General features: G+C 39.4%; 1 protein-coding gene and 2 long non-coding RNA genes across 3 annotated transcripts; 2 read left to right on the top strand and 1 right to left on the bottom strand.

Moving 5' to 3' along the window:
• The first annotated feature begins 34,642 nt into the window (after positions 1–34,642).
• On the top strand, positions 34,643–92,752 carry RAMP3 (receptor activity modifying protein 3). The gene is made up of 4 exons (XM_067291197.1): positions 34,643–34,800; positions 53,678–53,707; positions 56,617–56,749; positions 91,367–92,752. Exons 1-4 carry the CDS (start codon positions 34,749–34,751, stop codon positions 91,620–91,622), a joined length of 471 nt encoding a protein of 156 aa, XP_067147298.1. The 5' UTR covers positions 34,643–34,748; the 3' UTR covers positions 91,623–92,752.
• Positions 37,604–37,990, bottom strand: LOC106492866 (uncharacterized). Its single transcript, XR_001294062.1, has 3 exons — positions 37,968–37,990; positions 37,829–37,873; positions 37,604–37,689 (listed from the first exon to the last, which is right to left on the bottom strand). It is a non-coding gene; the product is annotated as an uncharacterized lncRNA (long non-coding RNA).
• An 11,096-nt stretch (positions 92,753–103,848) lies between the features above and the next one.
• On the top strand, positions 103,849–115,094 carry LOC106492860 (uncharacterized). Its single transcript, XR_001294057.2, has 3 exons — positions 103,849–103,907; positions 105,202–105,370; positions 114,089–115,094. It is a non-coding gene; the product is annotated as an uncharacterized lncRNA (long non-coding RNA).
• The last annotated feature ends 29,085 nt before the right edge of the window (positions 115,095–144,179 follow it).

Raw genomic sequence — 144,179 nt, 5'->3', positions numbered from 1 at the left:
GTCTGCTTGCTGCCATACTGGGCACCTATTTATTTGCCATTTATTACATTCCCAGAATCCTATCCAGTCTGTGGCCCCCTTGAATACTGCATATGAATCGGTATACACTGTTGTTGCTCCATTTCTTATGGCAAGTCGGACAGCCTTGAGTTCTCCTACTTGGGCGCTGCCATCGCCTTCTTCTATTATCGTACGGCCTGTGCTTATTTCTAAGGCAACTGCTTTGTATTGCCACCCCATGGCTATCCTATGTGAGGAGGCATCGGTGAACCATACCCCATTTAGGTCAGACTTTTCAGTGAGTGGTTCAGCTACTGCAATGGGAGATCTTGGGTAGCTTGGTACTGTTTCTGGTACAAGGCTAGTTAGGGGTAATTGGTATTTGGTTATCTTTACTGGTCCCTCCTCTATTTCCAGGCTATCTTGGATTCCTGATAGATACGCATACCATTTACGAACTGTTTGTCTCTGGGCTATACCTTCAGGGGGTGGTGTTCCTCGTTTCACAGCATCTAAAATGTGGAAGGGCCCTCTTAAGATTACTTTCTGTTGGGTCGCTATTTTTTCGGTGGCCTTCACAGCCCTTACCATGGCTAAGATTCCTTTTTCCCATTCACTATATCTTTGTTCTGCCTCCTTGAAAGCAGTGGATTCAAATAAAATTGGCCGTTTAGGTTCACTTGTTGGTGATTGGAAGATGGCACAATAAGTTGCATGTGTGCTAAACCCCCACTCTACATCAAGAGGGTTCCTGGGATGCACGGGACCTAGTCTTTGATACTGATTCATTGCTTGCATTATTTGCATTAATGCTTGTTCATGGGTGTTGTCCCATTCCCATTTGCTATTCTTTCGCATAAGGTTATAAAGAGGTCTGGCGATTATCGAGAATCCTGGGACATGCTTTCTCCAATATCCCAACGTACCCATAATTTGTTGCAACTCCTTTTTACAAGTTGGGTTTTTGGATTTTTCTAAAGTCTCGAGCACCCTTTCAGGGATTGCTTCTGCTCCTGCTATCCATTTGGCACCTAGGAAGGTCACTGTTTGGGCAGGTCCTTGACATTTCTCTTGTGGTATCTTTAGCCCTATCTCAGTCAGTTTTTCCCAAATTAAGTGGGCTTCTTGTCGCACTGCCTCCTTTTCAGGTCCCCCTATTAGTATATCATCTATATATTGATAGACTTTTACTCCAGGGGTTGTACCAAGCGAATCTAAGACTTTTGCTAATGCGTTATGAGCGATGGTGGGGGAGTGTTTGTATCCCTGGGGCAGCCGAGTGAAGGTATATTGAATGCCTTCCCAGGTGAAAGCAAATTTGTCTTTATCTTCTTTTATTAGCGGGACCATGAAGAACATATCTTTTACATCTAGTGTGGCCATCCAGGGGTGGGCTGCAGTCCTAAGCTGACTCACCAGTTCTGCTATATTGGGGACCGCAGCCGTGAGGGGAGCGGTATTAGCATTCAATCGGCGATAATCTACTGTTAATCGCCATTCCCCATTTGGTTTTTTGACAGGCCACACCGGAGAGTTATAGGGGGAGTGGGTGCGTTCTATAATCCCTTGCTCTTCTAGGTCTCTAATGACTTTGCTTATTCCGGATCGTGCAGCAGATGCTAAAGGGTATTGTTTAACATTAGTTATCTTACTAGGCGGCAGCGCGGGGGAGGTTTGCAAAAGCTTGATGTTAGCTGTTCCAAAGCTCCACCGGGTACCGTTTGGGAGTATCCAGTTTCTTCCTCGTAAAACATCAAACCCTAAAATGTTGTCATTTCCCTTTGGGTTTATTACTACCTCAAATTTGGTAAGACATTTGTCTCCCGGGAGCCAGGCACAAAGTTTTGCCAAAGGACAAGATTCAGCAATTCCTGTAACTCCCTTTATAAAAATTGATCGTCTAGATGGTTTGATATTTAACCTATTGGCTGTCTGTTTGTCCAAAACACTTATCTGTGCACCGGTATCAATTAAAAAAGAAACTTTGTGTTTTCTAGGTCCTACCGGAATCACAATCCGGGGTTCTAAACTTTCAGGCCGCTGCGCTATTGATAGTACTCGGGTCGGTTGGCCTGATTTTCGACCAGCGCTACCTAGTTTTTTAGATCATGCAACTCTTCTCGTAACTCCGAGAAAGGGTTACTAGGTTTAGATTCTTGCTTACTATCTTGTGAGCCAGGTGGGGCGGATGGCAGAGTCACCCCTTTCGCTTGTTCCAGCTTGCTCACTATCTGTTCTATGTCCTCTGTTTTCTGATTATGTAGCATGGATCGTGGAACACCTAATGCCAGGGCATGTCGCCACAATCTATTTCGTTTCTCCCTGTCTTCTTGTTTAGTTCCCATTTCCTTGTTGTGCCGCCTGGGGGGGGAATGTCCTCTCCTCGGGGCATATGAGGCAGTAGCCTGTCTAATGCGCTTTTCCCGTGGTTTGGTATCCATCCCCATCTCTTGCGCAGTTCGATGCACTTCTAACAAGGTATCCGCCCATGTCGGTATTGGCATGGGGGGGGCATTGAGGTTATTATGATTGTGTGCCTCTGCAGCTACAATGCGATCTCGTATTGCTTGTAGCTTCAGCTTTAACACTGTAGGCAATCCCCGTATTAAAGGCGTTAGGCTGTTTGGGCTTACCGGGGCTTGCATGGGGACATCATAGGCTCCCCTCTCATATATCTGCTGTACGCAAGCCGCCTTTTGTATGGCTTCTGTAAGCTCACTATGGGTATTTATACCTATTCTCAAAGGTTCTCCTCTGTTCCTCGTGTCTTGTCCCCCTGCCCAGTAGGCTACTCGGGAGGTGAGGGAGCGATTCCCAACTCTACCCGTCAGGAAAACTCCTGGTCCCCAATATCCTGATGCCTCCTCTTCACTTAGTATTATGCGATCACCTCCTGTTAAGGATACCCGCCACAAATACTCAGTTTCTGTTTCTGTAGGTTGCCTGCAGTATTTCTCTTGCAGTTTTCCCATCTCATCTCCCGAGTAAGGGGTAGTTCTAACTGTGGTTCTAGCATTACCCCCATGGGGTCCTGTTGCGGTTTCGGTTTTTACAACTGGCCGCACATCCAGAGGTGAGGGTTCTGGAGGGTACAAATCACCATCGTCCTCTGAACTACTGCTGTTTCCCCATATATCTCCGTCCCAATCGTCCGGGTCCTCCACCAACATTTTTCTAATCTGAGCTGCTGTGGGGGGCTTCCTTGCTGTTGAAAGGACGAGTTCTAACTTGTTTTGTAATTTCTGATTTCGCTCTTTCTCTAATTTCAATTTTCTTTCAAGATCTACACACTCCTGCACCTTTTCTTGTAACTGTTCCTTAGTTTTTTGATGGGTCCGATTGGCTTGTTGGGCCGCCAGTAAACAGGCCCCTAAGATGGCACATATACCACCTTTTCCTTTCCCGTCTCTTTGGTTACCTCTGACTTCCTCTATCCTACACACGACAGAGGCTTCATTTTCCCAATTATCATTTGCCCAGTCAATCCCAGGGCTTGAGGGTCCGCTTCCGTGCCTTCTCAATAACTCACGCAGCGACATAGTTCAAAAATATTTCTATCCGGTTACCCCAGCTTATGTATCCACTAAGTCTGTGTCCTATCCTATCCTTATCCTATCCTGCCGACTACGCCAAAAAACTGTCACGCTGTCATGCTATGAAGGTTCGATAGCAACGACTGAGACAGTAATATAATAATAATAAAAAAGATGTTTATTTCCTCACACAAGTTCTTGGATTAGTAACATCCATTAAAACAATGCGATTACTAATTTAGAAAGGATAACACAAAACCATCAGTTACTAATTTAGAAAGGATAACCTGAAACCGTCGATTACTGCGTTATTAATTGGAAGGACTGCTTATCCCTACTTGAAAGCTTTCTTGTTCACTCTCCTAGTGAGAGGGCTCTCAACCTCGAGGAGTTACCTTAACCCAGCGTCCCAGGAAAAGGGGAGGGGGGGGATACTCACGGTCCAGCCGGAGAGGATGGTCAGGTCACGTTCCCGTCCCTGCTCAAACTCTCCTGGCTCCCAAGTCTCTTTTTATACGGCTGGGGCTCTGGGCAAACACTGCTTTTGCTGACTTTTGCGAGTTTCACAATCACAGGACTGTCTGTTTGTCTGCTTGGGAGGACCCTGCTAGCGAGGCAAGACCACAACACCTCCGTATTGCTTCTTCCCTCCCTGGGGGTCCGTGCAGATTCCAGGTGGCAGACCTCTTCAGTCTTGTTAATGCTGCCATTCCGCAGCCTTGCGCATATCAATCCTTGCGCATATCGGTTGGTAGACGACTTTAGTCCTGTTAAGTCCTCTGTTCAGCAGCTCTTGTGCTATCAGTTCTTCTGCGTATCAATTGACAAACTTCAGTCCTGTTAACTCTTCACTCGCCCGTCAGTCCACCCCGTGACCAGAGTCACAGCCGTACACCCCCCCCTTTTTTGCCCCTCAAGGACAATCATGGGTTTGATCTTGTTGCAAAGGCAAGTAGCCTGTGTTTAAAGCATTTACCTTAGCAAAGATTGTGCGTAATATTAAAGCTTTCAAGCAGACAAAAGCAATACATATAATGATTATCATGAGTACAATTATTATGACAGTTTGTAAGCCCGACGCGAGCCAAGCTGATACAGACAGTCCGAAATTTTGGAACAATTTTTGCAGCCAATTAAACCCGTTATCATTATGCTGTTTAATGTCCAAAGCTAGGTGTTTAAGGTTTGTGATCTCCCCTTCAATCAGGGTCGAATGGTCACTCAGGTTGAAGCAGCACATGCCTTTGAATTCTTCGCATCCATGGTTGTGTCGTAAAAGAAGATAGTCAACTGCCGCTCTGTTTTCTAATACACCGGCACGCAAGGCTTGCACATCTCTAAGCATTGCTGATAAGGCAGCAGAAGTGGTGTTGATAGTTTTAGCTAAAGAACATGCAATCTTTTTTATAGCTTGATAGTTCATAGCAACTCCCACCCCAGGTGTAAGGAATGCTGCAGCTGAGATTTGTGATGCTGAGAGTAAGATTACTTCTGAATTACATTCAGGGTTGAGGGATGAGGCCTCCCTCCTCTTTCGTGTTTGATTCCCAGCTATTTCTTTTATCTCTTGTTTGCTTGGCATATAGATGCTCAAGCGACCTATGGTACAGGGGCCACCAGTAGCATTGGCTGGAATGTAGGAGTAAGCTTTTACCCCGCATAGCCAAAACATTCCTGTAGGGAGCACAATATGTGCATAGTTAAAGGTTACATTGGTTGTTTGATTACATTTAAGAGGAGGCCTGTTATGGGTAAACGCGACAAATTGACAACCACTCGGGCCGGGTTGCATAAATTCCAATTTAATAGAATAATTGAGCAAGTCACAAGTAAGCAAAACAGCGCTGGGCGGCCGGGGAGTCTCCTGCTCCACCAACGGCGCGCGCGATCCCCCGCTCACAGTCCCCTTATATGCCTGTAACTTCTGTGGTTGCGCCGGCTGTTGCTGGGGGGGGTCGGGATGAAAGCTGGCGTCTTCCTCTGCGTTGTACGTGGTGCCTTTCAGGTCACGCGCATACATTTCACAATACAATATCACTCTGCTGACTCAGTACAATCACTGTGGTGATAGCCGGTACTTAGCACCTAGTTTCATGGTAAAATCACTTCACGAGTTGATGTAACAAATTATTACCTATTATAATCCCCCCTTTTTGTTTTGGTCCTTTTTAATTTGTTCATCAAATCGAACAACAGCCTCCTGTGCCAGGAGGAGCATAGGGTTATGCTTACTCTCATCTTCATTCAGTTGTTCATATTGACTTCTTATCAACAGTAGGTGGGCAGCTTCGAGTCTGCTTTTAGCTAAGTTAATTATTCTATTTACTATACACGGTCCGAAGGTCAACACAAGTACTAATAAAGCCAATGGACCCGCGATTGTAGACAATAGGGTTGTTAGCCAGGGAGAATGACTGAACCATGATTCATACCACCCTTGCTGGGCTTCTCTTTCCTTTTTACGTCTTTCAAGGCCTTCTCTCAGTTTCGCCATAGTATCCCTGACAACTCCTGTATGATCTGCATAAAAGCAACATTCTTCTCCTAGGGCTGCACACAATCCTCCCTGTTGTAAAAATAAAAGGTCCATCCCTCTTCTGTTCTGTAACACCACTTCTGATAGTGATGTTAACGACTTTTCTAAGGCGGTGATGGATTTTTCTATTCGTTCTAAGTCCTCGTCCACAGCTGCCCGTAGGGTGCTAAGGCTCTGCTGTTGTATCACTAAGGAGGAAATTCCGGTTCCCGCTCCCACTGCCCCGAGGCCCAGTAAGGTGGCTATAGTAATCGCAGTGATTGGTTCCCTCTTTACTCGGACCGGATGAGGGGTGTCCCAATGATCGTACATCACTTTTTCCGGATGGTACAAGATCCTGGGGACTACTTCTACTTGTATACAATATTCTCGGGACTCATTAAGCACCCTTAAGGAGACACAAGGAGTCAGGCCGGTTTTTGAGCATATCCATCTAGTTCCTTTGGTGGGAATAGCCCATCCATCTTTAGGGATGTGGTTTTGCAATGATATAGATCCACACAGCTTTTTCTTTGATTTTGGCACTTTGCCAATACACATTCCTATTCCTGTAACTTGCTCCATAGTCAATCCCTTCTTCTTATCTTCCCATTGACACTGTGAAGCTGGATCATTGCTTAAGGTATATGTTATATTTACTCCTATTGCTTCATAAAAAGGGGGTCTTATGTCGTAGCATAATCAGCAATGGGTAGTTATACTAGGGGTTGTAGCATTTAATACTTTGTAGGTTGCTTGCACAACCTTCCACAGAGGATTGTCTATCCTCTCTGTGGCTTTACTTTCTGAGATTACAACAGTATCTTTCGAGGTGGGGTGATTCATAGGAATACTTGTCGAATTCATGATCGCACCCGTTGGTTGGATTCCTGATTCTACTCCCTTAACAACTAAATTCGGCCCTATTGCTTGAGGAGTAGGTCGCACACTTTCTTTCTTTATGAAAATTAATCCACCTCTATCGGTCCCGGTCTCCCAGTACCAGACTCCCCAGGTCTTTCCCAAGAACCATCCCGGATCTTCCGGACGGGTGATATTTATCATTAAATATTTACAAGTTCCCAGGGGGGTATAGTGGGGACTTCCCCGATACCCCAGCTGGAAATCCTCTTTAGGGGGGATACACCCAGAAGGCCCCCATTTTACTGATAAAAACTTATCTGATCCTGCTCCTGGAGTCCAATCAGAGGCTATAGTTTCACATCCCCAATAAGCACAATAATAAGAGTTTACAGTATCCTTGCCCAGGATTAGAACTAGGACAAAAGTAAAACCCCATATGATCTAGACATGGTTCAATAGGCACCAACTCACATAAAGTAGCTGTGAATGTAGGACTCCCGGGTACACTTCGTACTTGGATCACTGTTTGATCCTCCCACCTTATTAATGACCACTTAAGGGGTTGGTGTATATTATGTTCCCCCTTTGATTCGTCTTCCTAATAAGCCTAGCACAATCATCTTCCAGAGGAGTAGTGGACCCGTGGCTGGGCTAACGGATATTTTACGAACCCTTAATGCCTTGGAGGGGCGATCCGTGATGCCAAGTGTCTCTGGGACTTTAAAGAGTCTGGGCCTTACAATTTTGGGTATCCCTGCTTAGGAGGTGGCTTGTCGGCCTCGATCCCCACAGTTTCTATACGTCTCTGTCTCCTCTGCCTACTCTTTTGCTCAGAGCAGCAGGGTGTACCGTCTTCTCGACAGCAGCCGTATTCTTCAGGGGAACCTCCTGTATGAGCTTTTTGGATTTTTAAACGCTTCCCAGTTCTCCAGAGTGACACTCAACATACGGCACGGTCCACCTACAATTGGTGTTTTCAATTTTGGCCTTATGTGATCGGGGTGGTTGGCGTAGGTACAACCTTTCTCTGGTTGTACCCCTTTAGCAAAAGCTTCCCACCATTCCACCGATCTTTTCTTGAGATCCCTTTTTAATGTCAAATGGGTCAATTTGCCATAACAAAGGCGACAACTGCCGCTAGGGAGGTACCCGTGCTACCAATGAGTCCACTACTTCTCTTTACAAATCCTATATTTATAACACACAAAGGGATAACAAATACAATGTGAGGTTTTACAAAATGTGGTCTTACTTATCGAGGTTTCTAGGTTTCTTCTTAAAGGTTACTTTTAAATTGTCCGGGTTTCCAAAGGCTTCCCACGATGATTCTGAGATCGGCCCTTTAATTCTGCTGGCATGTGTCCATCCTCGCTCTGCAGTGCGAATAGCAGTGTCTGTGGTAAGCAAGACAAGGAAAGGTCCCTCCCAGCGGGGAGTCAAGGATGAGTCTTTCCAGGTTTTAATTAAAACCTTGTCTCCAGGGTTAACTCGGTGAATGGCTACATCTAGTGGAGGTCTCTGTACTATTAGTCCTTTCTTTATCAATTCTTGTCTTCTCTTCATAAGCTCTGTAATATATTTCTGTAATAATCCCTCTTCTACTTTAGGATGTTCTTTTGGTATTTCTAAATCATATGGCATCCCATATAACATTTCAAAAGGGGAGACTCCTGTGTCAGTTCTGGGCTGAGTTCGTATATTCAACAAGGCTAAGGGTAAACACTTGATCCAATTCATCTGGGTTTCCATCATTAGCTTCGTTAACTGTTTTTTTTATTTCCCCATTCATCCTTTCTACCTTTCCCGAACTTTGAGGATGCCAAGGAGTGTGATGCTCCCACTTGATCCCTAAAGGATCTAATGTTTCTTTAATGACTTTGGATGTGGCCCCCTGTCTGAGTCTATGACCGATACATTCCCATACCGGGGTATGATGTTTTCTAGCAATATCTTGGCTACCGATTTCGCAGTAGCTCGGGCTACGGGAAAGGCTTCTATAAAGTAAGTTAAATGATCTACTATAACTAATAGGTATTTATACCTGCCCACTTTCGGGAGTTCTGTAAAGTCAACCTGTATTTTCTCAAATGGCCTCTTGGCTATTGATCGTCCCCCTGGGACTTTTTCTCTGAGGTGTTGCTTGTTAACCTTCTGACAGGTCAAACATTCTCCCACTAGTCTTTTTGCTATGTCATATATTCCAATGCACGTATACTTGGTTCCAAACTGGTCTACTAATGCTTGCACTCCCCAATGAGTCTGTCGGTGGAATTCTTTCATGATTCTCCAAGCCACACCTTTGGATACAATTTCTCTATCATTGGGCAACACCCATTTACCTTCTTTTTCTAGGGCTCCTATCTGTCGTAATTTATCTGTTTCCTGTTTAGTAAAACTCATCCTGGTATCTAGCTTATCTTGGCCCTCTTTTCCTTCAGACAATAGGTGTAAAGCTGCCTTTCTTGCCTCTTCATCTGCTAGATTATTTCCCCTTATGTGGTAAGATGTGCCCTTTTGATGGCCCCTAACGTGTACTACCGCGATTCTCCGAGGTCCCCTCAGAGCTTCTAAAGTTTTTCTAATTAATTTTTCGTGCACTAAATTCTTCCCTTGCGAATTAATCAGTCCTCTTTCTTCCCATATTTTCCCAAATGTATGTACTACTCCATAAGCGTATTTAGAGTCGGTGTATATAGTCCCTGTTTTGCCTTTTAAAATTTCTAAGGCTCTAAAAACCGCATACAATTCACAAGCCTGGGCCGACCAAGTTTTGTCTAGGGGCCCTGATTCTATTAACTAACCATCATATCTCGGCCCAGTAAATTATATTCAGCTTCGGGAACTAATAAAAAGGGTCCCACACTTAATCGAGAGTCTGATTCTATTTTCACATTTTTAATTACTGGGACCTTAAAGGGTTCTCCTTTAGCTCCTATCACTTGTAGTTTCTCTGGGGATGGTTTACACCCCCAGGGTACCGTTTGGACAGTAGATCTTTCTGCCCCAGAATCCACAAGGAATTCTACTTCTTGTCGCTGGGGACCCAATTTCAATTTTATCAAGGGCTCGGTTCCTTTATGAGTCCCCAGCAGATAGAGCCCCTGACCCCCCTAATCTTCTTGGAACATTTGCTCATACTGCATTCGCTTCCTGCAATTCCTCTTCAGATGCCCTTTCTTCTGGCAATAAAAACACTCAACCTGCCTCAAGTCCCTCATCACGACTTCTCTGGGTTGTCCTTCTTGGTGAGGTGGCTTTCTTTTAGGTCTGTTATACGACCTAGGAGGTTGCGCCTGGATCCCTCTCTGTCCTTCTCAGACTGCTGCCACCAGAATCTTTGCCTGCCGCCGATGAGTTTCCTCTTCCCTTCGCACATGCACTTTCTGAGCTTCCCTCAGCAATTCATCCAGTCCTCTATCTTGCCAATCATCTAACTTCTCTAACTTCCTTCTGATATCTGGAAAGGCCTTTGCTACAAACTGTGTTTTCAATAGAGCCTGTCCCACAGGGGTACTGGGGTCTACCCTGGAATAAAGTTGCAGGTTTTTCCTAAGTCTCTCAAGCCATTCTGTTGGTGTCTCATCCCTTTTTTGTTGTTCCATGAAGGCCTTATTAATATTTTGCCCCCTGGGAACAGATTCCCTGATTCTCTGAACTATTATGGTTCCTAGATCGGACATATGTGTCCGATGCTCAGCATTCTGATTGTCCCCGTCCGGCCGTTGGGTGGGCCATTTGATATCTGCTGTGGGACCTTGTTGGTGCTGTTGATCCCAAATCCGCATCCCAGCCCTACGGATCATTTCCCTTTCTTCCACTGTAAATAATATGCTTAAGATGGATTGTAATTCCTCCCATGTATAAAGGCTAGGACCCAAAAACTGATCTAGTTTTTCAGCCACCCCTAAAGGGTCTTCTAATAAATTCCCCATTTCCTTCTTAAAATCCCGTACATCCCCTGAACTCAGGGGCACGGACACAAAACCCATCCCTGGTTGCGGTCCTCCCATGGGGAGTTCTCGCAAGGGGTACAGCTGATCAGGTCGCCCACCTCCCCTTGTTTGACTCCTCGTGACCCTTCGGGTTTCTTCTGGGGAACTAGGAGGGTCTAGATCCCAGTCCGGGGTTGTTGGGGGGGGCTATGAGGAGGGGCTGGTATTGGGTTTTGAGCTGGAGCTGAGGGAATATAGGGGGGAGGAGAAACGGGAAGTTCCTCCAATATTTTGCTTTTCTTCCTCGAACCCTTCTCTTTCAGGGTAAATATCATGGTTCGAGTATCTGGTCTTATTCATAAACTAGCATACTCACTTTCTTCTAAACTAAAGGGCTCCTTTGAATTCACATATATATTTGGGGCCTGACATATCCAATTTTCAAAAGACCCGTATATTGGCCAATAAAGGGGGTCTCTTCTAATCTGCTTCCCACCCCATACTTGCATGCAGTAATGTACCATTTTCTCTCGACTTTTGCCTTTTCGGGAGGGCCAATCGTTCCAATACTTAATCATTAATCCTAAAGGGCTATCGACTGTAAAGCCCTCTATGGGATCAGAAGACTTGCTCTTTTTCTGTCCCATCTTCCGGAGCACACACACACACGCTCAATCGCTCCCCTAGGTCGTGGCCCACGCCCTCGCGGACAATGGGAACCGCACTACTGTAGGGTCCGCTCTCGCTTCGTCCCTTGGGGACGTCTCACTTAGACGTGCTCCGGGGATCCCACCCCAACCGAACGGAACCACTTACCAATACTTTACTCAATCCTGAGTCTTCGTTCGGATCTTCGTGCACAAAGTTTACGGGATACTGCAGTTCTTTTGCTTACTTGTCCTGATTTAGGGTTCGGAAATACAGGTTCTGGTAGGGGAACTACCCACTCAGGGGCCATCCGAAGATGGGATGGGGCGCCTCCCCTGAGTCAGAGTCCCGAAACCAGGGAAGCCTGCATCCGAGTCACGGCACCAAATTGTTATGGGTAAACGCGACAAATTGACAACCACTCGGGCCGGGTTGCATAAATTCCAATTTAATAGAATAATTGAGCAAGTCACAAGTAAGCAAAACAGCGCTGGGCGGCCGGGGAGTCTCCTGCTCCACCAACGGCGCGCACGATCCCCCGCTCACAGTCCCCTTATATGCCTGTAACTTCTGTGGTTGCGCCGGCTGTTGCTGGGGGGGGTCGGGATGAAAGCTGGCGTCTTCCTCTGCGTTGTACGTGGTGCCTTTCAGGTCACGCGCATACATTTCACAATACAATATCACTCTGCTGACTCAGTACAATCACTGTGGTGATAGCCGGTACTTAGCACCTAGTTTCATGGTAAAATCACTTCACGAGTTGATGTAACAAATTATTACCTATTACACTGTTAACTCTTCACTCGCCCGTCAGTAATTTTTAAAAAATCATGTAAACTATTTGTAACAAAGGCTTTCTGCTTCTCCTTTTGTCTGCTTTATCAGCTTTTCCCTATGCTTAAGATGTTATCTCCTTAGTCTCTTTTGAAAAGTTGTTCATGACCACTACCCCGGAATGTCTGACACTGTTATTATGTTCAATATGTATCAGTTCAATATGTATCACCCAAATAAGGGATTAGAAGTAGTTTTCAGGGCTGACATATTGACATACTAGCGTTTAACTTTGTGTAAAATATCAGTGAGCTCTTTGTAAGGTGTTTTTTTTAACTGAGTATTAGTCATTGAAAGCACTAGCTGTAGTTACAGTTCCTGGCTCTTTTCCAGCCTGTTCCCCTTATCAACAATGGACAGGACAGGAAGTAATGAGCTTAGATTGCAACAAAGGGAAATTCCGGTTAGATTTTGGGGAAAAAAGTGCTCTATAATAAAGATACTGAAGTATTGAAAGAGATTGAGAAGGTTTTGAAGTTTTCATTTTTGGAGATCTTTAAGAATGAGACGAATATCAGCTAGAAATTATATAAGTATTGTGGTTCCTGCCTTTGGGTACCAGAGAATGAGTTAGATCACCTCTGGATTCCAGCACTGTGATTTTATTGCATTTTAGAAAGAAAACTTCTGTCTTGTTTCTGCTTTTATTTTTAAGCAGTTGCAGTAGTTTTACAGGGGGAAGAAGGAAGGTAACAAGACCATGTTCATTAAAATTAGGTTAACAGTATGAGTGCTGCATAAGAGTCTGCTAGCCTGTCCTGTCCATACTAGAAACCAGACTGTGTTTAAGCAAGTCATTTTCAAAAAATAGGTTAGAAAGAGGTTTGAGGTAAGACTTCATGCTGGTCAGTGTGAGCAGGTTATAACCTTTTAAAACAGTGTTTGAAAAGGGCATTTTGACCAGTTTTTCAGGATGCAGCAGTTTTTGTCAGCTGATCAGAGCTAAGTTCTTCCTAAGCGTGTACTCCCTGGACATATCTGTGTCATGAAGAAACTCTGCAGCAGTTTTTGCTTACAGAGGAAAGTCTGAACTCTTCCCAGCCAACCAAGAAAGGATGTGCTCCATCTTACAAACTGATCTGTTTTTCTTCCTCTACAAGGGAACTAACCATTCTGAACAGTAAAATAGTAATTATTTTCTTTTGTTTATCTTATGCCAAGGTTTACTTTACACATTATCAATGGGATGTTTAAAACACATTTTTAAACATATTTGATCTTTATGCTTAGAGTAAAGCAGAGGAGGAAGGGAAAGGTAAGTTCACTCTTTGATAAATGTGACGGTAAAGCTGTTTGAGTCAGACCGTCAAGAGGGTTCTAATAATTACTTACTTACTTACTTACTTACTTAATGTAAGTAAATGCATCACTTTCTAATGTAAGCTTGTTTTTCTATTTGGAATCATGGAAAGACCTCAAGGTATTTTTTTTATCTGTTTATTCATAATATGTGAACAAATCTTGCTCACTTAGAATAAGCAGGTAAAGCTACACTCAGGTATTTCTATTTGCAAACCTCCTGTGAGTCACTGAAGTACTGCAAAAGAAATCTCGATACTTACCCTTTCCTCCCTGTAGGGAAAGCCTGAATTCCCCCTGTTGAGCATTGCATTTTGTTCTGCCTCCTGCCCTCTTTAGTTCTTAATAACATTAAAGGTGTAGGCCCAGGCCCAGCTCTGCAACAACTAAACAACTCTTTAGTCAGATGTAGTTGTAACCCATGTTTTCAGAGATATTGTAGCAAGCATTTTCCATCAAGAGGAAAAGGAGTTCTGAGACATCACCCTAGACCACATTTTAGGAACTGTGCTTGGAGGTAGGAAACATATGTTTGTTGGGTGTGTATATTAAGTTTATATTGTTAACAACCTTTCTTTTAAGCCCTTCCCTGATGTTTAATAGAAAATATCCTTGGCTCTGTTTAGGAATGCATTTCATTATCCACTTCATCATAACGCTAATGCAAATGTGACATTTGGGTTTTGAGAGGGCAAGCCAAAGTGGTTGAGTAAAATGGCAAAAGTTGAATAAACTTGGCTAAGTGCTCCAAGATCGACATTGGCAGCCAACAGGAAGCAAGAACATAGACAAGCTTGTGGTAACTCAAATACCAGACAAGTGAATTTTTTAGAACTTTGGTTCCCCACAGGGACATAAACTCTCTTGGTTCCCAAGTGAAAAAAATAAATTACATTGTTTTATTTTTAACTGTGGGAGGCAGGGATGAATTTATTGAGGAGGGAGGGCTATAAGATGGCCATGTTGTGTTTAAAATCTCAGTTGTCATTGTCCCTACACTGATCATGTTTTTGCACTAAAAGCAGAGGTTATTCTGGGAACCACTCTCTAGGACTCCGAAGATGCTTAGAAGGAAGGCTTTTTGAATCCTACCATCCTCAGTTGTAAATGATTTGCTGTATGACTCAAGGCTAGTTGTGTGACCTGTCTGCTTAGTTTGTCTGCCAGGGAAATGGATGTAATACTAAACTGCGTGAATATAATACTAATTTGAAGCTCAATCACTATATTTATTTAAAGTCTTTTGAAGGAGTTGCACTTCTACATAAAAATAATCCATTATAAAACACTTGCAAGAGTTCTTCTGTATCTTAAGATCTTTTTTTCTATCGTATTTTTTGTCCTATTGTTAAGGGAATTGTAGCTCTAACTGTAGCATGAGTTTTCAGATCAGAAAACTGTTCCTTAAATAAATCATATCCTTGCCTTAATCTCATTCACTTTTTGTTCTCCTTTCAATATATTCTTTTCAGATCTGAAGTTCCATGAGATTTTAAGATCTCAGGGTTTCTGGTCATCTGTGAATGTACTGTTTGACAGTATATGGGACTGAATCCTTTCAATTTTGTCTTCCGATGCTCTACAGACTGATTACTTCATTGCTTTCTAGCATTCTTTCAGTTTGAAACAGATCTGATAAAAATTGAGTACCTTCCTGTTTTAGCCACTGAATGGTACTGAATAGTTCTGGCATTCATCACCTTGACAGCTATTCTTTGGTTTGTGTAATTAAGTATTGGTTGGACCTCCGGGCTCGTCACAGGGAACAGTGATATTTGTTTTTTATGATATAATTATTTCTTTTTCTGTCATTCAGTCCAAGCAAATTTCCCTCTTCTTAAATCTCTTTGTAATTTTATTTCTATTTTGTTTCTGTTAAATTTGCTGGGGGGGTTATTTTGACTTACTTCACTGCTTAGCTACTGCTTTCAAACTTTGATCACTATGTTTTTTAGTGTAGTAGGTATTTTCCTCTGTTTCCTTCCCTGCCCTAATTCTTAATTTCATTGTTATCTTTTCAGTTTTCTTACTGAAACCCAGCAACTTTTTCTAGCCACTTGCTCTACTGCATGTCAGGAAGCCTGTGAACATCAGTTAAGCAGAAAAATGCATTGAATGAAATTTACTGTCTAACAGATGAAGGAAATAAGCCACCTGTGGAGTAACTAGTGCATGAATAGAAGTACTTTTTGCTCTTCCTTTATGAGCCACAGATCTTGTTGCTCCAAATTCACTTCATCAGTTAATTATCGTTTTTTATTCTAACTGTATGTGCAGTGCTCATTGTTGGAAATACTGTTCCCGTGGAAATCAAAACTTCAATTTAAAACTAAGTCTTAAGATGTATATTTTTCCAAATGTGCACATTTGCTAACAGTGATTTAAAAATGAAAGAAAAATGTGCCTAATTTGTTTTCTTCTCTTTTTGCTACTATTGAAATGCTAAAACTTAACTTGTGCTTAACATAAGTTATCAATTCAGTCTGAGTCTCAATTCCGTCTGAGACACTAAAAACCCCAGACTCCTAGAGACATTTATTCAAAATTTATTCTGTTTTTGTTCATTTCTTTGTTTTTCATTTTCTGTTATTTTGTTTATAAAACCATTAGACTAACCTTGGTTTAGTTAGTTTTGAAAACTGATCAATTTTACATTGACTCTCTTGTCTCTGTTATATTGATTTATAAGCCACATATAATAGCTTCCCCTGCCTTCTCCTTATAATACCCTTTCTCTCTTCAACAGTTTGCATGATTTTTTTAAGATTTTTTTCTACCTCTGACCCTCTTGGCTTTTCTCTTCAGTATCTTTTATATTCTTCCTGTCAGACTCTTTGTTCAGAGAGTCACCTTGGCTTTTGTTAAAAGCCAAGGTGTGTATCATAAAAGAAAAATGGAAGTCACCTAGCCCAATTCCCTCAAACTATTGTGGACTCATTTCCTACTCAATATTTTTCAATACTTGCAGTCTACTTTTAAATATCAAAAGATAAAAAGATGTTAGCTCTTTTCAGTAGAGACTTATACAGTAATTTTATAGACCTCCATCTTATAGTCTTCATACTCAACCACTTTTTGTCTCATTAATGCCATTTGTATACAGTACTTTTCAATTTGTAAGAACTGCAAAAATCTTTTTTTTCCAGTGAGCTTAAAAATGCTCTTTCTTGACCCTTACCTATAGTCATGATGTCATGTCTGTCTCTTACTACTCATTTGCTTTAAATGTCTGGCTTTTTTTTTTTTTAACTACTATTAGTCTTTTTCTTGGTCTCTGTTTAAGGCTTTGTTAATTGTGATTGATTTGAACAATTCTCTTCCTCTGCAAACTTAATTGTTGTCTCTAATACCTTTGTATGTATGGTACTGAGGATGAACACTTTTTAGTTAGCAATCCTGCCAGTCTCTTATCCTTATTAGAAGCTCATTTTTCATTTTAACTAGAGCCTGTTATCTATTCCCTGCCTGTTAGCTAAGAAAACATCTTCCTCATTCTTTTAAAAAAATTATTTTCCAAGGTCTTTGTTCAGGATCCCTTCTCTGTCTCTCACAAGTTAGGCTGGACAGGAGTGGACAAGGAAGGTCCAGGACAGGGAAGATCCACAAAGAGCTGGCACTGTTTCTTCTCAGTAGTAAAGCCAATCACTGGACTGAAGTGGTAGGAACTCAACTGTGATGGAATATGTATATATTGAGATATATTATTGAAGACTTCTTCTGTTTTTAAAGTTGCACAGCTTGTGATTACTTTAAGCCTTAGGAAGATTCCATCATAGGACATATAACAAATGATATTCTTGTAGGTTCACCTGTGTTTAGTATTCTTTAGTTTCTTGGATTAAACTAACTGTGTTGTTTGGTGTAGTTAAATTTCTGCTCTATTCCACTAGGAGGAGACTGGATTTCAGGTCATAGTAAGTGATCATCAAATTAAGTTGACTTAATGGGAAGAAAAATTAGTATATAAGCTGTGTTTTGAGTTCCTTGACATTCTGAAACAGGATGTGAGAGTCCAGAATAATAAAATTGTTCGTTTCTGCAGGGGAACAAAACCCCAGCAGGGAAAAGAAACTCCAGTATGTCCCCACTCCATGTGCAATTTCCTCTGTATTCTTTGCTCTAAGGTCTGGTGTCAATCCCCAGAATTTTTGAAAGTGTCAGGACTTGTCTCTGTCTTGAAAGACACCTTGCCAATAGCTGTCTTGCAGCTTGCCTGCAGAGCAGCATTTCACAGTGTGAAAGGTAGTTCCCTGTGGGAATTTGTACACTCATTTATTGTGTAAAGTCCCCCAAAGAATACGCTTGTAGAAGTAGAGATATCTGTAACTAATTTGGGGATTAAAACAGTTGAAAAAAGAGAGAACTTTCATGACTTTGCTTTTATAAACTTAAAAAGATTTGAAATTACTGATTCATCAGCCACTTGGTGGGCTCTTAGAGGAACAGACAGATTAACATAACCACTTCAGAACAGGTGAGATCCGTAAGCCATGGGCCCCCTTCCGCTGTCAAGTTCTGCTGAACTGGTTAAAGACACTGAATTCTGTGCTGTTGCCTCAAAGGACATGAAAACATGGCTATAGCACGAGAGAAAGTAAGGCTTAAATCGGACAGCCCAAGAGCACTTTAACATTACTGCAAACTCTGGGAACACTCTCCCCCTCTTCCAGAGGCACATTAGTAAGGTAAAAGTTGAGAAAGTGTTAGTGGGGCTCTTGGAGGGAGAGAGCTGAGTCTGATAAAAATGCCTGGACAGACGGATTTGATAGCACTGGAGAGTCTGGTGAGCCTTTTTGGAGTTCGAGAAAAAATACCAAATGCAGAGATCATGCACAGAGCAGGAGGAGAGTAAGTTATCCACTGGGACATGTGGGAGCGCAAGGGCACTGGCGTTGTAAACATGTTGGAACAGGGAATAAGTGTAAGTTAGGTCAACTTACAGTTCTTGATTTTTCTTCACCCACCCTCCGTACTTAGCTCAATTTGAAAGTAGTAGTGATGGGCCCTACCTGAGCTAAGAGACCTCAAAGGCTTTGGGAATGCATTTGGATATGTATCAAAAACTCTCTCATCGTTAATATTGTCCCTGTCACTTATATGGCTTACAACCATGTCCTAAACAACCATGAGCCTGCCTGTTTTTTCCTGTTTCATGCTATTTACAGATGGTAATTTTTAAGTGATATCTTCTTAATCTCTCTTTCTTGCCTTATTTCTCTCTCTGATTTCATCATAGACCTGACACCTTCACCTTTAGATGACTGAAGAGATGGCTTTTCAGCAAATTCTTGATTTCTTTGCTAGGTAAATGATTCGTTTATCCAGCTTTTAAATATTCTCTGCATGGTCCTTGCATTTTTATGAATCAACCACTTGAACACAGATGTTTTGGCTTTTCACTTCTGAAGCAATGATGTAATTAATGTTCATTAGCAAACAGACTCTGAAATATTTATTTCTCTGTGGGACTGTCTCCATTTGGAAATGTTATTTGCTGCAGCAGGAAGTTAATTCTGCTCCTCTACTCTTTTACCTTATTTATTTGTTCAGCAAGAACAAATTAAAAGAAAAGTACATTAAAGCTAGTTTGTCTGAGATATCACAGCACAGATACCCAAGAATTTTTGCAGAAAAAATCCCAAAGATAATTCCATTCTAGAAATAAGATGTTGAGACTTTATGCAGTAATATCACAAGAATGTAAGCACCATTGTTCATCCAGAGCAAAGGCTAGTTATGCTGCTTTGCATGAAAGATGAACCAATCTCTTATTTTCTTCCCAAAATGATAATGAAAAGAAGATGGTGGCAGTTTGGGTGGGTTTTTTTTTGTTTTGTTTTTGTTTTTTTGGCTCAGTCATTTCTAAATTAAATGTATTCGATCTGAAATATTCTTTCTCCTAATGCCTCTGCTGTGGATTGTGCAAATCTCTCACAGAGCCAGTCCTTCCTCTCTTATTTTCTTTGTCTTTTTCATTGGGCTGAAAATTCTTTTGGGGCCTGAGATCTGAGATTCAGAATTGTTTTAACTTTTAAGGGATCTTTTTTTGTAGGAGTTTCTACAGTCTGGTTGTGCTTCTGATTATTGTTGTTATTTTTTTAGTATCAACTAACCTATTCTGCAGAACCGTAAGTTTCATTGGTGCTCAGTAAAAAGCATATTCAGTTTTCTTTTCCTAAGTGATTTGATATGTTATGCTGATATAGGTAGACATAGCTGATCACAGACACAGTGTGTATCTTCATGTTTTGCATGAACATACTTTAATACTGCTTTTCAGGCTTAAATTCTGAAATTATGTTTCTCACAGTATTTCTACCTGAAGTGGAAAAGAACAGGGAACAGAAGTTTCATAGCCGCACCATTTTTGAGCAAGTCAAAACTCAGCTTTTCACACTCAGTAGTTTTAAAATAAGAGTCTATACTTTCTGCACGCCTACTCAAGCTGAAACTTTAAACATTTCAGGGATCGCTTACCTGGAACTGTAACTTCTCTTGATTTGATCCATTTTTGATGCTTCCCAGGATACTTTCTCTTTTAGAGGAATTAGTTCTTCTCTGATCAATATCAATTTCAGATACTACACAGAAAACTCCTCCAAGCAGAAAGGTATAATGAAGATCATCATAAGAGATTGCTGATAAAAGGTTATGGTTTTCCTTCAATGCCATAATACTTCAAAATGTATATTCTTAAAGTTTCTGTTTCTACTGTATAGTTTTTTGTCAGAAAAAAATACGCAAAGGAAATGTTTGTATCCCAACTGCTCCCCAGATTGATAGGTAAAACCAGTGAAGTATAAAAATCATAAATGTGACTATTTTTAGTAATTTAATGCATTGCTATCTTCTTAAAATTTCATATCGGTATAACAAAGATGTTGGCAGGAATGGAAATAAGAGAGGTGGTTTGTGATCAGGAAAATAGATGATGCTTGATAAACTCTCTGAAATGTAGCCTATGCTGCAGAAACATCAGAGTCCTTGCTTCTGATAAAATTTGGGGTTTGAATCGGTGTACAGATACTACAGGGACAGGTGCTTTAGGAACTCATAGTGTAATAAGGGGTTTGAAGACTTTTGAGATTGTTGATATAGTGTTGACATTAGTGCCCATTATTGGTTATTATAGCCCGTATCAAAGGATCCCAGTCCTTAGCCTGGCAGAGGAAAACTTCTCAGTACTGGCCTTTTGTTAGCATACTCTGTATTTCTCTAACACAGAAAACAAAGTTCAGCCCATCCCATCCTTTCCCCCCAGCCTGTCTCTTCTCCCAGCCAAGGAGGTCACTATTTCTGGATTCTTTACTTCCAGAGTCCACCCCTCCCTTTTGGTACCAACTCAGGACATTGCATTAATCAGCTCAAGCTGTTCCTTCACTGTTTCCCTCAGCTGCTTCCTATCTTCTCTGCTTATTAACATATCTTACAACAATATTCCTTCTGCCATTTCCTCTAGCCTGTCATTCCCTCTGCTCTGACTGCAGGTATGCTGTTTCCAACTGGTGTCTCAGTCACATGCTGTACAGGATGTATTTACACTAACCCAGGATATAAGATATATATATATGTATGTATGTGTGTGTGTATATGTGTGTGTGTATATATATGAAATATATATATACACACTATATATATATATATAAAAAAATTACATTCCCTCCTGCCTGGTCTTCTCTGAGAGGTGAGTAGGCTTGTTTTGTAGTAGGAGTGGGTAGAAATAGTAGCATTTTCTGTTGTTGTTGTTTTTAACGTGCAAAATGATGTTTTTCCTAAAAGGACAGTTTGTTCAGACAAATACTAAGAAATTCTCATTTCAGATAGACACAGCTGGAGCTGTCTTCTGCAGCCTACAGTAACATCTACAATAACAAACTCAATAAATTTCCCTTTTCCTGTTATACACCACCCAAGAAATGAGCCTTATGGTAGAAAAAACAAGAATCATTCTGTATTTCAAGGATGTGAACCAAATTGCTGGGGTGACTTGTTGTCACACATATATTCTGCTGCCAGCAGTTAAAAAAAATCTCAGCTAAATATCACATAAAGGGAGGGTACAGGTAACCCCATATAACCCTTCAGATTTAGTTAAGTATTCTGCACAACTGAGCTGGTTCCATGGCTTTTCTGGCTGTTGCAGGGAAAATCTGCTCAGTTCACGTAGTTTAAACCAAATGAGGATCAAAGAGGTTTGCTGATTTATTAATGACAAGTAATTATGCAGGAATTAGTGAACCATTGCATTCAGAATCAGTATCAGTAGTACAACGGATAAACTACAATAGTAGGCACTTACATAGTGTTAATAAACATCCAAGAACTTCTAAACACCTTCTATAACTAACCCCAGAAGTTGTAATCCACACCTGTGGAGCTAGGTGCACACCCCTGCCACACATGCACGTGCAGGCTGTGGCAGTCCAAAACACCCTGCCACACTTTGGGGAGCGCGGTTGCCCATTTATCCCGCAGCAGAGGTGGGCTCTCAGCCCTGTGTGTGCCCATGCTGATCCCCATAACCTGCTAACATACGCATCAGCAAGATAGCCCCTGAGGTCCACGGATCACCTATACTGACCCTGCACCATCAGCCCATGGGTGGGCACGGGCTCCTCATGGTGCCCACAGGGATGCTCCTCCGTCTGGCCCCCACAGGGTTGCGGGCAACATCTTGCAGTGTCCAAACGGGTCTTGGCTGTCTCTGTTTCCACTCCAAGGTCTCTCATTACATATTTTCATGCTTTGTTTTGTACCTCTTTTAAAATTGACTCCTGCTTTGTTTCAAAAGTCTCTGTAATTCTGGTTTAATCTGACTAGTTGTCATTGTCTTCTTACATGATCAGTTTTCAGCAAATGTTCACTCAGACAGTTTTACATGTTCAGTCTGGCCACGCTTTATACCCTCACACCCTGTCTTAACAGGTGTTGTTATCTGGGCCATTTGCCAAGAGCGGGCCTTGTGATCACCCCCACCCTGGGTATCTTGCAGATAATTTGAAAGGAAAAATGAGCTTTAGATTCCTTTTGTGCTTCAAGCCCAAAGAAGACATTAAGGATTTTGTGGCTTTTTGGTTCTAGGGTTTTGGGTTTTTTTAGTTTTGACCAAATTTGATGCCCCACTTTTGCAGAAGCAAAATTTAATTGAGAAAGGTAGCTAAGTAGTGCTTGCTCATTCTGCTATGCTGATAGCTAAAAGATGTACGTGGGCCCATGGTGTCTTCAAGGTACTTTAGTGCATGAGACAAACTGCTCTGTCTTTGCTCATTCTGCTTGGGATTGGGTGCCTTGCACTGTGCTGAGTCTTGTAGAAGCAGAGATGACTGTTCTTTAAAAAGTATTTGTATTGTGCTATCTGGCTCACTTTGCCCTTAAATTTTTTAGGGAAACTCAAACTTTTTAGAAAATGGCCGATGTCTTGCTGATGAAATACTGTACACCATACAACAATATATCATGATGTGCTTTCTGGCTTCCAAATAATTTTCTGTTAATAAAGTATAAATGCCATAATGGTATCAGTTATGGTTGCTGTACAAAGCACAGCATTTGAGACTCAGTGTCTTGTATTTTTCCTTTGCAGTTATTTGGAGAACTCTCCTTACCCAGGATCCATCACCTACCATGGTAAGAAGCTGCGTGTCTTTGTTTTTACTGGCTTGCTGACCTTGTTCTCAGAGGTGGCCCCATCACAGCATGATTCCTGCATGCAATTTTTCTATGTACTGATGTCTGCTTTATGTGACTGTGGTTTTAAAGATGTATTCACAGGCTCTAGTGAGGCTTGGCCAGTTCCTGTGGTGGGGTGGCCTCCTCTGGAGTAGTTGAAGGTTAGGTGTATAACCCCTGGTTCCTGGATATAAGCCCAAAACAAGCTAAAAATTCAGCTGCTGAATGCAAGAGAAAATGAGGAAATAACTTTGTTTTTTTCCCTTATATTATTTTTTGCTCTAAATCTGTGACAACTCTAGCTTTAAATTCACTCTCACATTGTTTTAAATAATGAAACATTGAGCTTCTATTTTTTTAAATGTTTGCACAGTAGAGGGAGCTGGAAGTTAAAAATATATTCAGTGTGTTGTCACCTGAAAAAATTAGAAATGTGAGTGGAATAATGCATGAGACTGTAACATTCCAGCTCAGAAAGATGATGGACATTTATTCCAAGCTATTAAGTGAAGTGAGTCAAGGGATGTTAAGTCAGTGGTGCTAATGGTCTTACCTGGCAGTATTGCCAGGCAGAATGTAATACAAGAGAGCAGAGGCAACATGCTGCTCATCTGTATGACTTGCAGCTGATTTTATTAAACTACAGCTTACCTGGATGCTGTTTATGTTCACAAATATCCATTTAATGGAACAATTTAAATAAGACTTGTATAGATATGAGAAATTTTTTCAGTTGCTTCTTTAATAGTTTGAGAATTAAATAATCTTTCCGATTCTTTATGTTTTGGGTTTTTTTCTTATTTTGGTATATTAATTGCTGTCAGGCTGATTTCGATACAGCCTCAGTATGAGATTGTCAGTCCTTTAGAGCTGCCACTTAACTGCGCAGGTACTTGGTCTCAACCCTGTTTCTGTGAAAATGATCCAGGTTAACATCTCCTTCTCCCACCTTCATAGGTTTAAACTATTTGTTCTGAGCCCGTTTTGATAAAACTAGGCAAGGGGGAGACTGTATGTTTAGTTGGTCTGGGAGATCTGGAAGAAAATATTAACCAGGCTTATCTCTTGCCTTCCGAGAACTACCGGCACGACATCCTCCGATGAAAATCTCTTGAACAGCATTTATTTCCAAAACACATGGAAATGATCAGGAAACTGTCCAAACAGCAAAAAGCCCCATTTCCTTTGTATTGGGCAGCACTGTCCTTCAGCTGTATTAGAAAAATGGCCTAATTGCCAGCAGCACTACCCCAATCCTGCCATTTTTGAGGTGTCTCTGGGCATGGGGAGAGGAGCACATTGAGGTTTCTCTTCTCTGCTGAGGGCTAAACTTTTTTTTAAGTCATTCAGCTGGGATCTAGGCTCTTCTTTTATTTCAGAGAAGGGCCAGCTAATCTGCCTGCTTTTCAGGGCAGGTATGACACCTCACCTCCCTTGAGCTGGAGGGCAGAGCAGTCAAGGCACAGTGACCTCATAACACAGCTTAGCTATAACATAACACGACATCTGATCACAGCCCCAGTGGGCATGAGTGCTTGTTGCACTTACGGTGGAAAGAGCCTCATTTTCTTTTATATTCTCTGTTTGTTTGAGGATTAGAGGATTAGAGATATCTAGAGATAATGTAAAGAAGACAAAAGTGTGAATAAAGGGCAGAGAAGAGGAGCATCTTGAAGGAACTTGTAAATGAAGACCAGAAGTTTGAAGAAGGTGCTGCAGGAATTTAATCAGTAGGATTTTTTTAATCATTGTGATGGGCTAGTGAACATGGGATTTGGAAGTAAATGAACTGCTGGCTAAAGTAGTCACTTTGAACTGAATTAATATGGAATATAAGAGATATAATAAGAGCTCTAACTGCATGGAGAGTAAGATCCTAGTAATAGAGAGAAAGGCATGAAAAGGTCAAAACTTTGATATGTGAATACAAACAGAAGCATGAAGACAAATATATAAATGTTTGAAGGATGTGAGAGGGAGGGAGGATAGCAGTGCTGCCAAAATTGACAGGGGGTGACTGATGTGCTGCAGAAGCACTGAAGAGAACCTTTGGACCAAGTTAGTTTGGAGTTAGCAGTGGGATGTCTCAAAGAAGATATTGAGAGGATGGGCTCAGAGAGACAGAGGTCAGGAATGAAGTAGATTGGAGTAGAGAGAAGATATCCAGAGACTGTGGGAAATGAAGGAAGCCAAGGAAAATGAGAAGAGGAAAAAGGCTCACTGGAAGATGACAAAGTGACATTTTGAGACATGGAAGGAAAACTAGACAACATTCATGAACAGTGCAAGTTGTCAGGCTCCTGTGTGCACTAACAGGCCTTAACGGCCCTGACGAGCCTCATGGGGTACACCCATCCGCAACCCTTCTGGTCTATCTCAGCTCAGGCTGGGGCACCTCATCCTGCCCTGCGCCTGGGCCCAGTCCTGTCTCCTTTTGCTCCCGGCTGGACCCCTGGCCGCACCCTGGACCTGGTTCATCCCCTCGCTGTGTGTGGGGCTGTGAATGGAGACAGTTGCCAGCCCTTGCTCTGCCTCGGCTCAAGTGCGGCAGGGTTTGAGGAGAGCAGACCAGCTTGCGGGCTGGGAGGGCGACACACGCTAGAGCTCAGGGGACGAGGGAGTGCATCGAGGCAGAGAGGTAATGGGTGAAAAAGGACTTAGGAAAAGTAGTGTGAGCAACACTTTGGAAACAGAATTTGCTGCTTTTACATCACATTCCATTTGTTCTTGTTGATGTCACCTGTATTATTAAAACTGATTGTTTTATCCTCTATTATTTAGCCATCATAAATCATTCATTCTGTTGTTTCTTTCAAGATAACTGCAAGAGGGACAGTTTACTCTATTACCACAAGATGTCTCTCACTGGTAGAATTTGATGTCCTATATTTTTTTTAAGACCCATATCATCTTTGGTCTGATAATTATTTTCTCTCATTTCATCAAGATAATTCATTTCAAAAGGTTTTTTTTTGATTAAGGAAATCCATTAGTATTATCTCTAGACTAAGAAAGGAAATTTGTTGCTTTGCTTAAATCTTCTCAGTTACTGTTTGGATAGCACATCTTTCTGTAGTCAGTTAAGGAAGATCAGCTTCTTTTGAAGTTTAATTGGAATGCAAGCCCTTCTATCGATTAATTAATATTTGCTAGGTTTCAGAATAAATTAAATTTAAAAAGTAAATCCATATGTTATTATTGCCGGAAACATCTGTGCCCGTCTCTTACACAAAATAATTTAACTTAAATCCATGGAACTACTCACCTGAGGAACACTTCACAGATGGGCTTTCTGAGCCTGTCTTACAAACTATGACAATTCTACTTATAATGCTGATTTCATACTTGGCAAAATAGTCAGGTTAAAAAAAATGTTGTTCAGAAGATTTTGATCTTTTTATTCACTTCTTCCAACCTTCAATCTGTTCCTGTAATAGATGGGATTACTGTCTCAAATCGTGGAAACACCTTTCCTCACAACAAGATCAATTGCAGACACTTATTTTATTGAAAAATAGTTTAACAACTGAAGAGTAACTGTAAGAGTAAACAGTAAAAAGAGTTTCTTCCAATAGAGGGTCAGCTGGGACAAATGTGCAGAAGACAGAGCAATTTAAAAATATTTTGGGGCAGTAGTACCTTTTAAAAGCACTTGCCTGTATGGTGTGCACAGGTATATGTTTTCTGTTAAATATTTATGATTTTTTTCCACATGCACTTTAAGCATTTTTTTTTTTTTAGGAAAGTATAATTATATTTCTGTTTTGGGGTATTCACATTGTGTTTGAAACTCCCATTTATAATCATATTTGAACCTTTGATGGATGATTGAGACAGATGATACACTTGCGACAGCAGTGCAAAAAAACCCCTTGCATGTGTTTGCCATTGCCATTGCTTGATTTTACTGCAGACTTTAAATCTTGGTTTAGCTTTTGGCCTAGGGAGATTTCATGGTGCACTTCCGTGTCTGGGAGGCAGTGAAGTTTTCTGACAAATCTTGCTTCCTCTAGCACCATACTGTACTTTCCCCTTGTGGCTCTTTTACACTGGGCTTTACTTCAAGTATTCTCAGGAGACAATGGTAAAGGTAGCTCACCTTTGGAATATTTTGCATCTACATCTACCAGCAAAATAGCTGCCTATCTCAATTAATCTAAGTTATTTAAAGTATTTATGCTCATCTGTATTAGCTTTTCACTTCCTTTCCGTGCAGGGATCTAATGTGTAGTAAAATTGTTGTGGTGACTATTACCATCTCTTTTTTGTTTTTTCGAATCTTGCCTAAGTTGGAAAAAGGAGTGATGATACGAAGAGATCCTGTTTAAGACTTCACTAATGTTTCTATAATATGCAATAATGTTGAACTGCTAAAGTTAAAAACTGTGGGAGATTTTTACAGCAAATCAATTAACAAATATGAAGGGTTGGATTTCTTTTTAAAAGTAACTTTGTGAGAAAAAAAATCTTTCATAGACAGTGAACATTTAAAAAGAGAATATTCTTTCCTTTCTGCTGTATTTTAAAGCAGTACTTTTATTTAAGGATAGATTTTTTTAATTTTAACTAATACATAAACACATACTTTAGTTTCCTTAAAAACAGCTGAAATTTCCTTAAAATGTGGAATAAGTCTCAGTAGAGCAGAGATTAAACACACCAGTTTCAGCAGCATATGCTGCTGTTTGATGTAGAGTGAAGGTAGCAAGTGCTACTAAAACAAATCCGCAATTCATCATTTCTGCCAACGTCCTGTTCCTTTTCTGTGCTGCCTGAAATGTTTGAAATGCATCATTTTATTTTGCTAGATTAATTGTAACCTTGATCTATTTTACTGCACAATAGCATAAACAGTTGTGCCAGCACTTTGGAGAGGTAGCAAAAGGATAGGAACAGGTAGCATGGCACTAGGGGAGAGTAGAGTAGCTTCTTTTGCCAGCTTATGCCAGCTCGTGAGATACAATACTTCAGCACACTTACCTGCTCTTAGTTGCTTGTGGCCAGAAGGACCTGAGCAGATGCTAAATTCTCTTTATGTGCAGTAAACTCAGAAATATAACTCTTTAACTGATGCACTAGTAAATGCAAACAGCAGTTTCACTGCTATGTGGGGAAAATAATTGTTCTCCTCCTCTATTTAAGGCATTCAGAGGGAATCCCAGGCCTTGTCAATTGGAAAATATGTTTTCAAAGGGTGAGAAAACCCTTTGTGAATGGATATGTTCTAGATCTGTGGAAAGATCTATGACAGTGATAGAAAACAGGAGCAATGAAATGTCTCTGTGAGCCTTGCTTTTCTCCCTTTGGCTTTTTCAATGGTACTGACGATCAGTGATGTGATTTTAGGCACACTGCCAACTTATTTTTCCTGAATTTCCCATTAAGAAGCAAAAGATGTCCTATGCATCATTTCTCAATCAGGGGACAGGAATGTTATATATAATACTTATGTATAACTGAATTCATGGCATTGGTGAAGGTCTGTTTGGATCTTATCTTGTTTTCAAGTGATGGACACTGGAGCTTTGCACAGTTGCACTGCAAAGGTCTGCATTGGTCTAGTAAAATATGGCAAGGCAATCTTTGTCCCTGGGCTCAAATTTTGTGCCATTTGCAGCAACTGCTGTGAGAAGTCTTTGTGGAAAGAGGTGCAAGTTGTCTGTGCACAAACTGTGGTTGCCTTGGGGCTGTAAAGATTACAGGATTAAAAGAGGATGATTCATTACAATAGAAATATAACTATGTGAATGTAATAACTAGTTGAAGTCAGCCTTGATGAACTCATGTGTTTTTTTCTATTTTTTTTAATAAGGAGAACTACAATAGTCCTATAGGAATTAGAACTGGAAAAATTTTTAAATGTCATGTCTTGCACTCATTTTGTGCCTCCAAATAACCTTTCAGTTACTATAGCAATATTTTACATTTTATGTAGTGCCACACTTTTAACCATACTTGTTTATGGAAGTCTCCCATGTACGTTGTGTTCTAGGATCTCATCTTGCTTAGTCCTAAAACCAGTCTTTCATGGACCTAGAAGGGATAATCAGTCCATTTTCATGCAAATATGGTATTGGCTGAATCATAGTCTCATGGAAGGGAGTACATGTGTGGAGTTGGAAATCCTTAAACTGAATTAGAATAACTGTTACTGCTTTCTGTCACAGGTAAGTTTGCTTTTACTGTGTGCTGTTTCACCAGTCTCTGCAGAGCCAGCTGAATTTCAAGGCTTATAAAAAGATCTTTGAATATTCCTTTAGATTGCCACAAAAGTACTGATGACTCGATTCCTATGAGATTTTGTATAAAGATAAATTATAGCAGCATTATTTGTAATATGTATATATGTGTGTGTGCGTGTGTGTGTTTCCATCTCTCTTCTTTTACATTTCCTTTCCTTTCCCAAGCTGAATTATTTCTCTCATTCTCAGAGACACAACCATGTGTGGAGACAATCTACATATTCCCTGTTGGCATTTCCCAAGCTTCTCAGACAGCCTGTCATGAGAGAACTTAATGCATTTTCTGTGTAAAAACTCAGGGCCTTTAAAACATACCTTACAGTGGAGTGTTTAAAAGACCATAAATTAATATTGGCTTTATTTGGTCTGGAAGGATAGAGTGTTGTGCGTATTTTATTAATGTTTACATTAAAAATGAAGGCATGATTTGTTTCCTATGCGTGAGCCAAATTACAAAGACTTTCTTTTACACTAACGCTTCTGCCTTATGTACAAAAAGATAAATAGCAGTGCGCAACAGGAAGAAAAGGTCGCAATGTGTATGACATGACTCAAGAACAATCTTAGGATGTTTCTTACGGTAAGAGAAAAACAGTTGGAAATCAACTACACATAGTAGCTCCTACAGTTTAGCTCTGCGGTCCCTTGAAGAGATCCTTTTATAACATAGACCATAAAACAAGCCAGATCAGACGGGATAAAAGTTGGAATGAAGAGCGTGTTAGCCATCTATACCTGTCAAAACGTTGTGCCATGAGTTGTATTCGCATATTACTGCTACTAAGGAAACTGAAGCAGGAAGAAGATAAGTCCTTCAATAGCTCACTTGCAGACCAGGGTAAGAACCCTATGCCCAAGCTTCCAGTCACGTATTTTAAACTATCCTGCCATGCTCAAACCCCCATATATTAGCATACATAAAGGGGCAGGCACTTTGGTGGAGGGCCCTTGAGTCTGGAATTTCACCCTTCCATTCTTCTGTTAGAAAAGCAGAGATTGCGTTTGTTGACTTTCAAGGAATGTTTCCTACCTTCATTATGTATCTTGCATTGGAAGTGGGGTGTAGGAGCTGGAAGGCCTCTGTTGGAAGTCCTTGCTATCACTGTCAGTTGTTATTTTGTGTAATTTGACTAACAACACTACTTTAAAAGAATTTTTCTTGTTTCTAGGGGACAGAATAGGATATATATAGCCATAAGGGGAAAATAAATAGAGGGCATCATCTTTCACAGCAAATAAAATCCACATGAACTACTTCAGTTCTTTATTTCATCCCGGAAGTAAATTCATTTCCATATAGTATCTGTTCTACTTTACCTTGATGTCCATCGTGACATTTCTGAAGCCATTTTTGTTAGTTGTAGGTATTAGCCTTGATGGTGCATGATAGTGGCTTGATTTTTCTTTTTTCTTTTTTTTTTTCACTTTAAAATACCAAGAAACTAACGAAATATCTGAATGTTCCAATTCCTTTAAACAAAGTACACATTTTCTGCCAATGGGAAGGCTGCCAGGTAATAGTTGGATAGCTCAGCATCTCAGAAAATGAGGGCATAACCTACATATTGGTTATATGCTTAACTGTCAACATCAAGAACCCCTCTGAAATCACGGAGCATTTGGAACAGTGGCATAAGTATGTGTGGACTCCCCTAATCTGTGTCTGTTCTTATGTGAAAACTGAGATATTTACATGAAAAATGTCTTTTTTTCCCTTTGGTTCAGGTCACATAGGCATAAAGAATTTTGGCCTGTGAAATTTGACAAGCTTAAAATCATTTTAGCTTTATCTGCACTCAGTACCACAGTCTGGTCTTTGAAAAATGTCTTTTCAGTCATAGGAAGAAGCCATTTACTAATAATGATGATATTTTTAGCATATTTTGTACTTTTTCTACATTGGGGTAAAAATACAGGAGAAAACATTTGTGTGAAATTATGCAAGCAGAACAGAGGAGGAAATGTTTTTAATAACCTGCAGGTCCCTTTTAGTTTTTTAATTTTCTGGAATAGGAAAGACATGCTCCTAGGACCACTGGTGGGAGAAGAAAGATTAACTAACCAGTTGAAAGCAAGATGACCTGTTTTTAGTTTAAAAACAAAAAAAGGCAGAAGAGCTGAACCTCCACCTGTTCTTCCAGACCTCATTTCAGTAAGCAATTCCATTAAAATATGATTTTAAAATCTTAATGTAACTTTTATGCAAAACTATTTATTGTGCTAGGAACCACAGAAGAAAACTTCCTGCCCATAGTGGATTCAGGTATTGAACCGCACAGGCAGGCGGGTATTCTATCAGGCCAATAGTTCATGCTACAAGGAAGGGCAACGTTGCTTTTCATACTGTAGTATCTTTAGCTAGTTTTCTTCTGAACAGTTGTTTCTGTTGGATCATTTTAACCTCTGGAGCATGAAATTCCATTGCATTATCTCACACAGCTATGAATAATCTGGTGCTTATCATAATACCTGTCTTGTCTGGCTTGACTCCATCTACCTTTTCTTGTTTCAAACTCCCTGAGAACTTTAACACTGAAGCAGCCACTTACCTGACAGTTGCTGTCATTTTTCTAGTCAGTGTCTTTTCAGCAGATTTCAATATTCTGAAACAATGCCTGAAGTGATGTGATTGCAGCACTGTCTGCAGGGTACCTGAAAATGTGTTGTTGTGTTCTCTGGAGGTTGTATTTTGGGGAATTACAACAAACTATGCTTTTGAGAATATTATTACTGCTTCTTGTCAGGGAAGAGATTTAGAGTTATACACAGTAATTAGAATTTATAGGATTTCTAATTAGAAGGTGAAATGGATTTCTACTGCTGGTATAGAGACATGAAGTTGCTCAGGCAGATTTGCAAAATAAAAAGGTTCACAGCCTTTCTGAAGTAAATTTGTTAGCATTACTGCAACTGATAGAAACAGTGTTAGTGAAAGCCTTTACACAACTAAAGTTGCCTTTTATTGATAGTTCTAATCCTATGACAATTTTGCTCAGATATACCTGCATATCAGAATTGTTCATTTTAGTACATGTTGCTGAAAATATAGGCTAGCATAGTTTGCTTGTGATTTATTTTAACTCGACCATTTCTAAAGCAGTGCATTTGCCTATAAATTTTAGTTGTCGTTCTACCTTGAAGGTTTTATTTGCATCTTTATTTGCATCTGCCACAGATATAAAATGGGAAGTGCTGGCTGAATCTTGCTAGTTGAAAGCAGTAACTTGTGAATCTAAAAATCTGCCAATTTTGTATGGATTTTTTTTCTAATCTGAAAAAGTTGAAGATAATGAAAATAGATTAAAAGAAAAAATGTCTCCATTATCTCCATAACCTATGTGACAAATACCTGCATAATGTATATTGTATAATATACTGTATACTGTATAATTTGCAGTATATGAAGCAATGTCTTAACACTCCTGAAGATTGATCCAAATTCTTGGAAATACTAATTGTAACATCAAATATTGCCTGTAACAGATTTTAAAGGGAAACTGAAATCTTACTGTTAGGAAGGACGCTACAGTGAGTGTGCAGTGCGCGGAGCTTCACGTTTGTCACTGTTCTGCATTCTGTGGTCTGTTTGATTGCAGTAACTTGCAGAGACTCCCTGAAAGCAGAGGCGCCAGCCCCCCAGTTGAAGGATGATCTCCCTGACCTATTGGTTTTTTATGACCCCCACGGTATTTTTCCAGATTTGCTTTCAGCTAAGAGGAAGAAGTGGCACACAAATAAAGAAGGTTCATTATAACTTACACACTTAAATGTCTGTAGACCCATTTCAACACATTGGATTCACAACCTTCTCTGTGGTTTCTCAAGTTTTTCCATTTCCTTCAGCCTAGGTAAATTAGACAGCTGCTTTTAGTCTGTGTATTGAGTACTTTGCTTTCAGATACATGTACAAAGCGTAATCCTGCAGCGTGTTGGGGATACTACCTGGAACTCTCCAAAGAGTTTGAAAGTTACTCTTTCATGGCAGTGTTTAAAGTCAATGTGAACAACCCAATTGATATAGAAATATACCTGTGTTCTTGTGTAGGACATTAGCATTTTTTTGAAGTTTAAAGTTTTGTGGTATATCTGACCTTTAACAATGGCAGTAACTTCATGTTCTGCTGAAACACTGTTCCACTGTTCCATTCTGCTGAATGTTCCAGTACCTAAAGACACGCTCTGGCTCCTTATTAAAACTGAACAGTACAAATATTCTTAGCCAAGAAAAGGCTTTGTTTAGCAGCTTGTCAGTCTAGTGGTTCTTGCTGGGGATGCTAATTTCCTAGAGAGACAGCTCCAGGAACACAGCCTTTAAATATTGAAAATGAGGAGCTGTACCATTCTCCCTCTGGAGAGAGCCATACAGAGATGAAATGGCAACAGGAAAACACCTTAATCATTTTCTTCAAGCTCCTGGCTCCTCTGTGCTGGCCTCGGTGCAGGCTTAGGATAGCTCTCTGCACATGTTCATCTGTAAATACTAAGGAGGCTAACATGTTGGTGCCTCATAGCCCAAATGGGCAGCAGATGGGATAACCCCAGTGGCCTCCAGCCCCTCACGCCTTCGCCCCTGCTGCCAGGGTGTCACAGCAGGAGAGGGGAGGCTGCTCCGGCTCCCAGGGTGGGGGGCAAGTGGTCCCCCACCGGGCTTCCTGCTGCTTGCTGTGGTTCTCGGAGGGCCTGGAGGCATGGCAGCGCTTGTATGCAGGCATGTGCACTCACATGTGCACACTCGCATGCATACTCACATGTGTGCATGATCACATACATATGCACTTGCATGCACACGTGCACACACATGCACTCTCGACATGCATGCACGCATGCAGGCACTGACATGCAGCCGTGCATGGACACAGGCACGCAAATGCACGCCCTCGCAGGTACATTCACATGCACCATGCATGCACACATACCGCCACGCACACACACACAGCTCCCTCCGAGGCCGTTCCTCTCCCGCAAGCCGTGCCGCCGCAGCCCGCCTCCGCGGGCCCCGCCCGGCCCCCCCGGCGCTGGGAGCACCCGGGGGCGGGGGAGCTGCGCCCCTCCGCGCCGCCCCCGCCGCCCGGGGCTGGACGCCGAGGCATGAAGAGGAGCCTCCCCGGCGGGGGGGCTGAGGCGGGCCCGGGCCCTGCGCGGCTGCGGACCGGCCGCCCCATGCGGGCTCCGTCCTCCGCGGCCCCTCGCCGCCGCCGCCGCCCGCGCCGGGATGGAGGCGCCCGGCAGCCGCCGGCGGCAGCTCCCCGTCCTGCTGCTGTGGGGTAAGCGGAGGGGTCCTGGCCGGCGTGGTGAGGTGCTCCGGGACAGCGGCGGCGGCCCCCGAGGCGCCCCCGCCTGCGCCTGCCTTGCCGGGGGCAGCTGGGAGCCGCGGAGCATCCTCAGCGGTGCGAGCGCGTCCCCCGGGCAGCGAGGGGATGAAGTTGGGCATAGGTGTGCGCGCCCCCCGCGCGGATCATCTGCTTGGGGGGTGGGGGAGGATTGTTTCCGGGGGTCCCTTGCGCTAGGCATCGCGGGGAGCAGGCGTCAGAGCGGTGCGGGGGGAGGCGGGCGGGCGGCTGCTCCGCGGCGGAGCCCGCCCGATCCGCGCTGCTGCCGCGCCGCGCGGGGAGCCGGGCGCCGCCGGGAGGCGGCTGCGGGGCGGGGCGGAGCGGTGCGGGGCGCTCGCCGCCCCGGGGCTCTGCCGCGGAGCGAAGCCGCGGGCTCCGCTGTGGAAACAGCCCGAAGGACTGCGCGGGGAGGACACACCGCGTTGTGCAACGGGCACAGCGACTAGGGCCCGCAGCCGGGCAGGACGCAACATTAGCAACGCCAGCGGCGGCTTAATTGCTGGTCCCACGTCCCACAAACAGATACTGCCAGGAGATGAGCCCAGAAATGCTGTACAGTGCGTTGACACCCTACCCCCACCCCCCTAAGAGAAATGATCTGACCAATTTTTAGCGTTATTTAGCTGGTAGATCCCAAATCCGATTCTGGGATGGCAGGTTTGATCTTTGGGAAAGAGGATGGTTTTCTGGTGCAAATGAAGGATTGATTCCAGTTAGGATGTGTTCTGTTACAAACAGCCAGTTGTAAAAGTGCAGGTATCATTCAGAGTTTTCATTTATTTCATTTAGGATTAACTCTGCTGTTAGAAGTACTTCATTTTTCTCTTGTCGGGTAGCTTGCTTTAGGATTCCCAGATTTAATGTGTTGTAGTCAGTTTTCAAGTTGCTGGGAGAAGTCTGTTCTGATCTTCCTCACTCTACGGTAACCCCAGAGATGTGAGTTAATTCCCCGTGACTCACAAATAGGGAAGAAAATCAGGCCTTACACATTTAGAAGGGTTATCTGAGGACTCTATAACTTTGTTTGCTAACTTTATACCCCTTCCAAAGTACAAAGTTGGCAAATACTGGACATCTTTGTATGAAAAGACCTAGAAATAAATGGATAATTGTTTTTGACAGGGTTCAGTAGCATTGCCTTAATTTGGTCTGTAAAAAGAATGACATGTCAAATGCTTAAATTTTCTGATTCTCTGTAACTCAAGGATTGCTAAAATCTTACTTTGATCACTCAAGTTTTTTGTTACTTCCTATCTGAAAAGGAATAAAAAATGACTAACACCTGTCTTGACACTTGAGGATTTATTTCTTTAGTGTTGAATTTAGGGAACCAAGCAGTCATTTTTTGACTGGGGATCAAGATGTTATTATGACTTTTACAATACAAACCTGATTACTGAAGATTTATTTTCAGAGAATGAGTGAAGTGAGGAGTAATGTTCCTTGTAGCTCAGAAAGCTAGGAAACATTTTTCACCAGAGAGACACTAACCAGTAAATCAGTTGTGTTAGACGTTTTTGCCTGTGCTAGTTGCTTTCCTAACATAATGTTGCAGAAGACCTGGTTTTGAGGGTATCGGTTAACTGATAATATATTAAGTTTGATCTAAGCTTGAAAGGGTAGATGCACTCAAGATCAAAATGAAATTAGACTAATTTTCTGGTAGAAAAGCCATTTAGGAGTTCTGAAAATTTTATGATGTGAAATTGAGGTTTATAATAAGGAATGTTTTAAGTGGCAGAAAACTAAAATTGTTCTTTCTCAAGTAATATAAACGTACTTTTATGTCAGTTATTCCCAAAGGATTTTCACTTGAATTGATCATGTTTTCCTCCACGTTTCCTAATGGCTTCTCTTGATTAAACAGAGACCCATGAATACTGTCTTTAAGGTAGAAATCTTGCCATGATTCCTCAGTGTTAGCTCTTATTGAATTCGGTAGGAATTCTGTCTGTGTAGGGATTGAGGCCTTATTTCTCTAAACTCAAAACTACTGCTTTCTGCCTATCTTTCTGTCTAAAGCTCTTAAAACATTATCACTATACGGAACCATCTGCTGACTGTTATCGCTCTTTAGCCAAGATGGCAAAGCAGGCAGCGTGCATGCTCCCTGGAAGCTCAGTAATTACAGAAGAAGTTGGATTTGCTGTGATGTGTGTGTGTGTGGGGGGGAAGCTGTGAACTGAGGCAGCTGGTACACAGGCAGATAATGTATACTGATTCCCCTATGAAGTGCTGATAACATCCCAAATGGGGTGAGATACAGAGCTGGAAACTTGAGCTGTCAGGTGAAATCCTCATACTTTGTTTAGCACAGTCTTAGATACTTAGAAGGTATCTACTTACTACAGGATCTTATCACCTCAGAAACAATGATGTATGAGATTTGGTTATTCTCTTTTTATGTATAGAAACTGAGGCACAGAGAAACTTCAAGGCTTGACCATGACATTTAACAGAACAAGTAGTTTTTTACACAAGTGGTTGCTGTTGTGACAGCCTTGTCCAAACATTTGCTCCTTCATCCTTTAGATAATGTCTGCATTTCAGTGGTACTATTTGTATATAAGCTGAAAGATGCTATCAGATTAAAGCTGCATTAAAAAAAAAAATGCTGGATGAGTCTTTCTCCATGTATACATGCATACATACATTTATATATATACACACACACCCCTATAGAAAAAGATAGAGATTGCATGATACTTACCATCTTGAACAATTTTCCCATGTAGATTTCATAGATTTTATATGGTTGTTCACATTTCATAATCCTGTTTTACAGAGGACATGAAGCTTAGCATCTTGGCCAGAGCTGAAAAACTAAGCAGTTGCAAAACTGGGAATAGAACCTGGCTCCAGGTTCCATTCTTAGCTCCTTTTTAACGACCATATCTCATCCTGCAAACCATCATGAAAAGCATGCGTACTAAAATCTGAAATCTATAAGATCTCGAGTTACCCTTGTGTGGAGCAGAGCTTCTGTAACTCCTGGGACGTTTGGACTCTAAAGAGAAAAAACAAATGAGCAAACAATTTTATTAGGTTAAAGTTTGAAAACCAAATCAAGGATTTTTCTATTATTTTATTAGTGAATCTACCGCGCTGTTCTGCAGCTGCAAAGGGTGGAAAGAAGAAAGGGAAAACCAGAGTGGGAGTGCTGAATGTAATAGACCCGGGCGTGTGTGCATATAAAACAAATAAACCTTTGCAAGGCAGAACATCTGATTTTGAAACAGACCAGACAGTCTTAGCGAAAACACTACTCTACCAAAGCAATGCTTTATTTTCTAAAGACACACATGATTTTAGATGCCAGATGAATGGGAAGATATTTGGCAGACCCCATCAACATCATGATTTCTGAAGCAAAGCAACAAGTGTAAATGCAACCTCTACTTCCAACTTGTTGTTGGATCCAGACATGCTTCCCACCATCGTTCACCTTTTCTGTTTCTCCTGATTCCTTTTTTTGCCAACCTTTCACTGAAGGTTGCAGACAACGGGTGACAGATTCATGCTATGTGCACTTGACAGGATTAGCAGCAGTATTTTCTGTTCGAGGTCATTATCTGAAATGACCGCAAATGGACTGTAGGTGGTAGCACAGAGCATCAAATGCCCGTCTCAAACTAGCATGGCCCACAAGTCAGGAAGAATGACATTCACAGCGTTTGAAGTTAACTCCAGTTTGAAGATAGGACAAAAGTGAGCTTTCTGATCCTGATTTGACTATACTAGCGCAATTTCATTAAATTCAGTGGAGTCACTCCTGATTTACACCAATGTAAGTGAGATCCAGTCCTGAAAACATTTAGGCAGTAAATACTTGCTATTAAATCAGTGGGATTTCCCTACCTAAATAGTAGTTAGGATTCTAAACCCCTTGAGGTCTTAGGTTTAAGCTTCTAGGATTGTTTTAGCTAAATGTGGAAGACAAACCATCAGAGGCTGCAAATTGAGGATAGATGTCCATAAGCAGATAGACAGGTAGTGCTATAGGTACAGGTATACACAAACCACAGCATTTTAAGAAGCAGCTCTTGAGTATGACTGACTCAGCTCAAGGGAACTGTGGGAGGTTTTGCCAATTAAGCTGTATTTAAACATTGCAGCACCAGAGTTTTTTGTATGATTAGTTATTTCAGTTTCCCCCACCCCTACTGATAACAGAGATGATTCATGGCTTGGATTAGAGGCAAACAAATCAAATTCCTGTGTCTTCTACCAAGGAAAGAAATGCAGTGAGGGGGTCATTTACTAAACACCATTTGCTAGCATCTGTGTCTTTGCTATTGAAATTAGTGCTTGAGAGAGAGGTATGAAGAAAGCAAATTGTTTTCCCGTTTAGGTTTGTAAACAGATTAATTTTCACCAAAATAATGGAGTCTGTTTTAATTTGCACCTTTTTATTTTAGCAAAAGCTGTTGCATGAACCATCTTACTTCAGAATAGAAGTATCTATCTTTGCAGTTTATGAAAACAACCTATGTGTTTTTCTAAAATAAGAGTCTCTTCACAAACAGGCTTGTGTTGAGATAAACTGGAAAACATGAATGAAAAACTGACATTATTTTAATGTGACTGTATATGTAGAGCAACCTAAAAGGCTGCATGAATAACTTTTGATTCATTTGGGAGCGAGGGCCAGAGCAGGTAAGGATGTGTGGATATGAGGAAAGAATTGAGTAGAAAAGCAGAGTCAGACAAAACTTTCTTCTCCAGAACTTTTTGGGCTTGATCTCCATTAATATATTGACTTCCCTGAAACCATCCTGAAGAGAGGAAACTGCTTTATTCCTCTTTAAAGGCATTAAAAGAAAGGGTGATGGTGCTGTCAGAAATAGTCTGAGGGCTAGAGAGGGTCCCAGCCTTCATCTTGAGAACAGCTTGACATGACCAACCATATTTGCTTCAACAAGGGGCATGTCTGAATAACAGCTGTAGGCCTAAATTTAGCCCTGGAATATCGAATTTTATCTGTGGGAAGCCAACAGCCAGATTTATGGCCTTTTACAGACAGAATTTCACTTGCTCCACCTATGCTCCAAGCCAGCAAGACTCTGATCTGAAGATAATATGATAGGCCCTGCTGAGACTGTAGCACAGCACTGTACTGACAAAAGGACATCTTGTTCACATCTAACCAGATTAAACTGAGTAAGCAAAAGGCTATGCAGAAACACCGCACCCTACAATAAAGCATCCGTCTTATTACTTTCACACCCTAATAAATATGACTAATTTGCCCTTATTTTGGAGAGCATCATCTGGGGAAAAATTCTTCAGGCAGTGCGAGAGAAAATAGTGTAATTGACATTGGCCACTTCTCTTGGGAATTCAGAGTTTTGTTTCCAAATGTTGTAAGTGACCAATTTCTTTTGCATCCTTTTGTCTGCAGAGATGTTGAAGATTCTAATCTTTAGAATATATTCTTGCATTTTTATTGTCTCAGATATATACTCTAGATTTGGGAGGTACAGGATGTGCTGTTCTTGGTCGGTATTGCCTTCATGCCTTCAGTATAAAGGAAAAGTGAGTTCACAGCCATAGGATATTCTGAACAGGCTGGGAGATACTTTGACAGGAATATCATCTTACAGAAGTCATTTAAGTGTTCATCAGGAGAACACAAAGTCCAGGTTTCTTTCAAGACTTAAACTCTTAGACTTGAGCTTTAGAGTACTGGAACAGAAGAGACCTAAAAAAGTTAAAACGTTGGCTTTCAGCTGTAATCCTCTCTTTTGCTCACCCTCTGCATCTCTGCATCTGCGCACTAGAGAGTATCTTAAAAGTTGTAAGGAAGATGTCCTCCTGATCTGGCAGAAGGAGGCCACGTGGATGCTCGCAGTCAGTCTGATTATCTGAAGAGATTCAGCTGAGTACCAGGACGTGTTCTGCAGTTTTGGAGAGAAGGGGGCCATTTGCTCAAAGGGTATCTCAACCTTGGCATCAGGTCACTGCTGCCCAATAGTCACATGGACCTGTGGAACAAATTTTCTCTTCACTTTTGTTTTCAGCGAGTCAGTGAAAGTTTTACACAGTCCTTTCCCACTGCTTGAGCGTGTGAGCTATTGAAGTTTTACTCCTAATAGATCTCTATATGCTCATGTGAAACATGAAAATTTAATTTGTTTTGGCTTTCAGTTGAGGGAGACTGAAAGCTGATGTTTGCACAGTGTCACTGACTATCATACAATATGTATGGAATCTCCCCTATTACTATTTTATTTTTAGAAAGGCAAATCGATAGATGGTTATACTATATGATAAATACATGCCTTGCAATAATAGCTCAAATGTAGGACTTACTGTGACATATTGAAAACTCTTTGAAATCTCCTTCCTTACTCTTGGTCAGTGGACTTGGACTAGATTTGCATTCAGAAAAGCCAGCCTTCGTTGTTAGTTAACGTTGCTGCTGGACACATTTCCAGAGGTATGTTTTGTACAGTGTGGAAAGTGTTCTGCCATAAAATACATACCAATACACAATGAAGTAGGGCTAGTATTGCTGGAATAACCATGGATCCAATTTTTCTTTAACTAGCTCTAGTGCAAACCAGAAACACCAAGAGAGTCAGAGCAATGTGAAGGAAGGGTCAAAGGAGAATGAAACTCCTCAAAATATTTGTATTTTCATGTCTTCCTGCATTTTAAGATTTTGGAAAAAAATTTTTTTTTCTTGTATTTAATTACTTTTTTTAAGAATGGTGAAAAAATATCCCCATATGTGGTAATGTTACTTTTTAAGCCTGGGATTTTCAGCAGGATTTAATTAAAGTAGGTTCCAACTCTATCTTTGTCTTGCCTTTCTTGTGGGACAGAGTGGAACAGGGAGAATATGCATTGTAACACCATAAGAATGTTTGATCCTTTAGCGATCTGCTGAAGATTTTGGCTGTTGTAAGTTGAGTATGCTTAAGATATATTTGGGTTTTCTTTCCCACGCAGCTACTTCATACTTTATCATACTTTATCATGTAACAATTACAAAGACCTTACCAAAGAAATAAAAGATGTTAGCAGAAACAATCCAAAGTAAACACCTCCTGAGGGAAGTGGGGGATTCTTCATCACTTGCAATCCTGAAATCTATACTGGAAATACTTATAGATAATATGCTGTCATATAAATTAAAGTTATTGGCTTGGTACATAAGTTATTGGTAGACATTCTTTACCTTGTGCTACAAAAGAGGTCAATCTAGATGATCCTAAGGATTCCTTCTGACCTTGGAATAAAACTTTCCATAGGATTTTAAAGTAAAGCTAGTTTTAAGTTTGTGAGGAAAAGAATGATTGACACAGTTTCTCCACAATGAGAGAAATCCTCATTATTCCCTGCTCCCCTTTCTACAGCTTTCTTACATGACTCAAAAATCCTGAAGAGGATTTTCCTTGGACTTTAGGTAAACAAAGTTCAGTCCAATATGAGAATCAGCCATGGAAAATTTCAGCCTAAGAAGAACGTTTTTGAGACAGTGAAAGCAGGCAGATTTAGATAAACTGTTTTGCAATGTCAGTGGTGGTGTTTGTGCTAAACAAACCCTTATGATCTATAGATCAATAGAGAATAACTAATATGTGTCAGATTATATCTCCAATTCCATTTTAATTGTTTTCTGGGCTGAAAGATCTGAATACACAAGTAAGTTACTGGACGGTATATGGAATGCTCTTTTCTTTAAGCAACAGTGAGTTAAAGCACATCACTTACTCCTCAGGACATCAGTCAAGAGTTATGAAAAGGCTATAACAATGTGAGGAGGTTGGTTTTATGTGAAACTAAGCAGTCAGCTCCAATGTCACTAATTCGTGTCCCAGTCACAAAACAGAAGTCCTAGCTGAGGAGATGATCACACAATAATACAGTTAGCTCTGGTGCTTTTTTGAATAACAAGACATAACTTTTTTGTAGATGGCTTTATGCAGATGTTTATTTGCGTAACCCCCAAAAGGAGTTTTTGCTTTATTCTCAAATTATTGAAGAAGTTTTTATTATTTATAGGGTGAAAGTTTGAGAAAAAGCATATGTGAAGAAGGTCTGGATAGTGAATGCAATAGGGTTGTTGTGCAGCAGAGAACTTTGGACTAAGTATCAATCATCATGGAGCACAAAAACATGTAGATCTCAAGATCTTCTTAGAGACCTGCTGTTCCAGGTTGACCATGTTCACCGTTTCAATGTGATTCCACAAACAGTAGTGAGTGATTTCTTGTGCTCTCCCAAGCGATTCTATTATCTCAAGGGACAAAGTGGAAGATAGAGTTTATCATTTTCCCATACAATGTTTACTTTTTTTGATTTTTCATACTTGTTAACATATTCCTAACACAGTCCTTGTTTTCCTACATATGTAAATGTAAGTGCTGCTGATCTGGTGTTATTATTACATCTTTTGATCTTGGCCCAGTCATATAGAGAAAACAAGGTCAGACATACTACATTTTTCTTAATTTTCTTTAAAAATATATTGATATGAGGGGAAAAAACAGCTTGTAGACTATTGACAGTTGTAAAGAAAGCTTTAATCTAAAGGTCAAGCACTTCATTGTCTTGTTACTTTATGTATAGCTTTGTTATTAGACTTTTTTGTAGAACACATTAGTAAATGCTTTGTTTTTATTACGTAGGCATAATTGTAATAAACCTTCAGTATGGTATTAACTTATGAAGATAATAGATGGTGAAGAGAAGAAATTGGAATTTAAACCTTTCACTGTCATTTTCTGTTATTCCATTACTGGCATATACTATTTGAAAAACAAAGCAAAAGAACTGTGTTGTTTTAAGAAATATGAAAGCAAAAAAAAAAATAACGTGCAAACCTAGAACAACTTGGTTTCTACATGATCAGCCACACTTACCCTTCCCTGGTGGAAAGAAGCTGTGGTTCCTTGGGAGATGGATAGAAATCCTACCTAGCTTTGGGCAATATTATCTTGAGAGGTGACACCTAGGCTTTTGTGCTCCTTTAGGGCTCAGTTTTGCTCCTCAGAGCCACTGAAATTAATGACTTACTCTAGGATTGAGCCCAACTAATTCCCTATACCAGGGGTTGCACCTGTGCAAAGTTTCCTGTGTGGATTTTCCTCAAGGGGAGATTACAGTGTGCAGGGATCATGCTGCCATTCCTGCCAGACAAGGATTTATTTTCAATGTATATTCCTTGGAGCAAGGATGCCATTGTGAGGTGCCATGCTCACCTTCTGTGAGCAGATAAATATATAGCGGTAATATACAGCAGTAATATATAGCAGTAATACAGCGGTATAAGCAGCCAAATGAGTCTCTGAGATTTTGTTAGTATTTTATTGCTCTTGTGAGTTCTTTGTACCAGTATGTCATTTAAAATATTTTATGATGGTACAGTTGTTGAGTATCCAGAATTTTGAAGCACAGATAGAAGGCTTGGGCTACTTAAGAAAAAAACCCAACCCTACCTACAAACACACAGGCCAACATATTCTTTCATAGTAGGCATAGACTACATCACTGAAAACATGACTCCATTAAAATCATGTTGATGTAATGATTTGACACTGGTTAGTAACAGCAGTAGGAGCCTGAGAGAGAAGTACAGGTAGCATCAAGAGAGAGTGGATGTTCAGGGTGGGGATTTTTGTTGTCTAGGCAGAAAAGGGAAAAACATTTTCACAGGCCTTCTGTGATGGCATTATCTTGATTTAAAGTTTCTGCTGGTCAAGGGAAGAAGAAACTTTTAATGTCTTCAAGTATCACACGGTTTTAAACACTTCCTCAGGAGGGAGTGTGCTGTGACCCTTGTCTGTGAAACCTTCATGGGTCATTTCCCCTTCCCAAGGTTATTAAAAAAAAATAAAAAAAGTCATTTGACCTCTCCAAGGCTTCTCCAGAGGAGCAGATTAAAGTCCTTATTTGTCTCAAGGGGCTGGTGTTTTACATCTCATTCACAGGTGGATAGGTTTTGAGTAGAGCCAATATTGTGCTGACCTTTTGTTTCCTTATTATAGGTAAACCAAATACCATATTACATTTTCTTGTGTCTTTTCCTGCTTCTTTGGCCAATGACAGGCAGCTGGGTTGCAATAATGAGCACTCATTAGATCAAATAAGTGCCTCTAGGTAATCAGGTGGTATGCAGTAGAGTGTTAGACTGAGGGTGCTCTGCTGTCCTGGATTTGCTTGAACAACTTCCATTGCTTGAGTCACGAGTTCGCAGGTGGACTGGAGCGGGGGAGAGGGCTTTCCACAGTAATTGCAAGCTTGCTGGCCTTTTGTAGGAAGTAGATCTAAACTATGCTGTTGCCTCATTTGTTGATGCACCTTTCCCATAATGTTACACAGCAGACACATTTCACAATGATCTTTTAGGCAGAGAAAGATTATCAGGCACTTCAGCTGCTCTGGCAGCTGTTTCTGAGAGAAGGAGGTAATTGTGAGGCAGAGGTCCTGGCACAGGACTGCTGTTTGGGTCACACTGTACTTAGCGTGATGCTGATTCCTGCCTGTGGTCTTAGACAAATCTCTTATCACTTCTGTCATTATTTCCATAGTTGATGTAAAATGAAGACTGCTGTAACAGTACTTCACAAGGCTATAATGAACCTGAAGAAGTGTGGATGTTTTAGGGTGGGAGATAAGATTTTTACCTCCTCTTATTAGAAACATGTTTATCTGTAATCATAAATTATTAAGAGCTATGATCTGGATAGTAAAGAGATACACATCTGTGTGACAACCACAGCATACCATGACCCAGAAGACCAGGTTACACAGGTGGAGTTTAGATGAAAACCAGGAGCATGAGGTTTTGTGCAAGGCCTGCGCGTGCTACTTACATCCTGAATAAGGATCTTTTCTCATGTTCCAGGGAACGTGCACAGAAGTGAATTCAGCCAGAGGTGATTTGGGTTTGTCTGGATAGCTGCCCTGCTCATCTCTACTAGCTGTATGCTGTAGCACCTCCTGAGTAGCTTAATTCTCTGGAACTCTCTTCTGGCCACCTTAAATCAGATCATGGTCTCTGTATTGTTGTTGAGAGTCTTCTTTAAGTTTCTAATGCTGTGACTTTTCTTCTACTCTTGAAACAAATGTATTCTTCTTATTCTTCTTCAGTTTTTCTCTCTGAAAGGATCTTGAGCTGGCTTTTCCAGCAAGGAACACATTTGTCTATGCCACTCTTCAAGAGCATGAAGAGAGTTTATTTCAAGCAGTGGATCCTGTTGTTAGAGCATTTAGTTTATCCACTGTCTGAAAATCAGTGGTTATAAGAAATGTTATTTTATATTTCAGTTATACACTGCTTCATCAAAAATATAACAGGACAGAAAAGATGTGAAGAAAATACTGTTTGATATTTCAGGTTGAGCCACATGACTTCCATTATAATACTGATCTAAAGGTTCAGTCAATTGCTGAATAACTGCCTAAGTCTGTGGTTGAATCAGTATGATAAAATAAAACATACTGTTTTCAAGCAAAGTAGTGGAAAACTCAACCAGCAATTCTGAAAGTAGACATAGGGTGTTCAGAAATTATCAAATACTATTTATATGCCACCAACAGTGATTTAAGTACTTTACAAATGAATGTGAAGGACAATCATTTGTATTCCTGCTCTGAAAAATTCGCAGTGGAAATATGACTTCAGAATAATTGGCAACTTCTTTGCAGTCTCTGGAAAGTTGAGGAATTCTGAACCAACATGAGACTGAACAGTTGATGCCCTCAGTAATGTTCCCTGTTGATTTGCACTGATGAAATAAAAAAAAGCTTAAATTGCTTCCTTTTCATGCTTTTCTTGCTCTGCAGGAAGAGGACTGTAATATCCAAAGTTGTTAACTGTCTTAAATTACCTTACCAGTTCAGAAGCAATAGCATAATACTTAAAATGATGATACAGTACAGCACTGAACTCCAGTTTTAGTTTTAAGTATTAAATTTCCTTGGCTAATATATCTGTCTTCCATATATTGGATACAGGAAAAAAAAGAGAAAGTATTAAAAAGGATTCAGCATCAAAGCAGAGGATAATGCAAAGTGGCCTTCCATGTTACTCTAGAAAACTTCTTGGATGTAGGGAATCCTCTTTCAATTTCAGGTTGTACCCTAGCCCAAACCAGCTCTATCAGTTATCTATATCTCTTCTGACTATGTTCGTTACAGAGACTCTGTAACTGTTAACTCTGATTAATAATAATAATAAAAAAAAACTCCCTTACCAGATCTCCAGCTCGTCAGCACTGAGAAAATTCCTGAACTTTCCCTTAGAGTTCACCCCAGTAAAAATCATTTCATGTGTGCCGCACTGCATGCCGATGTCCCCCTGACTAGCCCATTGGTCTTTCCCAAACCCAGATTGCCCTGCAGTGTAGTACTGACATGGAGCAGGAGTCCTGTAGAGCTGAGCTGATATTATACTTCACTGATGCATTAAGAGATCTCAATCCACTCTCCACCAAGTTCACCTTGCTTCTGCCCGTCAACATTCTGATGTAGGCATATTTTTTCTGGGCCAGTTTTGAATGCAAATGTAACATTTATTTCAAGCATAATATTTATTGCAAGCTTCTGTTTATTTCCTGCATCCTTCCTTTGTGCCAGGTTCCTCTCACGGCCTGGTTCTGTGAACTTTGGTTGCCTTATTTCCTCTGCTGCTTTCACACCACACCACAGTTGTTACTGCCTTCCCCCACAACCAGTCTGCTCCTACTGTAAAGGCAAACGTAGAAGGGAGAATTAGTAACAGAACAAAAGACGACCTTCTGAGCCATGTATATTGTGCAAGGGTTATTTAAAGATCGGCAGGTGGGAGTTCAGTTTTTGTACCAATAACATTATTTTTCCGTTCTGTACTTTTACAACAGCCTCTAGACTTGAAAGAATTAGGACATTCATGTCTGTTTTCTCTTTGAGGATGGGACACTTGAGAAGCTCTATTTCATTTTCCCTATAAATAGACACCTTTATCTCACTATGTAGCAGGTAGAGGTATCCAACTGGACTGATCAAAGGTGATGGTGAAACAACTGTATGTATTCACTTGCAGTTGTCTCACAGGGAGAGAAACATCCACTGTGTGTATGTCAGGGAGGAGGGAGAGCAGAGCAGGGCACCCATGCAGGGGAGCCAGGTGCTGCAGGGCCAGCAACGGGGACTGGGACCAGAGCTGGCCTGGAGCAGGGCCAGTGCCAAGTGCACTAACAGCACGAAATGGCTCTGAGCAGCCTCACCTAGGATCCCCACCCATCCCCTTTGCCCGTGGGCCCAGAGGCTCCATTTCAGCTCAGGCTGGGGCACCCAGTATGTAGGCCTGGGCCTGGCCCTGCCTCTTGCTGTCCTGGCTTATTCATGGGTTCACTCTGGATCTATGTGTTCGGTAGCCTTGTCTCCAGCCCAGCTGACTCTGCCCAGCTGGCTCAGACCCTGAGGATTGGCACCCCATTGGCAAGGGCAGAGCCTGCGCTGGGGTCACTGCGGCTCCTGGCTTGGCCCCCCTTGCGGAGCAGCCCCACTTGCATTGCTCCCTGACAAATGCTCCGTTAACATTGTGCTGTCTGTGAGCAGCCCCATAAGCATCCCAGTTCAGTGAGCTCTCTCTGTGCTTTGTCCCTGAGAGTTCACATTGGAATGGACAATCATCATCAATTTTTGCTTTCCTGAGTGTGTTACAGTTTTTTTCCTTACCAGAAATTGATGCTTTGTCTGTCTACTTAGCAATTTTATGCTCAATTATCATTTGTTATCTCTGTTGAGGGTTTAGCATCCTGGTGATTAGTTGAAATAAGAACTGGGCTCAGAGAAGCAATTTAAAAAATAACCAAGAGCTACAGTTTGCAGTGGTATGAAGTAGGCCTAAAAAGATGGTAAGGGCAAAAGCATACATCCTTAAACACAGTGTGCAGCAGGGGGAGGACCAGCCAGCTTCCTAAGGTACTTGAGCAAGGTGTATGGTAAGGTTGTTGGGAAATAGAAAACTTCAAGATTCCACATCCCTGTATGAAGCTAGCAGCATTAGACTCTTCTCTCTGGATTGTAGGCAGTGGCACTGAGAGTGTTAAGCTAAATCTATCTCAATAAGTTTGTAATTGTATCTTTCAGTGGGTTGATAAGTTGACTTATGTTAGGGTTAGATCTTCATCTGATTGAAATGATCAAAACTCAATGAATGCTATTTTACACTAACTGAGGATCAGTGCCTTTTTTCCCCAACATAGCAAACCTTGGCTTGTAGCTGCAGTTACAGAAATGATATATTCTTCCAGATGTTTCTTTTGCTGTTCAGAACAGTTTCTGCCCTCTGAGCTCCATGGCCATATACTAACTTAGTACCCTTCTTCCCCTCCTGCCAGCTCTGTGCTTGAGTTGATGTTACAAAGCTTTGCGCACTAAAATGATGCAAAATTGGAATAGGGAGATGTACTTGCACCTGCCTTTAAAGAAAGGCTTACTTTCAGTATTTGACTGAGGGTACGTATAGAGGTTATGCACAATAAAAAAGTGTATTTGATGAAATAAATATGAAGAAACTGTTTACCTTATACTCCTTGTATTTAAAGGCTATCATGGGAAATTCCTTTCTTTTTCCCTGAGATGCCCAGTGAGCTACAGTGAAAAGTTGTGCTGAAGTGAGGGGTGAGGTAATGTCAAAGTGAATCCAGGGTTACTCCAGGTGTGAGCAGGCTCCTTCTGTTGGTCAGGCAGTGCTGTAGGGGGCTCAGGTGCTTGGGCTTTCCCATCGTGTTTCAGGACTGCTCAGCCACTTTGTAGCCTGAGGTGTCTTGGCCAGACACATTTGGCATGTCCCCTTTACAGAGCTTTTAGAGAAATCCTTGGAAGGCACACATGGGATGTTAGTGTAAGCTCATCTTTTCTTTCTGTGTCTGTACAGGCCTAGTGCAGTGAGGCTCTTGAGCTCAGAGATGCAACAGTAACGCAGATAATAAACATAAAGAAATCCTACCCCAATTGTAACCAATATTTTTACCATGCTCCAGATTGCCTTTTGACATTGTGTCAGAACATAGGTGAAGGTCTGTCTTTCCATAGCAGTTTCTTATGCATTAGATATCCTGAAGTGTCTATTGATTTCTGCCAGAAAACACTTCGCACAGCTCTGGAGTGTGAGTGCTGTGTAATGATAAAGCTAGGTTTAAATAAAAGACTGGTGAATTTAACACCATCTTTAACACCATCTATGCAACTGGTAGATTTATCTATGCAGCATTTAAATACCTGGAGAAATACTGGTACTGTCCTGTAAGATCAGTTTGTTTAGTATTTAAGACTTACAAAAGAAATGTGGGTAGTCACATTTGATCAGTCCAACCAAATGATATTAATACAATTTTAATCTCTCTACTGCATCTCCAACAAATTGTAGTATGACTGCAGAGCAACAGCTGCATTTCAGACTGTGATCTTAATTGCTTTCATGAACTGTATCAGTTCATTTTTTATACAGACTTATGATTCTGCAGAAAGAGGCAGATGTTTAGTTTGCACAACTCTCAGTACTGATCTGATGTCCAGACATATTGTTAAACAGTAGATGATGGCAATTGGCAGGACTGTTTCTAAAAGGAGGTGTAACAGTATGGACTTGAGGTTTAACTTGAGATCATTAAATTTTTTTGTTTGCTGTGAGAAATATTATTGAGAAGAAATATGTTTTTGGATCAGACAACACAAATTTCAAAGCTGAGTGTATACAAGGCACAGTATACATAGGATTACACTGCTGTAATTGCTGGTGAAAAACTGCATACATAGGTCAGGTAAAACAAGAAGTACTTTCTATCTATTCTGAGGAAGTATTGCAGCCTTGCAGAAATCTTACAATCTTGTCATTAATTGCAGCATACTGAAGAAATGGTCAGATAAGGGAAAATAATATTCTGATACTTCCCTCTTATGTACTTATACAAGGTTTCAAAATTGTTATTACAAAGTGTTTTGAGGAACATGTAGCGAAAATAACACAGATCAATCAAATACTGTTTAGATTTATTAAGTAGGTGAGATACAAAGACTTTCAGTACAACTCTTAAGCCTCTGGTGGAAAAGAAACAAGAGTACATAATAACAGTATATCATAAAAGTAAATATTGAGAAATATTTATCCATCTCCCCAAAAGCAGAAGTTTCTATACTTAAGTAATTATAGGATAAAGTTTCCTTCTCATGTACCTCAATGGTAAATTTACATATTGCTGTGCGTCCATTCTGAATTTTCTTTTTAATGTCAGGAGGACTTCTGATCACAAAAGGAGAGTACAGACTAGGCAATAAAAGGCTGCAGTGAATATCTAGGATTAGGTTTTCCTTTTTTAATGCACAAGATTTTGGAGTAGGTTGGTAATAAAAGCTTGCTTTGTTTCTTGGTTTTCTTATTTTCTATTATTTTTTCCTCTCTTGCTTATCTTTTACTTTTCTTTACAATACCTTTTCAAACCTATTTTTCCCATCTTGCCTTCACTGTCATTGTACTAGTTGCTCCAATTTTAAATTGGTTGGTCCTTTAGTACCTGATTCCACTAATGCTAGGGGCAGTCATTCCTTCTACTACAGTATGTGAAATAAATAAAAGTTGAAGGCAGTTGCTGTGATCTGGTATTAATATGACTAAGCCTGCAGGCAACTGGTACAGTTAAACTGAATCTCTTCTTTTGCCCTCAAATATTGGTTCAGGTAGGGAGGCATGGAAATGTAGCTAGGAAATTGCTTATTACAGAGTCATGGCAACATCTTCCAATGGCTGTGACTGCTCTTTGCTTCCCATTGATATGTTTCTTCTAATGCAATGTGATGGCATAAACATTTCAATACACTGGAAATACACTGGACTTGCCCCTTCTTAAAAGGGCTGACTGAAAGGTCCTACCTTCTGTGTAAACTGTCATGACCAAAAAGTTGTAGTTTCTTTGTTAAATCTTTGTTGTGAGTTGAATATCTGAGACCACTGAAAATAGTGAGGGGTGAGTATGATAGCATGTGGTGGTCTGTACTGTTATTTTACCCTTATCTGAATATATTTGGATTCTTTTGGTTGTGGATAGGTATGAAACATCCTATGTTACTCTGTTTTGATCAGATCAGAAAATGCTAAAAACATGTTTTCCTGTGACCAGAGGGATATGTGATAAGAACACAAATCTGAGAACCAAGAGCCCTTTATTCTGTACTTGGCTGATGATAGCTTCCTCATGTGACACTGGAGAAGTCACTTACTCTCTCTATCTGTAAAATGTGGGTACACTGTTTTCTCTTATTGGTTCTCTCTCATTGTAAATCATGTTTTTATTTACCTCACAGTGGTCTTGTGAGGATTAACACAGAAATATCTACAAAGTATTTAGAGATCAGTGACAGGAATTCATAGAATAAGAATTCCAGGTGCAATCTGCAGTCATCAAGGAAGCATCTGTGGTTGTCATCTAAACTTTCCTCAGAATAGGTGGTTTTAGCTTCTTCATAGACTTTTAATCCCTTCTTCAGTTTTATGGAACTGATGAAGCACATTTTCAAGTGCAGATTAAAGAAAAACCTATCCAGGGACTCAAGTGTATTTGCTAGTATAGTAGTTAATAGCTTTGAAAAAAGGTGGGGTTTTTTACAAAAGAGATACAACCATCAGAGTGTATAATGGAATTCCAGCTCTTTATGTTTGGATGCAATAAAGTATTCTGATACACGGATTCCTGCTCTTCATAATTTCAGTACATTCTGGCTCATTAGCAATTAACACAGAGATTAGTGCTTGACTGGAAGAAAAATATATTCCTAGAGGGATCTAAATTCTTCTCAGATATATGTACACAACACTTTGCATTTAGCTCAATCAGGAATTTGGCATATTTCAGTGAAGGCAGAATTTAGATCAGTGTAATTGGGACTGATATTTTGTTCCATATATCTTGGCTCATTTTATTGGAGTGACACGCAGGGTATAAACAAGGAGCAGGAAGTACCCATCTCTGTGAAATTACATTTCATTTCTGATACAAGGTTAGCACTGCAAAAACTTGCCAGCAATTTTTTTTTTTCAGTAGGAAGCCAAAAATAATTGAAGTCACATCCTTCCTAGCTATGTTTGCAAAATGCTAAGTGTGGCTGCAGCTACAGTCACACAGTGGGCTTCTGCTAATTTCATCCATCTGGAGGTACTGCAAATTGCTGATTAGAAGACTCCTTCTGTTGGAATATTCCATGTTTCGATTAGGAGACTCATCTGACATATGTGTGTTAACATAACTTCCACATCAGACACTTACAGACTTTGAGCTTATGTTTTTCAAAATATATAAATTCACTCTGGAAAAGATGGAGACCATAAAATGCAGCATTATATTTCCAAATGAATAGGGCACACGTTATTTATTTTTGATTTTGTGCTTGCTTAATTTCAATAACAAAAGGATTTTTTTTTTGCACTTTAGAATGTGTAATTGACCTACATTTCATGTGGATGTGTTTGCTTCTCCAACTTTTTTATGTCAGTCCCCTCAAGAAACTAAAATAAAAATTCCCTTGTCCCTAATCCTTAACTTTGGAAACTACAGAAGAAAAGTGGTGTTGACAGACCCATAAAAGTCTACGTGACTCAGCTGTTTAAAAGATAGATAGAAAGCAATTACCAAAAGAAATGTTCTCTAAATGTTCATTTTTTCATTCAAACACATTCTAATAAAAATGAAACTAATATTCAAATGAGGTGTTTTGTTGAAACATGAAGTATGCTCAGGTTTGCTTGTATCTGCACTAACTCTAACCATTATGGAATAAAGTGAAGATGTCTAACTATTCTCTATCTTTTTTTTCCCCCTAGTTAATGGTCTAATGACGCTTGGATTAACAGGTAAGCTTTACTTCTAAAATTCAAACATACATTTCTCTTTTGTTCATGATAGCTATTTAAAAAGCACTTCCATTCTATCTCATTTCAATTAGTCAGCCTTCATGCATTTTTTACAACTGGTCTTGTCCATTGGTTATATGAACAGAGAGTGGCTCAGTTTTTGTAAAGATCAGTCTCAGTAGAAATGGTAAAGTTGCAGAATTATTCATAAATTTGAAACCCTTTGGCCAGGGTTTTAGACAGAAACTCTTATGTCATCACATTGTTCCAGGAGGCAGATCTTTTTCATACTATTCATACTATGAGTCTTTCAGAACCTTCCAAAACATTAAAATTCTGAAGAAATGCAACCAAAAATACCAAGGCCATGGAAAATCCATTTAAACACTCCACTGAGAAGGAGCTGGAGTCAATAGTCGATGCACATTACAATGAGAACAAGCTTGTATTCTATTGAATTTATAGGATTATAAATCAAATGATAGCTTGCTATTTAGAATACTCAGCCAGGGCAACCAGCATTGCCTAAATTTTGTAAAAGCATCCCTGCAGAATTCAAGTTGCCAGGCATACATCTGTCATATCTGGTTGTGATTTCTACCCAGTTTTAATGTTCATCTGCACATCTACCATTGAAAGGTATAAATTAAAACTGCTAGGTGAATTGCTGGGAACACTTTAATAGACAAGGTTCTTAACTATCATGTTAACTTCCAAAGGACAAAATTACACTTTCTCTATTTTGTAACTTTTACCATTTCTATTACTGGTGATAAACTGCAGTTCTGAATTTTTTGTAATGTTGATGAAGTCTTAGCGTCAGCCATAAGATCTCTGACAATGAGATGTGATGAAGTAGGTAGGTCAGAAGTAATGGGTTTATTCAGATGGTCCCAATTAGTCAGCCGTAGACCTGAAGAGGTTTGTGGCAAGTATGAAATAGCAGACTTAGGGTCTTAGATGTAAAATAGACTGTCCAATTATAGTCCTGCTGTTGTTTGAAAGTATATGGAAGCAAAGTATTTTGTTGATCAGATGTTATGGCTGCCTCTTAGCTGGCACATGGCATTACTAAGTCGGTGACTTCTCCAGCTAAAAGGATCAGCAGCTGTAGTATGAATTAAATTGGCTAGGCACTTCTTGGGCTCTGAAAGAAGAGCTCTGAAGAGTCTTCTTCATGGATTAAGCACTGTAATGTGCACCTGGTGCTGTTTTACAATCACACATCTCATTTTGAATGGAGATATTCCAGTTTGTAATCAACAACTGTATCATGTTAAGAAGTCTGAAACCAATCATCTTGCCTCTGTTTTATTGGACTAAATAGTAAGGATCTGTGCTCTGTTGAGAGCGAGAACTCTATCTGGATTCTCATCAAATGAAGACTTGCATGCTTTTGACCTTACTTCACTAAACAATATTTTTTGCTAACACAACATAAAATTAGAACATAGAAAGGGGGGAAAAGTTGTAAAAAGCAGTAAAATTTCCTGAGTGACAGCCGTAGATTATTACCATTTGTTGTTTATATAGCAACTGTGAATGAAGTAACTTTTAGATGCTGGAGGAAGAGTTTTGAAAAGGGCAACCATAAAGCAGCTCCTCCCTGCCTGGGAAGAAAGCATATCAGGTTCTCTGGAGCAGTAGACAAAGAAGCTGAGGTAGGAACAAGGCCACCAGAAATATCTCCTCTCTGCAATGTAGACGGATAAAAATGTTGGTTCAAAAATTGGTGCAAGACTTGTTTCTACATAGACTTTTTTTCTCGATTAAAAAAACGTACAAAATGATCTGTTCTTCCTGGCTTTTCTCTTAAAACTAACTATTCCTCCAGAATTCTCAAGAGGAGCTGTCTGGCACACAGATTTGTTAGGACTGTAGTTTTGTTGGGATGGATTTTTTTCTCAGATTTCCGTAGGTTTAAAGAGAAGAAATGCCAATGTTTTATTCTAACTAGTTTACTAATTTAATTTAGGCATTATATTAAATATGTTGACAAATACGTCCATAAGTAATTTTTGGTATTCTCCAAAATGTATGCATTTTGTATATAAAAGTGGAATCAAAATAATTGAAATGATAAAGGTAAAGGAAGACATATTCCAAATCAAATTACCTAATCAAAACAGAATGTTTCAGCAAAACCAAATGCCTCAGTTGCTCTGAATAAAAATTTTTCAGAATTTTAATTTTTTAAGAAATATCAAAATATTGTCTTTATATTCCAATTCAGGTGCAGACTGGATAAGTACTTTTGACTATGACTCTAAATATTGTCATCTAGTTGCCATTACATATTGTAAAAGGTACAGACTTGCTCACAACAAGGTTAATTCCTTCCTTCCCAGTAGATGGATGTTTGTAATATTAGCATCAGAAAATAGCAAATAATTCCATTAATAGATATACTGAGCAAAAGTCTTAATTGTGACCATGGGTTTTCAAGCCTTTAGTTAATAAGGTGTACAAATCTTTCTGACATAAAAGTATATTTATAGTCTTACAGTTAGTTCAATGGGACATGTCTGTATAAGCTTGAGCAGTGCTTTCTACATTGCAGGCCTGGGAAGTATATGACCAGCTAATTCCAGTTAGCTTTTAATTAACGGTGCAAGTGTTCAGTAAGAAGTTAGTAAGATTAGAAATTCAGTAAGATCAGAAAAGTGACTAGGTAGGTTTCTCTATGCAAGGTCTAAAAGGTGATATGGTAAGGTACAGTACTTTATACTAAGTTTGTTTGTTTTTTCATAAAACTACATTTTACCTATCAAGTTGTGTAGAAATTTGAATGTTAGGTTTACAGCAATTTAAGTGGCAGGCAGAATTACGTGAATGAGTTTGTGAAAGATGTATTCATGCTTCTTCTATTTCAATACTTGGGATTTAAGGTGCTTTCTGACTTTACCTAGGTGCACGTCAACAGACTAATCTCTGCAATGAATCCCTCATGTTAGAAAAGTTGCCTGCCTGTGGAAAATCCTTTGAAGAGATGATGAAGAAATTAGACTCTAAAAAATGGTGCAACCTGACAGAATTTATCATGTAAGAGTTAGTTTTGGTTTTGATACATTTTCATCTTCTTATAGTGACTGTCCTTTATTAAAATTGATCCCCTCAAATGCCAAGGACACCATAACACCTAGTAGGGATGTGCGAGTTCTCTAAAGCAGAAGAGTTTAGACATGTCTTTATTTTATCCTCACAGAGCAGGTTTGATAAATTTTAGCAATTCTGTTGAGAAAGAGGCTTTGCCCCACTCAGTGTAAAATGTTTGCCATATTTTGAAGTCAATGAATGGAGTTTTTGCCTTAGTCTTTCAGTTGCCTTCACTTCTCCTTTTACTTACTACAGGAGTGAAAGTCAGGGTAATGCTTCATAAGTGAATAATTCCATTAACAATCCTTTCCTTTGTGTCTTCTCTCAGACCGCCTCTCACAACAATTTATATTCAGTGCTGGATGGCTATTTTAGCAGTACCTAATGAAAGCCATGGTTTACCACTATCTCTAAAACATGTAAAATGTTTGTGTTCCAGATAAATTGAAATCCTCGTGTATTTGGTTTCTATTGCAGAGGGCTAAATTGTATGTAGCTCTTAAGTCCCTGCAATATGACCACATGCTCACAGAGAGAGACCCAATTCTTGACTCTAAGAGTGCAAAAAATAAATCATGTTAGTGGAGATTAACCAGTAGGCTAATGAATACTATTTGGTATTGTGTTTATATTTCATTTGTATTTCAGTATATTATATGCAACTGTTACTTAAATCCATTTTTTCTGTGAAAGCACTAAAGCAATGTGATTCTAGAATCACACTATTTTGTTTTCTTTGTTGGTAGCAATGCAATTTCCTTCTCTGATTTCTTTTTCAGTAAGATGACAATATTTCCTGAGGCATAGTTTCAGAAATCTACCTCTTGTTTGAAGTTATCCTGTCCAAATGTAAAATGATCTGTCATATTGATACTGTTGCAGTTAGTTTCTATGCCTGCCAGATAGTGCGGGGAGAGTAAGCACCACCTGTTCTGTTCGAATGACTAAAAAACTTCTAGCCTGACAGTAATGAGGGAGGCATTATTATTTTATCTCTATTCTTGTTTTGTAGTTGCTGGAAATATTTAAGCATCTTTTTCTAAAGCTGCACACTTCAAACTCTGGTCTGGAGGAAACTCATAGTAATGTGAGCTCATGTAATTTGCAGCTTTTTTGGCTTCTTGGAGCATCTGCTTCTTCAGAGCATGTCTGCTCATGCATAATGCTTGGTTTTCGGAAGTGCTGAGTACCCTCTACGCCAATTGAAATCAGAGGAAACTGCAGGTGTTCAGCACTTCAGAAAACTAGGCTCAAGTGAATTAGCTCTGGTGAAATATGAGCCAATCTGAAACAGAACACCTTCCTAGACTGGAAACTGCACCGATGCAGTACTCTGGTTTTGGGGCTGCTCCTGAGGCAGGGTAGGCACAGGTTAGCCCTTACCACATCTGTTATAATTTCCTTTAGCCCCAGATATGTGTTTGTCTCATATGAACTCCGATCGTGTCCCCTGTTTATTATTACTTCATGTTTATCATGTAGATTTTAACTGGCTGACCATCAATAGACACAACAGATAATGAAGCGTTGGACCTCCATGCTATGTTGCGGCAGTTCCCTGTGTTTCTCTGCTACTGACACCTGTATTCAAATGTCCTGCCTGTTGATAATGTTTCGTAATCTGACAGCATATTAACTACTCGGATACTATTCCCTCTTAGCACTTTTATTTGCATGCACTGGATGACACTACAGCTCAGCTTTTAAAAGGCAGTCTTAAAACACACAGCACTAGTGTGAAAGATGCATACATGCATCACTTCTCCAATTGTGGAGAAAAACAAGAGGAGATCAGTCCGTGTTATCCAGCTTGTTCCCCTTTGTGCCCTAAGGATGACAATACATTCTTGCTCCTGTCTCTATCCTGTGGCCAGATCTAGTTAGAGTGAGCTTTTGGGACACGTACAGTGCATTGAAATCCTCTTCCTGCAAGTTGTGGAATGGCTGAAAATGGGCTCTTTGGCTACCTTTCATTGAAGAAACTTGCCAATCCTGCCCTGACAGCTCAGGCATCAGTACTGGGTGGGGTGTGTTTTATAATGTGTCTGAGCAATATAACTGGCATTTCTGCCTATTGTACTCAAAATAATTTATGAACAGAGCAGACCCCTAGTTACTGCTTTCTTCTCTGTGGGTAGGTAGCAGAATGGCCCAAAGGACCTGCGAGTCTCAAGGGGTGTTATTCTGATTTTCCAGTATTTTGTGGATATTTTGAGATATTTCTTCCACCTTGCCCAAACTACTTCTTACCATAAATCTGAAGCTGTCTACTATACTCTTAGGCTGTACTAGAAAATGGTGGAACTGAATGTTTGACAATACATTTTTTCCTCATCTGAGAAGAGATTTAAGAACAAGGGGGAAAAAAAAGAAATGAGTATGTTATGTTCTTGGAAATATTGTTAGTACAGAGTTGTTGAAATTCTCCTACCATATAGAAAGCAAAGTTGTTTATGTAAGAGTGCAAATCTTAGAGAAAAGAGAAAAACAGTGCTTGTAAATAGATGGGAGAACAGACATCCACAAGAAAAGAGGATGCAGATTTCAGGGTGTGTGTGGAGTTGTATTACAGCCTTTGGTGTATTACTGAGTTCAGATTTTGTGCTGTACAGAAATATTTAAACAACAGGATAACAGTCAGATGTGCTGGAGCCTAACTTTTCTGTGATGATCATTGCAATTCAAAGTCAGCACTGGAGAAATTATTTCACAGTGAACTAGCAATAAATCAAGAGCAAAATAGGTAATCCAGATTAACTCTTTTGAAGTGGAGTAAGTGACCTTTCACACAAGCAGTGGAGAATAAGGTCCTTGAAATGCAAAGCTGATAGTTAGCACGTTGGCTAATTGTATTGTAACTTCCCAGTGAGAGAAGTGAGCAGTATATGTCACAGTGTTGACATTAAGCCTTTGGATATTACTGAGCTCAAATGATTATTTTTTAAAGCTAAAGTCATACTGTTAAAACAAATTATGCATATTATGGGAAAATCAAGACCTGTTTTGATTTCCATTTTACTTGCACAATTTCTTGATCAAAAAATGGCAGTTTCATTAAAGCTAATAGAAAAGTGGTCCTGCAGAACTGAAAAAGTATAGAAGTATTTATTCCTTTACAGTGACGGGGATGTATCAATGTTCTACAGAAAGCAAAAAATGAATTGCAGAATTCTCATTTTGCATGCATAAGCTGTGTTTATTCTATTTTCCAATATTTTCCCCCTCTTACATAGCCAGAAATTGCACTGAAATCTGACAAAGAAATGTGTGTACACCATCAGAAGAAAAGTCTTAGAATGCAAGTGCTACTAAATTTATTTAATAAATATTTTAAATTAAGTACTAGGTTATACTAGGAGCAATAATGTTAACATTGTAACACATCTAGTTACAAGTTATTTTCCTCATTTTGAAGGAAGGACTGCAATTTTCCCCAATATGATCTCCATCATAATTGTATTATAATCATAAATTTGAATTCATTGCTGATATCTTGTTCGTATTGATAAGTATCCTCAACTAATGGGATTACTTGCAGTACAGCCAAGGGTACACCTACAGGAGTCAAAGTGTTAGATTTTGCCTTTGTTTAATGCAGGTGAAGAAAGAGGCAGCATTTTGCAAGCCTTGTGCTAAAATTGCTTCAAGAGTTAAAATACTCTGTTGGAAGATTCTTCCAATGTTTAAAGGTGACTGAAGTCTCTTGAGTTCTTTTGACTTTCAATTAGTGTTAACAATTCACCTTGCCTTTGTCCTTTCTGATTGCTCTTCCCCTTTTATGTCCTTTTCATTCCCTGTACCAGAAAATTCCTGCCTATTTGTAGAGATTATTTTGTCTGAAGAAATCTGCCAATGTGGTGCTTTTTTTTGTTTATAGAAATGTGAAATGAAAATGAAACATTTTTGGAAAAATTACATTCATTTTTCCCCATGTGCAGCACCAGAAAAAAAGCCAACCTTTTCCAAGTGCAACAAGAAAAATATAAATAATTTTTACATCATATACAGTTTTTTTTTAACTTATTTCTATGACTTGTATTTGAAATTCTGTTTTAGAAGAGGGAGAGGAAAGAGAGAAATTTGTTTGGGAGTTTATTTGCTGAATCAAGTATTGATCAGGCATTTCTTGCCCAGACTACAAACTTATCATAAAGTTTCATGGCACTGTAAAAACAGCACATTTAGGTCTACCTTTAGGAATTTAACTGTGTTGAGAACAGACATTATGATTAGACATCATGCCTTATATGATAACCTTATAGGCTAATATCTTCCAGCTCACTGGAGGAACCCTGAGTGATGAGACCGCTTCTTTATTTGGAGTACTCTGATAAATTAATGAAGAAATGGCATTTCTAGCAATGGTCACTTAAAATTCAAATATTTAAGCTTGGTAGTATGTAGTCTACCCTGATTTAAGTCTGTCCTCCAGCAGTAAAATTAGTCAGCTTGGAACAGATAGGGGGATAAAACTAATGTAACTTTGTATGAAGGAAGCTTCTTCACACAGTAATTTCTGCATAGCACTCTTCACTTACAAAGATCTTGCGAAATTTGGCTCTGTATCTTATATAAAAATATAATTGTTCATGGAGCTTTCTTTTTGTAAAACCATTTGTTTATGGAGGAGTTTTAGCTCTTCCTGGTAAAGAGCTGTCCTTGATTATGGAATTGTAAATAGCAATTATCTGCTTTCTTTCACTGCTTGGCCAAACTGTCATTAGACAGCTTTGAGTGACTTCAGTTTGCAGTGACTTAATTATACTGTAAGATTTTCTGACAGCTCTGTTACTTGTTTCTTAACTTTTTTCTTAACAAACTTCAGGGCTGATTTTTATTCTTTAAAAAAGCAGCCTTTTGACTGATTTTAAACAGATGATGCTGTCATGAATAGCAACTAGTACTGGAAACCAGTGTAAGATTTTTAGCCTCCACAACTGATCTTGGCTTTGCTAGAAATGTACAGCAATCAAATATAAATGTTAAAATTTCACGTAAAGTTTTACAGAAGCACTGTCTGGAAAATATTTCCCTATTAGTGTATACATAATATTCTCATTTTTTCTGCAAGGAAATTAGGATACAAAGACTCTGGGTTATATTGTCAGAAAGTATTTGAAGGCTTAAATATGTTGGGGTCCAAGTGAGATTTTCAAATATGTTAAGTCATTTAGACATTATGAGCTTCAGTGTTTCATGCTTGGACACCAGAATATGAAAGACAACCAGAAATACCTAAATGAGACAGACATGCAAAACCTTCAAAATACAGCTGGAGATACTCATTGACAAAAGAGGAGGGGATCAGTGGTTCATAGTTTTGCTGATGCTTTCAGGTTATTCAGAAATAATCCTAAAGGCTAAGATGTGGCTGGGTAGTTTAAATGGTAGGAAACTATCATAGTATGCAGCAACTAAACAAGCAGAGACTGAAGTGTGAGTGGAGGCTATGCAGGGAGTTAACGAAGGCAGGTAGCCTTTTTGTTTACTAGAAGACTGAAAATTGCAGAAAATTTTTTATTCTTAATGTGTTATATTTTTATTATTAAGGTATTATATTCTTAATACTTATTAACAGCTGCTAAATTGGTGAAATCTGTATTTTTACTACTGTCCACATACCCACGACCATTATTAGCCATCTGGATTTTTTTCATCATGCTCTATGTGATAAGAGGCCAGTTATTAATTCCTTAAGGAAGTGACCAGATGAAGATGGGGGTACCCAGGGCGGTTTTGCATGTACCTGAAAAATTTTTGCTTATTGTAGTTGCGTAGATTATTTTCTATCATTAGCTAATGAAAAGATTTTCCAAAGAATTCTAACTAGAGCCGAGAAACAATTTTGCTAGAACAAACAGTCCCCAAACAAATCTCAGTCTCTCCCAGCCCTAACCTTTATGGAAATGCAGAACTGCAATGTGCTAATTTTAGTTCTCAGTTGCTTGTTAAGCTTTTGGCCTGCTCCCAGGCAACAATATCTCCTCTGTATCCCGTGTTACCATTTTCCAAACATTTCTGAGTGTTTTGATTAGCATTTCAGTAATTTTGAGGTCAGAGAGATGGCTGTGGTCATCTAGTCTGCACTATTGAATAATACAGGCCACAGAATCCACCCAGTAATTACGATTTTAAACCCCATAAGAGTGACTGAATATGTTATGGGAAGACATTGACTGTTAATTTATAGATATCAAATGAATACTAATCCATTACATCTGTAGGCATATTGTTCCAAATGGTAACTGCTTTCACTGTTAGAGGAAAATGTGTGTCTTATTTCTAATCAGTGTTTGCCTAACTTCAGTTCCCAGTGATTATACCTTCTTACGCCTTTCCCTGACACAGTAAATTTATAGTTACCAGAAATTCTTTATTCCCATATAAATACGTGCAAGTCACTTTTAAGTAACTTCACGTTCTCTTTTTTTGGATAAATTAAGAACAATCTTTCAAAGTCTATCATGATAATGTATGTATTCCAGACTTCTTGTACCCTTTGCAAGTTTCGGCAGCTTTTCTTTTGAAGAACGGATTCCACTGTAGAATTGAATGTTTCATCCAGCAGTAGTTTTCATAATATTATACACAGACTTAATATTTTTTTCTCTAATCCTACTGGGTATTCAGAATTTTTCTTCTGCCAAAATATGTGTATTGCATTAACTTTCTTAGCTGCATAATAATACCAGTAATACCGGGAGCATATATTCTACAAACTATACATGATGTTAAAACCTTCTCAGGGTGACTGGTGTGATGTACCAGTATTATGTGTTTCTAGATCTATCATCTTGCATTCTCCAGTGTTCCATTTAGATGAGTCCACATTCCTAAGTGATTCAAATCAGTCTGTGTACCTGTAGACACATCTTCTTTTCCTCCTGAGCCATTTATATACTATCTACATTTTTAGCAAAAACTGTTTTGTTTTTTCACATGATTGATTAAGATACTGGGCCATCCTTGAATGGTGATTCCTTGTTTATCATTAGTTTTCAAGTTACATTTATTTTTAATTCATGGGCTACCATGATTTTTCATAATATTTTTAACAGAATGTTTTAAGACAATGTTTAATAAACATTCAGTCCTTAAACATCAATGAATGAAATACAGATTATAAGGAAGCAGACAGTATCTTCTCAAACAAAATTCCCAAAGAATTAATTTGAAAAATCCAGAAGAAATTATTACAGGCTCCATGTATGCATTTCTGGTTGATTAGCTGTGATGATAAACACTATATAGGTAAGAAATATAAATCTACATAGCATGTCAATGCAAAAAGTTTTAGTACAGATTTATTACCGAAAAGGATACATATTTAAAGAGCTCTGATTAATTTGAAACCTTTACTTAGTAGGTGATATCAAGTCTTGCTACATTAACTTTAATCTTAGCTATTGGTTAATCCTCCATTGCATTTCTTAAAGGCAAAGAGTTATACTACCTTTATTTCACAAGGGCATCCAGTAACTGCATTCAAAGACAACACTTATACAGAAAAACTGAACAAATTAACCAATGTTATAGTACAACCCAGTTAACTACCCTGACTTTATCACATCATTATATTTAAAAATAAAGTGTATTTTAGCAATAGGGCTAATAATGATGCTGACATTTACAGCTATGGAGGAGGCCTGCTCTTTTTGTTGACAGACCACCAAACACCTTCTCTGTACAGAAATATGTGGACTTCCTCATCATTGATTTGGGCTTATTTAAATTTTTCCATATTAAAATTCTTAGGCTGTAGAAATACAGAAAAATAATCCAAGGGGTAACTTTTGAAAGAGTGAAGATGACCATAACATATTTAGCCATAGGACTTTTCCCTTCTTTGATTCATCTCTTAGAGTTGATGCTTATTTTACTGAACTGCCAGAAGGATCCTGATTTAGGATCCTCATTAAGCAAAAGATGGACATTGTGTGCCTGGGGCACTGGACACCAAAGGCCACTAAAGAATGTGACCCTACCACCATTGCTCAAGCAAATATATCAGGAAATCAAAAAAGAGGGCATGATACTGCTTGACTCAGAGTTACCATACAAGCATGCCAGCTTGGAGTTCATTGTCTAAGGAGTTCATCCCCAAAACAGTTTCTCATGGGAACAAAACAAACTATGGCATGCTTTTCTGCAGCTAATTCGATAAATGCAATAACTATTAATAATTCAAGATAACAAAAAATAGCGCTGAATTGCAATTCCCAGTGTTTGAGTCCAATAACCAGTTCCTGAAGGGAGAGACCAGCCCCACGAAAATTTATTTGCTATTGGACTGAAATTGAGAAATGTAGGGTTTGATTGTTATCTTTGTCCTCTGATTTAGTCATGTGTCATCTATTTCAGTGTAAGGCATTCTGTTATTTCCAGGCTACGTTGCTAGTGCAACAGTCATCTTGCAAGTGTATAAAGTCACATACCTGTTACTCAGGGGAACTCCCAGCCAATCATTCTGTATTGGCCAGCTAAGCAATAACTATGAATTGAAAGGCTGAGAGTGAAATGACAATTTATGTTTTGGAAGGGAGTTCTGGCAGAGTAATGCATGTAACGAGAAGAACCGGTTTCTCTCTTTTGGTGAAAGAATTAATTGTAACAGTTTTTCCTGCGGTCCCTGCATTTCCTTCTATCTCATCAAGCCTATCTTTGTGGCTCAGAGATCCCCTCACGTTGCTGTGGGAGAATGGCTATGTGGCACTGCTCTCTAATTTCTGGAAGATGTTAGAGTTTTTATTTTTCTACACATTCAAATTTGCGTCCTTACCAGAAGAGAAGAGGGCAAGATCTGTCTTTAGCTGTATGTCCAAAGCTGAGTCACATCATTGTAAGTGTTTGTGTATCTGATGGAATTCTGTTTTGTTATGAGCATGATCCGAGGTATTGTTCCCACATTGATCAATTATTTTATTTTCTGTGCAGCCTCGGTGTAGCTTTCCCAGAACCCTTTACATCAAAATGAATTATATAAACAGAAACTTCAGTCATACTGAAAATGATGAAGGAGTTCCACCCATGTCCTGTACAGATGTCGAAGATTTGAAAAAGAAATTAACAAAAAAGATGTGTATGACTAGAGCCAAATTTGATCTAATCTTCTGGAAAAATATCCTGAAGTTGTTGCTCAATTTTAAAGTCAATGGGAGTTTTGCCTGTATTACAATTTCACCTAACTAAACTAAACTAATTATAAAAGTAACTAGTTTGCAGAGGAACATGGTCAAATATTAAAGAAAAGAAAGCAGGAAGACATTAAGATTAGTTGGAAAACAAACTGTGAAAGAAACACAGTGCAAGCCAAGACAAAATTATATGTCTCCAGTTCTTAAAGCTTTGAACTAATAAACTCTGATGGCTGAATGTGTTATAAGAGTCCTCCAAACTGACTCATTTTTTTGGTCAGTTGTATAGGCTTTTTTCATCTTCCCCACTGACTGCTGCAGGAAGTCTGATCTAGATCCTGATCAGTGATTGCATCCAGCTGCTAATATCAGAACATCTATAGAAGAGAAAAGTACCGTGAAAATCTCAGAGAAACCACTGGGTTTGTTTTGCAGCTAAGGTGAGACAATGATTGATGTGTAGATAAGATAATTCTTTCCTGTAATGACATGCATATCTCACAGTTAGAAAATGGATAGCTTTGGCTTATTCTTTTCAAGATTAGCAGTGAAGCCTAAATTCAGTTTTTTGTCATGTGATTTTCTGGCATGAAAGACAGAAGGAAATAAAAAAGTTCAGTTAAATGGGAGCATGGTATTAATAAAGATGAGCTTTTGAAATGCTCTGTGCTCTTCTTTTGGTGTGGAGTGTTGGTCCTGGTCTGGCACAGACCTGGTACCTACATGCCTGCAACTAATGTTAGCAAGACACTTCTGAACATGCAGATCCAGTTAATAGGCAACAGTTAATAGGCTAGCTACTGGGTCCTGAGGTACCTTGAGCTTCTACAACTGGGGCTGCCTGGAGCTGGACCTTTGAGTAGCTGGCACACTGTGATTTCAGATCCAGAGTAGTACTGATTAAAGGGAGTCCCACTGTTCCCCAGCTGTGCCATGTGGGGGTAAGTGTGTGTATTTGCATTAGGATTTATATTCAGGTAGACAGACTAGTACATTGGTTGTGCCTCACCTTAGACAAAGTCGTGGTAAAACACTGCAAATGAGGAACATGCTTGCACAACAAAAGCTTGCTGTGTTGTTGCCTGGTCTCCAGATTATTTTCTATAATGTTTTTGAGTAACTTTCTGTATGTGTTTGAAGAGTAACTTTTTTTTCCCCACCTGGAGATTTTTTGGGGAAGCGCACCAAAATTTCTTATTTAGCTTGCTATAGGCCCTCCCAGTTTTGTCAGCCCAGACTTTGTAGAAGAAAATGTTCTTCATAAGCTTAGTGTCTCTGTGAAGGAAGGTTTCAGAAACCTGCACTTTAGGTGGCTCCATGTCTGCATGATTTATTTACAGTAAAGTGTTTGATGCTCAGGTATAGAAAAACAGGGACTGTTGTGCTAGGATGCTAGCTAGCATTTTCTTTTTCTTTAGTTGGCTGGTCCTGCCCAGTTGTTTTATGTTATGATGGATACAGATAGAAGCAAGCAGCATAGGAACACAAACCTTGGCAGCAAAAGCAAATGCTTTTTTTAGCAACATGCTAAGGGGGACACAGCTAGCCAGAATTATTCCTGGGTGTGGTGAAACCTAGAGCATTAATCTTGCATTTGTCGGGAGCAGTGCTGAATTGGAGAAAGACAGCCTCCACCCTTTGAATCTTCCAAGTGCTGTTGGCATTGTGAGCCTACCTGACATCTGCCTTCCTCTGAGTTTCCCATACAGTTCTAGCTGCTCCATTTTTGAAACTCTCAATGAAGTTTAAATTCTGATCTTTTATCCTTTCTTCCTTTCTCTTTGCCTCCTTCTTATTTGCCTCTTCACATTTCAAAACTTACAGTAATTTTGTATTAAAAAATCCTTCTAAAAGTTCCTAGAGGGCTTGGTAGCAGTGGCAAACACGAGCTGGTACTAATTACCCCCAGGAACCTATTATTTTCCCTCCGTGATTCATGCCTTTCTTTTCAAAAGCAAAGAAAAGCAGCTTATAAATCAGTTAGGTGCTAGCAAGTAAAACAATGGAAAAGAATATCATATTTGAACAATTGTGTTGCCATCATGCTGATGACTGACAATACCATTTTTTTTATTGCAAGAAGAATAATGTTTGCCATGTATTATTTAAAAAATTGAAAATAAAAGAACACTACTGCTTGTGAAATCTCACTAGTTTGCCAGACATGGGGCCAAGCTGAAATTATGTACATTTACCTGCTGTTTGGAATTAGCCATTCTAGCTACAAAGTAAATGTGAAGTTCATGTTAAGACATAGCTTTTCCCTGAATGAGACTGTATTAGAATATCTTTAAGAGGAGCTACATTTCAGGTGAATCTCCATTACTTTCATATCAAATATACTTGATTTGTTTTATATTGTACAAATGAGAGTATGTCCTGATGAATGTGAATAAAGTGGTCACTTTGAATTCAGAGACCGGGATTATTTATCAGGCTAACAGCAAGAATAGTCTATTTGTTACCACATAATTGCTTTCCTCCTAATAGATGCAGAGGCTGAAATATGTTCAATACAATTATAATTTTTCTCCTTACTACACAGGTGGGGGGAAGATATTTCATAATGCAGTAGACTATGAATATTGGACAAATTATTTCAACCATCAAAATGTCTACAAGAACATTAATAGGCATCCATTTTTTTTTGTCCTAAACAGATGATTTCTTTGGAATATTGACTGTTTCACTCCCACAGTTGTGCGGGAACTGGAGACCCAAGTCCCTCCTAGGCATACTTATAAGCCACGTGTTTTCAAATTACAAGGCAGTATCACAAGGTGAACATGCAGCACTGAGAGGTTATATTTTTTGGTTATTCTCCACAATTGTTTACTGAATTCTATAGGTGTCTCTTTAGCTTTGTTCTAATTTTGGACGGCTAGGACTTAAATAAGTGATTTACAGAATCACAGAATAGTTGGAGTTGGCAGGGATCTCTAGAGATCATCCTGTCCAACCCCTCTGCTCAAGCAGGGTCAGGTAGAGCAGGTTGCCTAGGACCATGTCCAGTTGGGTTTTGAATATCTCCAAGGATGGAGACTCCACAAGCTCTCCAGACAACCGTTTCCAATGTTCAACCATCCTGACAGTGAAGAATTGTTTTCTGTGTTCAAGTAGAATTTCCTGAGTGTTCCAGTTTGTGCCCATTTCCTCTTGTCCACTGGGCACCACATTGATAAGATTCTCCCCCGCCCCGAGACTTCTCTTCTCTAGTCTGCACAGTCCCAGCTCTCACAGTCCCAGCTTTCTCATATAAGAGTTTTTCTGGTCCCTTAATTGTCTTTGTGGCCCTTTGCTGGACTTGCTCTAGTAACTCCATGCCTTTCTAATACTGGGGAGCCCAGAATTGGATCCAGCACTCCGGATGTGTCTCACCAGTGCTGAGTAGAGGGGAAGGGTCCCCTCCCTCAGTGTGCTGGTCATGCTCTTCCTAATACAGCCCAGGATGCTGTTGGCCTTTTTTGCCATAAGGGCACATTGCTGGCTAATGTTCAACTTGTTGTCCACTAGGAACCCCATGTCCTCCTCTGCAAAGCTGCTCTTGAGCTGGTTGTACCCCAGCCTGTACTGATGCAAGGGGTTATTCCTCCCCCAGAGCAGGACTTTGCACATCCGTTTGTTGAACTTCATGAAGTTCCTCTCTGCCCATTTCTCCAGCCTGTCAAGGTCCCTCTGAATAGCAGTGCAACTGTCTGGTTTATCAGCTACTCCTCCCAGTTTTGTGCCATCTGCGAACTTGCTGAGGGTCTGCTAGCTCCCGTCATCCAGGTCATTAATAAAGATGTTAAACAGTATTGGTTCCAGTATTGACCCCTGGAGGACACCACAGTCCGTGGTCTCCAGCTGTACTTCATGCTGCTGAACACAACTCTCTGAGCCTGGTAGTTCAGCCAGTTTTCAGTCCACCTCACATTCACTTTCAATCCACATTCACTGCTCTTCCTCATCTACCAAGCCAGTCATCTCATCATAGAAGGCTATCAGGTTGGTTGAGCATGATTTCCTCTTTGTAAATCCATGCTGACTACTCGCAGTCACCTTCCTGTCCCTCTTGTGTCTGGAAACCGTACCCAAGATTTGTTGCTCCCAGTCACCTTCCCAGGGATTGGTGTGAGGCTGACCTGCTAGCAGTTCCCTGGTTGCTCCTTTTTGCCCTTCTTGAAGATAGATGTGACATTTGTTTTTTATCCAGTCCTTGGGAACCTCTCCTGATTGCCATGACCTTTCAAAGATAATTGACAATGGCTTCGCAGTGACACTGGCGAGGTCCCTCAGCACTTGCGGGTGCATCCCATCAGGGCTATGCTTGAGGTGATTCCACTTCAGCCCCATTTTGTTGATGAAGAGGTCCCTTCTGCTTACATCAACCCAGATCTTTACATCGACCCTTTGATTGCCAACCCCTTCCACCACTTCCTTCCTTGGTCATTATCTCCCACCCTCATCATTCCTACATTACATGGGATTCAGTTAAAAGTCTTTTTATAGAAGTCATTGCTGTGAAAATGAAGTCCGTGTTTGATAATTCCAGGTGAGAGACTGAATACATATATGGCTTTGGACACTCATTTCAATTTTTTTTTATCTTTAGTGCAAAGTTATGGCAATGCATACCTAAATCAGTCTGCTGTGGCCACCTTACAAGATGCAGAAAGGTAGCAAAAACATTTGTGAACATCTAAATATGACTTCTGAATTTTAATGCTATATTAAGAACACTGCTATTTATGAACCTCTGAAAACCTACAGACTATTTTGCTTATAAATGCAAGACTATCACTTTGTTCTGCAGCATGTTGTAGAAATAGCTATGCTACAAACTAACTAAGCCTTATCAGTTTTTCATCTGATGCTAATTTGGGGGTTTTGCAGGCTCAGACACTGAGAAATCTTGCTTTTTGCAAAAAAAAAAAATTGCTTTGAAGAGCTTCTTTGAGACCATTAAATGAGTTGAATGAATAGGATAGAGGGAAATTGGCCAATCTTTTGGGAGTCTGCTGAATTAAACACACAAACTTCCAAAAGATCAGATTTGGTAAACCAAAACAATGTTATTAGTTATTTATACCACAACACACGTTGTAATTCCAGTCTACAGAAGCCTTAACTCAGGAAAACTGTTCCTGAGGCATGGAGAGAAGAGAAAATGATTGCAATTTGTTCTTCCTCAAAGCTAACTGTTTCTTTCCCATTAAACCTGTGGAGACTCTGGGTCTGACATTGTGATAATGATGACTGTATCATGTCAAAATAGTGTTCTCTTGCTGCCTGTTCTCAGTCTCTCCAAGGTTAGTGAAGAATCAGACCTTCCTGTTCTTCCAGTTCACTCCATTCCACTTTTGCAAATTTTTGTAAAAGATTTAACTTGTATAAGAAAAGAGAGGGATTTTCTGAGCCTGCTACTGACTAGGAAGAAAAAATGACCTCTTCATCACTAATAGCTGAAAGCTCATCGATTCTTAATATCAGATTCCAGTTTTTCAAGTGTTTTTTTTCAGCAATTTTTGACATGTTACATTTATTTGATCATTGTTTTAAAAAAAAAGTGAAATCTGATACTTGCTGTTTACCAAAAGGTCACCCATGTAAATATTGATAATTCCTTCTTAAGGCTCTGAGAGAGTTTTCAACACTGGTGAAGTTAAGGTCAGCAGAAGTCACCAGTTATATTTCTATATTAGCATGGCTGCTGTAAGACAAGCTGATATGTGCCACAGTAGATGCATCTGACAGATGGCTGGTACCTTGCACCTGCAAGGTTGGATCAGTATGTCAGTGCTTTCTTTACCAAATTACCTAACAAATAGTTCAGGATGGAACAATATAGTAATCCTAATGAGTAAAATTGCTTGCAAAGAGAATGTAAACCATTTAGAACTGATGTTGGAAAGCACTTCCTAATGAAATCTCCTGTCTGTCAGCTGGTATGCCCTTTCAACAGCTTGCATGGCCTATTTGAATTTTATTATAGCAAGATCGTAACAGAAAACAATCTTCATGGAGCTTATTATAAAAGATCATATTTAAGTATAAGCAATACATAAGATGTTTGTCTAAATTTTTTTGGTGGTAAAATAATACGGCATAACTGATAGACTGGTATCAATTAGGCAATGCAACTATCAAGCACAGTATATTTTTAGAGGCAGTGAAAATGAAAAAGAAAATAAATCTGTCTTATGAAAATGAATACTTGATACAGACTTCTGTGGTTCTTCTGTTTTGTTTTGCAAGACAGTTTCTACATTCTTGTTTTCTAAATGAATCAGCCACAAATATATAATAACCCAGATTAACTCAGCAGGGAAAAAAGGATTTTCTTGCTTCAAGCTACATGTGGTATTAGTCATGTGGTTAACTGTTGACAGCACAACGAGGTATGAATTAATACTACCCATTTGTTCTGTATTCAGGGCCTTGTTTCAATTATAGAAGTTTGTTATGTAATGATACTTTAAAGTATTTTAGACTGTTAATTGACAAGGCTCTGGCATTTGTATTTACCCTTGCAAAACAATATATAATTCAGTGTTGGAAAGCAGTTCTCAGACAAGAAATGCAGTGTTCTGCATTCTTAAAGAGATTAGTCACCTTTTTCAGGCTATTGTATAGTTTGCAAAAGGAAGATATGTTGCTGCATTCATTGATGAACTTGATGAAAATGTATGAAATGGCTGAAATACTTAAGAAAAATGATACCTAAGGGTACAGCAGCTTCATAAAATTAAGGATTTTTTTTCCATGATGAGAGCTGAATATATAAAGAAGAGTAGAAAGAACAAAGAAAGTGTAAGGAGTAGAAAAAACAAAGGTCCCAAAGACATAGTGCATAAGTGAACAATTAAGAACACCATTCTTTTCAACTTCCAAGGAACTGATATTTTGTATTTCTCTTGGGTGCACAAATTGTGGGATTGTGAGTTAATCATTGAGCCCCTGAGTTTGAGTTTTTGTCCAGGAAAATAGATTAAGAAGCAGAATAATCTTAAAGTGGTCTATGTTATGTGTAATTTATCACATTGCACTGTAATTTATCATGTGGATATTTGCATCATATTCTTGGGAGTACATATACCTAATACATATCTATACTGACATGTAGTATACAGGTGTTAGGTATTAATATTATTTATTATAAAAAATAGGTACAAAAATCATTGTATCTATTTTCACCTACAAGTAAGATTTTTCCTGCTTTTGACTGTTGACGTGCAAGGAACAGATTTTTCTTTTTGCATTCAAAGTGAAAATAAGACAATGATTTCTTTTCATCATGCAAAGAGGAATTAGATAAGGCTCAAAAAGTAAATATACTACTTTGCCAGTCACAGTACTTAAAAATTAACAGAAGTCCACAATAGCTTTCTTATGGCAGGGGCTAGTAATCTTTTGCAGGTGATGGGCTATATTACACTGCTCTTTCTCAAATTAAGGTAGAGCAGGAGCCAGGAAGATGTTGGTGTAAAAACAGCAGTGTCAGGAGCTGAAAACCAGCTGCCTCTCACAGATGAATCTCTCAAGATGCCATGTCTTCCTGCTCCTGATCCAGAGCCAGTCTTTTTGAATGTCATTCAACATCTCCTGCCATAGTATTTTTTGCACCTACTTACGAGGTTGCTGACCTGTCCTTAAGGAATTCCAGGGAGTGATGCACATTCATGTCTTCCGTAAACAAATGTAGAGAAGGGGTAGGGACAGAGGCCCGCCACAGTTTGTCTGTGTGAGATGTCAGCACAGGTTAGAGAAACCACTCAGTGCAATAGGAAGTTACTTAAGAAGAAGGCATATGTCTTTACTGCCATGAGTAACTGTTTTTCTTGCATTTGGAATAAATTGGAGTGGGGAGAGATGATGATGACTGGAGGAAAAATATGGATAATATCCAAAGGATATTAGTGTTCTATTAAATATTTACTAAAGTGTTTGTGTACAGTACCCTTGAAACAACAGCAAAAAAAATCCACCTCTGATGTACAAGGTGTACAGCCTGTACCTTCAAAACTCATGTTCAAATATAATATTGTACTTAAATAATAGTTAAGCAGTATTTTTCTATACACAACTCTTCCCCATCAGATTTTTATGCTGTTTGTTAAATTTTTTTAATGTTATTACTGTTCCTCTGGTTCTATGGATAATTTTTCATGAATTTTGGTCTTGTTTATGAATTGTCCAGGGACAGATTGGAATTTTTAAGAATATGTTTGTTATTTAGAACTGCAGAAATCATCTGCTCATTAACTAGTCTAGTAGATTATATGATTTGAAGTTTAAGATCTATAATTAGTCACCTGATTCCTGACTCATTATTTCATTTCTGATTGGATCAGAAAACAACTACAGCTCTTCTCCCAAAACAAATGGATTTTGTAATTATAGGAATTTTATCTGTGTATGCAAAATCTATTTTTCCGTGAATAATCAGACAAAATCTCCTTTTTTTGGAATGCTTACAAAAACTAAGTAAGGGTGTGAAATTATGGTGGAAAATTCTACTTAGAAGCAGATGAATTATTTTCATATTTTAGTTATTTTTCACTCTGTGCATATGCACCAGTGAATACTTCTCAAAGTATAAACCTAGTTGACCTGTGATTTATATTTTACAGCTGGATATCATATACTTTTTGGCTTTAAGCAAGTTTCAGTGCAGGACCAGCAGAGAAGATGAGCCCACTGCTTTCCAGGATTCTCATCTCTTTCATGCTTGGGTTTTTGAAGGAGGATACACACTGGAAAATGCTAATGGTTTCCTTAATGAGACTGAAGGGCTAAGAGCAAAGCTGATAGCAAAGCAGAATTTTCAGATCTTAGCCTGGTTTTGCCTTTGGCTTGACATATTGTGAAATAAACTGAGTTGAATAGAGAAATAGCTGATTGTAATAGAGAAAAAGCAGATGAGGCAGCAGTAATTCAGAGACTGTGTATCTACGTTTTTCGGCACTGAGAAATATTTATTAGAAATTGAAAGATAGTCTAGTCATTTGGATTTGTATTGCTTTCCCTCACTGAAATTTGCCTGAAATTTTAAATGTAAGATTTCAAATACTGATGGGTATAGTGACACAAAAGCATGTGATATGTTTGCATGTCTGCCCCAGAAATATGTCATCTCCTTTCTTGAGAAGCCCGTGAAGATGAAGGTATTCCAAACCTTTGTATTAATTGCCCACGGTGATGACAGAAGTTTTGAAACTGGATCCACAAGTAAGAAGTGTTAAAGTTTCCATTTCATTTACAGAAACACAAGCTTGATACCTTTGATTCTAAGGGGTAGGTATGTAATGATGCACACTACTTGTGGTCAACTGATCTTACTTGATATATATCTGTGTGGTCAGGGAGACAGCACACATCTTTAAGGTCAGGGTGTGCCCTGGCATGTTGTCTGACCAATTATATTCTTACCTAGGGGATATTTTAATTGTGCAGTTGACAGGAATTGTCAGGAATCTCATACCTTAACCCTGTTAAATTCTGAACCATATCTCATTTTTTCTCCTTGCCTTCCTCCATTTTGTGTACTGGTGCTTTAAATATTAGGTGCCTCATGGTTATGTGTTTCTAGAAAAGTTAAAAACCCATTTTCTAATGAAAATGCTCTAAATCCAGATATTACTTTGAAGCAGAGGGGAAAGTTTGTGTTAAAGATACCATAGGTCCACATAGAAAGTGTTGGTAAGCTTACACCAGACAACAGGAAAGTGAGACACTATGGATTAGAGGAAACAGGAAAGATGTCTGATGAGAGCTGGAAACACAGGACATGGGTTTTGACAGAGCTGTTTGATAACTCTATTCAAAGTGCATTTTTTAGAGCTCAGTATTAAGGACTAGTCACACTGATGTAGCCACTCCGCATGTCAAGTGTTTGGGAAAGCAAACTGCAGAGGGGAAACTAAATCTCCATATAAAAGCAACTCTTTTGGAGCAAAACCTATGTGAATCTGTGAAAATTCTGTATTTTATTTTTACAGTAGTTGCATGTCAGCCTTGCAGGTGTGCATGTGAGGGTCTGCCTTAAGAGGGAAAAGAACTTAAAGTGGATGCAACTCCTCAGCCTTTGTGAGGATGTGACTACTTAGGAGGTTCCTGAAGTAGGCAGAAGCTTGAGAGCCTTTCTCCAACAGCTCTTTTGATTTATTCAGTTCTCTTTAAAGAGAGAATTGCATCTCTCAATTTTTCTTAACAAGGAATGTTGCTCCTGCTGCCACCTGCTCTGATTGTGGGCACTGCCCACAGTGCCTTTGGAAACTGAGCAATGTCCACACGTGCATCAGAACCTCCTCCATTTTCAGTGGACCTATTTATTTTTACGGAGATATTAGTCATCAGTTGAAGCAGTTTTTATCTCCATACATAGTGAAAGAAGGCCATGGACTAGTAGATCATGTAATCAAAAAGTTTTTTTCTAGCAGCAGTCCCTCAGTTCTTTGAAGCAGATATTGTTCCTTGGCAGATGAGCTTTTCTAATCACAGGCTTTTTGGTTATTGTTAGTAGATCCTGCCAGGCAGTAATGTATTACCTGCTCTCCATGAAAAGTATTCAGTGGTTGGAGACTGTTAAATGTTAAGTGAAAGAACAGGCTTCTGCAGAAATTCTGTTTGCTATAACCTGTTCTCATTATTGGCTGTTCTAATTCCTGTTCATTAAAGATATGTCTAACAAAATTATAGCATATGATAGCTTGAATAAAATAACAATTCTATATACTGTCCTTGCTGCCAAACTGAAAGTTTATTCTGTTTGCTGTGCATTGAAGATACTTGCTACTGGTAAAATTCTCCCATTCCAGAGAAAGCAAAAAACTGTTAGAACATTATTTTTTAACGTTCTTAAGAAATCTTTCTTTTCCTCACAAACCTGTGTTATATCACGCAGGTTTGGAAGTACTCAGTGTTTTTATAAAATTTCTTTTGCATTCAGACCCATGTTGCCGGAGTCAGACAGATTAAGTTTCAAAGTAACACTCCAGTATGAATTAATTAGGCTGATTTTGGAAGGGAGGGTTGTTTCTTTTTCTTAAAGAAGAATAAATGCTGAAAAGTATTGAATTTTAATTGTTTAGGATAATGCCCTTGGATCAAGAAAACTTTGTTCTCACTCTTAGGATATTTAATATAAATAATGAAATGCTCTGAGCCATTGAGCTATCTTGTGCTTTTGTACATTTTCTCCTTTCACCACCCTCCTAAGCTATATTTTTGTTCTCTGCAGACTGTTAGCAAGCAAATAGCTACTCATGCAGGAAAAGTTCATGCATACATAGCCAGCTGTTTGGCATTTCACCTGGGAGGTAAAGAACAATGCTGAGCAGGAAGTAAGTGACAAGCGTAAGGAAAGAAACCATATATTTTAGAACAATATGAATTCAATGATTAGCCTTCATGGATGTTGTTTGGGATCCTTTAGTTTTGTTGTCTTGGACCGTGCTTACTTGAAGATATCAAGAAGTATGTCAAATCCCTCATCCCTCTGCTGTTTCATTTATTTTCAGTTTTGTTTTTTTCTAAAGAAGATGGGGGAACAATAAAAGTCCCTGAAACAAAGAATGTTGGTAGTCTTGTACAATCGTTGCTATGGCATTCCTTAGACTTTCCGTGGTATTGCTTTGAACACAAATGGGATAGGACTTGATTGATAAGAAAACTTATCACCTGTCTAGATGATGTGAGTCTTCCTATTCTTGTTTCCAAGAAGAGCTGAAAACACATGACTCTGCAGAAGCATGAAAAATGTGTTTACTAATAAAATGGGATGCTCTCTATTGGCTACGGTTCTGCAAATAAGATCTGAATTAGTCAAATGACAGCAAACAGGTTTTCTTCTTGCTCATGTGAGTTATGGCTTCTGGAGCTGGAAAAGGACCCCTGATCAGAGTTTCCGAAGAACAGACATCTTACAGTGGACAGGTCCATGTAAAAGCTTCAGCGTCAGCTGCAGTGTAATGTTAGCTCAGCTGCCCTCCTTTAAACCAGATAGGCTGGAGATGATACCAGTCCACTCACAGGAGAATGAAGCTGAGCAAAGCTGTCTGCAGAATGGGGATAGATTAGCTTGTTCTGAGGTGCACATTGGTAAGGCTAAACTGTTTCTAATATTCAGGCTGGCTAATTGAAAGTTACTTTGGTATAACTGTATTGCACTGCATTGGTTTAGTGACTTAAATATAAACTGATCTACAGATTGAAAAAGGATCTTTATGATTCATTTGCTATAGGAATAATGGGTAGGGACCCATGTTGTATAGCTCTAATTACTAGTAAAATTGCTGTGTTAGAATTACTTAAGTTCTTTTCAGAGAATGGTTCCTGAGAAACGATGTCTTGCTGCTTGGCCGGATTAATAGAGTTTGTTCCCATGCCACCTCATTCATGATACTGGAGGTAGGAGTTATTTGACAACATTACATAGGCTGTTTACATTTAGGCTTTTTACTGACCTTCCCACTAGAACATCACCTCCTTTATCTGGGTCTGGAAGTGATTATTTAAATAGCAATAAAATATCATTGCTGAGGAATTACATTTGAGGTGTGTGATTTGGATGTAACATCATTTTTCCTCTGATTGAATTTGAGGGCTGTGATTTGGCTGTAGGAGGAACTCTGTTCCTATGGGAACACTTTATTTCATTAGACCTAAGTTTAGCAGATCGTTGCTGCAGTTTAGCATCGACCACTCCCACGTTGTTTTGCCAGTAAAGCAGGTAATGTCCTTTTCATCTACATTTGAAATAGCTGGGGTAGGATTAATTCCTGGAGGAATAGTCGCTAATTAATTGCTGCTGAGTCTGTAATTGTTTGACAGAGCCCGTCTCTCTTGCACATCAGTGGGTGTTTTGCGGGGGTCACAGTATTGGAGAAGATGTCTTTGTGTTTTGGTATGCATTTGTTTCGTTATTGAGGCTTGGTCGTTCTAAAGAATTGACCCAGGCACACCACAAACTCTGCTGCTGCTTATGCAGGTTTCTGTCTTTTAAGCTGCTCCTCTGCATCATTTTGCCTACTCCAAAGCTAGCAGCACAGTATGTCTTTCCAAAAGCAGAGTTTGCTTCTGCATTATGGGGAAAAAAAGCTGATAGTCCTTGGAGAGAGTAGAAAACAGCATCAGTCGGTAACACCTGTTACAACAGTACCTCATATAATCTTAGGTGTTTTGAACTTCTTCTGAAAGATCAACTTATTTAGAGCAAATAAATGGTATTGACCTCTGGCCTGTGTTCAAACAGGAACATTTCCAATTCCACATATTTAAAGAAGACAGAGATTTCCTTTTGTGGGGCAGAACTCAAACACTCGGTCTATTGTTAAATGCAGTTATTTATTTCCTGGCTCATTCTCTTCTGCTCTTGGAGGTAATCATTTTAACTGTAAATTGTGAAAGGGAGAAACAGTAGATGTGAAAATTAGGTTTAAAGTAGCTGCAAAAGTATTGTGAAGTCTTCAATATCTGTTTTACCCCTTCACCTTTATGAACTTATTTGTAGCATATCTCAAAAGTATGGTTTCAAGCTGTTGGAATATGCAAACTCTGTGTAACATAAATTCTTTTCAATAGCTTTCCCAGAACTGTAAAAAACTTAAAATTGGTAAGCCATTCGTTGAATGTAGACAAGGTTTTGATCTATGGGTGAAAAATACAAACTTCATGTATTTGCAGGGGTATTGGTGAGATCAAAGCAAAATGTAATGAGTCTCACCTCTATTCTGTGTCAAATTCCTGTATGGTGGTGTAGTTTCCTTGCTGCGCATTGCTCCAGGAGCTTTCTCTGCTAGTAACCCAAATCATGACACTGTTAAAGCATGTCAGAGGTCTGATCCAGCCTGCATGCTGAGGTTTGCTTTGTGGGAAAACAAAGTGGAAGAGGAGGTACGTTCCTCTGTGGAATTAGTTTGTTACTGAATTCCCCTTAACCTGGAAACTGGGATACAGTCTCCAGTGATGTTGTTTTAGGCAAACACGACCACTCTAACTGGGTTGCATAAATTCCAATTTAATAAAATAATTGAGCAAGTCACAAGTAAGCAAAACAGCGCTGGGCGGCCGGAGAGTCTCCTGCTCCACCAACGGCGCGCAAAATTCCCCCGCTCACAGTCCCCTTATATGCGGCTCTAGTTCCGGGTATACGTGGCACTTCCTGTAACTTCTGCAGTTGCGCCGGCTGTTGCTAGGGGGTCTTCTTCAGCCCTCTGGTGGTCGTGGGGATGAAGGCTGGAGTCTTCCTCGGCGTTGTGAGTGATGACCTTCAGGTTGTGTGCACACATTTCACAATACAGTTGTGCAATACCGCCATATTAGGTAATCTAAACTAACATTGCAGTTTCGCTAGCTCAGTGGAATCACCTTGGGTGGGGGACATGTTCTCGTTACAGGATGTTGTAGTTTAGCCCATACTTAGCGCCTAGTTTCATCGTACAATCACTTCCCGAGTTGATGAAACAAATTAGCACATATCACAATGTGAATGTAACTTGAATTTATATCAAAGTCTGAACGAACTTTCAGGAAACCAAGTCTCTTGCATATACTCAGAACAGAGTTACAGGGTGTGCATTATACCAGGGAAATTAGGTGAGTTAAAGGCAGTAGTTCCTATTTTCTTAATTTGCAAATGAGCAGCTTCAGGTCTCGGTTACCAGTGAATCTCTTTCAGTTTATTGCAATTTTGTCTGTGTCCTGAGATCACTGCTTAGGTGTAACTTTGCATTTGCCATGGAAAGCATTTTCCTTTCTTATGTTTGTCAGTCAGGCGTAGAGGAAATAGCAGAAAGAAGCTCAGGGAATCTTTCCCTTCCCCTCTGGCGGATGCTATGCAGCTCCTTTGCCTAAATAATCCCAAAGACTGAAAACTGAGCTTTTCTGGAACTCCACCTTCTCTCAGTAAAAGGCTACTTTCTGACAACCTCCTGGTTTCCTAAGTAATTAAGTCATACTTATTCATGCTGTGTGTGTGTGTGCGTGCATGCATGTCAGTGTGCCAGTCCCTCCCAATAGGTACTGACCCTGTTGGGTGACTTCAACCACATTTAAAAGAGAAGAGATAATCATAAAACATTAAGTTCCTACAAGTTTCATGAAAATAGGCAACTATGTAAAAGAGATTACTCACACTGAAGGAAAGGTTGTAGAATGAGGTCAAACAGTGGAGATTTCACAAAGGAAAAAGTTATTTTCAATATCCCAGTTGCAACTGCAGGAAAAGAATCAAAGTTTGCATTTTATTAGATAGACATGAAACCCTTAATCCCTGGTTAAGGGGGCCTGGCCTTCATAGTTTCACTGCTTACCATTTAAAAGTGGTAATAAAAAGTACTGTTTTCATGCAACTTGTCCGCTGTGGCAACCCTCCCAAATTAATATCACCAAACAGCTTGAGATAGGCTGAATGTCATGGTAGCTAGGGGTGCTTGTGAAAGTGCTCTGCAGTGACATCTGTGCTTTACTGTAGCTTTGAGGCCTTTATAGCAGTACTTGCTCCTGTGTGGTCTTAACTGCTTCCGTATACATCATGCATATAGAAAACCTGGCCTATCATATTAACAGCTTAAAATGGACCTTAAAATTGAGTGGGAGATAAGTATTCCTCCTACTTCTTCTTTTTTTTTTTTTTTTCTTATGGGGGGCAGACACAGATTTACTGGGGAGGACAGGGTCTTCAGCCCTGAAATTCCTGCTGTTTGGCATCGTATGCCTTCTTGGGCCATGTGGGATGTCCCTGCCTCATCCCTATGTATGTCAGGGTGTGATGCCGTATGAGGAAGCAGCCACACTGATTTATGTAGGTGTGGTCTCTGATCTTCCCTTCATTCTTGCATCGGGTTTGGGCACTCAGGCTCTCCAGGTTTTTACAATCCACGCTGCTTACTAGGACTGTAATCTGTAGCCTTGGTCCAGAATCCAGGAGACCCATGTTCTATTCCCAGCTCTGCCATTAACTCTGCTGTGAGCAAGTCGTGATTCCTTATTATGACTGTTTTCCCCACCTGTAAAACAATGAGGACATTTGCTTCCTTTGTAAATTAATGTATGAAAGTTATTAGATTATACATAGGCATTATTAACAATATTTTATTTGCCTATAATCATCAATAAAATACATTAACTACTAAAAATTTGTGTAGAGAAGTCAGTGTCTGAAATAGCAATCTTGCATGCTTTTTTTTTTATTATCATCCCTATTTAGAAATCAGTTGTTTTATTTTAGCTAGCATTTCATAACTGCTGTCTGACATTGAAATCAAAACTCTACAGTCATCCAAACTGGTTTTATTTGTATATTCTTCTTTCAGTTGTATCTGGTCTCTCACTGTCACTGCAGGGATACTTACACGTGTAAGTTTTTGAGTACAGATGTTGTGAAGTGATACTGAAAATGTGCTGCATTTGTCTGGTTCTTTTACAGCGAAAATTGTGAGGAAAGGTTTTCTTTGCTTTGCTTGACCTGTACTTTATAGCAGGGTTGAGAATGAGAAACAGATACAGCTACTGTATGCTTCATTTTAACACTTAAAAGGCAATCAAATAACACAGGGATTTTTGTTTTATACTTGAGAAGTTTTAAGACTTCTGAAATGGATGCAACTATTAATGCATGGCACATATGGCCCCTATTAAGGTAGTCATTAGAGACCACATTGTCTTCTATTATACAGTATTTTTGTGAGGTTGGACAACACTACTTATGCTTCATGTAGAGGGACAAATAAGGAACAGAGATGTCTGACTGATGAGCAAACGCAGATTCTCTTGGCAACACCTCTCCTTCATAAACATCTGCAGGACAAACCAGCACAGCTCCTTGTGGTGCTTTAAGATCGGCTGCTCCACGTCATTCTGCGCATCATGATGGTTCAGCAACTGATTTGCAAAGACTGCCTGTGTCAGTGCTGGGCGGGGAGGAATACAACAGCAGAAACCTTGTCATCTGCCAAAGTTAAACTGCCACTATTTTTCGATTATATGACCTGAATTCCCAAATAGTTTTGAATGGTTGTGTCTAAAATTCATCTACAGAGACATTAGTAGTCACCAAGAGAGGAGGAAGAAAAAAAGGCTTAGAAATACTTCATAGGGAACTTGTATGTGCCCAGGCATCTATGTTATACTGATTTCAAAACAACAGGCTTCAGGGGCTTTTAGAGACTGTCTTTTGGGATTTCAGTAGTTTTAAAAATCTGGTCCTAAACAATTTGTTGTAGATCCCATAATGGCTTATGTCCCTCCAGACCCAGATTGTTCTCTTAAACTCTGCTTCTAAAATAATTTGAAGCACAAAATTTTAAACAAACAAATCCCAAACAATCCATCAACAGGAACCCAAGAACAAGAAGGAGTGATAAAAGGTAGTAGAATACTGCTGTCTTCATTAGTTATAATATCATTGCTTTCTAAAATGAAAGGTACAGTATAGTAAAAAGTTTTATTTTTAATGAATCCTGTTTCTCCTCCACATACTGTCCAGTCTCACTCTTTTCAAATATCATTTTATGGTTATCTTCAAGGTTTGGGAATTGAGATGCTTTTATTTATATATTTATTTATTTGCTTACAACACTGAAGTCTGTTTTGAAAACTATTCTGCTTTCTTTCAACTTTCGATGAATAACAAATGGCTTCTCTTTTCCCCATGCCATTCTCTCTGTTTTCCATCAAATGCAAGTGTTACTACAACATTTTCTGGTGTAGGACCAGGCCAGAGAGCAGGCATAAGACTTCCTAAAATAGTACCAAATCCAGGCCTCGCTCCTGTTTGCAGTGTTATATGTTAAGCTTGTTCTAAATTGAGATAGCAGGTTTGCTGCAAACCTGAGTATATCTGGTTACAGCAGCACTTGTTAACAAACAACTCTGCTATGTCTTAGGGGCTTACGCAGAAATTAGCTGCAGCTGTAACTGTGGTCTCTATCAGCTACTCTATCATCAAAGTTGTAATTCAAGTAAACTTTAGAAAATGACCAGTGAGGATTTAAAATTGATGTGTCACAGGTGACCCTATTGTTACAATAAGAAATGTACTATTTTAACCCAGAAATGCCAAATGTCCAATATATATGTATTTGAAAATGAACAGAGCAGCTTAATATCTGTTGCATCAAACTGGTGAAGGGATTTGCCTCAACTTGAAAATTTCCAACAGAGTTGTTGTTCACCTCAGTGATTCCTCCCATGAATATTTTCAAAAATTAAGAAGCATTTTCCAACAAAATCTGGTGACAAAAGGTTTAGCTTTCCATGGCAATTGAAGCTCAATTATGTGTATACAAATATATGGACATACATAAAAACTCCTTCACAACAGCATTTTGTCATAATGAAAGTGAAAGATACAATTTTTTTCTATGTTCCTTCTCTAAATATCGAGCACACTAAAATAGCACGTGCACATAGCATATTTGTTGCTACATGTATTTTTCCTCTGAAAGCTAGTTCTAGAAGGATTTCTTTGGAGTAGTTCAGCCTTCTTTGGTTTAGATTGTCTTTGTCCCTGAAGAGTTCATGATTAAGTAATGTATTCTGACCTAATTCATTGTTTATACAATAGCATCGTAAATAGTGCTTTAGTCAAACTAATTTAAAGTCATAGCTCTTGAGCCAGATCACGGTGAAGAGGGTGACGCTGTAATGTTGTAACCATGTAATCATCTTTAAGGAGCAAAACAAACTCGTATCTGGAAGATGCAGTACGTGGATGAACCTTTGCAAGCCAGATGCTGACCAGAATTTCCCCGATGCCAGTTCCACATGCTGCTTTGGCACTCCTGCATTCTCCTTTGTCCTCCCTAGCACATTCCTTGTGTCTCGGTTTCTCTCTCTGCCACTGAAATGGGAACTCATGAGGCGGCTGAGAGCATCTGAGACCCAATGCAGCTTCTTCAGTATGTTAAGTACATCTTTTTCCACACCCCATTACTGATAGTGATGGCTGCTTAGCTGGTGTGGTACACATAAGAAGCTGGATATGTATACTTAAGTTTTTGCAGAATTAGGGTTTGCCTCCTCCTATTGTTTTGATTTTTGTCTAATACAAGAGGGTTATGGGGTTGACTCCTATAGCTGTGGCATAGTATTGGCTGCAGAGAATACTTCTCCTCTGAACTAGTGTTCCCTAAGGAATGGGTTGAGTTTACTACTAAGTAATCATTAAAATATAGCTCAGGAGTGCTAGTAAAAGCTTGGTAAAGTTCCTGTGCTACTAAATTTTTGATCTTTATAGCATAGAACCTGATGTCAGGCTGCATTTCCCTCCTTATTCTGCATTTGCTTAATATAGTAGCTTCTATTGCTAATGGGAGATAGATATCTAAACTGTTGCTTAAATCTGGAGTTGCTCTTTATATTTACATTTTCTTGCTATATCTTTAAGAAATTAACAAGAGTTTACTAATAACTGTGCATTTGGGGGTTTTCAGTTAGGTTTATTCAACCATTTTTCATTTTCCAGAAGGCTGTTGATGTGAAGCCAAGGGTGGAGTTCTGTAATTATTTCAAAGGACACCAGAATATATTTATTATTTTCAACGCAAGTGAGTAAATCTGTCACAATGCCCATTATTCAGTGGCGTGAGAGTAAACTATACTTTATAATATTGTCATTAACCTAGCAAGGGATTTTTGCCATTTTTTTTCCGCATGCATTTCCTTCCTTACAGTTCATAGTGTATTATTTTCTTTTGGCTTAATCCTATGTTGGAGATGCAAAATGGCAGATCGGGTCTGACTAGGGAGGTACAAGTGTGTCCGTGAGAATACTCCTCTTGGCAGAAGATGATGTGGGATTAAAGGAATGGTGAGATGCAGCCACAGATCTGTTTGGGGAGACATTGAATGAAAAAGGCATGGAAGCATTCTATCATATTTGTAGGTTCATAGCTGATCATAAAACTAAAGCTTCACTTTTAAAGTGATGGTGAAGTCTCAAGAGATAATTATCTTAAGGTTTGGATCACTATCTGAAGTTCATCCAGGCTGGTACACCCTTAAATTCTATAAAATTTGGCTGGATATCACAGAAGAATAGGCTTTTTTGTGAGGTTATTTGGTACTTCCTGCTTCCACTTCAGCTGGAAATGCTGTAAGAAGAGCCTTTCTCATGGTATAATATTTATAATTATTATTATTTCAGTATTTCTCATTCCAGATCTGGTGGAGGCTCAAAGTACCAAAAAACATGCTAGAATGAAAAAGTATCATTAAAGGGCCTTTATCTGAATTTGTTTTGAGAAGAGGCTGACTGCTTTTTTTTTTTTTTTTAATACATCTAAATTCATTTAGAAATGTCTGCTAACAGTAATTTGACTTAAGATGTATAAGCTTTCTTCTGAGAACTTCAACCTTTTTCTTGAAAGCAAGTGAGATAGAATTAATTTTCCATCTTTAGGAGTCTAGTTACTTAATTTCTCTATGCTGTTCAGTGAAGAGTACATTACTGGCTAGATTTATTTCAGATATAATTCCAGGGAAGGATATAGGGTTATAACAGGGCTGATCATTCATTTTGAAATGTAATTTAATATATGACTGTGTATAAGGAAATTTCTTGGTTGAACCTGTGTTTTGAGGATACATATTTCTGATGTATGAGGGCTGCTGTTATCTACAGGGCTTGCAGTTTTGGGATCAATTAAGGTTTCTCTCCAGTAATCAGCAATTGAACTAGAAGTTTGAAGACATTTTTAGAGCTGCCTACAGGCAGCAGAACAAGTCAAGAGTGAGGATTGATATCTCATAACAAGTCAGGCCTAGCAAAAGAGGAATCTTGTCCCTTCTGAGAAATACGGAGAGGTTCAAAATGTGTTTATTTATTTAAATATGTCACATATCTTGTGACAGTATGCTGGAACAGTGCCTCTAAATTTCTGACCAGGATTGTGGAGTAGCAGAAGTGAGTGTCCCTGGAGTATCTATTGCCAGAGTTGCATCAAACGCCATTTATTCTAGGGAGAATTTTTCCCCATATTTTTGAATACTTAATGGACTGAAAATAACAAACATTAACTGATTATATATATATATATCTTGCTGTTTGATAGCAATACCTTTAATTATATTGTGTCACTAATCATGAAGCTGATAAATGTAAAGGGCGGTTGTGAAATTGCGGAGGCCTTTATTTTTTTAATTCCTGACCTATCTCATTCAGCCATGGTAAAACCTTCACGCCTCCTAGTACACACCTGGTTGTATATGACTAGAGAGAGAGTCTCTGGGATGGCTTGTCTGCATGAGTTCTGGGTAGATGGTGCAATTCCCTTACTGGAACTGCTGGTTGATATACTGGCCACATCTAGCAAACGACTTCATGAGTTTTTCTGGAATAATGTAATATACAACACTCTGCATTTTGAGAGCTGTTTGAGAGCTTTTGAAACAAAAGTTTTCTTTCAGAAAAAAGCTTATTTGTTGAAACTGCTAATGAAACCATCTATTTGGTGTCTTGGTCTTTTTGTTAATGAAAATTTGGAGGAGGGAACTGTATTTATTCTTTTTTCTAACCAACCGTCTCTGCAGTTTTTTGATGCATGAGGGTTAGTGAAGACCAAGAAAGAATTTGCCACATTACTTCTCTGGGTTGTGGGAAACTAGGGATGGGATTCAGATCTCTGCTTAGACTGACCTGTGCCCTAAGAGGTAGGTGACTGGGTACTCTGAGAAGGGTGAGATGAAATACATCCAGCTGTCTGTTTCTCTGTGTGGGCTCCGTGAAACACTGTCCCATCAAGGCAATGCGTATGCTAGCATCTCCGATGATACCTACCCACTGTCCATGTTCTTGGTTATATATACATGTATAAATACATCTTCCCACATGTAAAATAACTCGCAAAACAAAATTTCCACAATTTTTACAAAAATGAACCACTTGGCTGTTGTTATCTGGTTTACTGGAAACATAAAGCTCAGGAGAAAAAGTGTGCTCTGAAAATAGGTATTGTTCTAAAATACTGCAAATAGTCTTTTGAGATAAATGTGTTACAGCCCAGAGATTGCTCCAAAGAGGAATTAGCTATTTTTAATGTTCTTTTGACAATGAATATTATCAATAATATGCAGTATGACCAAATAGTTGGTTCCTCAATAAAACTGACAATAATTCTCCAGAGCATACCAGTGGAGAAGATATTTTTATGCAAATTTCAGTGCTCAGACTATGCTCAGACTTAGTTTTTGTCCTTCAGTACTGGCCTACGAAACTGAGTTGAAACTCCCAGTTACATTAATTTTTCAACCCACTGATCACAGCTTGTGTGAGACTTGGAGAACCTGGCCCCCAGTAAATATCCTTATTGACTAACTAGGGCCCTTGTAGCTAGCCTGAAAGACGGCTGAAAATGTGGCTCAGCGCAGAGAATAATAACCTTCCCACACCTCCTTCTAATCCCCGAGGCTGAAGTATTGGAGCTTGTACTCCTGCTCTCCAATTACTTGTTCTGGGAGTAAGTATACAATGTAATTTCTAGTTCTTTCCTTTCACAAAATGTATGATTTTTATGTATTTATGTTGCAGTACCTCCACTCAGAAGCCAGGGCTTCTTTGAGAGAGGTAGCATATTACACAGAATGAAAGGGGTTCCTTCCCTAACCTTTACAATTTGAATTAAGAGAATTATGTAAGGCATAAGAGAGTTAAACACAGGAGAATTGAATTGGCATTAAATATTTATTAAATCCCACCTCCCTCTTAAAAAACAAATGAACAAAAACCTTGCAAACCAATTGATCAACTATAAAACACCCATGCTGTAAGCAATCAGAATTCAGTTGATACCTTCTAAAGTGGATGTTACCCAGTACCATGCAGTGGATTTTTCTTTTTTTAAAGTGAGCATTCTGTTGCAGTGCAAAAGCTCTAAATTACTAAATTACATAAATATTTAAGTGAATGGAGTATTACTTGCAGACACGTAGTTCTCAAATAGTTTGGATTTTTCATTTTTTATCTACATTCTCACATTTGCCTGAAAAAACAGTTCTAGTGCAGGTAACAGTTTTTTTTCTGTTAGTTTTTAGAGAGAGTGTTAAGTGAGTATTGTGAGGAATTCAAACTATTAAGATAACATTTATGTTCTATCTTGGCTCCTAGGGATTCAATCTTTTAAATACAACATATCTCCTTAATTATTTTTATCTTGCATTTTGGAAGCATTTAACCATTTTTTTTCTGGCTGCGTTGTACTTGAAATTCAGCATCAGTGGGAAATTTTAGTTGTTCATACCACCTAACATTTTACAAGAAAATTCTGCAGAATTCTTGAAAGAACAGTAAACTTGCTACAGCATATTTTAACCACCCCAGGAAAAAAAAAAAAAGTTTTCTGGCATGAAGTCTTTCCATTTAGGGCCCATTTATATGAAGCTGCTACAGACCACCAGGACTTTTTTTGTTGTCTGTTATTCTGCAGGAACAGATGGGACCCAAAGGCAGTGCGGACAGATGTGGCTGCAGCAGTGGGGATGCTAGGTGCCCATCAGTGGCAGGCATCGCTAGCCAAAGCGTGGCACAGAGCAGGGCTGGAGCAGGGCCCAACCCTTCCCAGAGCCCTGCTCTGTGTCTGTGCTAGACAGAGCAGTGACCTGTCTGGGCAACCCGCTGCTAGCTCCACTGCCTCTGCACTGTAGTCTGTTGAACCTTGTAGGCATGCCTTTAGATGTATTATTCTTCAGGTCCTTTGGGACTGTCTCTCCTGTATTCAGCTAGACATCTATAGATTCTAATTTAGTCCAAGGACAAAAAGGATGGATGCTACAGGATTGCGTGGAAGAATGGCACTATTAAAATAACAAACGGATAATATTTGTATTTTATTTTTAGCTTATTTCCTGTTGTTTCCCCGTGCCTGCTGACCTTGTAACAAAAGCTTCCTTTCTAGTTGCTTTGCTTAAAATACACATATATTGTGCATAGATGCATTTGCGTAGCAGAGCATCTGGGTGTGGACTTGCCAGATCATCCATTTGCCTACGAATAAAGCGATGTCAATGCAAACTCCCTGAGAATGAGAACTATGAAGAGGGTGCAGAAGGACCTTTCTGTGAGACTTTTTTTTTTTTTCATTCCCTTTTTGTGAACACAACCCTAAGAAGGTTATTCTGCAGGCTGTGTTCCCAGCCTAGGTGGTGGTAGCATGGGCAGGCAGCCATTTCTGCTCAGAGACAGGCCTTGCACAGTAGACATCAATTCAGTCTTGACGCAGACACATAATGTCTGTCCTCCACTGCTTCACAGCAGAGGACTGAGTCAGCATGAGTCCCCTGTGGTACTTCAGGTAAGAATGACTCATTCACCAGGCATTACTGTATTTATACATGCTGAAAAGGAGGTAGGACCTTCAGATAATAATGCAGAATGCCATCCCTTGAGGCATCATGTGTTGCTTTTTTTTTCTCTCTCTTTTCTATTTTTTTCTTTCCCTTTGAAGTGAGGTTATTGAGTCACACACAACTGAACAAAACGCTTAAGAACGCAACAGACAATAATTCGGCTTCCTTATTTCTTCCCCTGTTCATGTACTGACCAGACAGTCTTCGTCTTCTTAATTTCTGATCTCCTCCCTCATACTCCATTCCCTTCCTGAATTTCCTTGGCTTATGATAACACTGCAAAACCCATCCGATTACTCATTTAGGCATATTGTTTCCTTTTTTTTCTGAGGGAGAGCCAATTCTCATAAAATAAATACTAGTTATCCTTGGACAGGTAAGTTCCAGCACATGCTGTGTTGAAATCAAGTGTTACACATTTCAGGGAGTTCCCAATCTCTCATGAGTATTAAGAACAGGTTTAAGTAGGATGGTTTTTTTTGGTTTTCCTATTGGGCACTTGCTGGAGCTGGGAAAAAGATAAAGGTTGTCAAAAGCCGACTTTTCTGTGTTTATTTTCCCATTGTCTTATTATTGCTAAAGGATATACCAGAACTGGAATTATTACACAGTAGTGCATGCTGTGGCTTAGCTCCAACATCACATCATCATTTTGTCCACAACCTCCTGTCCAATGACAGATGGGGCATGAGTTATCTGTACTTTGTTTAAACTGTACTGTTCTTGGCACATTTGTGTGTATATTTTGTAATGATATTGTAGCTGCCTCTAATGAGGAGGTTGTAATTCTGCAGTATTTAAGTGGAATTAGGAAGTCCTGTCCATAGTATAAGCACCCAAAAGACAGGTTTTGACCCCTGGCCTTCCAGGATATCTGTACTTCATCTGGAATCTCTCGGTCATATGATTACACATGTGAATCAGCTCCCCATCTGACTCAGTGTGTCGGGTTTGATACCCATAGCTTCCATTCAAGGTCCTTCAGCAGAGTATCTGTATGATAGACCCAATCTTACAGATTCTATATGGTACCCATTGTAGCTTTCTTTGAGTTATATGCATACATGTTCTGTTTCAACTTCTCTTCATTTTCTTCTTTTCCTAGGTATTACGACAACTTTACCCAGTGCACAGAACGTGAAGCCAACAATGCAAGTTGCTTTTGGCCAAACCCCCTTGCAGAGGACTTTATCACTGGAATCCATAAACAGTTCTTTTCAAACTGTACTTCAGAAAAGGTTCACTGGGAAGACCCACCGGATGAAATTCTTATAACTCTGATCTTGATTCCAGTCATGCTGACGTGTGCCATGATAACGCTGGTAGTATGGTGCAGTAAAAGAAGTGATATCCTGGTTTAATTTGCTCCTCTGGGCATTCTTTTTCCCATGTCTTTCTTCTAAAAAACTTAACATGGAGGAAAAAAAGAGGAACAACATAAAAAATTCACATCTGCAGATATGGAACCTGTGAGATGCTAAGAGAGAGAGAGGACGATCCTGTGTTCAAACAGCTGCTGCCGCTGCCAAAAGTCACTGCTTCTGAGCTGGCCATCAGTGCTGCTGATAGAAAGCTTTCTGCTAATATCAGGACCCATCATCATGGAGTTCACAAGCAGTTCTGAAAAGCAGAAGAGTCCCCAGGAAAATGGACCCGTTAGCTACGAGAGAGGTAAAGTTACTTTCCTACGGTTAAAGCTGGTTGGTAAAGTATGTTCTCAAAAACTGTATGTAAGTGTATGTACGCATGGTATAGCATCAGCTTTGGGGGAGGTGATGTGTTTTGAGTTTTCATGCAGGACAGTTGAGGTTTTCATCTGTGAACCCTGTGACTTGAATGGAAGATCATCAGCAAAGGAGCTGAACATGGATGTAACCGAGTGGCAACTTTTCCTGGAAGCTAATTACAAACATTATCAAGAACTGGAAATATTGTCTTGGCAAAAAGAACAATTTATATGGCCAGTGACTATCCCTACAGGGAACAGATCATGCCATGTTATAAAATAGTTTATAAATGCCTTTAAGCATAGCTAGTTGGAGTTGGATGGCTCACAAACAAACTTCGGGAAGGATACAGATCTTATTTCACAGAGCTGGAAAATGCAAGAGGAAAGAGGATGATACACTAAGGAGTGGTGAAGAAACTTTCATATGCCAGACTCTTTATTTTTCCTCTTTTCTAATTATTATTCTTGACGACTTGTGTTCATTGTATAGTCCCCACTCTCGCTTCAAATTGTGCAAGTGATGCCCTACAAATAAACACAAAGGTGTGATGTTGATTGAGGTGCCTTTCAGAGAATAATTTTGTACATAAATCAATTTTCATCATGTGAAGAGTATGGGAACTAAAGTATGAACATCAAAAAGGTATGAACATTGTTTGGAACAGACAGAGGAGGAAAGACAAAAAAAATCTAATCGAAAGTCTTATTCGATGAAACTGTTCCTATGTAACAATTTAAATAAATATCATATGTCTAAAACAACTTCTATGTTTGTGTTGTAAACTTTTCTTGTCTGTCATTGCACAAAATGCCTTCAAGTCAAATGCTCCATTATTATGAGTGACCAAATTCTGTTACAAGTTAGTCTCCATTTTTTCCATACCTTATACCCACAAATAAAATGTAGCTAGATTGACCAAATAATGGTGTTTTCTATCCATGCTAGTTAAATTTTCCTCCTTTAAGATTCTGGCCTAATATTTGAGATTCATATCTGCGTGTATGAGGAGTGTTTCTAGGCCTGAATCAAAATAAAATTGCCCTCTTTATTAAAATTGCTCATGTGTAGATAGATAAAGAACACCTGTAGCTGTACTGTTTTGTTTTCACATCCTTTCCCAAGAGTTGAACACAGCTGCTTGTTATTTTCATTACCCTTGTGGTAGAATGATTCATTTTGTAAGGTGTTTCCTGTGTATTTTTCCAAAGATGCTCTTTAATTCCCTGGAAGCTATTAGAAGATTGCTCTTTGTAAAAGAGTGAAATATGTGGTAAGGATTCTGTTTTGTTTTTCTATTTAACTATTATTTTCTGAAACAAAATATTTTGGTCCACCAAAACCATCAGTGAACTAAAAAAAATAAACTCATTCATTTGTTTCAAAAGAATATTCACTGAAACATTTTGTTTGACCAAAACCAAATCATTCTCTTTTCTGCATGTAATCTTTTTTTTAAATCCTCATTTTAATTTGAATTTAAGCATGTTTCAAAGCAGAACTTCTATTTGGAAACCATATGGCAAAAATTTTGACTTCTTCCAAAACATATTCATTTCAATCTAATTGCCATATCTGTTACAAATTTCTGACCAATTCTGGCTCATTTGAAACTGCATTCACCTGATCAAAGTCACCTGAGTGATATTAGCTAGCATAATTCCTTAAAACACAGATTGGTCTGGAAATTATATGGAGAAGAAACTGTCACATTGATGACATCACGCTGCCATGTGTTTATTATGGTCTTTAAACAAATGTCATGTTTAAGTGAATTCTGTTTAATTTGAAAATATAATCTAATGTAAATTTTTCAGAAGAGTCTAAGAAATGTGAGATTCAAAGAATAAATGTAGTAGATTTTCCTTAATAAGCTTGCGCTGTTGAGGAGAGGGAGGATTCTGTAGATGCAGTGTGCTTTGGATGTGAAAATTTATTCAGTTTTTCTGTCTCCTCCATTTGGCATAGGATCTTCCACTATTTATCAGATACGTTCAATAGCAAGGCAGAGAAGTTGAAACTGTGTGGGGAAAAGGCATCACTAATTTAATGCAGACTCAGTGGTTAAATCTGCAGAAACACTTCTAGTATTTGTAAGGAAAAAAGCGACCACAGTGTCCAGTTCTTAACAGCCGTGTACATTAATAGGGAACCAGAATGGTAAATATTGAATCGTTGACATAATGTGTACTGTGTGTTGGTGAGAGATAATTCTATCTAGTGTTTTTTTTCTACTGTTCGGAGCTACCTTTCCCCCAAAGTCTGAGTGCCTTGCCAAGAAAATCATGCCTGGGACCAAAAATCTGTCTCATTTTGTAATTGCAAATTAATTTTCTGTTACAGCAGCGTCTCGGAGGAAAAGAGTAAGAGATTCAAATACAAAGAAAATAAGTGGTCCAAAATCCTACTTAAAATTGAAATAGTGTTTGTTCTCTAGCAATGCTTGGACCGGAAGAGAAATGACAGCCTTGGTAAGCAGCTAGCAAAGACAGTCAGCTTCACTGCTGTGGAGTTTTTTGCATGCAGGAAGAACAGGGAATGTCTGTATTTCCCATGAGGTAGAACAGCTTCAGCAAGGAGCTTGACCAGACCCTACCAGAGAGCTCCCTTCCTGGAGATGAAGGACTTGGGTCCAAATCCTTGATCCTTTTGAGGCTAAGTAGAGATTTGAAAACTGGCCTTAGCCTGTTTTCAACTTTATGGAGTTGTTTGAACTGGGGAGATGCCCTGTGCTCCAGGCTGGCCTGATTGTAGTAACTCCTGCAGGTTAGTCATGGTTGAGAACCCCTTCTGCCTGACGTTAAGTCCTCAGCTACCTTGGGGAATGAGACTTGCAGTCATCCCATTCTGTGGCTGCATTTCCTCATGGCTGCTACAAGATGGTGGTGTCTCTGCCTGTCTAAATGGCATCTGTGGATCCTGCCAGGAGGTGTTTAGCTGCCCCAGTAAATCATTGGGGTCTTTTGGAAGCTGATGTGAGCCATAAATTCTGCTTGAATCCTTAAAGATGTGAAAGCACCAAATTCCCCTGGAACAAAACATCTTGGCCAGAATTTGCAGTGCCTCTGTTCCCAAGGGGAAAACAAAGGTTGCATTTTTTTACCTCATGTCTTGAGAGGAGAAGGGCAATTAATGACTGTCATTGCTTCTGAATACAAGAAGAAGGAAGCTCTGTAGATACTTAGACAGAAACACATAAGAACATGCAGTCTTATCTTAATATGGAGGAAATACTTCAGGACATGGCACAAGCTATTTAATTCTAGTTAAACCAATCTGTGTTTCTACTTCCTTCACAAAGAACTTTGCAAGAATGAGCTGAGACCCCAAAACAACTTTGTGAATTTGACAAGAAAAGCAGATACTCTGCATGATAGGAAATCTGAGGTATTGAGAGCTGAATGGTACCAGTGGCTCTGGAGCACATTGGCTACTACTTTGTCTTCAGGTGAGCTCTCAGCAAGGCATTTGGAAGGAGACATACAATAATGGTGCATAATGGGTGTGCTGTGTCCACACCAACTGGGTGAAGACACTCAGGGAATGGAGGTGGGGAAATGCCTTGTTTCTGGATCCCAGTTGGGCACAGGCAACAAACGGGCACCAACCTGCCTAGAGCTGTCTGGGCAAAAGATAACTCTGCACTAAAATGTATGGAGCTACATTAATGTGATATTGTGCTTGACTTGGCTTTGCGAGGCAGGTCCTACTGCCTTGTGCACAGAGCCTTACTAATACAATTAATTACCTGATTAATGGGCTGGAGAAAGCTTGAAACATGGGACTGAAGAAAACGTGTCTCTGTAGAGTTTCTTGAGAATAAATGTATACAAACAAGTGTATCAGGCATCTGACTGGGATATGTTTGGGTTGTTTGGGATCCTGCAGGACTGGCAGCTATGTAGCTGGAGTTATTTCTTTTCATTTGTTACAGAGGTATCTGTGAACCCTTCAAGGTGGGATTATTTTTCTTCTTTCTAAGTTTAGATATGTGGAGGATAGGTATCTACTTGTGAGCAAATTCTTTAAACTCACAATGACCTCAGTCTAAATAAGACACCTGTTTTTGGTCAGATTAATGGTCATAAATGCTCCCTGGGATCCATCGACTGGATCTTATTGATGGTCTTACTTCATGTAGTCTCGGCTACAAAGTAGATACCTAAATTATAGAGGAGGTTAATCATACTCCCAAGTACCTTAGTCCTCTGTGCTTTGATGCCCTATCTGAAAAGGGAGTAATCTCAGAGGGGTGTTATGAGGATAAATGCATGAATGATTACAAGGTACTTAGATAACAGTGAGTATATAGATCATGTTTACAATAGCCATTAATATACAAAACAACTGGAAAAAAAGGGAAATAGATGCAGGGAGATTTTTCAGGTTTCAGTCCATTTGACTAATTGTTTTTCTTTGTTTTTCTTCGCCTTACAGTTATTCTTTTTAAACAATAAATGGACTAGAAGAGAGAAATAAACAGCCTTATATCCATTAAGGCATAGCCCTATATATGTGCAAAAATGCAACTGTATTTCCCCTCTATGGTCAACATTAGCATGGGTCTTTTGTCATCTTCATTCTCTTGCAGCATCTAGCTAATTCAAAAGCAATTTTTGCCTGACAGTTTCAGTAACATTAAAGCTGCAGAATGAGAGTAGAGTGGAAGCTGTTTAGTACACAGCTCCTTAGAACTGAAATACCTTGCCTGGCTTGGAAACTAATTGAACTGTTTCTTGGAGAGCTCACCAAGGGACTGTGTACATAAATATACAAGCAGTGAGCAAGAACGCACAGTTAATTCCAGTGCATAACTTTTAAATGCTTCACTTAAAAACCTAGGAAATTACGATACATTTAATGACTCACCTCATACAATCTTCTAAATTTAAATAATCATTCAAAAACAAGCAAAGAAAGCTTAACAGTATCTCAGTCATGTACATAAGACGCTGACTTATTTGTGCCTTCCCTCTAACAGGACTGTAGCACAGCTGCAAGGGGATGTGCTGCTATTTTTCAGCTGGACTAAGTTTATCTATATCCTATGGGGAGCAAGTAAAGCTGTGTGTAAACTGCTCGCTATTTGATGCACAAACACACGCTAAATCAATGGTCAGGGTTATGTGGGTGCTTGTTACTTCAAAGATGAAATCCCAGTAGTTTATCTGCATGACAAAACCATGCTTTCTGGTACCTGTGGCGGCACAGATGCTGTTTCAGCACAACTCAGCTGCGTGCAGGAGCACAGAGCCAGGAGCAGCATTAGAACCAAAAGCCTCCGGGGAGATGGACTGGTACAAGTCATGAAGTGTCTCTGTGTCCGATCAGGTTTTTATAACAGCATTGCCTATACATCTTGCTAGCTAGATCTGGAGAAGGCTTTAGGTACTTTGTGTTTGGTTTACTGTTGTAAAAGCAAAGATACCTCATTTATCAGAACTGACCAAACCAGTGGTTTTGTTTGGGGGGGAACCAGTTTGGAGTAGATAGGAAATGTCACATTAAATCATTTCTATTGTAAATGAGTGAAAACAGCCTCAGATTTGAGTGAGCTCTAACAAATGAATTCAACTAAATATTCACTTTTGAATAAAATAGATGCATGTGAAGTTATATTTTGATTTTTAAGTGGGTCATCTCCACTTGCATGAATTTTAACCTTGAAGAAGAGAGATGGGTAAAGAAGAAATATAATAAAAATATTCTTTGAACTATCAAGAAATTCATAATTTTATTTATTAATGCTTTGGTTAACTCTGCAATGTAGACTTTATATGAAGTACATTACTTTCTGTAAGGTCAAGAACGTATACTTTTTCAAAGGCGTGAAGCATTTAACACAGCCACCTTTGGAAATGTAGGTGCCTTGCTTTCTGTTTCATGAATGGTGAGATGCCACTGTTGCTTGCTGGTTAGTCACTTAGGACATCTCTAGATGATGCTGGCAGAGACAATCGTGGTAGGTCACCGTCTCTGAGCCAGCAGTACTGGGAAAACAGCTGGCTCAAATTTTAGAGAGAATCTTCCTGTCCATCATGGGGCATTGTGAAAGGGGTGCTTAGTTCAGCTTGCGGCTATCTGGAGTCAGTCTATAGATTTTAAAGCCTCACTTCGGAAGGCTTGAGTTTGCTGGGTTTTGTTAGAGAGGGGCATTTCTAAGGATACGTTTTACAAGAAAGACCATGATTTATTGGAATTTTATAGGAGCAGCATCTTTCAGAGCTATGTGCCTTTCCTAGGTTTTTGACTAAGAGGATTCCCATGAGCTTGAGTCTCTTAAGAAGAGAGATTTGCTTAGAGCATAATATTTATGAGGTGGTAGCAATGAATTTTTCTGTCAGCAGAAAGTGTATCCCAGCTTTTTTTTTGGACTGCCTAATTTATCCCAGATTATTTTAAACTGAAAAGCTCTGCCAGCAATTTTTGGCCTTTTTAGGAATTAATTTGGGCATTAAAGCTATTTTGAAACCTTTGGATAAATACCACTATTTGACAATCATGCTGGCAGTATATTTGCAGACTCCCTTCCCATTTTTTTCTATCTTTCAACAATTTTTTTTCGCTAGCAAAAATAACTTATTTTAGAAGTAATTTCTTTGGCAGAGTAGCAAAACTGGCAGCCCAAATGTAAAAACATCTTTGGTGGTAACTAAAGCTATGATATTTAAAGCAAAATACTCTGGTAAATCTGCTATATAAACAATTGTTTTCCCTACGCTAGTGTAAGGAAGTCAAACCAGTTAGCATAATTTTTATACCTCTCTTGTGGTTGATCAGTGGCTCCTCTCCATCTGTGTGGAGTATATAATCTGAAATAATTATGAAATAGGGCTGAATAATTTTGATTTAATTGCAAAAGGTCAAGAAAAATGGTTCGGGCTAAATACTGTGAATTCAACAGATTATAAGACTGAAAGATAGACTGCCTTATGTAATATGTAGTATTGTCAATCTATGCCATAGGGTAATAGTTTAGAAATAGAAATAAATGTTAGCTAGTAATAGGCTACAAAGATTTCTGATGCTAGTCAACTATACTAATTAAACTGGAGGGTTTTCCTGAGGAAAAAGAAATATTATAAACTTCGCATAGATATGTCAAGGATCCAGTATGATAGTTTATGCCAGCTGAGGCTTTTTTTCAAAAAAACACATAGGAGAGAGCAGGAATATAGTTAAATGAGTATTTGAAAGAGAATAGGTCTAGACCTGCATCAGCTTTTAGATGTAAAGTCTCAAAACATTTGAGTCTATCAAATGTTTTTGCCATGCTACAGGTGACTATGATTGATAGTCCTGGATTCTAGAAGCTTTTAGAGCATTAGATTCATGAATGTAAACACCAGTAATGAAGCAAAATTTGAAAAACTGTTGCAGCTTAAGTAATTTAGCTTCCAGAGATCATAATGCAATGAATTCTATATTAAAAAAGCATATTTCTGAAATTGTGTTTTTCCTTCTTCTTTCCCAAACATCCCTGCTCACATTTTCCAAGTGACAACTGTTGTGTTACAGTTTTAGGGTCTAAATGTCTGTTGATTTGGAAGTGAAACCTGAAAAATGAAGGATTTGAGGCCAGCTTGAGATCTGAATCTTTAGGGCAGTAATCAACATGACGGCAAAATCCAGTGGCTGTTTACTTGGAAGACTGCATATGCAAATGTAAAAATATTCTTCAACTATACTGCTGCTGAGTCTGTGAAAGTGCCAGTTACATACACACTGAAAAAAGATCTAAATTTGTCTGGCTTAAATTAAATTATCTGAATATATCAGCAGCTGTGGAAAGTGTATGGGGGAATTACAATATTTCTCTGATCAATAATTTGCCCTTATGTGCTACTATATTAAAAATAGTGATCTATAATAATAATAGTAATTAATAATAATAATTCCTTTTTTCACTGTAATGCACTTGTGAAAGCAATAAGACCAATTTATAAGGCAGACCATTATGATTTTCTGGTGACAGTAATTATTTTTTTAAAAGAATCTATATGATCTGTTAGCTGAAAGAAAAAAAAAAAGCAGGTAAAAGTATCCATTTGACTCCAAAGTTGTAGACACTAAGAACTCTTATAAAATGTCTGATTTGTGTTAATTCAGTGTGAAAAGATGATTATGGAAATAAATAATCTCTGTTCCTCTGAAAACACTTGAACCCTAGTAAACATGTACCAGTGAATTAATACAATCTTTTAACAATTTAATTAGAAATGTCTTTGTAAAATATTTCTCTAACAAGCATGAAGAACTTGCAAATAAAGGTTTGGGTCTGACTTAGACAATGTACAGTGTAACACTGCATGAGTAGAATGGGGGACTTAAAATCTACTGCGATGTATATGTAACATAAATTGCAAAGTTATGATAAAGAATACATTGAGATGTCCTTCTCCCAGTTTGATACGTTAAAAAAATTTGCAAGCAGGAGACAATAAATATGTTCACAGTATGGCTCATATGAGTTAATCATGTACCATAAGCAGCTTGAGATCTATCCATAAATCTCTTCTCAGGTTGTGTTTTGTATGGCCAATGCATGAATATCTGTGCACTAAATATAGGTCTTACATATAACCAAAAAACATGGTTGCAAAACAATATACAGTATTGGAAACATGTTATCATATGGGGCTATAATAAAAAAATAGGTTTTCAGGGTGTAATAAGTTTGACATATAAAATCAATAAAACATAATGGAAATACACAGACTTTCCTTAGGTGTCTTCTGCATGCATCTTCATACAGTTGGCTGTGGTCCGTCCTTCTGAAAACACTCCAAAATTCTCTCCAGTAAGTCATTGCGGTAATCTTTATCTCAGTGGGTTGCTTTGTTTTGTTTTTTTTTATGGTTATTTTATCTTCTTAAAAAAACCTACAATAGTAAAACTAATTTATCTGAATTCTAGTTCTTTATTTCTTTACTGCTAAGTCTCTTAACTTGGCAGAGTCCCATGCCCCCATGCTGAACAAGTCTGGATTTTTGTTTTGTTTGAAAGGCTAGAATAGTATGATTTAGAGATGATGCATTTTTGTGGCTGGAGTACAACATCATCTGCATAGTACTTCACTTTTTGAAAACAGACACTTGAAACAGAGGTTAGTAAGAATTACAGATGCTCAATACTTCTGAAAATCAAGTTACCTTTAACTTAGATCTATCACTTTAAGCTCACAAGTGAAGTTTTGGTTTCATTGGGTTAGAGGTGAGATAATTATACAGGTTCAAACTGTATTTTCCATTACTTTAAGATAAATATATACTATTTATATACTGTTACATAGATTCTCCCAATATTCTCCCAATGTACTTCATGGTAAGAGATGAGAATTCAACTTGTTTGCTCTCAGAGCAACAGCAGGGAGGACCAGCTCCCTGTCTGATGACACCAGGTGCTTTCTGAAGGTCTCCATCTCCACCGGGTGTTAACTGTGCACATTAATATCACCCCTGAGGTTCATGAGGAGAAGGTTCTTGGAGAAGCGTGATCAGAAATAGAGAAGTATATCCTTTGGCATTCCTCTTATGTTTTCTTATGAAGAAGCAAAGAAATGCATTTCTGGATGTGATCCTTCCTGATCTTCCAATACCTTCCAATATTCAACTCAAGTACCTCTGAGTCCAATGATGGAGATATACTCTCCAGTGTGGAGAATTCAAAGAACAAGAACTTTCCTTTTGGATCTCGGCACACAACTGTCTTCATGTCTTCCTTTACAGAGATCAGCCTTCATTTTAGCTCAACTGCTTTAACCAAATGTCAGTCAAACATTATCAAACATCTCCACAATTTCCTTTATCCACTCTCAGTGCAGACTGCAGTCTTACAAACTTCAGGCCTCCAAAGATATACCAGTAAGCGTTTAAGATCCTTTTAAAATGGTCTTAGTAACATATTGGCAGATGGAAAAGATTATAATTTTTATTAATTGCCCTTTTTTTGTTGGCAGTTCTTTTCCTTGCCTTTTTTGTGTCTTTTTCTTTCTTTTGTTTCGTAGAAAAGCCAAAAGACTATGGCAAGTTTCAAATGTATTTCAAGCTAGAACTTACAGTCCACCTTACAGGACTCACAGGACCCCTAAGTCCATATCTGAAATCTACAACAAAATTGATCAGCATGACAGACAGCTGGGATAGAGGCAGTCCTGATCTAAGGGGAAGTGTCATGATCACACCATGCGACTGAGAGTGTCCGGCAGGGGGTGGTAATGGGGAGACTGGAGGGTACTAAAGACTTCCTTGTCATAAATCTGTTTTAGGGGAATGTTGCCTAAATGCTAGACTTTTTGCCAACATTTGTCCAACAGGACAGGGTGAAAATGGTTAGGCTCAGTTTCTACCTCACACAGAATGCATCTGTCCTTCCTTCATCTTGACTTCTAGATACATTATAAATGTGTACATAGTTATGTATAAGGAGAGATAAGAAGAAACTGTCACAAGTTTTCTTGAGGAAAAGAAAATATAATGACAAAGTTGTTAACTTTTGTAAAACCATGGAAATTTTACAGCAGCTCTAGGAAGCAAGAAATGCCATAAATTTTATGACTGGTGTAATTATTCATTGAAATTTTCATTATTTTGGTAAATTTAATTTATGCAAAAATAGTTATACCCTGATATTTTCCCTTGGTTTCCAAATATCCCCAGTGCATTAAAGTAAATGTTGCACAGAGGGTTTAAAACACAAGCAGGACAAGTAGAATGAACCCCTCACATTCTCATTCAGTTGTGCCCAAAGCTATTATTAAAATCAAAGTATTCAGAGGAGAAGGGCCAATGCTCTAACCAGTTGGACCACCCAGCTCACAGGAAAAAATAGAAGCCGCATTCTCTTTGTTGAATGTGTGCTAGTCTAGCTCATGGGGATACTTAATTGGAAGGAAAAATGTGGTTGTTGATCTTCCAAATATTTCCTATAAATGGAATGTTTTACATTTTCCCCCCTTTCTATAATACATTATCCCTCAAAAAAGCCTTGGGGGGAAAAAAAAAAGGTTCGTAGTGCCTCTTATGAAGTATTTGTTTCAGTGTTCAAGGATACTGCCAAGGGAATAGATGCCTTGTCTGTGTTTGATGGACTTTACAAATGGCCAACCATAGAGTATGGTGAGCATCCACTAAAAGTTGGCTGTATTTTTCCCTTATGTAATAGATTTCATTAACATGGAGAATAAATCTGTCACTTATGGTAGATTATTATCGCTTTTAAATCATAAAGTAGGGCTTTCAGCTCATCTTCTTACATATGAATTCCATGAAATGTAGTATTTCACTACTAGCCAGCCCAGACAGTAAACATCCTTGACCAAAGCTGAGGATAACATTAACGGTTAAAGTTTCTTTACAAGGTCCTTCCAAATTTCTTCAGCCAGGAGGAAGACTCATCTTGTCAGATGTGAGCTGCTTCACATGTACTGAGAAGTGAGGGCAGCCGCACAGCCTGTGCGGAAACCCTGGCCGGCTCCTCCACAGGGGTAATGTATTTGCATAGTCATACCCTCGGTGGAGAAGGCTGTTCACTGCTTACTCAGGGAAGCATTTATGATTCAGGGAGAATTTGGCTTTTAAAGAAGGGGAGATGATGAAGTCATCTTACAAATTATGGAAAAAAACATCAGTTAAGGGGGATTTGCTGCTACTCACATAATCTAAACTGAATAGCTGAGAGTGAACTGCGCTGTATCCCTTCAGTAACTGGAAATTACATCTCTTCCGGTTTCCTCTTTTTCATAGTAGAGCTGAGCATGGCCCCAAAATGCCCCCACCTCTTAATAATCATACATAGCTTCCAAAATTGCCCACATAACCAGTATAGGAAGCAAACCATGCTGGTCTTTACTTCTACAGGGCTACGGCGCTGATCTGAGACGTGGCAGCACCGCCTGAGGGTCCCACCACAGCGGACGAGGTGGGAGGAGACTGCTCACTGTTACACGAGCGTATTCAGTTTTCAGTAGCTTTACCCTTTTCTTGCTCTAGTTGAGCCCTGCATTCCCCTTGGCTCCGTGGCCTCCCCTACACCCGGGAGGCCCTGGCACGGCCCCACGAAGCTCAGGCCCTCGGTCCTGGCTTGGTCCCCAGCTCCCTGGACCGGTGACAGCCCCACTCTCCCTACTTCCTGACAGCTGAATACTAGGAAAACATTAACTGATTATACCCATTTTTGTTTATCAAAAGACCATCATATGAAGCTGTTATTTTCAGAACCCCGTGATTAATGACAACAGTGAGAAACTTCTGGCCCATCCCCGTTATGTTAAATAAACCACTGCAAACAAGGATGAAAGGGTGGATTACAAATGTGTAACAAGAGCATACTTTGGGGCCAGTGTCACTTGATGTTAATAAGTTAATGTCACTGAGAGTGGCAGAGCTAAATCACCTGGTTAACCCTGGAATTTTTTAACTGAACCAAAGCCAGAGAGCAATTTGAGTGAAAGTGCACATTTCCATCAAGGTGCAGTGTACCAGTCCGTACACATGCAGGGTTGCATGTAACCCTCTGACCTCAGACGTTTGTTTATTTGGGCTCAAAATTCGAGTGTCTAAGATGAGTCTTTTAAATTCTTAGGAAATGAAGCCTGGGTGACTTAATTCTGCAGAAGCTGTGAGCAAATCCAGGTCCTGAAGAAATCAGTGCAGTGCAGCACTTTTGATCTGGGCTTAGTTTGTGAACACAGAGCAGCACCTCTCTTGTTCCTTTGGGTTTGTACAGCAGAGCTTTAGCCCATGGCTTGCTGCCCCAGGATAGATAAAAACGTACGAAAAGCTCTAGCAGGTTGGAGGCACATGTAGTCCAGGGGTCTCATCTCTGCATTCTGCAAAAGGAGATACATTTTAGGGAAGCATGTGAGCCTGGCCACACTTACAGCCCTTTCCCCATATATTCCCCCAGCACACAGGACTATTGCATTAGCAATCTGTGAGAATACATACACAGATAACAAAATCTGGGTCACAAGTGATTTCTTAGAAGAAATTGTTGTTAGAAATGTTTCCTTTAATTGCTGCCAGCTTGTAATGCACAGCCAGGAAAATAGGAAAGCATTACCAGTATTATACCTCAAAAAATGAAATTCAAGTTTTTTGGAAAGCACTGCATTTTTATGATCCTTTCCTGACTGTAATTAAATGAATTAAGGACCTGCTCATGCACCAATTAAGTCAATGGAAGTTTTGATCTATTGATCTGTTTTTACTAGATCAAAATATTGCCAGAACCATTTATACAAAGCAGAAACTGGATCCATTTATTCAAAGCAGAGACTGGATTTATACAAAGCAGAAACTGGATACAAAGCAGAACCACCTATACAAAGTGGAAACTCTGAAACCAATGGAAGAGGAGCAGCAAGGCCAAAATAAAGGAAGGTAGGCAACTCAATTGACAATGGTACCTGTGAACTTTGTAAATGGTGGTAGAGAAGCGCATGAGAAATTTTCTTAAGTAGAAAAAACAAGTAGCTTGAAACATATCAGGAGAATAATGATATTAAGAGAACAAAGGTACAGCCTGAAATATGAATACGTTTAACATTAAAGATTAGACCATGACAGTTCATCAGGTGAAGAAGTGGTTTCTTTTAAAAGATGGTCTCAACTAGTTTAAGGTTCCTAAATTGGATTAGGCATAGCAGGGGTTTTCCCAGTCCCTGACCAAAGTGCAACCCACCGAGCAGGGTCAGGCACTCCACAGCTCCGGGAAGTGCAGTAATTGAATTATCTCAGACTCAGCAAAGTCCTCCAGGGTTTCCAGGCTCACTGCCATGGAGGCTGAGCGCAGTTTGCTCTGGAGACTGCTGGGGCTTCCTGGGTTACTGTGGCAGAGCTGGATCCTAAAACCCTGGATCCTACCTCTCATCTGGAAGCTTAGGAACTATGTAAGCCATGTCTGAGAACAGTTTTGAAGACTGAGAAAATTTTCTTGAGAATGTTTCATAATAAAAATTTCTGCCCAAACTCCTCATTATGCTTTAATCAAGCCCTCTCTGGCTGACCATCATGATCTAATGCCAGTATATTGCATACCAGTACCATAGTTGGAGGAAAGCAAAGGAAGAGAACTTACAAGAAGTCCTTGTCCTGTTTATAGGGGAAAATGAAAATATTGTGCCAATAACAAATAATGGCAAACTGCTTGATACATCAAACCATGCTGGTACTTGGATGATGCAAGTGGATTCAAAATGTTTTTTATTTCCCTGAAATTGCAACGTACTGTGACTGATGTAAAGAAAAAAAGATGAAGGTGAATATAGAATATAATTCATACCTGCTAGGAAAAGAAGATATCAGAAAACAGGAAGATAACCTTTCAAGTTTCAAAACTGGGTTAAATTCAAACGAAGAAAAATTTTCAATATTAGTAAGATATACTGCTCACAGACTCATTTCTTTCTCCTGAAGGATCTGTTTACTATTTTCTGTAGCTGGACAGAGCCTCTAAATGCACCTATTTTTTGCTTTTCTTATATTGCATAAGTGTTTCTCCTGTATTTTTGTGGTGGTTGTGTGGACTTGAGGTGGTAAGGCAAGCCATTTACAATGGGTCACTTGACCTGTCTACTCAAAACTTTTAAATTTTGTCCTAGAAGTTGTAATTTTTTTATAGGAAGTAGTAATGCTTCCTCATTCACTTGTGAGGCTGACAAAGAAGGGATCGATGAATGCTCATGGAATAACATGCTGTGGTGTGGTGAATGTCTGTCCCTATATGTGTCTTGAATCGCAACTTAGTTATGAGACAAGGAGCTGAACATTATCAAAGTAACAATTTTGGGGCAATACTGAACAGGTACAGATTTGAGATGGTAGCCTAAAGGACTGAGGCTGTATTTCCATAAGTTTTTTCTCTGGGGCCAAAACTAGTAAAAAGGCATCTCCTGTCTATTCTGCTCACCTGTGCTGTCACCTCTGCCAGAATTTGCGTTTCTTCTGAATTGCCCAGGATGCATGATGTAGAATTAATGCTGGCTTTATGCTGGATGTAGGAATCCATTTGATACCTGATCTGGCAGTGAGTCAACTGGTTCCAGCTAGCCTTCCAGTACTTTTTGAACAAATCTGACAGGCAGCTTGAAATTAAATTGGATCAGGACTTTGAGTCATGTGGCATTTTTGATTCAGCATTAAAAGCCCCAAATCTGACTTTCAAATACCATCACAAACCCATGTGTGGAAATTTTGCTCTTTTTGATGACTGAAAGGCATTAAAAGGCAATGGGATATTGCCAGCTGCAGAAGACCGTTCAAAGTCAGATACTTGCTTCTTGCACTAGTCTTTGGCATTGTGGAAAAGATTAATGTGTACTTTAGCTGTCATCAGCTACAGACCAGCCTCATGGGAAGTTTTGTTTTTGAAGAAGGAAATATATGGGCTATAGAAGTCAAAGAAAAGGGAGGAGTAGATAATTATATTTTCCCTTACAAATTCCTCTTATCTAATACCTTTACAGATATTAACAGGAAGTACACCTGAAATCACAGATGCAGAAGTCCATATTAAACACTTCTCCTTTTTTAAGAAGTCCTGCGAGTTCCTGTTACATTTTCCTTATTAAATATGGTGTGGCTGAGACAGGCACAAGTCTTCCAGAATGGAAGATCATTTTTAACAGTAACCCATACATGAGGATCACAGCAGTAACTATGAAGCATGCTGCAAGCCACACATTGCCTGAGCCTGACGATCTAGGCCAAGAGCTAATGATCGCCGCTAATGTTACCAATGTGCATTGTTTGTTAGGATCCCACCAGAGACTGTTTAAACCAGAGCACTCATTTCTGTTACTCCCAGGGTCATATGATCAGCCTCCTCAGTCATGTTTCCACTCTGTGGGGTGAAAGAAGTGCCTGAGAAAAGAAGAAAATGGGGATATTTTTAGCATGGCATTGTATGTTTCTCTCCTAAGTCAACTGTAGTTAGCAGGATTTCTGGCTGCAGCAGTGAATCTGCTGCCTGCAGCAACCACCCTGCCCCATTTATTCTCCTCTTTCAGGGTTGGCGTTAGGCTGAAGAGGAGTCGTCTAAGCAGCTGGCAAAGGCAATGCAATTTATAAGAAACCTACTTGGTGGTGCTAGGTCATTTTTATTTCCACTGGCTTGTATTTTTGTAGGGGTCCATAAAAACCGCAGAATGTACCCCACTCAGGAGACTTCGCTCTGACCATACCCTAGCCTTGGCTTTTGGGGGTTGATTTCTTTATTTATTTTTAGGGTTGATTTCAGGTTGAATGTATCTACCCTGACTGGTAGATATGTTTGCCTCACTAATCACTGTGATGCCTGAAAGCTGCTTATCCTTCATGTTTTTAATATGATCAGTATTCAGGAGAGTGAGACCAACTGCTCCCCTCCCCAAAAGGTGCTATATTTTGGACCTCTGAAGTCAATAGGGAGAGCATTAAGGGCAAGACCCAAGTTATATACCCACGGGAAGTAATCTGAGCCTACCACTTTCTATGGACTTTACATGTCTGGACAGTGGGAGTCCTGAATCATTCATCAATTACAGATACCATTAGAAGCATACAAATTCATCTTAGATGCCCTAGGAAGTCATCTGATTATATCCCTGATTGCCTTCAAAAATTATTCCTTATATAAAGAAAAAAAAATCTGGCCATAGAAGATTTATCATTCCTGCCTGCTTGCACACCGCTCATGTAAACTAATATGACTATTGGGAGGCACCATCTATTACTATTTACATAGAAACCTCAGTCAGAAATTAGAGTCCTGGTGTGCTATCTATATACAATAAAGTCAAATTTAAAAATACTGGAGAATTTAGAGAAGCATGTGAACCAAGGTGATGCATTAGCCAAGGAGAACTGTGAGGAGAGGGAAATTTGGGAAAAAAAGATAAGCAATTATGTATGTGCCTATTATTATTATTATTATTATTTTTTTAAATAAAAATCTGTGGAAGGAAGGTAAGATGTTTGCTTTTTACCAGATATGTAAGCTACAGAATCAGATAGCTGCACAGCGCAATGACACTGAAAAGTAAATTCAGTTAACTGGTGGGAAGTTTATTAGTTAATAAAAGGCTAGAATTATTCAGTGATACTCCTTTTTGGGAGTTTAACTTGGTGAGTTCTGAGGATGTCATAGATCTGTAATCTTAACTGAGAGGAAACAAAAGCACACAGTAGATATGAAAGTAATCAAAATAGTCATAATTTGCTTGATTTTGTACAAACTACAAACTTCCTTTCAGTTAGAAGGAAGTATATTCATGTTGTAGGTAGGAAACTCTCCATTTGTATTTCTGACCAAGTTTTTTAAACCACTGAAGAGAGACCTGTGCCAAAGAATCCATCACAGGTTTTGTATGAAATCCAGTAGATGCTGGGCAAAGTCTTGGGTTTTTCAATTAGATTTTTTTTATTAACCATATTTTCCCTGAGCACATGAGCTGGAAATAGGTGGGAAATTCTAATCTAATGAATTATTTTGTCACAAGAAGTGTGATTAAACTGTGGAACTCTTTGCCCCAGAAAGTTGTTGAGATCATGATTTTAGTGAAAGGAAAAAAATAGATTGACTTACTGCATTGAAATCAGGAATATTTATTTTACCAAAGCCTGCAGGGGTCCTTGTTCATTTTGGAGTCCGTATAGATGTCTGCCTTGAAATCTTAATCACAGAAATATAATGGAGAAAGAGGCCGTGGGGGAGCAGCAGATAATTATGTGTGTGCTTCTTATTCTCAACAGATAGCTTTTAACTTTTGTTTGGTTTCTTGAAGACATGTAGTGCCTACTGGCAACTGAGAAGGCGTTTCAGGAGAAGAAGTAGCCATTTTTCTGAGGGTGACCTCGGAGCAGAAAACATTAAGTTGCCTTTTAGTCCAGAGAGGATTGTACAGCGAAGTGAAGTGACATTTATTCCTACGGAACGAGCGGGTTACAAGTCAGCCAGTTTCCAAATGGCTTGGATGTGTTTGCAGTGTAACTGAGATGCCGACATACTCCTGGATGGGGATGGCTTCTCACTACCACGGAGTTACACCCTTCTGCATTAAGCAATGAGCTAAGAGGATTTCTTTGCAAATTTGAGATGAATAGAAATAATGTACTTATTAGTGAAAGTGTGAGCAATATTGAATATGTAAGTAAGGGACTGAGCCCAGCCTAGTGAAAAATGCAGAACAGCAGATGGGAGGGTAGGTGAATTACTGCATGTTGTGCTGCAGGCAATTTACTGAGCAGCTCCGTGTTTTGTTGTCTCATCTGTCATGGACATTTGTGAAGGGAAATTGCATCTCTTTGTTATTCAGATCACTCCTTTCAGTGGGACTTGTAGATCAAATTATAATACCAATTAAAGTATTAAAAAGAACAAGCATTTGTTTTAAGGTGACTAGATATCTGGCGCCTAGAACATTTATAAGCAAGTTGCCCAAACCTCTCTTACTCAGCTTGAAATTATTAATGTGTAATTGTAAAGTCACTGGTCAAATCCTGAATTTGGGCTAAAAACCTTTCAAAGTGTTTATTCTAATTGTCACCTCTTTCCATTTTTCTCTCCTGTTTCTGCAAGGACCATCCCACAGGCCTTATCTAAGGCCTTCTCAGGATTTTCTTTTGGCGACCTTCAGGGTCTCATCTTACCTTTAATGCTTGCAGAAGGAATTGCCTTTGACCCTGACAGAAGTTTTACAAATGGTGTGAACCAGATTAGACTCTGCCTACAGAAAAGAAGAATTTTTCACATGAAGCAATGCTGCTCAGTATGCCTTACTGTTTCCCAGGCTCTGACTCACTATAGTTGCATCACTTTGAAGGAAAACCATTTGATGTTTGCTTGCTGGTTATGCTCAGAAGGGACTGGTTGCCTCAGTGCTGAGGACTATATAGATACAGATGATTTTTCTGGCTTCATTTTTGCAGTTAAAAAAAGTACATATTCTGGTTGACCAAATGTTTTAGCGAATTAATGTTTGTGTTGGTGGACTGTGTTGGCTAAAATAGACCCTAAAATTCCCCAAGAGATTTATGTTGACATTTTTGTGTGAAATAATGTTTAGAAAGGTAACATACTTATGATTAAAAAAAACCCCAAACAACTCTTACATGACTTTGGATCAGTTATTGCCTTTTATTTTAAGCATTTTCATCACCATTTTCAAAATTTCTCAGTAAGAAAATCAAAATTTTTTAAATCATGGTTTGTGAGAATCATCTCTTCATTCCCCAATCAGGGGCTTATGTAACCTAGTCTACATGATCCTCAGTTCCCACTAAATTTATACTTTCTTAAGTTTACTTGTGATGTTTTCTATAAATCTATTCATGGTGTAAATCATAGGGAAATCAGGATCAAAGAATTGATTGCTACAGTAGTTTTATGAGTGACAGCCATTTCAGAATACATGAGTAGCTTGAAATATCTAGACACTGGGAGCTTAATTCATCACCAAGTTACAATTTATGCTGCTGTAATTCCATTGATTCAAGTAAATTCCATTGATGAAGTAAAGCTTAGTAGCAATGAATTATGCCTTTTTTTTTCTTACTGAATGTAAAAGTTATAAAGTAAATAATGTTTGCTCCTCACGGAGTATGAGGGGAAACATACTTCTCTTGAATATTAAAGATGCAAACTTGGCAGCAATTAAAAGAAAAGTATTAGACTGTAGAGGGTTGGATTGGATAGCTCAGTGAATTATTTGCTTTGCAGTACTGCTGTTGACATTCTTGCTTCTCTCAGGATCCCTTTGGAAATTAAACAAATATATCTCATGGGAAAGAGGCACGCGAAACAGAGCTAGGGAAGCGATTTATAATTAAATTAATTCAGAACTGAAACTTGGGTATATTTTGTTCCCATAGGCAAATAGGGACCTTTCAGAAGCAAACACTGTGGTCTGTGATTTCCTATTACCTTAAATTGGCTAGCTTCTCAGGGTTTGGATAGTCAGTGCTTCCTAAAACTAGGGTCCTTTAAGGCTAATGGTAGAGTCAAGCCTCCTAAACCTAAATCTAGTGCCCTATTCCCTGAACCAAGCTCCCTTGAGCATTCAATGCATATTGCAACTAATCTTTTAACTTTGCAAGTTTTGCCCTGTTCCACTTCTTCCAGCCCTTTCATTCCATCTTGAATACAGACATGTTCTTTATGTTCGAATTCAGCTTCCTCTTGTTAATTAATTTTTAATTTTGCAAACAAACTTCAGACCATTTAGTCTTACTGACTTTATGTTTCTAACAACTGCTGTATTCATTTGTCTTCTGCTCTGCTTACCCGAAGACCACACTGTGATTTTGAAGGTCTGTCTACTGAGGTGGTCCACCAAGTGAGAACAGTTGTATTTTACTAGTTGGCTGTATGGATTCGGACATTTATGAAAGGAACATAAAACTCACCTAGGACTATTTACAATCAGTGCTACAAGCTTCAATATAATAAGAGATATATATAATTTTTAAGTGAGAGTGAAGGATAAATAATTTTAATAAAACTACTTCTATGATGTAGTCTTCTGGGTATCAGTAAAGGTATGACAACTAATCTCAAGCTAATAGTACTAGGTAAGTAATGATGAACGTTACGTACAGAAAACAACAGCTACAATGATTGTGTTGGGCAGCTTAATAGTTTTTTTTTTTTAATTGCTATATGTAGAACTGCTAGGATCCACATTTATTTATATCCACAGTTTACAGTAACAGTAACAGTAACAGTTTACAGGGAAAAAAACATTAGTCACTTCCACCAAAAATTAAAATGGAAGTCTTACAGGGCATACATCCTATTTTTCCGTTAGGCTTTAGTTTGAAATATGCCCAAAACTTTTGTTGTATGTTGAAGACTTTTGTAGGTTTGTTCATGTGCAAGTTCTTCTCTGCATATTAGTTGCCTGTTGAGAAATCCCTCTTGAGTGTATTATGCCTGTGTGTGGTCCAGAATTCCAGTATCCCAGTTCTGGATCTGCCACAGAATTTAATTGTGTTTTTCCCTGGGAGGAATAGTTTCAGATGCAGGCCTTTTCCTGACAAGAGCAAAGGCATTGTTGGCTTCTACATCCTGATAGACATACAACCCAAAAGTTATTCTGACTGCAGAAAAATCTATTTTGTTTGACACAGGCCACCACTTTTTCCTGCAACAGGCAAATCTTGTGTAAGAGATGGTGAGTAGTATGTTATTTACAGGTGGACTCCTCCATGTTATAGTCTTCCACGTGCTCTCTTCCTCTAGCATCAACACGAGGCTTTTTGTACAGTAAGGAGATGTCAGGTCTCATGCAGCTTCTGAGCTGCATTAGCAGGAGCCGGCGCTGACCTGCAGTCACCTACTGCTACTGGAAAGTGTTCTGTGTCCGCCCGTGCTTTCTTGAAAAGGCCCTGAACACATCTTTGTTTCATACTTACGATGATGCCTGAATGATAACCTTGAGTAACAAAGTGGAAAAATTATCCTTGCTGCATCCCCCAAACTGAATATGCACCCAATGCTCTCCTGTGCATTTTTAGTATGCAAGAAATTGCTGTGATGGTCAAGAGAAGATGAGTGATGAAAGGCTGAGAGAGCTGGGCCTGTTCAGCCTGGAGAAGAGAAGGCTGAGGGGGGATCTTATCAATGTGTATAAAATATCTAAAGGGAGGGTGTAAAGAGGGTGGGGACTCTTTCCAGTGGTGCCCAGTGATAGGACAAGAGGCAATGGGCAGAAACTGAAACACAGGAAGGACTGTCTGAACATGAGGAAAAACTTTTTTACTGTGAGGGTGACTGAGAACTGGAACAGGTTGCCCAGAGAAGTTGTGGGGTCTCCTTCCTTGGAGATATTCAAAAGCCGCCTGGACATGATCCTGGGCAACATGATGTAGGTGACCCTGCTTGAGCAGGGGGATTGAACTGGATGATCTCCAGAGGTTCCTTCCAACCTCAACTATTCTGTGATTCTGTGATACCTTTTCACAAATGAGTTTTCCTCTACTTCCATCTACAGCTATCAATGGCTGTGAAGCTACTGTAACCATATGCATATCTCCATTTAGTAGGCTGCTATATGCAAATACACAGGTTTATAAGCTGAAATGATTTCTAGTTTGATCTTCTCTTTCTTTTCCCTGCTGTAGATGTGAGGAACTTTGCAAGCATCCCACAAATGAAGAAGTCTGTGCATCTAGCAGAAACACTAATACAACGTGTCAACATGAACTAAAGCTGAGCTAATTCACCCAGACAGAGGAGTCTACTGCAGTAATACCAAAGGAATTATTCGCCTCCTGGTATAGAAGTTAGCTCAGGCATCTCTAGCATAGCACTGTGCTGTGTGGACACATTTCTCTATGACAGTACTGTCTTACATTGGTGGATGATTCTTCTCTGATTAACTTTTGTAGTTGCTAAAGTCAGCAAAAACTGTTTGAGGAAGACATGTAGCTATGTAGTTAGAGATTGATTTGTGGTGGTACAAAGATAGCTGAGGGAGCAGTTGATGATGCAGGTGGATGAAGGAAAAATTCATCCCAAAATGGCATGGGAAGGAATTCTGCATGGAAAAGAATTTCACAAAGCAGTAATTTCATTTGTTTGAGGCATATGGATACCAAAGCATGAACGATAGCTAATAAGGAGAGTTTCTTAAAGCCTGATGTCATGATGATTTACTTTTAAAGAAACTCAGACCCTACCTTGTACTTAACAATAAAATACAAAACTCTACAAAGCTCCATCCTTTCTTAGAAGAACTACACTCCTGTAATAGGCATATATTGTATTAAAAGGTATTTTACTGAAATTTCCCACAGCCCTAAAGGTATCTTAATAACTTCATAATCTCCAGTCCTCCTGAAGGTGAAGTAGCAAAGCAGAAACATATTACACTTACAATAAAATAGGATGATGACTTTTGCAGACCAAATTTTAGGAGCCTATGATGCCTTTGATATTTGGCTGTAGCTGATACTGCTGTTATAAATTTTTCATTTGTCTCTCTGCCCCTTCTTTTAGTATTAGTAATGGGTGCAGTATTTGACAGGCTTTGGATTTGTTTCTCCTGGCTGTGTATATTTTTGCTTTATCATCTTGTTTTCAAATACCCACTGTTCAAGGGCATTACACAGTCTCTAAATAAAAGTGCTGGTGCTCTAAAGTGTCTGCATGTTTTCTTGTACTTTCTTCCAGAGCAGCAGATCCTGGCCACTCTCGGAGACAAGGTATGTAATTAGATGGACTGGACATTTGATTCAATGTGATAATCCTGATGTCTTCTCTTCTACATGCCAGAGATTCCCAAACTGCTATTTGGAGCATGTCCAGGTAGTATGCCTGGCTAGATGAGCTGTTCCTCACTTTTCCTGTGCTCAGCCTCTGGTGGGAGCTGCAAAGCAAGCACCTCCTGTGCACCCAGAAGGAGTCAGGAGCTTCTGCTACCACTGCCTGACACAGGTGTCCCTTTCAGAAGCCAGAGCATGCTTCTGTTTGTCTGCCAAAGGACTCAAGGATGCGGTCAGGTCAAGTGGAATTGGGCCTGTGGGGAAGCGGGAGGACCTTAAACAGCTGAAGAGTTTGAGCTGGGGTCCCAGGTATTGGGAGAGAAAGAATGAAAGGATTTGATAGAAAAGTGAGGATGTTGCAGAGCAAGACAGATTGTCCCAGTGTGGGTAGGTGGGAAGGTATGAAGGTGCTACAGAAGGATATTATGATGGTGTAAAAAGACAGGGAACAGGGAGCTGTGGTCTTAGCTTGTGAAGAATGCAGGAGTGGGGAAGGAGCAGGAGGAAAGTGTTTGGGAATGTAGGTTAGGTTTGCTCTTTGAAAGCATGTGGTATAAAATGTGGGGAGATACAGGCCACTGGATTGATGTTCAGCCTTTTTGAAGTGCTGTATGTGCTAGGAGAATGGAGGTGGTAGACAAGGGCAGTGGGCTGGAGTCCTTGTTTGGAAAGTTTGCAGATGCAATACAAGGTTTGGGTACTAAAGCTGAACTTCTGGTTTGAGAAGTTGGACAGTGCAAGAGTACAACCAGAAAAACAGAAGTTGTTGCTGCAACTCTTACCAGCGGTGATACCAGAGTGAAATAAGTTGGGTATTCATGAGTAAGAGCATTTAAAACACTCTGAATGAAGCAAATAAATATCCCATTTCTTCTGAAAAACAACAGTTTAGAAAACCCTGTAAAATAATGGCTGTATTGGGGAATTAGAGTAAGATTCTGGATCTGTGAGAGAAACAAAGACAGGAATGAAGAGAAAAGCAATAAAATCTTTATTTTTTGGTTTATCTTTTCTTAAAAACCTCTAGCAGTAACACTTAGATCACATCTCATTGAGACATTTACTTCCCATCTGCAAACTATAATTTCCTATGGGACTTGTAATGGAAAAGCTGGATCCAAATGTAATTTGACTATATTTCACTGTTCTCAGGGAAGTTATAGTATCTTTGCTTTGGAACCCATTCTCTTTTGGAAAATGCTACAAACCAGCTGTCTTCTTTTTCAATTCATAGCTGAGCGGAAGTAGTTTTAAAACTAAGCTTTAAATCCTGTGCTCGGATTGCTGCATAGGGATGTCAAAACTGCAGTACAGGTCAGCTGTAATTCTGTCATAGTGTTTGCAAAGAACAACACATGTCTTTAAGTATTACGTTCTGGAAAGCTTTTCAGTGGCTGCTGAGTATATGATACACATCCAACACACAAATAAGCACAATGTATGGTTTTGCATTCTACTCATTTTAGGTAGAACTGAAGAGCCTGAGTAGACTCATGGTTCTTAGCAACCATGTGGGAGAAGAAACATGGTATTTTTATTTACAGATGTCATGCTGAGTTCCCTGATAAAAAGAACAAATACAATCTTTGCTTATGCACTAGCTTGATTTCATTTTTTCAATTTACTCGTCAAAAGCTGAAAACAAAAATTACAGTATCAGTTTCAGGATCATATTTAGAATAGGATCCCTCTTCAGAAACAGTTCTGTGAAGTGCTGAGTTATCTCACTTTCATCTGACTTTAGAAGAACGTTCTATTATTTAGTGTCTATTAAAACATCCTCAGCATTTTGCAGGGTGAAGCTTGGAGAAAGCTCCAAAGCACTCATAACTTTAAGCCATTGTATGAACAGAAAGTATCTAATTGTACCAGTCATTAAAAATAATTTTTATTTTGGTTGAGTAATATTCAGATGTTCCAGAATAATGTCATTTTGCTCTAGCTGTCTCACTATATTACGATACCAGTATCTGCACTACTGGCCAGTTTTCAGAAACGATTACCTCTGTGGTTCCTTGAGAATAGGAAAAGGAAAGATAGTCAGAATAGAAGAAAAGGCCACAGACCCATGCATCTTCATCATAAGATCCTCTCTCTCTGCTTTAGAATAAAGTTTACTAAGGAAAAGATTCTGCAAGCCAATAAGGAAATGGAGAATATTTGGTGGCATTGCAGATGTATAGTTATAAGAGATGACATTATTATAGTAAATACACATACAAGGGACATGATCATATTAGAGGAGCAATGGAAAGAGCCTGAGTTAAGAACATCAAGAGAAATCCAGATCAAACTTGTTAGACCATAGAGGTAATAAAGAACATGATACATACCATCTCATTATGGGATATGAGACCATGTGGCAAGGTAAAAGCAATGTCCTCCCCGCAGCAGAAGAAGGTATTAAAGAAGAAAGGGAAAATCCTACAATTTCTAGAATGTTACAATGCAAACGAAGCACCAGCTTGACTCAGGAGTTTGGACTCCATACTGAACACACCACTGCTTTAGATTCCCCTAACTTAACTGACAAATGTGTTCTTAAGTGACTGGAGAGCTTGCTTGTTACAAAAAGCAGTCTTTATTACATGGTAGTATATGGTTCTGGATATGTAGAAGGAAAGGGAGGATCTCTGATTCATCTGAACATGAATCTACTTGGGTTGTTTATTTTTGTTCCAAAAATTAAACATGCTCATATTTTTGTCTTTTGTGAACCTTCCAGACATTCTGAATTCATTTAATTGCAGCACATGCACAGGCAGTATCCCATAGTTATTTAGTCACTTTAGAGAGTGTGAGAACTGCACAACAAATGTTTATAGCTGACCTATAAATCCCAGGAGGTTTAGAACAAAAGCACCGAAAGATTCTCATGTGTAACGGTGCAATAGGGCATTGCCACAAAAACTTTCCAATGGATTTCATTAAAATGGAAAGTGTAGCTCTGTGACTGCAAGGAAACATGTCAAAAGGAAAAGGAAATCAGTAAGTACAGAGACTAATAACAAGCTCACTTGTTTTCTTTCAGCACAAAGTTAAAAAAATAACGATGCCCTTATCTCAGTGTGAAGATTATTTCTAAAGGGATTAAAGCTCCTGTAAAAGTGAATCATTTCTGTTTTCTTCAGCATCTTAATCATAGTTCTCCTTTAGATAAGGAAACATCCCATTTGATAGAATCCCTATTTTAAACATCTAGTTCTTAGATATCTGATAACTTTTGGTCTCCTTGATAGGCCAAACCTGCAGTTGGTATTGGGCTACCCACAGCTGCTTGTGCTTTTACCACAAGGGAGAAGTTTACAAGCTATTGCAGTTAGCAGGGAAGCAGGGAAACAAAGAACCATTATTTCAATATATTATCTCCCTCATCAGACTCAAACAACCACTTTCTTTTTTTATTGCTCCCTGCAGTATAACCAAGTTTGATAGATAAAGCATTACCTCCAAGACCATTGTTCTCTTGAACAAATACCACAAAGATAACCATTTGCCATGCTGTTGTTTGGTTTCAACAAACATATGAATGAGATCAAAGTCTTCTGAACTAAAACCACGTTTCAATCACAGACTGAGTCAGATTGTTCTTGCTCAGGGACCATGTGATGTGGAAGAATGAAATGAATATGTTCCTCCTCTAATGTGTGCTGGTGAATTGTAACTCTTGTTTTTACTTCTGGAAGCAAAGCAATGCAATGCAAATACTGTTCTTTGGGTATCTCTTTTTCTTTAAAAGCAAAACAAAGATCCTTGCAAAACAGAAAGTGAAACTGTATTGGGGGAACTAGGGGAAGAAAATACTAACTGAAGGCAAGAAGGCTTTCACTTTGTGTTGAGTTGATTTTATAGGAGATGACCAGCAAAGACAACTATGTACATGATTAATTTCCATTCTAATAATTTGGTTGAGACCCTCAGAACAAGCTGACTTATTCTGGTCCTGAGGAGTGGACTGTATAAGAAGACAGTATATTCACTTTCTTACATTAAAAAAGCATATACTTTCAGTGCATCTCTGGAGGTTTCTGTGATAATGTGTCTTCCTGGCTGGCATGATCTGGCATGGCTGGTGTCATCTGACATGTTCAGAACAAGATTACGCTGAGGCCTTCTTATTTAGATTCTACCTAAATTGCTCTTGGATGAGAATGGGAGATTATCTGTCAGATTAGTACAGAAATGGAATTGGCATGGTAGGAATCCTCTTTTTTTCCTAGTAACACTTTCTATTTGAAACCAAAAAAATTTCTTGTGTAAATTACCTTTCCTCTCCCATTCAAGGATTTAGCCAGATGTGTCATTTGTTGCTTAATGTTCCAAATTTGTAGTCTTTAAAATTGGAAAACTTGTCTTCCTGCTCCTCCATGGGGTACACGCATCTGTATTGAACAACCCCTGTAATTAATGCTTGCATTTTCAATAGTGCATGGAGAGTGCTCATAGCAGCTCTCTTTACAAGTAGAGAATTGGTTTTCTTCTATTATTAGCATAGTCCAGATAAACATGGTAGAGAATACAACACAATCTCTGTCTTTTGGCATGGAAAAAGAATATGCATGTGGTCCCACTGAAGAAAAAGCATACCTTATGGATTAATTTAACCTTTGGATTCTGTGGTGAGAATTGCTTGATGGCTCAATTGTCAGCAAATCTATGTGTGTGAGTATAGGAGCCTAACTGCGAAAATAAGCACAAATTCTCCCCTGCTTGCAACTCAAAACTTGCCTCATGGAACTGGCAAAACAAAAGTGCAGCCACACTAGAAGCTGATTTTAATATGGTAACCTAATTTTAAAATGGAAGGAATCTTGATGAATTACTTTGTGCTTTCTAATTAGTAGTTCTTGAACATTCATTAAATGTATTTTGCTTAAGAATTGTAGTGAACTATTAAAATTAAAACAAATCCCTATTTTCAGCATCCATGTTTTAAGTCCATCATTCGAAAGGTGCTTGATTTTTAGCTGTAAATGCTGATGTGTTGTCAGCTAAGACTTTCAGATAACCATATCTAAACCATCAAGTGATCTAGTAATGTGATCATGTACTCGGTCCTGGAAAACCTGCTCTTGCTGAGCCTGCTTTGAGCAGAGGGTTAGAAAAGACAGTCTCAGGGCTCCCTTCCAGCCTCAGCAATTCTGTGATTCTGCTCCTTGGTTAAAGAGTAAATTTCTAAAAATTAGTCCTTTCCCTTAATTTAGGTATCGCAAGTGGGTTTACGTGCTTGAACTTAGATTTATTTAAAGCAAAGTTTAGCTGAAATTTAGTTGCATAATTTTATTTACCATTTTTTTCAGAATTGGTTTCTGGAGAGGTCTAAAAAAAAAAGAGGTCTTCAACTACATAGGAAGGAAGGTTATTTAAAAAATGAAAGGAAATAATGTCATTAAAGAAATTGTTATTAATTTTCTAGCTATACCAAATGAAACTCTTATGGATATTGTGTGGACATATTATTCCTTAATCTACTTCTAAAATAGCTATGTTCTGTGTTTCAGAATATTTCTAGTCCCAATGTGACTACTTTTATTTTCCCTTTATTTTCCCAGAAATTAATTCCTTGGCTCTGGCAGGAGGACTTCTCTTTTAATACCTCCTGGATCACATCTATGTCCATTGCTCAAGGCAAAATTTAATAAATTTCAAAATCGCCATAGTTTTCTACAAGCAGAAATGACTGGATTCGTTTAGGAAGTGTTATAACTGACTGAAACATGCTCTGCAATTGAACATAAAACCAAAATCAGTCTTATTAGAACAACACAGTCAAACCATTAACAGGGAACACATGCTTTTAAAATATGTCTGAGAATTAGAACAACATTTGAATCTGTACTGCATATTTTGTATTTGCAGTCCAAATTTAACTCCCTTTTTATGATCTTGGTTCATTAAAATGTTTTCCACTCAGAAAATTTGGATCCAAAGGTAACCTTGAGGTTATTTTCCCTTGAGAGTATCTGACATCTGGGTTGGTTCAAATGCTTAAACCGCCCAAAGCTAAAACTCGTCAAAACATAAAAGGGAAGTGCTATTTCCATTTTAATGTTTTTGGGAGATATTCACAGTGACAATCTGCAGTCAGTCAGATTCCTTATGTAATCGTGCTAGCTTCACTGAGAACAAGTCCTCTTCAGGGGACAGTGGGACCTATTTCAAAGGCCACGACACCTGCCAATCTGTTGTCACGGCACACATCTGCCAGCGTAAGAAGTCATTGCACAAAAAGGTGCTGAGATATAACAGCAATAGTGGAGGAAAGCTAATGAGTTAAAAGGCTGCTCAGTTTCCTGCAGTGCGAAAAAGCCAGAATTTTCTGACTCAAGACTGTTGGACTCCAGTGTGGCTCTGGCCCGGGAGCTCTTGTCGCAGGAAGGGGAAGGGGCCAAGCTATGCTGGAGACCTGGACAAGTCTCCTGGAGAGCTGCACTTGGGGGTCCCACTGCCATGGGGGAGGAAGGTGGTGGGGAGGTAGAAACCACAGTGCTTGGAGCAGCCAGTGCCCAAATCTCATTGTACCAACCCTCACCCTTCCCAGGTGTTGGCATAGGCAGCACTGGGAGAAGAGCCATGCCTTGACCTGCCTTGCCACCTACAGAAGTTACTTCTCAGTCTAGCTGTGCTTAAGAGCAGCTCAGCTGAGAATGGACCCTAAGGTAAATGCAGCCCGTCACAAGATGAAACTTGTGCTCTAGAATTACAGATTCATGTAACAGTCTTATATTTCTTTAACCTTGATGGAGACCAGCCTGTGTTTCATATTAGCTGAAAAATTATCCACACGTACATTTTAAGCAGGAACTGCCTGGAGAATAGGTATTACTCTTAGCATGATCTATTAGCTATAACATATGCAATATAGAGGTACAGATTGGAACCACAATGTACTAAACAATGAACCTGCAAAGTGTAAGAAGTGGCTCACGTCTTGAAGATGTTACAGTCCCAAGGAGACAAAGACAATTATAAACAATTAAGGAAGACAAAGAGCCAGAGAAAGAAAATGAAAGAAAAGCTCCAAGTTAATAATAATGATGTAACAGTAACAGTCTTTTTGGCAACTTATTTCAGTCTTTCTCTTAGCATCTCAAATTGCTTTTTTAAGTTATCAATATCATGTTAGTTATTCTTATTGCAATAAGGATAGCAGTTTGGCATCAGATCTGATATATTTATGAAGTGAATAATATTGTTGCCTGACGAAAGAATTTGAAATACAATCCAAATGAGCAATTAAGCAACTTAACAGCATGATGAAGACAATCTTGTCTCAGGAAATACCTGGGTTTTATTTCCAACTCTTCAACCAACTGCCAATAAAACCTACAACATGCATCTTGTTTGCAGATTCTCAGTTTTCTGTCCATAAACTGTGTATTCATTTATTGTGATTAGTCCCGAGCACTGAAGCTGCAGTTGACAAATGAGGGCTGTGCTTTACCTGAACACGTTCTGAGTGGTATTTCTAGCTGGAAACCAGTCGAAGTTATCGATGTTACATACTTATAATGTGAAGAACAGCTGCTTTGCTGCTAATAGTTTGACATAACCCAAAGGCAGATGAAAGGGTTTTAAGCTCAGATAGGTCAATGCTTCCAGCTAGACTCTTAGCTGATGTACATTACCCCCAGTGATGGCAGTGATTTACAGCAGCTGAAGACCTGCCCCAACTCACAGTGCTGAGTTTTGAACAGGTCTCATCCAGACTACGGCTCTGTCCCCACAGGCTCAACTGTCTACAGCAGGTTTTAGGTCTGGTAGCTTTCTGTGCTCGTGCTACCTAGCATTTGGTTGCTAATTTACAGTCTTATTTACATTTATTTACCTTGATGGCATGCAAAACTAGAAAGTACTTTGAAAAATGTTTTCATCAAGTAAGGGTGTGAGAAATTGCAGACTTAACATGAGATGGACCAAACTGGAGATCATCACTGAAATCTTCAGTTTAAACTGAACTGTGTATTTACATTTTTGGCTTTATGTAATTTGAAATACATGCAGTCCTGCATACAAAAACACACCTTTCAGTGATTCATACAATGTAATAAAAATGAAAACTCACAGATATGAGGCCTAGCAAATCCCAAAGCAAAGCATGACATTTTAGATCATATCTATTGAACTTTATGAAGATTTCACTTTGAGAACCAAGCTTGGAAGCACATTGAGGGTGTAACATGATGTATCAGTTAAAAAGTCAGAGTTCCCTTCAGCAAGGGCTGAGTTCCTTTACAGGAAAAGTTATCAATATTATGTTAATTATTCTTATTACAATAAGAGTAGCACTTTGGCATCAGACCTGATATATTTATGAAGTGAATAATATTGTTGCCTACCTAGTGAATTTGAAATGCAATCTAAGTCAGCAATGTTATTGCAAGCAGATTCGTAAATGTTTTACCTCATGGACTTATAACAGGCAAAAGTGACATGCCCTGTAAGTACCTTCCTGATAAATCCAGGAAGAATACCAGCCTTCCCAAAGTGTTTATAAGCTCCTTCTTTTGAAAGACGGAAGCCCAGAGCCAAGTCTTACATGAAATTATACGCAGCTGCTGTATCAACAGAGCGAGAACTTGCATGCATGAGTAGCCCTTTTGATCCAAACCCCTTGGAGCCCAGTTCACTGACTCCTGTGGACTTCAGTGAGCTTTGACACTTTGTGGGATTTTTATACATTATCTCATGCATAGAAACATGTTGTAACTCTGCTTCTAAAGCATGTCCTGCCTGGACCTTTTGGTGGCGTTCCGGGAGGTCTACCCCATGCTCTTTACTCTTTGGGAAGGGCAAATCTCAGGGAACTGCTCCCACCCACATTGGTATATTTTGATCCAAATACATCTTTGCCTGCAGTAGCCAGATTATACAGTGGACACAGAGCTGCACGTGCTGAGTAGGTGAATATACTGAGCGAATACAAGGAGCAAATAAATTAAGTCACGTTATCATATCAGTGTTGTGCTATAACAAACAAATAACCGGGGGTGCATGACCTGCCTATTGATTTCATATACAGGAAGCAAGTGGGCTTCATTTTTCTTTCACAAATGCAATGAGGAGCTGTTGTAAGGAGGAATTTGCCAGTGATTGGGTCTCAAGGGTCTCAGCAGATCTCCAGCATCTAGGACCATGCAGATGTTGTAGCTGTCCCTTTTCATCTGTTTTGATTTTTAGGCTGTCTAGGAAATGAAGGATTCAGTTTGTTCAGCTGACTGTGTTTACATCATAACATTGAATCACAGTTGTATGTATAGAAAACTGGCTTCAAAATGGAAAAGGAGGGAAATTAGCTGTCTCCATCCCTTTCCCACTGATAGACTAAGCAGAATGAGAAAACCTGGATCCTGTGGCTCAGTCTTGTAAGGTGATGAGACTGTCAGTATCTCATGATATCAAGCCGTGGGTGGCTTACCGAAAAGGCCCAGCTTTGCAGCTGATGTAAAACTGCCGCTACTAGCGTAGCTGTGTACACCTGGTCATTGCACATCCAGAGTTCATTAGGACTCTCACAGGGAGTTATAATTTTTCCTGGTTTCTTGTATCAGTGTGCAGTGGGTAATGCTGTAATCACTGGAGTGGACTGATGAGGTGCATGAATAGAGACAAACCTCTATTATCCTTTGCAATCTTTGTGTAACTCTTCAGACCAGAATGGATTGTACCCTGTGCTGGTGTCTGATTCACTGAGCTGCTAGACTACCTCTGACATTTAGTAATTTCAGAGACAAAAGATAGAAATGTGACTAAATCTATGGGCTTCTCCATGCAGTTTTTTATGGGACACATGCTGTATGCCATCCTGAGACTGGAAGCATGTGCCCTGCTCCCATGGTCTGAACTGAGTTTCTTGTGAGACTCATGTAAGTCATCCTCGAAAAAACTCCTAGAAGCAAAGTGAGTTGTGCATAAAACAGCTTATGTAACATTTCTCTTAAAGCATTTCTCTTGTTTTCTTTTGCACCTTTTTGCTGTTTTGCTTCCTCACCAAAGTTTAGTTAAATCTGCATAGCAATTGGCAACAACTGAATACAGTCTTTATACCCTTTCTTTGCTGCAGTCAAGCTTTTCCCATCTATTTATGAATACAGCTGTTCATCGGTGATATAATGCTCTGGGCAGTCTGTGTTTTGTAACATCAATATTCCATACAATTCTCCTCACTGTTTGCCTCTTTGCTGCCCTCTGTTTGCCTCTTTGCTGCCCTCTGTTATGCAATTTTTCCATTTGCGCTATCTTTTTAGTGGATGGGAAGAACTGGCACTTAGCAAAAAAAAAGTTGTGAAATGAATAAACTCACATTTGTATTTAATTTATATTCAGTTCTTTGTTTCTCCTATGCAAATAGGCAATTTTTTTGCAATTTGGGCTAGCTGGTAATCATGGTTATGTATTATTTCTCAATAAAGCTCAATATGGGATTAGTTTATTTTAAAATTTGCTAGTCTATAAAATCTTGTAGCTAATCTTTCCACATTAACTATCTCTGGTAAAATATTACAGGATTAATGACTGAATTAAGTCATCATAACTCCTACAAAATTAAAGTTGTGCCAAATATACAAATGGCTGATGATTTCAAAAGAGTTGTGTGTGTTTTATTGAAATAGATGTTAAAAGTGGATGGTAACCTTACTGTCTCTGAATCCCTTGATGCCAAGAAATAATGATACTTTTTTTTCCCCCTCAACTGAGCAGGTTTTTATCTGTTACTGTGCTCCACAATTTCTCTGTGGTACAAGATCTTCAATCAGATTCTCAGATGGTATAGTCCATTATTTTCTTTCCCTCCTGTGTTTACATCCAATACACTTAAACCTAACTGATCCTGTGCATCCCCCCAGACAAATTTTAGCACGGAGCTTTTAAAAACACTAAACATTCTCCTCCATCTGTTTCTCTGGAACATCTGTTAAAATCTTGTGAGGGTTAAAGTGAAAGTGTCAGCATTTCAAACTAGAACAGATATTAGCTTAGTGCAGAATGACAGCTCTGGCATTTGGAGTATGGATGATATTAATTATTAATCCATTTTAATCAGGTACATTCAATAGCCATGGCGTTTTCTGTATTTAGGATATGAGTTACTTGTTCTACTGCATCACTTGCTGTCAAATGATAAATATTGGCTATTTGCAGGTATTTATTACCTTTTGATTTTAGTCCAGATTCCCAAATGAAAATTAATTGGTGATAACCACAGTCTGTTCTAGTCTTGAGGTTTTATCCGCTAACCTTAATAATTTGAATGGTGCAATTCCGCCCCCCCCGCTCACATGCACACAATAAACAAACATGTGGAATTCAGAAATAAAACTCTGTTATCATGAAAAGACATATTGAAAGTTGATTTTGGAATAAACTGAAATCACAAGACCATCAGTGATATACTGCAGCAGTTAACATCTGGGATTTTCAAAACCACCTGGTATCTCTGAGTATCCAAACATTTGTTTGGGGGATCCAGTTTAAGATATCTTTAAGAGACTTCATTTTCTATGGCTCAATGCCAGGCAATTTATAAAAATCTTGCAGGTGTCAATCCTAGCTCCTACCTAGCTCCCCAAGTCACCTATGTGGCACCACTGCTCATATCATTTGCTGCCTACAGTCTCCTTATTCTTTTGTATCTAAATTCTTTCTGTATATAACATTGATATTTCTCAGAATGAGAGAAAGAAAAGTGTCTGCCAAACTTCTCTCCTGCTCCTCTAGTAAAAGGATAGACAAAACTATCTAAAATACCAGGAAAAGGAGGCTAAAAAATCAGCCATTGGTCCAATCTCTGTCTTAGACATTCAGGCATTCTGAAATTGGTCACATCTCCTGGATGAAAACAAGTCATTGCTGCATAGTACAACATACACTGTACGAGGAACTCTTTTAAAATATCAAAGACTGGTAATTAACTTATTTGGGAAGCTTGGAACAAGCTAATCTAAAAGCTGGCAGAAACCTGCCTTCCAATATTTGGAGCTATTTATATACAAAAACAGTTAGAAAAATAATGGAATTTGTTTCTGGATGAGCAGAGGCATAGACTTAGAACTAGAAAACAAACCCAAATGTGATGCTGAATAAGTTTCAGGTGTGCACAATTCCATTCGGGTAAGCAAAAGCTTAGCATACTTCTCCAAATAACTATAGAAAGTCACCTGAAATTAGGCTGGGAAGTGAGAGTTCCTGAACATCACTGAGCTTTATGATTTTACAGTCAGTTACTAGTCCTGTTTACCCAAGAACTTCACTTGAAAATGAGTTGGGACTGAGTACTGAATGCTGTTTAAAGCAAGTATGTTTTTGGAATAGCTTAACCAGCTTGGATTTCAGGAACTTGAAGCTGCTTTCCTGTGCATGGAGATCAGGAGTAAGTGATGGTAGCACAATGGACATCAGCTGGAGGGAGATGTACAGTGCTAGCCAGCATGGAGCAAGTTAGCTTAATTTATGTCCTGAAGGATTAGGGTTTATCATCTTTTTAATATAACTAACCACAAATGCTGTCATTATCTACCAGGATAACACCTACCTGAATGTTTAGCTTTTTTTATAGACCTACTGAACACAGCCTGGTGATATCTTGAGGCAATCAGTTCCAAATAGATAACATAAAATGTGCAATAGATATTTCCCTGACATGCTGACTTCTACTGTATGTGTCTTTGGCTTTGCACTATGAGAATCTGCCTCAGTGAATAATTTACCCGGTAAAGTTTACTCTACATACCTCTACTATGTCTGTTCTTATTATCTCCTCTTAAAACTATGCAGTTTCCGTGCCTTTACTCTTTCCTCGTATGGGGTCATTCTAGTCCTCTAACCATTTTCCTTACCCATCTCTGATATCTCTCTTTCTCCTGTAAACGGTGTATGGAGTATTGCAAAGCTGTTACAATCAGACACCAATTTGTACAAATCATGCAGTACATCAAACCTAGGCAACGTTTATAAGTTTAGCCATTCTCTTTAACCAGCTATTCTGTACCGGATGTAAACTCTGTTTTATGGTTTAACAAGAACTAGAGAGTGCTAGAAGTCAATGGGAATCTGGGACTATGATCTCACATGAATGGTCTCTTTTGTCTAATGGCTAAAACACAGAAGCCCTGTTACAGTAAGTGCTTCCACAGATATCTTTTTTCCTCCGTTCTGGGTTTTGTGTGTCTTCCCCCCCCCCCCCAACATTTTCTAAAAATGGATTCCTTCAAATGCCAGAAAATCAGCCATCTAGCAACTCTCTGGCAGCCTTTCTGAGGACTTTGTCCTGAAATTAGCATGGACTATAAACTGTAAATGAAAGGTAGAATCACTGTAAGCAGAGAGCCCTTGTAGGCTCTAATCATGTAAGCCACGGTCATGGAAATGTTCCCCATATGAGTGTCTGCCTCAGGAAGTCTTATTTATATGAATATGTGTTGTGGGGTCAGAATGATGCACCAAGACTTATGTGCTATAGCCTCAGCTGATATACAGTGACATAGCTTTGCTTTTAGTAACTAAACACCAGTTTAGTGTGCCAAACCTCTGCCTTAATTGTAATCTCTTTTTTCCTCTTCAACATTTTTTTGGAGGTCTCTGCTTGGAAAAGTGTCTACTCCTTAAGGTAGCAGCAGTGAAGTCCTGGCTACACCAATATTAATGGCAGCCCTCACAAAGACCAAAGTGGGGAGCAGCACTGACACATGTGTTGAAGCTTTTCCCTTAGGTGTGCATTGGCAGTACCAACATTACTGCCTCATAGTTACAGTAATCAGCCTTCAACTGCTTTATCCTGACATCTGTTTTGTCAGGCTTCTTACCCTGCATCTCTGAAGTTAAGAGCTACTGCCCAGCTGTAGTATTTGTTGAGAAAATTAGTTCTCACATTAAGAGACTCATCTCATACATTTTTGTTGCTGTTCTGATGTAGGAAAAATCAGTATACGTTATGAATCAGAAAGTGATTTTGGCTCTAGCATAAGGGAATCTCATAAGCCAATAGGGAGTAAGAGGACTAAATTAAAAGTTTAGGCTTTTATTATTCAAAATCAGCCCTCAAATTCATTTGATTAACAGAGAAAGAACTTATAAAGGTCAGACACTGCAGGTGAATCATTATTTATGGTCCAGCTGATATCAGCTGGCAAGCCCTTTCACACCTGTAGGGAGTTATGTTTAATATAAAAGAGAAATTTCTAACTTGATTAGTAATCAGCAAATGTTTTGCTTTTCATCCTTTCCTGCTTGTCTCAAAGCTAGCGGAACCTCATGTAAGCTATATTAACATGCTGCTCCTACAATGAGTGTTTTCTTTGATTTTGATATATATGGTATTGCAGTTCTTCAATTTCTCTTTTGCTCCTTTTTTTTTTTTTCCTCTATTTATTTCTTTTTTCTATACTTATGCACTTGCCTTGCTTAGAGCTGGATGGGCAGTCTTAAAAAAGAAATACCTTGTTTTAGTCTATTGTAGTAGATGAAAATTGTCATGATGTGGTTATGTCCTAAAGGTGGGATTTATAACTTCTGTCATGATTCACTTATTAATGCTTTTAAAAGTGTGTGGGTGTGTTGTTTTTTTTTTTTTTTAATATCCGTGTTAGAACTGTAAAAGAATGACAAGAGGAAAACTCTTAAACTCTTGCAGACTGGGAAAGCCTTCCTGTTGCTCCTCATCAGGAGATGTTGAAGAGTTAATTCAAGTAATCTACTTTGAATTGCTCTTTTGAAATTAGTATTGTTTTAATGAAAATAACTAAATAACACTGCAGCTACTGGTGTAGAGCTGATACTTTGGTGTCACTGTATACAGGTATTACTGAAGCTACCTCCATGTCTTTGAGTTGTTGCTTCCCTTAACTTTGCAGTGAGGGTATGCTGAGAAAGTCAGAGCTTTGAGTTTGTCATTGAAATGAAATAAACAAAGCAGTTGCTTTCCATCTGTTTTTCCAGAACCAGTAACAAAATTATTGATCAGATGCTTTGTAGAAGGCGCTCTGAATGTTTGAGCGTGTGATGGAGAGCTTGCCCTGTATTAGGGGCCTGCTGCAAAACAGCTTGCACTTTCAACGTATGATATGACTAAATTTGATAGAAAGCTCTATTTTCTAGAGCTGAAACTGGATAGGTGTTATTTAGCCTTTTGCATTGTGGCCAAATAATTTTTTTTTTTTTTTTGGGGGGGGGGGGGAAGCAGTTAATGTGATATTCCCTCTAATGGAGAAAATTCCAATATAGTGTCAGGAAAAACCAGCTGTCATAAGTTTTTATCCTTACTAGTGTAACTGAAGGATTACCTCTGAGCAGGAGATCTATATCACAAGCATGACTCTAACTGTGAGAGCCTTCTTTTGGGAGGGTGGTGTCTTGTGGTCCTAGGTGATTGAACTAAGCATAGTTCCTATATGTGCTTGAAGGATGTCCCAAGTACGTTAAGCTTATGGAATGGCCTAAACATCAGGGAAGCACCTGATAAAGGATATAAACTGTACTTTATTCACAGAAGTCTTGAAGTGTTGGGGATTTTCAGATAACTACAAGAAAGCTACTGTTATCTTGGTATCCAGATAGAAGGACAACTTGGAAATTGGAGATGGGTAAGTCTTCTGTGGTTTCAGGATGAGATAATGGAACATCTGGTACAAGTTTTGGTTGAAAAGAGTTAGGAGATGACAATGTGAAACAATTCAATTTGTCAACTTTAAGGAGAGCAAGGGTTTGAGTGGATGTGGTAAAGCTTTTTTTTTTTTTTTTTTTTTGGTGTTCTTTAAAGGCAGTTGATCTGGGGCCAGGAGGCCTTCTGGGGAAAGAACTAAAACCAGTTATAATTGGTATGATGTCACTCAGTCTTAAAATAAGGATTGGATTTTTCTGGAATCTTCCTATTTATATGTTGAAATAGGAGATGATGAGGGAAGGTCTGTGGTATTCACTGGCCTCATACAGGGTTACTACTGTAACTGCTCTGAATAAAGGTGGGGGAAGGAAACCCACCATCCATTTCAATAAAGTAGCTAGTGTCTGAGGGCTTTGCCTCACATTAATTCTGTTGCTACTGCTCTGCTGACTTGAATGCAACTATTTCAACATGTAGAAAAATCATATTGGAAATAGTAAAGTTATTGTGTTTTATATAGAAGTTACCTGACTAATTATAATGTCAGTGATCCAGCCTGGAAAACAACAGCTCTCAGGCTGAACAATAGTTTTCTAAAACAATAAATTACTACTTCAATTACTCAAATGATGCATTCAGCAATAAACCCTAAGGATGACCTAGTTAACTTCAACTTTGAAGACTTTTGGGAAGAAGAAGAAGAATCAATGTTAGAGTTAGGTAGTCTATTGCTATTGTCAATTAATGCAGTTAGTTGATTGCTGTTTGGATTATTGCAATTATTTGGTTGCTGCTTGTTTATCCTTACTTACAGAGACTTAGAATTAAGTTATGACCTGTTTAGCTTCTTAATAATACAACTCTATTCTTGAAACTCAGTCTTATCTAAATGTCAAGTAGCTTTCAAACTCCTTATGATCTGCAACTCAGCAAATTATAGTTTAATTTCTAATGGAGATCACTGCACATACCCCTTCAACTTGCATGTAGATTTCACTGCTAAGGGAATACTCTCTGGGTCATCAGTGAAACTTAAAGCAGAGACTACCAACAGATAAGCAAATACTTGAAGCTAGAAAAGCCTCTCCTCTAACTGGTAACACAATTTCAAAGTTATCATCCTGTGTGGACCAGTCACTACAGAAAACAAATCCACTGCAGTGGTTGTTTTGGTATCAGCCACGCAGACTAGCTGTTTGCCTCTGGCTTCTCAAGATACAGAGGTAGGAAGCCCAAAGCTGCAAGGTTGGAAGCACTGAAATATCTTCTGTGGTGGGTAAAGGACTGTGGCTGGTTATATTATAGCTGTTATCATAGGTGATGGTACCCAGCACTTAGGGGCGGGAGAGGAAGGCTTCACCTTCACTGCAATACCAAAGGGAAAGATGCTTGAGGAGAAGAGGAAAAAAAATATATAAAACATCCTTTTCAATGGTTATCAAGTGCAGGCAGGCTTCTGAAAGTCAGAAAAAGAGGCTGTAATTTCCATTGCTATTCTAAGTTCCCCTAGGTGAATAGGGGAATTCACTCCCTAGGGATTTTATACTCCAGCAAGAACACTAACGTGCAACAATGGCAGTGTGGCTCATTTATTTTGTTTTGGGAACTGAAAGCTGTGGGGGTTCCCATGAAATTAAGGAAATAAGGCCTCTCTTTCCTCCAATAGTTTTTGTTTATGGGGTGGGGGTTTGTTACAATCTTTGTACAATAAAACACTGGAACACATTGACCTGAACAAAAAGAACTAAAACTGGTATAAGCAATGGGTAGGCTGTTATTAACTGATCTTTGGTCCTCAAATTCACTGCAGCTTCTCTACTGGGGACTAATACTGAGGCTCTGCGGCTTATTGGTAAGAACTTGCCCAACTATTGGTTGAGTTCGAATGGAAGCCACAGTGTCCTAACACATGTGGGTTGTCTTGGACCTTGACCTCCCAGATGAGGTGTGCCCACTTGTGTATGCTTGGATGGCAATGGTTGGGAAGCATTAGCTAGCAGGGCAGAGGAGAACTTCTGGCTTTTTTTTTTTTTCCTCTCTAGAAGAGTAATTTTACTTCCCCCTCCACTCCAGTGCCTTTTATTATTAGAGGCATTTTGAAAGAAAAATAAAAGCTGAGGAAAAGACTTGTTGAAGCGTCTCCCAGGAAAAAAACACTTTCACCAGCAATTTCCCTGTTTCACCTAACAAACTTGCTAACGTTTAAGACCTTTCCTTTGAAAAGATGCCAATGAATGTTGGTCAGAGTTAACTGTTAGGCTTGTATTTTTCAGGACTTGAAAAATGATACTTTCCTTCCTAGACAGGTTGTCATAGGGGAGTTCAGGTGAAGTAGAGACAAGAACAGAGCTGATCTAGTGAGGCATAACTTGGAGTTCATTTGTTAAGTGGGATGGGTATTGCAGATGGACAGTGACTTCTGTCCTATGACGCTTGCTCATGGAAATATGCATTATTGCTTTTTTTTCTTTTTCTCTTTACTAATACTTGTTAGTGAAAATATGGGTGGCTCCATCCTGTGCTCTGAAAGGGCCAGACAATACAGTAACAAATGAACTATTCCTGTTGACCCAGGCAAGGGGCCAACTGGTTTGCTGGATCTTGGTGAACAAAATTTCTGATGAACTCTTTTCTCTTCCCTCTGCTCAGAAATATTCTGCTCTTCCCCTGAAGTAAGTTTTGCATTCAAACGTGATTGACAACCTTGTATTTAGGGGGAAAAAAGTAGCTTTCAACCTTATCAAAAGGGATTATTTTACTTTCATGATGACTTTCACTTTGCACTTCTATGGCATGTTACAATATTCTATAAAATAAGGAAGAATGAAAATGGGACAAATATTTCAATCAATCTGAAAGACGTTTTTTCTTAAAACTTTTCTTTACATATTTTGTCCTCCTTCAGAACTGGAACAAAATTCTTAATAGAATTTGCTATTTGAAGTTAGCACACATCTGATGAGGTAATTATACATACATATAAATACCAGTGCTTCAGAAAGGTACACCCATACTTAATGGCATGCAGGTGGATATAACATTGGTTTAACATTTCCATTTTTGGTGCTTTCTAGAAGTTGATATTAGCACTTTTTTAATATAATTATCAAAATGGCATCTCAAGAGTTGGCTGAAATCAATTCTGAAATCCATATGCAAAAAATATGCTTTTTCTCTCCCCTCCTCATAGCCTGAGCACTTGGGAATTGAGAATTACGAGCATAAATCAATATTTGGGTGGATAGGTATATTGTCTTGTAATTCTTAAATGAAACTTATCCATATTACAGATTTCTCTTTTCTGGCTTGTTTGTTTTGGCTGGACTAGCACAAAACATGTCTATTAAAGGATCAGGTGCCTTAAATGATTATTCTGACACTGCTCATGCTCTGTTTTGTTTTTAATCCTTCTTAGAAAACCTTTATGAAAGATACTTTTCACTATTAAGTGGTGAAGAAAACACAGCTGATCTACATTATCAAGCAGATCACTGCAGACCCTCTTATTAGCTCTACATGTGACATCTCTGCAGATCACCTATGTACCTGCTGTACATATCACACAGTCTTCATGCTTTCCTGAACTTTCTTGATTTGATGGTTCTGCCCTAATTTCCAGGAGTATCTAGGGCTTTCTTCCTATTTCCTTTCCTTGAGGATATAGGAATTCAGAGAGATTCTTACCTTTCTTTAAGAAAAGCAAATAAATGGAGGAGTGTTTGGGTAAGGTGGCTGTGCTCTGGCATGGTGCCAGGTATGCAAGTCCAGGTCTCTGTTACCTGGTTTCTTGTGCTGTGTGTAGTTACGCTCTGCTAAGAGTGAATGTGATCTTAATGTAGGAAGGTGCCTACTATACATGTGTAGCACTCAAAGTATACACTTCACAGAATCACAGAATCGCTGAGGTTGGAAGGGACCTCTGGAGGTCATCTAGTCCAACCCCCTTGCTCAAGCAGGGTCACCTAGAGCACATTGCACAGGATTGCATCCAGGCAGGTTTTGAATATCTCCAGAGAAGGAGACTCCACAACCTCCCTGGGCAACCTGTGCCAGTGCTCTGTCACCCTCACAGTGAAAAAGTTTTTCCTCATGTTCAGATGGAAGTGTCTGTGTTTCAGTTTGTGCCCGTTGCCTCGCATCCTGTCGCTCGGCACCACTGAAAAGAGTCTGGTCCCATCCTCTTGACACCCTCCCTTCAGATACTTGTACACGTTGATAAGATCTCCTCTCAGCCTTCTCTTCTCGAGGCTAAACGGGCCCAGCTCTCTCAGCCTTTCCTCATAAGAGAGATGCTCCAGTCCCCTAATCATCTTTGTGGCCCTTCGCTGGACTTGCTCCAGTAGTGCCACATCCCTCTTGTACTGGGGAACCCAGAACTGGACGCAGTACTCCAGATGTGGCCTCCCCAGGGCTGAGTAGAGGGGGAGAATCACCTCCCTCGACCTGCTGGCAACACTCTTCCTGATGCACCCCAGGATACCATTGGCCTTCTTGGCCACAAGGGCACATTGCTGCCTCATGCTTAACTTGGTGTCCACCAGCACTCCCAGGTCCTTCTCAGCAGAGCTGCTTTCCAGCAGGTCAACCCCCAGCCTGTACTGGTGCATGGGGTTATTCCTCCCCAGGTGCAGGACCCTGCATTTACCTTTGTTGAACTTCATGAGGTTCCTCTCCGCCCACCTCTCCAGCCTGTCCAGGTCTCTCTGAATGGCAGCACAGCCCTCTGGCATATCGGCCACTCCTCCCAGTTTTGTATCGTCAGCAAACTTGCTGAGGGTGCACTCTGTCCCTTCATCCAGGTCACTGATGAAGAAGTTGAACAAGACTGGACCCAGTACTGACCCCTGGGGGACACCGCTAGCTACAGGCCTCCAACTAGACTCTGTGCCACTGATCAGAACTCTCTGAGCTCTGCCATTCAGCCAGTTCTCAATCCACCTCACTGTCCACTCATCTAACCCACACTTCCTGAGCTTGTCTATGAGGATGTTCTGGGAGACAGTGTGGAAAGCCTTCCTGAAGTCAAGGTAGACAACATCCACTGCTCTCGCCTCATCTACCCAGCCAGTCATTCCATCATAGAAGGCTATCAGATTGGTTAAGCATCATTTCCCCTCGGGGAAGGCACGCTGACCACTCCTGCTCGCCTTCTTGTCTGCCACAGCCTTAGAGCCGGCCCCCAGGACGAGCTGCTCCATCACCTTTCGAGGGATGGAGGTGAGCCTGACTGGCCTGTAGTTCCCTGGGTGCTCCTTCTTGCCCTTTTTGAAGAGTGGGGTGACGCTGGCTTTCTTCCGGTCCTCAGGCACCTCTCCTGTTCTCCAGGACCTTGCAAAGATGATGGAGAGTGGCCTAGCAATAACATCCGCCAGCTCCCTCAGCACTCGTGGGTGCATCCCATCAGGGCCCATGGATTTGTGGGTGTCAAGTTTGCTTAAATGATCTCTAACCCACTCCTCCTCCACCAAGGGAGAGTCTTCCTTCTTCCAGACTTTCTCTCTTGCCTCCAGGGTCTGGGGTTCCTGAGGACTGGCCTGAGCAGTAAAGACTGAAGCAAAGGCGGCATTCAGTAACTCTGCCTTCTCTGCATCCTTCGTCACCAGGGCACCCACCCCATTCAGCAATGGGCCCACATTTTCCCTAGTCTTCCTCTTGCTGCTGATGCATTTGAAGAAGCCCTTCTTGCTGTCCTTGACATCTCTAGACAGATTTAATTCCAAATGGGCCTTAGCCTTCCTCGTCGTATCCCTGCATACTCTGACAACGTTCCTATATTCCTCCCAAGTGGTCTGTCCCCTTTCCACATTCTGTTTACTTCCTTCTTCTGGTTGAGTTTTGCCAGGAGCTCCTTGTTCATCCAGGCAGGTCTCCTACCTCCTTTGCTTGACTTCCTACTCGTAGGGATGCACTGCTCTTGAGCCTGGAGGAGGTGATGTTTGAATATTAACCAGCTCTCTTGAACACTCCTTCCTTCTAGGGCCCTCACCCATGGGATTCCTCCAAGTAGGTCCCTGAAGAGGCCAAAGTTTGCTCCCCTGAAGTCTAGGGTTCTGATCCTACTTGGTGCCCTGCTGCCTCCTCGCAGGAACCTGAACTCCACCATCTCATGGTCACTGCAGCCAAGGCAGCCCCCGACCTTCACATCTTCCACCAGTCCTTCTTTGTTTGTTAGTACGAGGTCCAGCAGCACACCTCTCCTTGTTGGCTCCTCCACCACCTGTGTCAAGAAGCTGTCACCAATGCTCTGCAGGACCCTCCAGGACTGTTTGTGCCTAGCTGTGTTGTCTTTCCAGCAGATATCGGGGTGGTTGAAGTCCCCCATGAGAACCAGGGCCTGGGATCATGAGGCTACTTCCAGCTGTCTGTAGAAGGCCTCATCGACTTCCTCTTCCTGATCAGCTGGCCTGTAGTAAACACCCACCACTTCAGCAGAAACCACTGGTTTCTGGTTGGATTTTCTGTCAGTGCTGCAAATCCTGCATTTACTGCTGTTTTTACCTATGCTATTAAAAGAAAAATGACTCTGGGTAGGCCTACTTGGGCAACATTCATGCTGTGATCATAGCTTCATGGTGTTTTTTTCTAGGCGTGTTTAAGTATGAGGAGATACAGACCTCATAGTTCCTAGTTCCTGAGGTCTCTTCTGTAAATCATCCTTCTCCCTGTGTGCTCCAGGTATCTCTTTCCCACTCTCCTCCACTTCATTTCTGTGTGCAGTGTTGTGTGTTTGCTTTTTTTCTCCCCCCCCCCCCCCCCCCCTAACGCTTGTATCCAAATACTCCTGTCCTCATGGCTTCCAAGGGTCTGAATCCCAGGGTATTTAGTCAAGCTTGATCTCCTTACAGCAAGATAGATTTAGTTATGCATTTGCTGCTTTTGCTTTTCTACTTGGTTATACTCAGTTTTGCAATCTAAACCCAGTAAAAAATATATATATATAAATAAATTCTGGAGCCTTTTAAACACAGATGCAGTTTTGTCAGGCCACCAAAAAACAAAAAAAGCTGAATCTTAAGTATGAAGTAGGCTTTAAAAAAACAAAACAAAAAAACCCCAAACCCTAGATGTTCTGCTTCCTAAACATATTTCTGGTATACTTCCATTAACTTGATTAAATAAAAGATGCCTTTGGGTCAAATATTCAGCTCTGCAGGTAATGTAAATCCATCTGGGCTCTCTGTGATGCAGAAGGTAATTGAGGAGCTTGTTTTCATTTTATTTTTATTCCTTAATTCAGCCTCCTCTCTCACAAAAGTGAGAAGCCTAAAGTCTGTGGCAGCAGCTGTTCTGCAGTGAGCAGTTGGAATATACTCAAAGAGGATACAGGGATGTCAGTTGTCCTACAGGAAGTTTTAATTTAGAAACTAGTCTCTCAATATTTTCTTTTCAAGATGGGGGAGAAATACTCCATACATGTATCGGGTATAGTTAATGTTTGCTTTTCCTATCTTCAGTAATATTAGAGAGAAGTTCTGAAAACCAGCCTGGAAAAGGTACATCTTCAGCTTGGCAAAGCTATATCTTGAGCATATGGCATACATGTCAGGATGTAGGTCTCCTAAATATTAGTTTGTCCCTACCGCAATGCTTAGGAGCCTTGAAACTGCAATATATTGAATATAAACAAATGTATGTAGCTCGTGAGGCAGGGAAGTGCTCTTAACCTGAAACACAAAGGTTATGGCAATTCAGTTAAGTGTCCTTAAGACAAAGATGCTCATCTTTCATGAGTCACACCTGCAAAGGCAATCTTGTGCTCAGCCAAAAGCTCTGCTCTGGAGCATGGGACCTCGGTAATTAATGTGATACCAAGCTGAGGTGCACAGCCTGTCTTGGGCAGTAATGGATAAAAAGCAATCAGGTCTCACAGCATACCATACTAGCTGCCCTTTCATTGCAGTGCAGACACAGGGGGATAACGTGACGTAGTGCAACACATTGGGTTGTCCAAGTAAACTCATATCCTAGATGACATAATGCAATGCTAGGCAGAAATCCTAGCCTGGGTCTTAAGAAATTAAATTGCTGTTGTATAATGTGGTATTGAGCTCTCCTTAGCTCAGCTGCAGTGTTTTGTAGACACGATGATTGAACTTCTTGTTCTCATAGTAACTTGCTTGTAGATCCCTTAGGGAAATCTGCTCCATGTATAACACAGATGTGTCTTAACTGACTTGCTGTGAATTCCCCAGAAATTGCCAGGAGACCTGGGTATTAACACTGGCTTTCTAACTGGAGCCTGCTTTCTCTGAGCATATCTATCTTTAGCCAGTCTTTTGCAGACCATTTCTGTTTTAACTCTCTGGCCTTGACGTTAGAAAGTCCTTTTAGCATAAACTAAGTATCAGTAAATGCAAGTGTAACCCTAACTTTGCCAGTATAGCTAGGAAACATTGCTCTTCCTGGTGAACATTGCTGCTTTATGAAATGCCCTGTGTGAGCCTCAGCAGCAAATCAAAAAATGATACTTGCCTCTCTAGGCGGGAGATGGGTTTTGGAAGGAAGAAGGGACTTGTCATCACAAGAGGAAACCCTTTTGTAAGGATGCTATTTGCAGCAATAATGGCTGGATTCAAACCTAAAGGGGTTATGAGAGGAAACAGGTGCCGCCTAGAAACTTGGAGAAATTGTTAAAAATCTTTCTGGTGCTCCACAAGCTAATTTTCAACACTTCTTATATGAATTGAATAGCTAACAAGCAGGGTGTGTGGGGGTGTTGTTTGGTTGGGTTTTTTTGTTTGTTTTGTTTTTCTTCAAAAGGGAGGAACAGAAAACTAAGGTAGGTAACAGTAATTAAACTGCACCAATAACAACTTCTATCTTTTCTGGGAAGGCCACCATTAGGTCACCCTGTTGCTTACCCTTTCCTGCAGATCAATCGCTGCTTCAGACTGTTAGCCTTGCTGTCCAGCAAGGTCTGATTAAAGCCGTGTTTAACTGCTGGATTAACTACTTTCTGCTGGTTGCTATTCACTGCTTCTTGTCCTTGCTGCTCTCACTAACTGCATCAGCTGTGCCAACAGCTCTTATTTCAACTCTTATGCTTTATTGAACTTACAAGTGTAATGCTGAGAACTTAATGCAGTTGTCTTGCTCACTGGGCAATCTTGGTTAGCTCCTTCTGACTCTCTTGCAAGGTGCAAACCTCTCTTCCTACTGTTTTCTCCCTTCCCCCCCCAAGTTTTGGTCTTTATACCAAATGCTATTGCCAAACCTAAGTGTAATCACTCATTCCAGGCAGAGTTAATGGGCTTAGGTTTTTGTATAGTATTACAATTATAAACTTCCTCTGTTTTATAATATAACTATTCTTCACGGAGCTATTTGCTAACCATAGCAACAATAAACATGCAAAACGATTATTTCAGAACTGTATATTTGTCCTTTCCATTTCTTTCTATTGCTCTGCAACATCTGGGGATTTGAATCTCCCCTGTTTCTTGCCTCCCCTTTCTTTGGGACCAGGTCAGAGTTTCACCACATGAAAAGAAAATCAATCCTTCAAAAAGATGTTCAAGTCATCCTTAGAGATGTATATTTTCCTCAGGTCTGAGTGAAAAGACTTCTCGGGTCTTATCTTGTATCTGGCTAGTTTCCTTAGTGTGAAGAGATTAATCAAGGACACAGGAGTTCTAGCAAAAACTTCACTGACTTGCTGAACTGTCACCAGTACATTGAAAGCTCCAGAGTCCGTTTGCAGCCCTGACAGAGATAAAAAGGCATCAGGAATCAGTCTGGAAAGAAACGTTTAAATGGGAGTAAAACTAAAGGGAAACAAAACATACAACACCTCAGCCTTTGAGGAGGGGAATGGGATTTTTAGTGCTTTTTGAGCTGGTTGTATACAGCTAAGACAATGTTTTTCTTAGTATTATGAAAGTCATCCATTGGTTTATTGGGTACTTCACATACAAATAGGAGAGAGGAAAAGCATGTACAGTAACAGGAAAGGGCAGAGTTCCCAGCTGTTACTTTTCATAAAGCTAAGTTAATGATCTCTTAATCTTATGAGAATGTAGGAGAACCTATGTATTTTCTAGAGGGGGGGGGGAAGTCTAACCCTTCTGGCTGTAAAACAGACAACCCCTTCCCCCCAAAAACTGTTTGATATTACTATAGTTTATGAGCTCAGGAGCAGACAAATGAGACTGACAAAAGAAGCAGAGATTAACTGTATTTTGAAGTTATATTTTCTAAGGCTTTGTATGTGATAGTTTAGAAGCTGGGATTAGCAATACTGAAAACGCTTTTATAAAACACAGAACAACTTATCACAAAGGAAACAGCTGCAACTTTTTTTTTTTTTTAGAAAGCATGTTGGTGAAATCCCTTTAGCATAGATACTTTCAAGGGAAAATGATTAAAGCTTTTTAAATGCGGAAATAAGGTTGGCTATTGGATGAGCAATCAGGCAGCCACACTTTGAATACACTGGAAGTGTGTTGTTGAGGTGGCAGAAAACTCGGTGAAAGAGGAGGTGGAGTAAGTGTTGCAAGAATTTAAGGGTACGCTTACATTGTGTGAAGTTGTCCCCATCACACTTCCATGTTATGAAGACCATGGCCGTGACCACCTGGGGTCGTGAGGCTGCCGACCCCCCTATGAGGTCCATATGGCATCAGCCCTTCCTGTTTTCTTTACCCACCCCAAATTATTCTTCCTTTTGCCCCTGGCTGATGGGCCTCTTTGGTACCCACCTCCCAGCTCATGTAAGAAGCAGTCACCTCTCACAGCTTCCTCTGTGCTCTGGTGATGTCAGTCACCACCTTTACTGAACATGTTTCTGTGCAACCAGAACTGACTTTTCTTCCCATGCACAGAAAGATGACAGAGTTGAATGTAGAAAGGCATATTATCTGTCCTGGGACAAGGCAGAAGACCAAGTCCCAGTACAACTATTAGTCCTTGTACTGAAAAGGAGGAAAGATAATGTTGCTTGTTTGAAGATGTCACGGCTTTTTTTTTTTTTTTTTTCTTTTCTTTGTATGGGAAAGTGCGAAATCCCTGACTTAAGTGGCATTGCCAACAAAAACTTTATTTCCTTTGAGAAGTGAGGATGAGCTGTCACAGGCTTTAGGAGGAAGTGGCTCTGCATCCAGCTCCAAGGATTTGGATTGGATGTAGTTCATAACTGGCCAGATCATGGGATTGAATTAGTATTTGTAAAAAGGTTTACCTGCTTTGAATGGTGTTGTAAGAGTGCTTTTCAGTATGCTATATGATTCCCAGGAACCTTAGGGAAATGTGTAGTACACCTGAAATAAGTGTATGATACTGTATTTCTGTGATCTCTCTAAATTGGAGGCTAGAAATTACTTTTATGGGAAACTGAATAGAACAGCATTGGTTTTCTTCTGATAAGAATATAGAGTAAAAATTGTTATTCATCTTATCTAGAAAGTGTTATTCATACATGTGTGTGCATAAAAGAGCAATAAGCAAAACAAAGTAAAATGGAAAGTCCTTTGCTTATGGCTCCTTGAGATGCTAGTGATAATGGGAATGTTAAATAGTGAACAAAAGGCTCTGTTGTGCACTTCCCTTTCCATTTGCCTGGCTTCTTCAAAGCTTCTGGGAATTAAAGCATTGCATTAGTGGTTCCCTCCTTCCTCATTTTGATTTAAAGGACCTAAGATAGGGTGCACTCTGCTGGTTTCAATTTGATAACGTTTCCTGTACAGAACAGCCTGTGTTCTTAGTTGCGCATTTCCACAAGGATTGTGTGAACCTAGTCATATTATATGGGTTTTCTTGAGCAGAGAAAGCATTTGTTGCCCAGAATGGTTTCTTAAAAAGGGTGTGGTGTATTTTTCTCATTGTTTACATACTTCTCCAGAAAGTCTGGCTTATATAGACTATTATTTCATTTCTAATCCACCTAATGACTCATCTATATGTCAGTCCCACTGCAGACCAGTGAGCATATAATCATACCTGTTACGTGTCTGAAAAGTGTTACTCTGTGCAATATCTAATTGCTTCATAAAAACTACAGACCTGGGGTTGGATCAGGTTTCATCAGAATGGTATAGTATATCCTGATTAATAATAAAGCAGGAAAATGGAATGACAGAAGGTACATGAAGGAAAGGTACCAAGAAGTGTAAATAGGATCTGTGGTTAAGTTATTTCTTTTGGGTCACACTTGTAAATTCCCCTGACATGCCATTTCCCTAGTATGTAGAAAGACCAGCTGATAAGCATGTTGGTATCATATATATGATATGACTATATGATAAAGTGCTGGAGCCTGCAATTAATCTGAGGATTACTTCTTTTCTAAGTACTGATTAAAGGATTCAAAGAGTGTATGAAAGAGGAGAAAAATATTAGAGCTATCCACAACCTATGTGGAGCATGAATACTACTATTGTTTTCAGCTGTGGGTAACTGGTCTTTGTATTGTAAATGAGAAGTACTTTAGCTGTTACTAAGTATGTAGGGATGCTACTTTCTTGACTTGGAAAAGTCCAGTAGGATTTTGTGAAATGTCTTCTGGTATAGCATACATGAAGATGGACACAAAAGGAAATCTTGACTGTTGGAGCACAAATCTGAGCAGGAGTGATGGAATATGTGATTGTACAGCAGGAGGAAAATGTCAGTAGTTACAACACTAACCATGCATATTAGTTGTGTCTGCACCACAGATAACTGTGCAACTTCAAATGAATTCTTTAGACTTTCATTCCTATGAACAGTAAGTACTTCCATACTCCACAAAATTGTAATCTAGTTTGGGGCATTTGGAGCACAAGGAACTCTATATTGCTGCTATCAGAAGAGTTAGAGTTTATAGACAGAGACTTCTGTCTGGGAAGAGCAAGTCAGTATACATGTCAGTGGTGACTCTTCATACTCCACAAAACTTAGTGTGGCTGCCCAACTGAGAATACCTGATTATACTTGGAGGAGGCCTTACACCTCCCTGATCCTCCAAAAGTAACTGGCTTCAGCTCCACGCAGGAGCACAAGACCTGGAAGCCCTTGCAACATGCACAATTGCAGCAATGCTACTCATAATACAATATACTTACCAACACTCACCAGTCTTGCCTATAACTAATTTTGGAGAAGTGTTTAAAAAACATGTGTTCTTTGCAATGGCACTTACTGAGCTCTATTTTGACCAAGTTAATGCAGAAACAGAGGAAATCTGCTAAAAATGCTAGTGTCCTGTATTTGCTAAAATTTAGGTGGCATTACAGATTTCTTTGATTAGTTGCATTAATTTTAGAGATTATTTCATTGTTTAGCAAACAATGATGGCTTCTCTACATGGATCATATCCCCGTAGCTTGGCTAACTTTTTTCATGGTGACAACAAATAAATATCATATACCTTGCATG

This window comes from Apteryx mantelli, chromosome 2 (genome assembly GCF_036417845.1).
Source record: "Apteryx mantelli isolate bAptMan1 chromosome 2, bAptMan1.hap1, whole genome shotgun sequence".
Classification (NCBI taxonomy): Eukaryota; Metazoa; Chordata; class Aves; order Apterygiformes; family Apterygidae; genus Apteryx; species Apteryx mantelli.
Note: the sequence above shows the minus strand (reverse complement) of the source record. Positions and strands in the feature narration are given on the sequence as shown.

Bases quoted from the DNA above. Each gene is read 5' to 3' on its own strand.
- RAMP3 (XM_067291197.1), top strand. From the start codon at position 34,749: ATGGAGGCGCCCGGCAGCCGCCGGCGGCAGCTCCCCGTCCTGCTGCTG. The intron at 34,801-53,677 runs GTAAGCGGAGGG...TTTTCCCCCTAG, and splicing joins CCCCGTCCTGCTGCTGTGGG to TTAATGGTCTAATGACGCTT. The intron at 53,708-56,616 runs GTAAGCTTTACT...GACTTTACCTAG, and splicing joins AATGACGCTTGGATTAACAG to GTGCACGTCAACAGACTAAT.